The following is a 144,179-nucleotide window of genomic DNA, read 5'->3' on the forward strand; positions in this document are numbered from 1 at the left end:
TCGTTTCCCTCACCTCAACAGTGACTTCATAGCTACTCCAGTTTCTGAAGGAACCTTTCTGCCTCCCACCAACCTTAACAGACACTCCGAAGAGGAAACCAAGTATCAGAGATGCCCTGGCACATGTCACGTGACTGGCACATGGTAGGTAACTGCATTTCAGTAATATCGAGTTTTTGTATTGCTCCACTCCACACTGACTTCTGGCTGCCTGCTTGGTGCAGCCTCTGAACTCTCCTCAAAGGCTACGGATCTGCTGCTGGCCCCCTGGGAGGCTGTTCCCACAAAACACTTGAGTGGTTTCTTCTAGCTGTGCCTGTTTTAGAGCCTTCTTGGGATGAAGTGGGCAAAAAAGGCTCACAACAGCAATGTGTCTCTCATGACATATTGCCTGGGACATCTCTGAGAGTGGATACAACTGAGTAGGTTCATGAGAGATGGAGCGGTAGCTGTGGTGGCCTAAGGGCTGGTTCTGTAGGAGGGTCATCCCTACCCTTTTCCTTGACAAGGTGCCATCAGTTCCCTGAAAGGCAGGAAAATGTGATTGTACTGGAGGAAGTGGCATCATTCTCTCTGAGTGACAAGGGCAGAGGTGGCTTCCCATTCCCTTAGATTTCCTGGCATTGATTGTCTTCTCCATGCTTCTCTGCAAGTGGCTATTCAGACTGCCCTCTGTCATATCTGCTTTCTCTGGCTTTCTCACAATTTCCATGGTCCTCATATCCCATGACCTGAGCTCTCTTGGTCATGGACTCATTCTCATGGCCTCACTGCCAACTGCACATGGACACACTTTTATATCCATCCACCCTGTCCTGGATGCAGAGCATAGAAACTTTGGGATGATTTAGGCCCAAATAGTCCATCAGTCAGGAGAGGGGACAGGGCCTATTGTACCTTTCAGAAAGTCCCACTTTATTGGATGTGGTCTCATGTAGCCCAGGCTGGGCCTTGAACTTGTTATGTAGCAAAGGATGACTTTGAATTCCTACAGATCCTCCTCTTGCCCTCCCATGTGCTAGGTGACAGGTGCACCCCATCATGCCCCTTTGTCCCCTGCTGGAAATAGAACCTAGGGTTCTGTGCGTGTCAGGCTGGTAAGCATGCCACCAGATGAGCCTTGTCTTTAGTCTTAGTGGGACTGAGAGGGGGCCCTCTTGGTCATGAGTATTCACCTCTGGGTTTCACCTGGCCTTGCTTTACAGTCTAGGATCTTTAGGAAAGGTTACTTGTTGACTAAGTTTCTCAAGAAGGGGCTGCCCCCCCCCATGACCCTGTATTATGTCAGTTGTTGGTCTCCAGCATTTTTATACAGCAGGCTCTGGTTGGTTCTTCAGGAACCCAGCTTTGCCTTGTGTTCAGCCTCACTGCTGCCACCTGCTGGCCCCTCAGTCCCAAGTCATGGGTTCTGTTCAATTTCAAGACCTGGACTCAACTGGATCCCCATAGGGACACTGCTATGGGATGTGATTTCTGTCCAGGATGCTATAATCAGACTCTTGCAGTTAGAACCCAGTCTCCTCTAGTAGCAATGAACAGGCCATGCAGCCATGATGCTTTCACAGGGGAGGGGTACTTTTTTTGGAAGAGCATCCTGGGGCTGTAGTGTGCACAGATGGGGCTTTTACATACATGTAAAAATGGGAAGAATCAGACTGCAGTGTTAGAACCTGGCTGTTGCTCAGGCTATACCACAAGTGTGCCCTGAACCCACAGAATAAATAAGCATAATTTTAAAAGTTAAAACAAAGTGAGCTAGGCATGGTTGTGCATGCCTTTCATTCCTTTGGGGAGGCAGAGGCAGAGGCAGAGTCAGAGGCAAACATGAGTAGATCTTAGTGAGTTAAAGGCTAGCCTAGTCTATATATCCAGCTCCAGGCCAGCAATGGCTATACAGATCTGTCTTAAAAAAAAAATAAACCAAACAAACAAAAAAATCCAAGAGGAATGTGTCCTGAGTAGTAACACCTAAGGTTGTCCACTGACCTCCACATTGGTGTGCACACGCTTGAACACATATGCTCCTGAATACAGACACAGACATATGCAAGGAGACATCCATAGCTGATGTGCCACCACATGTTTACCCAGTCCTCATCCTGAGTAAGCATGGCCTCCCGAGGCCAGTCTCTGTGACTCTTCAGACTTCAGTTCCTGATGGTATCCCCAACATCCAGACTCTGATTTTATACCCAGCTGTGTTTTCCCATGACAATGGTGGCGGAGAACAGGCACAACCCTTCCTATTTCTCTCTGACCCATCCAACTCCAAAAACTTCCCTCAAATAACACACAGTGAAGGGCAGATGGGCCCTAACCCAGCAGATAACTCATAGATGCAAACTGCCCATCTGTCCACTAATCTGTCCCACCACCTACTCTCCCACTCCTTCAATTCTTTTCCCCAGTGACAACTAAGACAGCCCAGAAGGAATCCAGAGTAGCTGCCTAGAGTGGGTCCTGAAGAGAGGTGAGGAGATGCTAGGGTGGGAGAAAGGATGGAGGCTGGTGGTGTAGACTGGATACTTAGGCTGCAATTAGAACTTCACAATAGTATAGTTGCCCTGGACCCATCTGAACCCTTCTCTCTCCCTTAGGATGACACAATCATCTTCATCTCTGTCATCTGCTGCTCAATCTCAGCAGGAGCACCTTTCTCCATCCCTGTAGAGGAAAGCCACCAGAAGAGACTCTCTACTATGTCCTAAAGTCCAGTGAGTGGCAGGGTAACGAGGGCTGTCACCTACTCCTGTGATATGAAATCCCCCAGATTCTGCAGGTAGCCAAGGCAGAGGAAGGAAATCATATGTTTGAGTTTGGGGTCACAGAAACTGAGAAACTCTCCATCTCCTCTTCAACTTTATATACTGCTTAAATGAAACTATTAGTAGTCACAAAATTTGTTTCAGTGATCTAAAGAAAAACTGGTTACATCTTCAAGTTCTCTAAGTGAACTAGTGGATGACCTGCCTCCATGACCTCTCTACTGTTTGGAGTTTTGGTTAGCTTTGGTTTGTTGGTCTCAAGACAGAGTCTCATGGAGCCCAGGTTGGCTTCATACTCTACAGGTACCAATGATAGCTTCCAATTCATAATCTTGCTATCTCTACCTGTCAGTCCTTGGGATTACAGGCTTGTGGCCCCATGCCCGGAATCCTGGCTGGGGAACACAAATCCTAGAGAGTGGCAGCCCGGCTAGACCCCATGTCTGCTCCCATTCAAACAGCCATGTTCCCTTCATTTTGAGGGAATTTGACCTAAATGTTGTTGAGAATGTTGGTTTTGTTCAATGCTTTGTTATAAGCCCCTTTGTTGTTCCTCCCTTTTGAATAATGGAAACTTGTATGACAAGTCACATGACTGTTGGAGTACCATCCATGAGGCCTCTTCTCTGTTCCCAGCTACCTAGATGGAGGAGATGGTGAATGGACCTTTCTTCAGATGACTGGACAGACAGTCATCATGGCAGTCTGCTTGTATGAACACTTCATGGGTGCTCAGAGGAGTCACTACCCCAGCTACCAAGGTTACTGTGACCACAGCTGATGCTAAGTTCAGCCTCAGAGGGTTGGATCTAGTTACACCACAGCAGACATCTTGCAGCTGCCCCAGAAGACTCTACTTTAGTCAGGAGAAGCCTTGGTGACTTCTCCATCTCTCCTATCTTCAGCTAGTCTGATCAGGAGGGGACAATTTTCCACTGACTCAGCAAAGAATCCAAATTGATATAAATTAGAGGCTTGTCATTGAGGGAATAAAAGCTCCAACTATGCAGGACTGTGATTGTTGAATCTGAATCCTGCATGTCTGTCTTAGGGTTTCTATTGCTGCCAAGAGAGACCATGAGCATGGCAACTCTTAAAAAGGAAATAATTAATTTGGGGTTGCTTACAGTTTCATAGATTTAGTCCATGGTGGGACATGGTTGCATTGAGGCAGACATGGAGCCAGAGCAGGAGCTGAGTGTCATCCATCTGGATCCACAGGCATCAGGAAGTGAACTTCATCTACCATAAGTGTAGCCTGAGCATAAGAGACCTAAAAACAACCCCCATGATGACTCACTTCCTCCAACAAGGCCTCACCTATTCCAACAAAGCTATGTCTCCTAAGAGTGCCACTCCCTACGGGCACATGGGGGCCAACTACAGCCACACTGCCACATGCCCATGCACCACCTCTGGCTGTCCTTATTGGTCAGTATGGATGCTGTCCTTATGTCCCAGTGGGCCCTTTGGTAGAAACTGACTATTAAATGTTAAGACAAACTGGACTTGGGAAGGAAGTCTTGTCCTAGAGGAGACCCCAGATGTCAGAATATCATCATGGCAGGAAATAAGGAAAGAGAGTGTTTGTAGATGGGCCTGTGAGGAAAGGAAGCTGAATATGAACTCAAGCAAGCCAGGGTCTGTCACCTGATGAGGAGCATGGAGGACTTGGGGCCTGTAGCTGAGATGACGCTGTCTGTGGAGTAAGGGAGGAACCAGAATTTTCAGGCAGTGGTTCTCACTGTGGTCCATGGTCCCTGCCACTCTCAGTGTCCCTGCTTCTGGACACAGTCTGATATTCTCTAAGATTTCATGTGGGGTACTAAGAGAGACATGAGATGCATTGTTGGGAGGAAGACATTTGTTAAAAAGTGTTATTAACTCCACGGACGGAGAGGAAACAGCAGAGTTGGGATCTCGGGACCAGACACAGACAGATTGACCTGGGTTCTGAGGAGGGGAAATCAAAGTTCACATGGCAGATGTGGGGGTTCTCCCCTTGTACCTGTCCAAGGATGTGTGTCTCACAGCACAGGCCTGCAGCCCAGCTCTCTGATCCTGAGGCAGGAAACAAGGAAGCTGGTGAGATGCCTGATGTGTAGTCAGCAAGCCCCATTTTGATGGAAACTCACTACCCTGGTGAGAGATTTTGGCTCATGGAGTTCTGTTAGCTGGGGACTCACAGACAGTGCTGTGCTTAAGAAGGAGAGGACTGTTTTCCATAGTCTGTTTTCTACTTCCACAATTTGGGTCCCCAAAATGAACTCACATCATTGGGCTTGGCTGCAGACACCTTTTCCCACGGAGCTATCCCTCTGCTCCCCACTCTTCTTTTATCCCTTAATATGTTATTTTCAAATGCTTTATTCAAAATGAACTTGGAAAATACCATATCCATGATTTATGCCCTTGAAGAATCTACATTATTTTTTAAGACATGGTCTCTTATTGGCCTGGAACTCAGCAATAATGCTATTCTAGCTGGACAGACGTCACCACGACTCTGAATGTCATTTATTTGTCCAGAACTGGGACTACAAATTTATAATGTGTGTGCTCCCAATTAAACTCAAGTCCTCCTGCCCATGTACAAGGGCTTTCTAACTCAACTGTCTCTTTAGCTCCTTTGCATGCCTCTTATAACAAACTTCTCCTTGCCTGCTCCATGGGATGACAGTCGCTGACCTAGCTGGGGTTTTGGCTTCATTCTGTTGGCCTGTAGGAGAAGAAACATTGTCAGTGCAGCAGTCATGCTGATCTTCTATCTGCCTCTCAGCTGTTCTCTGTGTTCAGAAACATTAGGGGCCCAGGGCAGCTCTGCAGCAGACATTCAGGCACAGGTCTGCGAGTCACCAGGATCTGAGGCTAGTTCTCAGCTGTCCTTCTCCAAAACACAACCCATCAGAGGAACACTCCCCAGCTCCATGGTCCCTCATCCATGCCCTTCTTCCTTTACTTCCTTCTGCTGCGTTGAACTCATGTCCCTCCCCTGCTCTCCATGCTTTGCACTCACAATGCCTCTATTGTCCCCCTGGAAACGGGCTCTCTCACTTTCCCTGTGAGTACAAGCTGTTGAACCCTGCAGATTCAATCTAAGGTTTAGAATTCCAGTCAGACTTCTGCTGCCTCCCAGTCTGTTGCTCTCCAGGCCTCAGCTGTTCTTACCTATTGAAGGGCTGAGCCCTTCTGAAAACCAGGGCCTGCAGGATCTGCTCCTATGCTGTACTCTTCTGCTTACCATGGATTTAAGTCTGTTTCTAATCCAGTCCACACTTTGCTTTTGTTTTATGTGTGTCCAAGGTCTTGTGGAAGCCAGGGTGATCTTCAATTTTCCATGTAACTTCAGTTGACCTTGTACTCTTAGTTCCCCCTGAGCACTTCCCAATGTTGGTATTAGGGTGTCACCTACTGTGTCCCCATATTTGTTTCTTATAATCCTTTTGATTTTAGAAGTCAAACTATTTATCTTTACAAAAAAAGCATTCGGGATTTGTATAGGATTGCATTGAACTTTGAGACTGTTTTGCATTGTAAGGAGTCATTGTATAACATTTACCATTATACAAATATCCTTACATATTTCAGTATTTTTCTACTTTTCAAAAATTTATTTTCATGCAGCATGTATATGTATGTGACTCTAGAGAACCCTGACTAATACATTTACCCATCTCCATGTCCCACAACTGAAAACTCAGAGGGATAGCTTAGGTGAGGCCCTCTCCTGGGCCATTTACCTTTGTTTCCACCAGAGGAAGATTATCAGCACAGAGACTGGTGTTATGAACACAGCTGCGGCCACTGTGGTTCTCGGGTTCACATGTGAAGGATTCCTCTGGTCCTGTAGTCCAGCTGTGGTGACTGCGGAGGTGACAATGGAGGGGCTATGCATGGTGGCTGACTGCTGGAAAGAGATGAGGAGTGAGCATATCCTCTCTGGAGGAGGAGGAATGGGGAACGAAGTTCACACAGAGAAGGGAACAAATGCTGAAGGCTGAGACCCTAGGAGAGCAAGCTCAATGTATGCTTTCCACCTGTCCTGGCTGAGTGTCCTTAGATTTACATTGTTCACAGATAATTAAACCATTGAAATAGAGTTGTTTTAGTCATAAGTGTATGGAACAAGCATGTCTCAGTCCATATTGTGTTTGCTATTGGGTACTTGTATTCTGAGCTTGATCCCTAGTATCCATATGGAGAGCCTGGTGAACTGGGCATGGCCTTTAATATTAGCCTTAGAGGCAGATGCAGCCAGATCAAACAGAGCTGAGTGAATTGTGTCCCAGTAAAAGGAGGCTGAGACAGTTATGTCCCTGTGGCTCAGAGTGGTTAGCCAGCCCAGTTTACTTAGCAAACCTGTCTCAAAAAATAAGGGAATGGCTCCTCAATTTGCACTCTAGCCTCTGCATGCATATGAAGAAATGTCAGCATTTGCACAAATACATATACACAGAGAGACACATATACACACACCTGAATTAACAGACCCTCGTGACCACACACACACAAAATACATAACAGAAAATATATAACTTTGATCATAAGTGTCCAGCCCAGTACAGGGCAACACACATTCATCTGGTCTTCAAACATCACCAAGGTCACTTTCGACATTTACCTATTTGGAGACACTAGACCAACAGGTTTCAACCTGGGATTTGCTACCCCCACGGGGGTAGATTATAAGATAACATGCAGTCAGATATTTACAGTACAATTCATAACATAGCAAAATTACAGTTATGAAACAGCAATGAAAATAATTTTATGGTGGGAGGAATCACCACAACATGAGAAACTGTATTGAAGAGTCTCTGCATTAGGAAGGTTGAGAATCACTGCTCTAGATCCAAGAAACAGCTCCTTTCTCTCCTTTCCCTGAGCACTGGCAGCTGCAGTTAGACATTACATCAGGTCAATATGGCAGCTGTAGAGAACTGTGCTGTGGGCGTCCTCCCAGAGGTTGGCTTTAATCCAGTCAAAAGTCACTGTTGGATGTGGTGGCACTTGGGAGACAGAGCTAGGCAGATTTCTCTGAGTTCTAGAAGAACCAGCACTAAAAGGTGAGATCCTGTCTTATAAAAGCCAATATAGCACATGCCACAGAACAAGGTTTTCGTCACCAATGAAGCCTACAGAGACCACAGCTTCTGCTGGATCATTAATGTTTTCCTTTTTAAATTTTTATTGAGTCCTACATTTTTCTCTGCTCCCCACCCTGTCTCTCTGCTCCCCTTCAACCATCCCACATTGTCCCCATGCGCCCAATTTACTCAGAAGGTCTTGTCTTTTTCTACTTCCCATGTAAATTAGATCTATGTATGTCTCTCTTAGGGTCCTCATTATTGTCTGGCTTCTATGGCACTGTGATTTGTGTGCTGGCTTTCTTTGCTTTATGTCTAAAAACTACTTATGAGTGAGTACATGTGATAATTGTCTTTCTGTATCTGAGTTACCTCACTCAAAATAATGTTTTCTAGCTCCAACCATTTGCCTGCAAGATCAAGATGTCATTATCTTTTTCTTCTGTGTAGTACTCCATTGTGTAAATGTACCACATCTTCCTTATCCATTCTTCGGTCGAGGGGCATTTAGGTTGTTTCCAGGTTCTGGCTATGACAAACAATGCTGCTCTGAACACAGTTGAGCACAAGTCTTTGTGGCATGATTGAGCATCCTTTGGATATATACCCCAAAGTGGTATTACTGGGTCTTGAGGAATGGTGTTTCCTAATTTTCTGAGAAATCACCACACTGACATCCAAAGGGGCTGTGCCAGCTTGCATTCCCACAGTCAATGCAGGAGTGCTCTCTTTACCCCAAAACCTCTCCAGCATTAGTTGTCATCCATATTTTTGACCTTGGCCATTCTTACAGGTGAAAATGGAATCTCAGAGTTGTTTTGATTTGCATTTCTCTGATGACTAAGGGTGTTGAACATTTCCTTAAGTGTCTTTCAGCCATTTTAGATTCCTCTGTTGAGAGTTCTCTATTTAGGTATCTACTCCATTTTTTATTGGATTATTTGATGAGCAATTTCTTGAGTGCTTTGTATATTTTGGAGATAAGACCTCTGTCTGATGTGGGGTTAGTGAAGATCTTTTCCCATTCTGTAACCTGTTGTTTTGTCTTGTTGACCGTGTCCTTTGCTTTATAGAAACTTTTCAGTTTTAGGAGGTCCCATTTATTAATTGTTTCTCTCAGTGTCTGTGCTGCAGGGGTTCTATTTAGAAAGTGGCCTCTTGTGCCAATGCGTTCAAGTTCACTTCCCACTTTCTTTTCTATAAGGTTCAGTGTGGCTGGATTTATGTTGAGATCTTTCATCCATTTGGACCAGAGTGTTGTGCACGGTGATAGATAAAGGTCTATTTTCATTCTTCTACATGTTGATATCCAGTTATGCCAGCATCCTTTGTTAAATATGCTTTCTATTTCCCCATTTGATATCTTTTGCTTCTTTGTCAAAAATCAGGTGTTCAAAGGTGTGTGGATTAATATCCGGGTCTTTGATTTGGTTCCATTGGTCCTCCTGTCTATTTTTGTATCAGTACCAGACTGTTTTCAGTACTGTAGCTCTGTAGTAGAGTTTGAAGTCAGGGATTATGATGCCTCCAGAAGCTCTTTTATCATACAAGATTGTTTTGGCTATCCCGGGTTTTTTGCTTTTCCTAGTGAAGATAAGTACTATTCTTTCAAGGTCTGTGAAGAATTTGCTGAAATTTTGATAGGCATTGCATTGAATCTGTAGATTGCTTTTGGTAAGATTGCCATTTTACTATGTTAATTCTACTGACCAAAGAGCAAGGGAGATTGTTGTATCTTCTGATGTCTTATTCAATTTCTTTCTTCAAAGATTTAAAGTTCTTGCCATACAAGTCTTCCACTTGTTTGGTTAGAGTTATTCTGAGCTATTTTATGCTATTTGTGGCTCTTGTGAAGGGTAATTTTTCTCTCCTTTTTTTTTAACCCCATTTATCATCTCTGTACAGGAAGGCTGTAGTAAGAGCTGCGGGCCTCTTTTCATAGCCTGACTCCTGGCTGCCTGGCTAGCTTATGCCCCGAAACAACAACACACAAATCATATTCTTTTAAACACTGCCTGGCCCATTATCTCTAGCCCCCACCGGCCAATTCTCACACCTGGACCAGTCCATTTCTAATAATGTGTGTAGCACCCCAAGATGCGCTTACCGGGAAGATTCTAGCCTATGTCCATCCTAGGTTGGAGTTTCATCACATCTGCCCTGGAGAGGGGAGCATGGTGTCTGAGCTCACTTCCTCTTCCTCCCAGCATTCTGTTCTGTTTACTCTGCCTATCTAAATTTTAACCTATCAGGGCCAAGGCAGTTTATTTAACCAATGACCTTTCTCCATCAGAGGGCTACTAATGTTTTTGAGTTTATCTTGTATCCTGCTACATTACTGAAAATGTTTATGATTTGTAGAAGTTCCATGGTAGAATTTTTTGGGTTGCTTATGTAAACTGTCATATCATCAGCCAATAATGAGAGTTTGACTTCTTTTCTGATTTGTATCCCCTTGATCTCCTTTTGGTGTCTTATTGCTCTAGCTAAGACCTCAAGAACTATATATCATAGATATGGAGAAGGTTATGGACAACCTTGTCTTGTTCTTAGTTTCAGTGGGTTAGCTGTGAGTTTCACTTCATTTAGTTTGAGTTTGCCTGTTGGCTTGCTGTATATTGCTTATATTATGGTTAGGTATGCTCCTTGTATCTCTGTTCTCTCCAAGACATTTATTATGAAGGGATGTTGTTTCTTGTTGAAAGCTTTTTTGGTATCTAATGAGATGATAATATGGTTTTTATTTGTCAGCTTGTTTATATGGTGGATTATATTGACAGATCTCTGGGAAGAAGCTGTCTTGATCGTGATGGATGATGGTTCTGATGTATTCTTGGTTTCGATTTGCCAGTATTTTATTGAGTATTTTTGCATCAATGTTCATGAGTGAGATTTGTCTGTAATTCTCTTTCTTAGTAATTTCTTTCTGTGGTGGATATCAGGATAATTGTAGCCTCATAAAAAGTATTTGGCAATGTTCGTTCTGTTTCTATTTTGTGGAATAATTTGAGGAGTATTGGTATTAGTTCTTCTTGGAAAATCTTGTTGAATTCTGAGCTAAAACCATCTGGTCCTGGGCTTTTTTTTTTTTTGGTTGAGAGACTTTTGATGACTATTTCTATTTCTTCAGCAGTTATATGTCAGTTTAATTTGCTTATCTGGTCTTGATTTAATTTTGGTAAGTAATATTTATCCAGAAAGTTGTCCATTTCCTTTAATTTTTCCAATTTATTGGAGTACAGGTTTTCAAAATATGACCTGATGATTCTCTGTATTTTCTCCATGTCTGTTGTTATGTCCCCCCTTTCATTTCTGATTTTGTTAATTTGGATATTCGCTCTCTGCCTTTTGGTTATTTTGGATAAAAGTTTGTCTATTTTGTTGATTTTCTCAAAGAACCAACTCTTTGTCTCATTGAGTCTTCATATTGTTTTCTTTGTTTCTATTTGGTTGATTTCAGCTCTCAATTAGATTATTTCCTGCCATATAGTTCTCTTGGGTGAATTTGCTTCTTTTTGTTGAAAAGTTTTCAAATGTTCGGTTAATTCACTAGTGTGGGATATTTCCAGCTTCTTTATGTAGGCATTTAGTTTTAGTTAAAACAAGAGAAAGACTTAAAAGGGGTAATTATGAGAAAGGAAAAAAAATCAAATTATCCCATTTGTAGATATGATTATGATTTGGTTTTGTTCTTTTGTCTTAATTTTGTTGTTTTGAGACAGGGTCTTACTGTGTAACTCTAACAGGCATTCATTTATACCAACATTCTATTCTTAGAGGAATCATGAAAAATATTCCATTCAAAATAACCTCTCAAAATTAAGTGTCTGAGAATTGATTTAGGCAAAGAAGTGAAAGACCTCTACAAGGAAAACTTTAAGGTAATAAAAAAGGAAAATCCAGAAGATACTAGACAATAGAAACATATGCCATGCTACTAGATTTACAGAATGTGGTGGAAATGGCTATACTACTAAAATTAACTTATAGAATTAATGTAATACCTAACAAATTTTCCATTTTATGTTTCACAGCTTCAGAAAAACACACACACAAGAATTCATAAAAAAAAAAAAGAAAAAGAAAAAAAGACCACAAGTAACCAAAGCAATCCTAAGGAGCAAGAACCTTCCTGGCAGTATTACAGCATCAGACCTCAAATTACACTATCTATTTGTAGTAATGAAAATAGCCAGGTACACAACCATATGATACCTCTATTGTGCTCCTGCACATATACCCAAAGAACTCCATACCCTATCATAGAGATTTTTGTAGTCCCAAGTCTATCATTGTTTTATTCATTATATCAAAAAACTTGAATAAACCTAGTTGTCCATTAGTAGATGATGTTTCTACTTCTGCTCCTTCCCTCGATTCCCTCAGTGATAGACTTTGACCTGGAAGTGAGAGTCAAATAAACCTCTTTCTCCTCTAAGCTGTTTTTGGCGTGGTTTATAACAGACATACTTTCTTGAAGATCATCTTATATCAGAAGCTCCACAAGTCTCCACATACTCCTGCATCGTTGACTGTCTGACAAGTATGAGAGGGCCCAGCAGGCATTGGCCAACACGTCAGTGTCACTGACAAACAGCAGGCGCGGAAGGACATTCAGACAGGGAGGAAACCTAGAAAAGAAGAGATGATTAGAAACTAAACAGAAACAAACTGAAATAAGATTAAGACTCTAAAGAAGCCTATCAGGCAGACACTCGGTGAGTTACAGAGTGGTTTACACTTCAAGCGTTTGAAGGACATTTTGATCTCTGGCAATGTGGCCAGTACTTAATCAGTTTTCTGAGCTGAGGTAGTCAGAACCCAATGAAAATGATTTCAGGAAGAAAAATGCTATGTATTAATCCTTAAATTAGAATTCTTTGTTACAGTACACACAGAAAGTAAAGGAAGTAAAGGAACTTTCAAAGATACTACAGCGAGAAATTCTGTTACAGAACTCTGTTATCAACAAAAACTGCTATGGTTCTAAGAGTGATCTAGAGCTTCATACCGGCAGTTAGAAATTACCCTATATTAAAACAAAAACTACCAAAAGCATTGTCTCTACAGAAAAATACAATTTCTTTTTTTAAAAAGATTTTATTTATTTATTTGTTATATATACAGTGTTCTGTCTGCATGTATGCCTGCAGACCAGAAGAGGGTGCCACATCTCATTACAGATGGTATAAACTACCATGTGGTTGTCGGTAATTGAACTCAGGACCTCTGCAAGAGCAGGCAGTGCTCTTAAATACTAAGCCATCTCTTCAGCCCCCAAACACATTTTCTAACACTCTAAAAATTTTAAACAAAAATTGTCTTTCTATAAACATTAATATTGGTTACTATATTACTTTAAGAGCATTTTGTTTCCTAATGATTTCCAATAAGCAAACAATTGTTTACCTTAGCAAATTTTGGAGGGAGACTCTTCCATTTACAGAGATTAGATAAAGGTCATACTGCATTCTGAGTCATGTTCAAGCAGTTTGCCTTTAAAATAACCTATCAGGGCTGGAGAGATGGCTCAGTGGTTAAGAGCATTGCCTGCTCTTCCAAAGGTCCTGAGTTCAATTCCCAGCAACCACATGGTGGCTTACAACCACCTGTAATGAGGTCTGGCGCCCTCTTCTGGCCTGTAGGCATACAGACAGAACATTGTATACATAATAAATAAATAAATATTTAAAAAAATAAAACAAAATAACCTACCAGTATAATGAACCCACAGTAAATTATAAAAGATCCTAATACTCTATAAAGAAAATAATACTCTTGATAAGAGATGTCTTTATTCTCCAAAATAAATATTCATTCTTTTCTTAAATTATTCATTCTTGAAGAGAAACATTAATTCTAATGCAATATTTCATAATTTCAATAAGAGACATCACCCTAACAAAGTAACAAGAAAATACATGGAATCAAAAGAACACAAGGAAAACACAACATGGCTTCCCAAGGTGTAATACTTCTTATGTATACATTACTCAAAAAAGAAAAGAAACCTACAGCAGAAGAGGGGAGAAGATATTGTAGTCTAAGACATAATCTCTGCACATGGTATTATCTCCAGCAATGCTGCCAAGGGCCCAGACTGCCTGTGAAAGAGCTTTTCATTAATAAAGTTGAATATTTTCATTCCCTCATAATTCTTTCAAAAGAGATGCCAGCAGATCACAGTAACACTTTATAAAATCAACATTTTACATAAGGACTATTATTTTCTTAAAATCACTCATAAGGGAGTAAAACCAGTTATAGTATCAGTGTTAGAAAATGCAATAACTACACAATAAACAAAGAAAATATTATTTCATCAAAGTAAAAGCTTTACTAGTAAAAGAGAACTTTTTTCCCACTGCTGGGAACTGAACTCAGTACCTCAAAAACGGTAGACAATTGCTCCACAAATTTCCCTTCAACAGTATGAAGTATGAATCCTTATTAGTCTTAATCAATGAAATCCAGAGTCGTATATTCAGGGTGAAAGCTGAAAGAGCAGAGAAGCAGAGCAGCCAGTTATCAGAGACTTCTTACCTCTATGAAATCTCAGACTGAATAGAGCAGATCCTGTCGTCAGATTGAATGGGCAGCCAAGATCCTGTTTCCACCTGCATTATATTCCTGTCTCCATCTTCCTAGTCCTGGGACTAAAGGTTTGGGCTACCACCACCTGGCTCTGTTTCTCTTTTATATTGATTCAATCTCAGGTAGCCCAGTGTAGCCTTGAACTCCTGTTCTTCCTGTTCCTCCTCCCAAGTGATGGGATTAAATGTGTGTGCCACCACTGCCTGGCCTCTATGGTTAACTGTTGTAGGAAGGTCACTTGTTTCTGTCCCGGCTGCCCAGACTCCCATTATAATCACAGAGAAACATGCTGTGCATGTCCTACTTTATGACTTGGTGGGCCCAGTAACACACAACTCATGATGGGCAGTTCAGGTGGCCCACTGTCAAATATTCAGATTCTTCCAGCACCTGGGATAAATGTCATGTGCTCATATGATTGACCATATTTGTGCTTGAGTGTGTGCATGTGTGTATGTGTGTGTGTGTGTGTGTGTGTGTGTAGACTATGTAGCACGGGCTTTAAAACTCATACTGATCTTCCTGCCTCTGGTGTCCAGATTGCTGGCAGTAAGAAGAATACACTACCACAAATAGCTTGAAAATAATTTTTATGGTCTACATATCCTGTTCTTATCATGGCCAAGGAGGCCAGAAGATGGTGTCAGAGCCCCTGGTACGAGAGTTACAGATAGTAGTGAACTTCTATATGTACCAGGAATAGAATCTGGATGCTCTGACAGAATCTTCAATGCTCTTAGCTGGTAAGATATTTTCTATCCTAAGTTTTCTATTCTTGATTTTACTGTCTAAGGCAGCCTAGTCAGGCTCAGACACCTGATGCTGATTAAAAGGTAAAAATTCTCCTTTACTTGGGAAAATAAGTCTCAGGCAGGGATGAGCTCCCTAACTGTTTATCCAATACAACATGATCGGCCAATTATTCATATATGCACAATCAACAAAAATGGATTCTTCAGTTTGTATTCATGTGTTTCAGCATTCTTATTCACCCAAACTTAACAAGGAAGAAATTGGAAGGGTTTGGGAAAGGAGGGAATGAAGAGATAAAAGGGGAAAGTGATGCAATATCTTTTAATTATCATTTTATGGTATTGTATGGAGTCTGCTACTTGGTTCCTGGCCACCCGGCTAGCTTAGACCAAAAATAATTACACAAAACTGTATTAATTAAATCACTGTTTGACTCATTAGCTCTAGCTTTTTATTGGCTAGCTCTTACATGTTAATTTAACCCATTTCTATTAATCTGTGTATCACCACGTGACTGTGGCTTACCAGCTAGATTCCAACCAGTATCTGTCTCTGGCAGCTCCATGGCTTCTCCTAACTCTGCCTTCCTCCTCCCATGCTATAGACCAAGCCAGTTTTCTTCATTCATTAACCAATAAAATCAACACATAGACAGAAGGAACCTCCCTCACCATTATGGATATAAGTTTTAAATAAAAAGAGGGACTAGAGAGATGACTCAGCAATTAAGAGCACTGGGTGTTGTTACAGATCCCAAGGTTTCATTCCCAGAACCTACATGGTAGCTAACCATTTGCTGTAACGCCAGGCCCAGGAATCTCCTGCCTTCTTCTGGCCTCTGTAGGTACTGTGCACAGAGGTATGCTGGCAAAACACCCATACAACTATTTATTTTTTAAAGTTAGAAAAGGAAAGAATAGAATTCTCTACAGTGATGTCACAGTCCTGAGACAGCAGCCAGGGCTAGTTAAAATGAACTCCTGATCTTGCATGGAAACAGTTGTGGTCTTCTGCTGAGGCAGCCTGCTCAGAGGTAAAAGCAGCTTTATTCTGAGGTTAATAGAGTTCATCATAACCGTCCATCTAAGAGCAGAGTACACAGTGCTGTTAAGTGACCTTTCCTTGAAGTATTTTCTATTTATGTTCTCTATCTTTTGTATCTGTGAGAATTGTGGCATTGGTACAGTTATCTTTTAGATCAAACATCAAGATTGACAGGTCACATAGGCTCCAAAGCAATCTTCTTTCACTGTGTGGTTTACCTGATTTTCAGCTAAGACCTTGTTGTTGTAAATTTAAAAAGTGTCACAAAAAGAGAGCTCACAAGGAGGGATTTTTTATTAGGGTAAAGGGAACGTGAAAAAATTGGGGAGACCAGTCTTTAGGTAAAGGAGCAGCAGAAGAGAAGAGAGAGGCAGAGAGATGGGGGGAAAAGACAGAGACATGCAAAGAAGTAGAAAGAGAAAGAAAAAAGGGGAGAAAGGTAGAAATGGAGGGAGAGGGAGAGGGAAAGAGAGGAAGTGGGCAAGGCCCACCTTTGATGTGCACAGGAGGTGATCTTAGTGACTGAAGCTGAGGACATATCTTGTCACCACCCCAAGGGCAGACCAGTACAGATGCCTGAATACTAACACTTGTGGTACAAGATAAACATATCAGAGACATTTCTTTCCAGCATTATTATAATTTATATGTTTCTACATGACTTTGAAGTGAGAATGTCCCTAAACATCTCCACTTTTATATTGTCATCATATTCATAAATGGATTTGTTAACTGAACCTGCTTAGGAATAGACAGAACTCTAAATAAATGTGTAGACTCCCTTAGTAAAATCCACATGCTTCCTTTGTTTTGGAAAAGCATTGTTTTGGAAATAACTCCAATGCTTTCCCTGTCTCCTGGAGGTAACAATTTTTCTTATTTCTTCTGTCTTGACTGTTGTGGTGCTAATCTTGGAAGCCAAATTGACTACATCTGGAATTAACTAAAATCCAATGGGTATACCAATGAGGGATTTTTCTAAAGGTTTTAAAATTAAAGGCCTGTCTTTAATCTGGATCATTTGAAGTGATATCCATGTTCAGATACTTGGTTGCTGTGCACACCTCTAACCCCAGCACTCAGGAGGCTAAAGGAGTCAGATTTTTCTAGGTTTGAGACCAGCCTTATCTACAGAATGAATTCCAGGGCTACAGAGAAAAACCCTGTCTCAAAAACACCAAAAAAGAATAAAGAAAAAAACCCCAATCAAACAAAGACTAAGATCTGCCTTAAATCTGGATCACACTTTCTGGTGTCACCTACATGTATAAGGAATATTTGTTGTGTTTGGTGGTCACACAATAATGGTGGGATAGACCTCCAAAATCTATTAAACCAGAAGTAAGCTTTATTCCAGAAAAAGAAAAAAAACCACCACGGGGCACACAAAGCTTGTCACCTATACCTGTGATCACAGCCAGAGGCCGGCTTCTGAAACTGTGGCCCTGAGGGCTGGTTTGGAGCCTCTTCCTACAGTAAAATCTAGCACCAGGTGTGTGTCAAAGGGCTTTTACAACCTTGAGGTCAGGCTTAAAGTCACTTTACACTGTTAGTTTTACAACTTTTGTTTATAGAGCATTAGAATGCTAACTTAGAGTGTTTGTGAAAGTTAGTGGCTGGCACAGGCACTTTTCACAGCACCTGAGAGAATGTAAGGCAGAAGAGAGTAGAGTTACATAAGGGGACAGTTAAAAATTAGAATACAAGTAGAGTGTCCCATAGAGACAATAGCTAGAAGCTAACTTTTTTTTTTTTTTTTTTTTTGTGCCAGCACTTGCCTAGCTGAAAAGCTGGGAGGCAGGAAATGACTGTTAAAAGTTTACCTCTGTACACAGTGGCTGCCAGGATGCCTGCTCTTAAGGCAGAAAATGTTTGTTAGTGGTTAACAGTGGCTGGCAGCGCTCTCTCTCTCTCTCTCTCTCTCTCTCTCTCTCTCTCTCTGTCCTCTCTCTGTTCTCTCTCTCTGTTTCCTCTCTCTCTCTGTTCTCTCTGTTCTCTCTGTTCTCTCTGTTCTCTCTCTCTCTCTCTCTCTCTCTCTCTCTCTGTCCTCTCTTTCTCTGTTCTCTCTGTTTTCTCTCTCTCTCTCTTTCTAAAATGTGTTTTTGCTTACAACTTTATATTTTTGCACTTCTGGACTGGACCCTTAATTTCTACAACTTATTTCTGTATTTTTTATTGCTGAAGAAGGAAGCTCTCTCTGTGTCCACTTGCCCTAGCTCTGGCTACCAAGCTCATTTCTTTACGAGCATCTTCCTTGAAATTTTGGTATATACTCAAGACCAGCTGAGATCTCCAGCCTCATGAACTTAACAACTACTAGAATCTTCAAATTTCTTGGATTACCTGGACCACAGCTTGTAAGACATTCTAATAAATCTACTTTCTATATACGTGGAGAGATTCATTCTACCAGTGCTATTCATGGAGACAACTTTGAATAATGCTGCTGTGGGTTTTTTCACCTGCCCATTGAGGAAGATGTGATGGCATTAGTGCTCATAAACACTTTTTTCCTGTCTTATTATTCTCTAAGTATTCAACTTTCCTTGGAGACTAATCTTTATTATTATCCATTTGACAACTGTTTGTTCTGAATTTCATGAATGAAACTCCAAAGTAATGGAAGCATCATGCAGCTTTCTGGTGGGAGAAAGACTTATTATCTGTTTTTAATCTGTGATCTAGTTCTTACTTTTCTTTCCTGGTTATCTGAAGTCCCTGGGACAACCAGGTAAAAATTATCTTCAGTTCACCTGACCTCAGTGTCACATAACAAATATCTCCTTTTGTATCTTTAAATCTCCCTTTAGCTGTTAATATTCTGGGCATCCTTCCACCTGTGGGACAGGGACGTAGTATATAACAGTGGCCCACACAAGCTAGCTAGCCACATTGTGTCAAGGAGAAGAACGGGCAGTGCCTGTGGAGAGCTGGAAGATAGCAGGGTCTGCTATTGGAGCCAAGGTCTCGTGCTATGGATCTTTTCTAGATCTCTGCTGATCTAGAAAAGGTCTTTGGGATGAAAGGCAGGGCCAGGAACCACTGAGCTGTGTCTTTAATTTTTATTTTTTAAATTTTTATTTCGTTAGTTAATTAATTTATTTATTGTTTTTCGAGACAGGATTCCTCTGTAGCTTTGGAGCCTTTCCTGGAACTAGCTTTTGCAGATTTCTTTCTTTCTTTCTCTCTCTTTCTTTCTTTCTTTCTTTTTTTCTTTCTTTCTAGCTTTTGCAGATTTCTTTCTTTCTTTCTTTCTAGCTTTTGCAGATTTCTTTCTTTCTTCCTTCCTCTTTCTTTCTTTCTTTCTTTCTTTCTTTCTTTCTTTTTTAATTTAGTTTTAGTTTTTTGAGGCAGGGTTTCTCTGCACCTTTGGAGCCTGTCCTGAAAAAGGGCAGGCTGGTTTAGAACTCAAGGAGATTAGCGTACCTCTGCTTCCTAAGGGCTGGGATTAAAGGCATGCTCCGCCACCATGACCAACCAGCTGAGCTGTGTCTTTAAGCACAGAATAACTCTATGGGAGGTGCTCTTGTCACTCAGGACTCACTAGCCAATCAGGCCCTCCAGGTGACCTGCCAGTCAGAAGTTGTACAGGATCCTTCCGGTGGTGGCCACTTTCAAGCTTGACTTTGAAGAGAATTCGGCGTCAGTGGTTTTGTGTGTTCTACTGTGAGTGCAGGGAGCTGAGCAGGGAGCATGGACAAGCTGGAAAACCATGACGTGGTGAGCTTGGGGTTATCCTCAGACTGAGAGGAGCGGCTAGTTGAGCCATGGGAGACAGTGTGGTGCATCCTCCTCTAAGCTGGGTGGGAGCTGGTGACCAGATGCAGAGTTAATCATATTTCTGCCTGGTCCTGCTGGTACTCCATGCCCCAGCAGGGTCTGTGTGATCCTGTGTGATTCTGCATGATCTTTGAAATTCCTGAGCTGGCTGGCAGCCTCTGAGTAATTTACTATCCTTACTGCGTCTGCTCAGAGATTTGGGAGTGGGACTGTGCTTTGAAATACCCTTATTGTTGACTTCACTGTGACATGTGGGCTCCCTTAGTGCTTGTATTGTCGCAGTGGAACACAGATTTGCCAAAGACAGATAGCTCTGTTTCCTCTAGTATCTTCCAGAAGTTCTTCACTTGGAACATTTAATATTTAGGTGTAGGATCCATCTGGAGTTAATTGTGTGGAGCTTGTAACAGTATTTCTTGTATAGAGTAGCACTCCACTGCTAAATTGTAGAAGCGTAGAATTGATGGTAATAGAATTACCAGTTCTTAGGAGACATTAAGTCACAAAATAGAATTTCAGTAAGGGAGAGCTGCATCCCAAATACCCCAAAGACAATGGTATTCTAACCTGTTAGAGATTAGTATGATAAAATATAAAAGTTTGGTCCCCAGGATTAACCAGCTACATTCCCATCACAAAGGAGACAAGCCTGATTTACAACCAGCACAAATGCCCATCGTCCATTAAAAAACTGGCTTCTAAATGCTATTCAAGGAGCCATTACAGGGTCACAACTAACATTAAGTCCTGCTGTGCCATAAACGTATATTAATTCTATGATTAATTTCCAGTCTTTTTGAAAAGTGTTTTTGAGTCAAGGTCTCCTAGTTTGATTGAGATGTGCTTGAACCCTGTCTGTAGCCCCACAAGGCATTGTCCTTGTTCTCCTCTTGACTAAACACTCTAAACCTTGGATTACATGTCTGCAGCACCACACAGTTCTAAAATTACCACACAGTTCTAAAATTGTGTTTGAGTCACATAGTGGACTGTCCATTGCAGAATAGGGAAAGGATTTGTGTGTGGAGCATGGCTTCTCCCTTCAGACCAGAAGAGGAGGAACATTGTTCTGTGTTCACTGTAGGGGGAAACAGACTAGATAATGGCTAGGTCACAGACTGCACTGTAGGGGTCTCCATTCTAAAGAAGGACTGATGGGGCCTGGTGAGTGACTTTCTGTGTAATTTCTCTGCAGGTATTAATTCCTTCCATGTGAATGAAGACAGACAGAATTGGTGGGTGTACAATTTAGGGAGGATAGCTTGAACTACTAAGTATTCAGTTTCCAATTAGAGAGCTCTCCTATGCAGATATGTACAATCTTAGTTGACATTGTTAAGTTAGCTGAAAGGTTTGAGAAACAGGCAATTGACTGTAACACCATCACATCACAACACTCAGTGGCTAACATTTTACATGGAACAAAGTCATACAGTCTCTTATTAATGGCACTCTTTCTCTCAGGGAAAGGACTACTCCATTTCAAATTTAGTATAGATAAATGTTCTATTTTCTTTTATCATTTTAAAGCATCAATTATTGGTATCATTTTTAACCTTCATTATCTTTAGATGAATTACTGCTATATTTTCAATATTTCCTAGTTTAAGAATTTCATTCCATTCTTTCTTAAGTGCTGTTTATTTATTTATATCAGTTTAGAGCAGGGTTTCTTAACCTTGTTGGTCACAGCTTCCTTTGGGGGATCAAATGATCCTGTCACAGGACTGGACCAAGACCATCAGAAAGCACGGATATTTTATATTATAATTCATAACAGTAGCAAAAATATATTTATGAAGGAGCAGTGAAAATAATTTTATAGTTGGGGGTTCAACACATCAGGAGGAACTGTTTTAAATGGTCACAACATTAGGAAGATTGAGAACAATTGGTTTATATCAGTGTCTCCTGTAGCTCAGGCTTTCCTCACACTATGTAATTGAGAATTGCTTTGAACACCTAATCCTGCCTCTGCTACCCAGTGCTAGAAAGATAGTCCTGCAACTCTAACCAGGATGGACTTTGACTGGTCTGTGGAAAGGAGAAATAGATCAGTGAATGAGTACCCTCCAACTTCTCTAGATTTTATTGTGAATTTACAAGTGGAGTAGGACCGATGTAAGAATTTAGTTCACTGACCAACTGTAAAGCAAGCATAGTCACAACAGAAAAGGGAATTGGCAAGAAAAAGGGTGAAAGATTTCCTGCTGGGGCAGTAGTTGTCATTAGCAATGAGTAGTGACACACCATAAACTCTGCATTCAAGAATCTATATAAAAACATAATTAAACCAAATTACTGTAGTTACAGTAGTTCAAGCAAACTAGAAGAACTGGGTAAAAGCATGTGGTCCTGCCTAACATGACTGTATACCCTGAGAGAAATGATGTGAGTTGTACTTGGTGTGCTCTAATACAGATCCCTAGTCTCTGGAGCACACAACCATGAAGCTTGTTTGAACTTTTTAACCGTATTCTTTTGATATTGTAATTACATTATTTTTACTATCAGTCTCTAGCTTCCAACTGTTCTCATGGACCCTTTATTGTGTTCTAATCCATGGCCTCTTTTTGTTTAACAATCACTGCTTGAATGTGACCTGGGTTTGGTTACAAGACCTCCCAGCTATGAAGTAAAGGGTTGACTACACTGGACATTGAGTGTGTAATAGAATATGTACACATAGGACCATGTGCCTTGGAGGAAGAACAGGAATTGCTCTGGGAAAATGGAAGATTTTACTAAACTATAAATTAGGGTCTTGTCTCACCATAGTGTGGAAGGAAACCTGGAGGGGTTTTGCTCTCTGAGACATTTGATCTCTGTTCACCCCGTAGGCTAACTGCTAATGTCTTGAAGCCCAGCTGGGTGGTTCTAGCTAATGAAGGACTCTACTTGGCAGTCAGTATCACCGTAGGAGGTAGCTTACAGGTTCTTTTCAGGATTCTCTTGTTCTGCTGATTGGAGATGTGAGGAGGACCACAAAGCCATGCCATGGTAAATGTAGGGGCCACTGTCCCCAGACCAGGAAGAGCAGGTTGGCTGAGCTATTAGCTGCTTGGAAAGCAATGGACCATGATCCAGACATGTTCTGTTAGTTTGTGTGGTGATCTGGGTAGTGGCCCTTGGCCTCTGAGCTTTGTTGAGTGTGGATTCCCTGGGGGAGGGAGAGGCTGTGCCATACTGGTGTGGGAGACTATGAGCTTACAATATTGTTGCCTCTTGCTGTGTAATTGATAATTTCTTTGAACACCCAATCCTGCCTCTGCTGCCCAATGCTGGGTAGATAGTCCTGAAACTCCTTCAGGACAGAGTCTTGACTGGTTTGTGAGAAGGAAAAATAGTCCAGCTAGTGAGTGACCTCCAGTATCTCAGTCTTTTAGTGCTTGCTTATAAATGAAGAGGGATCTGTGCAAAAACTGAGTACATAGGTCAATCTTGAAGCTGGTATATTCACAGTGCAGAAAGTGAGAGACAGGACAGTGGTTGAGAACTCTCCTACTTCAACAGTAGTTGAGATTAGCAATGTTTAGCTATTTACTAATTACCTAATTAGGAATTCAGTAATCAATTTTAGATGCTCCATAAATGTCCTGATGGCCATTTCTTGTTGTCCACAGGCCAGGGCAATCAAGAATCTAAATAAAGAACTGACCTTCTCATAAAACCAAATTGCTATAGTTATAGTAGTTCAACCAAAATAGATCTGAGTAAAATGTAGCCCACCTAACAGGACTGTTATTTTACTGGTTTTAAATATATATCCAGAGATGAAAGGTTTGAGAAATCTTTGATGTGCTCTAATATAAATCTCTAGTTTCTGAAGCACATGGCCATGAATCCTGTTTCAACTTTTCAAAATATTATTTTGAGATTGTAACTATATCATATCCGCATTCTCTTTCCTGTCCCCACGCTTTACCATGACCCCTTATTATCTTCTAATTCATGGCCTATTTTTCTTTAACAACGGTTGTAAATGTGACCCATGTTTGGCTGCAGGATTTCCCAGGTATGACGTGATAGGTTGGCTGCACTGCACATTGAGTGTGTAATAGAAGGTGTATTCAAAGGACCCTGTGCTTTGGATGAGGAATGGGATATGTGCTAGGAAAGTGGATGACTGTCTACTAAAATACAAACTTTCTGGTCTAGAACCCTGTCTACTGGGCTGGAAGGGCAGAATAGGAATTACTGTGCTGTCTGGTGATCTCTGATCACCCATTAGGGGAGCTGAAAATATTCTGAGGCCCAGCAGGGTGGCCTTAGCCAATGAGGGACTCTGGACATCTTAGCAAGCAGGAATAATAGTGGCAGGTAGCTTGCAGGTTCTTTCCAGGATTCTTTTCTACTTTTGTTGTAAGGAGTTGTAAGAATGACCAGTAGTTATGCCATGTGAGTGTAGGGTGTTCAGATTAGGTCTGTTGAGCTGTAATTTCTGCTGGGATTTGGATGGACCATGAGCCAGGCTGTGGTTCTGTTGCTCTATGTAATGACCTGTGCAGTGCCCCTTGTCTTCTGAGCCTCCCTGTGTATGGATTTCCCGGGGAGAGGGAGACTCCGCAGCCCTGGCATGGTAGGATATTGTGCTTGTAATCTCATTGTCCAGTGTACATACAGAGCCATGCTTTTGGTGTACAGTGGAAAGAAAAATTTGAAAACTGATAATCTGGTTCCTAGATGTTCTGAATATTGCAGTCTACTTTCAAGTTTGTCTGATAAATGTCTCAAATGGTTTAAAAGCTGGTAGAACTATGGTGATGTTGATTGTCTTTTAGCAATACAGGATTAAAATGCTTCTAACTTTCTGCTACCACCAGATGCAATGGTGTAATTCAGTGATGTTTAGTTCCAGGGGACAAAGGGAGTTTCTGTGCTACAGAGGTTTCTTAGGTTTTTATGGTGTTGGGCAGGTAGATAGAGCAGAATCTATATCTTTCACTAAAATCCATTTGACAGGAAACAGAAGTTATTCTATATTGTTTTGGGATTGATCTTCAGTGTGTCTGGGTTTACCTGAAAACACAAGGAGGTCTAAGGGGCTGCATAACCATAGCAGGAGATCATCTCTTTTTGCAGAGAGGGCTCTAGAGCATGAGGCCTCTCTGGAAGAAATAACAGTAGCTGGAAGGTCAGAAACAGCAGTTTAAGGATCACATTGAAGTAATTTTGTGAAAATTGTGAAGACTTTATTTAATTTCCATACACATAGAATCATAGGTAGTTGGGTAAAATTGGTCAGGATCACACGTTTCCTGACTGTTTCCTTTGGTCTTTTGATTAATAGCTGACTATATTTTCCTTCCTTTGCTCTTGGCTTTTTCTCTCCATCCTCTTTATTCTTTCCCAAATATCATGCACATTCTTGAATCATCAGCTTTATGGTAATTTTTTCCCTGAGACAGGGTTTCTCTGTAGCTTTGGAGCTTGTCCTGGAACTCACTTTGTAGACTAGACTGGCATCAAACTCACAGAGATCCTGCTGTCTCAGCCTCCTGAGTGGTGGGATTAAAGGTATATACCACCTCCACCCAGAAAGAAGTCATATTATGTCAATCTGTGTACTATTTTTTGATAATCCCATTGATTACTCTGAGTGCTTCCAATATGAATGTAGCTTTGTAATAGCTTTCCTGTTATAATTCTTTGGGAATTGCCATTGCACTGTATTCATTTATGGTGCAAATTTACCCTACACATCATCTTAATATTGATGCATCATGTTTCCAAATACCATTTATTTACTTCTTTATTTATTTAGGTTTTGTTGCTCTTATTCTTAATCTGTGAGAGACTTTTGGTTTATTGGAAAAAAAGGTATTATGGATGTTGGCAGGTGGCTCAGCACATATTCATTCTGGAGGTGACCTGAGTTCAGATACCTACACTCAAGTTGTGAGGCTCATAACTCTAGCATTTTAGATCCAGGGCATCTGAACCCCCTTTTTGTATGTTACTTGTATATGTATATATACATATACATATATATATATATGGAAGATATTGTCACTCATTGCCAAACATATGCAAAAAGCAGCAGTAAACTTGTTTTCAAAAGTGTTTGTGACTTATAAAGCAATTAGAGTAAAACAAGCTGCTCTAGGTGTCCACAGATTCTTTAAAAATCTGTGATCTTGCATTTTGTTTTTAAATGTTTTCATTTCCTCACTTTGATTGTAGACCTACAGGCAATCATCAATCAGGGGGAGCAAAATGGTGTCTAAATGATCCTAACAGACATCCTTTTCTTTACTATAAGATAATGAGATTTTTTTAAGTAGTCAAAACTATTTTCTATGAAAAAACATGAGAAGGTTTCAAGTGAATCTCTCCAATTTTTGTAGAACAGCTCTCCTCACCCAAGCCATTTTCTATTTTTGTAAAGGATAAAGAACAGAAGTGTACAGGATGAGTGCTAGTCACTGATTTCTTAGAGTTTGATTTTGATTAGAATCCTCTAGTTTTTATTTAAAGGAGCATAATATGTCTTTGTGTCTTTGTCAGTGCTATCAATCTATGTTGTTGATTTTATTCATTGTTATCTAAGTATATTGTTTATTTTCTGGAAAATAATGGTCTCACCAATTTCTTATTCAGATTTCTCATGTTATGAGTTCCTTGAGTTTTTGTTTGTTTGGAAAGTTTCTGTGGAGAGACAGTTTTAGTTTTATCTTTTTTATCTTAATTTTTTTTTCTTCTTTTCATTTCCTGGCATATCTATCTTTGTTTGTGTTTTTGCTGCTTAAGTTATTGATATAATTAGTACATTGCCTTGGATCTTAAAATCTTCTTGCATATTAGCCTCAGCTATCAGAATGTTATTGCTTAGAGTAATCTCAGAAAATACCAATTGAGAGTATGCCTAGATAAGAATATCTGATTAGGGTATCTGGGAGAGATTGTATTGATTTTGATTGATATAGGTAGGCTCTTCCACTGAGTTGGCAATATCTCTGAGCACAAAGCTCTGAGCACAAGACAGTGACAAAACAAGAGGGAAAGTCAGAAAACAATGATTCCACATGTTTTGCCTTTAGTTATCAGCTTGAGTATCTATCCTAAGCTCTCATAAGGAGGAACTGTGAAATAGGGTTAACAACCAAATAAACATGTTCACCACCTGAGTTGCTTTTGATTGCATAATTTAATAACAGCAATAGAAGAAAGTTGGAACAAAAATGGGATTCAAAGGGGATTTTGTTGCTACAAAGGACCTGGAAATGGACTCTTATAAGAATGCTGAAGAGATCAGAAAACTGGACAAAGAGCTTAATCAGCTGTTTTTGTAGGACATAAACGAAGGGAATGTTGAGAGTAATGGCACACAGTGGAGGTCAAGGTCATAGGATTTTAGTGGGCAGTAGACTTTTCAGGGAACCATGGAGTTGGCCTGACCTAACTGCCTTGAAAGACATGTGTCATGGGCTTTTCAGGTTAAAGCCCATGGTTCCTGGGTCACAATATACCTCCCAGTTCCTGACAGACTGTTGCATTCCCTCAGGCAGTGAAGCATTCAGGCTGATTTGTGCTTCTTTGTACAATTCCTTAGTAGTCAAGGAACAGGACATTTGAACTTAGACATTAATTGTGTGTATGCTGTATAGCTTGCAAACTTCATTATATCCTGGTATAGACAGAGGTTGTTTAGTCATTTCCCCACTATCCACACCCTTAGTAATTATACAGAACTTATATTAATTATAAGACTGCATATCCAATAGCTTAGGCTTCTTATTAAATAACTTTTACATCTTAAATTAACCCAATTCATCTGTGTATTGCCACATAGCTGTGGCCTACCAGTAAGGTTCCATCCAGCATCTGTCTCCTTCAGTGGCTACATGGCATCTCCCTGACTTTGCCTTCTTTTCTCCTCTATCTCTGCTTGGAATTCTCACCTTTTTTTATTCTGTGCTACCATAGGCCCAAAGTGGTTTCTTTATTAACCAATGGGAATAAAACATATTCACAGCATACAGAGGGGAATTTTGTCTACATAAAAAAGAAGGTTTTAACTTTGATATAGCAAGATTACATATAACAAAACCATATCAAGCAAGAATTATAGTTATAATATTTAGTCCATTTACATTTGGCAAATTAAGAAAAATACTCTATCATGTATTCTATTTTTGTGAGTCTAAAGTTTTATATCTAATCTATCTTTTATAATAATAAAATGGTCTTTCTTCAACTCCACCAAAGACTCTAGAAGGATATATATTACTTAACTAATTATAAGTACTTCCAAAACTCTAGAATTGACAAAGACATCTTGCTGCCTGGACAGTCACCCAAAGTTCTTCTGTAACATTAGGGCATCCATCTTCAGTCTAGAGGCCCATAGTGTCTGGTAGACTTTTCCATGAAGCAGAAAATTTCAAAGACAGTTCCACTTATATTGGTACTTTCCCAGTCACCTTTTTTCTGTGTCTTGCAGAATGTCTAGCAGATTCTTTCATGAAGCAGGATATGTCTCACCTTTTTTAGGCAACTTTATATTAGTCCTTTTTTCTAGGTCCTGCATGTTCAGTTTATACAACATACCATCAAGCAATCCAGTCAAGAGCAGTTTCTTGCCCAAGTGGCTAGCCTAGTCACATTGAAGGCAAATTCCATAATAAGTTCCTTCAATGCCCATCAACCCCTCTGAAATAATTGGTGCTACCAGAAGGATTCATGTCTTACTGTCATGAAGAGGCATAAATTTTAAAAACATTTAAAATGCCATATTCTATGTCTTTGAAAGATTTGAAGAATACCTATCCATATGAAATATATCTCTGTACATCTAGAAAACCTAACTAACATGACTACAAGTTTATCTATTATAAATGACTATCCATTAATTTGTATTTCTTAACTATACATTGTCATAAATGAACTGAACAAATATAATACCTTAAACAAGAGCAGAGATTTATTTAACAAAATTGACCTTAAATTTATATCAATAGACTTCCACTGTTTCTCTGATCTTTCAGGTTTTTACCCCTGATATCTGACTCCCAGTTTTTATTGATAAAGATTAATTAGTTAATGTTTTATCTGACCCCTTAAAAATATGCTTAATAAACAGAAAGGGGCAATTAAGACACCTAGATATAGATTGCATAGTAGTTTTTTAACTTTATTTTTTTTTAATGCTAATGGAAAAGAAATGGCAGCTGTGGAGAAAGTTAAAAGTTGTAACCTTTCATTTTTTATTTAGAAAAAAGGGGAAATGTTGTACAACATTAACTGAAGATGTGTTACATTTATTTATGCTGTGGAATGTTTGTTTAATGATGCAAGAGTGTGTTGCATTCTTTTATGTTGCATTTTTTAACTCTGAAGCAGCGTTACTTTGCCTGCCTAAAACAACTGATTGGTCTAACAAAGGTCTGAATGGCCAATAGCTAGGCAGGAGAGGGATAGGTTGGGATGCCAGACAGCGAGAATAAATAAAAGGAGGAAGAGAGAAGGACTGAGGACCAAGAAGAGAAGGAGGAGAATGTCAGGGACCAGCCACCCAGCTTCACAGTTAGCCACAGAGTAAGAAGTAAAGAAAGGTATATAGAATAAAGGTAAAATCCCAAAGGCAAAGGTAGATAGAATAATGTAAAATAAGAAAAGTTGACTAGAACCAAGCTAAGGCTGGGCATTCATAGGTAAGGATAATCCTTCATGTGATTTATTTGGGAGCTGGGTGGTGGGCTCCCAAAAGAACCAAACAGTAAAAAACTAACTACAGGATGAATCATCTGTGGGTATATGCCCAAGACTGGTACAACAGAATCCTGAGGTAGATCTATTTCCAATTTTCTGAGGAACTGCCATTGTGATTTCCATAGTAGCTATATAAGTTTGTAAAGGTTTTTCCCCATAGATAACCAGAGTGTTATAGCTAAAGTGCTGCATAGCTTATACCAGTTTATATTTTAAGAGTTTTTGGTGACTTGAAATTATTAGGCCTGTTCATATCCCAATATCTGAGTTGGGAGTCCCAGAACCACCTGCTACTCTAGATTCAGGGGATCTGACACCCTCTTTTCTTATATGTCACCTGTATATACATGGAAGACATTCTTTCTCACAAATAAACATATATAAATTGTGGGGATAAGCTTCTTTTCAAAAATCCTTGTGACTCATAAAACAATTAGAGCAAAACAAGTTGCTTTAGGTATATAGTACAAATCATACACTGTTTCTTTAAAAATTTGTTATCTTGCATTTGGTTTGAAAAAGTTTTTATTTCCCCACTATGATGCAGACTTACAGGCAATCTTCAGTCATAGGAAACAAAATGGTGCCTAAGTGATGTTAATCAATATAGTTTTCTTTTTATAAGAGAATGGGATCCTTTTAGTAATCAAAACTCTTAGTGGATCAGCTCTCCTCACCCAATCCATTGTCTATTATCAGCAAAGGAGAGAAGTCATACACAGGATGACTGCTGGCCAGTGATTTCTTGTTATTTAAATTTGGTTAGTATCTTGTCATTCTATTTGTAGGCCTGTCTTTGTGTCTTGTTTCACCTATGATACCATCTATATTGTTGATTTTATTAATTATTATCTAAATTTATTGTTGTTTCCTTATAAAATGACAGATTTTCATTATTCTTTTTCAGAAAATTTACTATATTATGAGGTCCCTGAGCATTTCTCAGTTTAGGAAGTGTCTGTGGAGAAACAGTTTTAGTTTTCTCTTCTTGAACTTAGAGGCTTACTTTTTCTCATTTCTTTTTTTTGGAAATGTGTCATATTTTTATTAGAGATCAAACATAGCATATATGCCTTTGTGCACAAATTTAATAACACATAGAAAGTATAGAACATTATCATTGTCCATGCAATCACACAGGTTGTTGGGATCCCATGTTAGGGTGACATCTGTTGGAGTCAAGTCTTGACAAGTTTATATGTTCCACCAGGGTAGGATCATGTGGATTAGAAATGTTAGACAAAAACAAAAAAGAAAGAAAAACACAAAGACACAGAATAGAGTTGGGAAGGTAACCCAGTGAATACTGAATTCTCATTTATGTTCCATATGCTTTATATACCCCAATCCAAAAGCAGGGGAAGAAGACAAGACTTCTTTACCATAATACAAACAAGGAAAAAACAAACTACTTACCTCTACAATACCTGTACCATCAAGTCACTCTCTCCTAAGTTAAGTTGGTTAGGCAGGACACACAGCCACCACACCTTAGGTCAAACATCCTGTAGGTAGATACACCTTGGGTCAAAATCCCTATCATAACCTTGAAGGAGCAAGAATAGGCCTGAATTCAGAACCTTTGGTCAAGGTGAAATGGATTCACATCCATGGGCTCTAGTAACATATAAACAAATGCACATACTTGAGTCATTTTGATTTGGACAAATTTGCAATATATTTAAGATTCTATCATCTGATTCCACTGGAGATATTCTGAATTTTGGCTTAAACTTACCTTTTGTTTTTTAGCTCAATCTTTGAAGTTTATAGACCTGAAAGTCTGCTTTAAATATTCACTTATCTTAATGTTGATTAATTAATAATATATATGATTATATGTAAGAAAGTAGGATGTTGAAATTTTATTTAACATCATAAGAATAAAATATTTTGATATTTAATAATAATTTTGAAAGATTTATAAAGAAAAGTGTTTAATAACTTTCAATTATTTACAGAAGTAGAAAATAGAGTAACACATATTTTCTTAATTATTTGACTTTTATTGTGGTCTGTCTATATTTTACAATCTTTTAAGAAGATTATAATTATTAAGTAAAAATGTCGTGTATCATTAAGAAGAGATAAAAGGAGACCAACCATAAGATTCCAAAGAACCAGAGCAAACTTAAGACCAAAGCTGAAGACCTTAAAGCATTACATTTCAAACTATTATTACAAACTCATTATAATAACAAATTATGATCCTGGCATAAAAATAGACTAAAAGGTTAGTAGAATAATGGATAAATCTCCCAAACTATATCCAAACACTTACGGTCAAGTGTAATTTATCATTCTATCAAAAGTTCAATAGGGAAAATATGTTCTCTTCCAGAAATACTATTGTGAAACAGGTTATTCATTTGTAAATAATGAATTGGGGCTCTTCCTTTAAAGTATGCATGAAAGTTGGGTCAAAATGGATGAAAAACTTTAATGTAAAACCTGAAATTACAAAACTATATTTTTAGAAGAAAATGTAGGGCAAATCTCAAATGATTTTGGTTTGAGAATATGTCCTTTTTATTGTTGATAGCTACAATCTCAGAAGTAGAATGAATAGAATGAAAAAATAGACAAATAAGACCACATATAATTAAAAGCACTCCGCATAACAAAGTAACTTGTAAACATGAAAAGAAAACTGAGAGAATAGCTGACTATATCACCAAACACCTTATCTAACAAGGGAATAAATCTAAAGTTTCGTAAGAAATTATTCAAAGCAAAGCAAAATGTAAATAAAAGCAAAACCAAACAGTATGCTCAAACGATAGGTAAAATACTTGAAAATGAAAATGTGTTCATCATTAATATTAGTATTTGAATTTCATAAATTTTTAATTGTTGTATTATGAAGGCGTAAGTCACAAACAATGCCACACCAATTTGGGATTATGATTAATAGGGTGATATTTATTTAAAGGGGAAAAAACTTACAGATCACTGTCCCAGGCAACAGCCCTCTACGCAAACGCAACCAGGAGTCTAGTCGCCGGCGGAGCAGGAAGTGAAGAGAGAGAGGAGAGGGAAGTGGCCGCTTTTTTAAAGGGAGAGAGACCACGCCCCAAGGGGCTGGTATCTCAGCGGTGATAGGCTGGAGGAGTGGGAGGACCTCCCGCAACACCTCCCCCTTCTGTTTAAATAAGAGAGTTCTAAACCTACTATGAAATTATATACAATAAGTACAAATATCCTATTCTAACTAGCTTAGGTCTTGTATAATAAATAACTTGGCCAAGTCATGAGAGAAAGTAACTACATTTATATAGTCTTCAACCCCATCAACGATCTGAGAAGGGAAATAATGTTACCTGGGTAATTAGGAAGTTCAGTAAAACAACTTCCAAAACATGTAACAAATCACAGAGACAACTAGCTACCTAGGCAATCACCCAAAGTCACATTAGCAGCGTTGAAGCAACCAACTTTGGCTAAGGCCTAACATAACTGACACACCATTTTCAAAGGCAAGCAACTTTCAAAACTATCTTACCCTGTCTTGGCAGGATAAGACAGCCCTGTTTTATCCATTGATGCATGCTCTGTATCTTTGTCAGTGGTTGAGGTATGGGCATTTATTTGCCCCAAGGCCAGTTCTGCCAAAAAGAAATGCTCCAGGTGGAGTGTCTTTGGTGCTCAACATTCTCTCGGGAATAGAGTGGTGTTGCCAGGAGCAATTGTGTCTCACTACCACAAAACTCTGAGTTAGATTAAAGGCCATTTTCTACAGCTCTTTGAAGAAGTTGAAGATTATCTATCTATACTGAGTATAATCTCTATATATCTAAAGAACCTGATTAGTCTAATTATAAATGACAAACTTAGATGACTATTAGTCTATATAATTCTCAATATCTATCTAACTTAAAGACTAAGACAATAAACGACTGTGAAACAAATGAGGACAATGGCCTCCAAATATAAACAATGTACAAATATACATTGCAGTAGGTAAATATATATCAATACACAAACATTATATAAGTATCTTAATCAGAGGTAGAAATGTACACTGCAATATGGTAAATATATACAATATATATATATCAATACAATATATGTCAATACATAAAAAATGTTTTAAACAGAGGTAGAAACATGAATGCATACAATAGTCAATACAATTTAACTTTGTATCAATATACAAGAATCTATATCAATATATTTGTCTAACAAGAGTAACTCACAATTACAAATCTATTATCCCATCATCCCTCTTTTTTTTTTTCAAAATGATCCCTGAGCTTATAAAATTCCTCCCCCAACCCTCAATCGTATACTAATTATAATCAACCCCTAAATGATGCCCCTAAACCCAAGGGCAAACTTTACTGGGAGAGGGGACGTCGTCCTCAAAAATTACTTCCAGCTGTCATAGGGGCGACGTTCTTTCTGGGGGATCCTGTGAAAGTAAAATGATGGTTAAATTTCAAGATCAATGTCTTTTAAAATTGCCAATAGTCTCTGAGTATTTTGTGCAGGTCTGGCCAAAATGTTGTATAAGATGTGCACCATTTCAGCTAACCAAGTTGGAACTGTCTTGTGCAGCTGGTATCCAAAGCAGGTCTTGTTGTAGCGCTATCAGTATCATGACGTCATATCAACCAGGTGGAGTTGTTGTTATGGGGCCCCATCTTCTTCCTGGAAACTTCAAATGTCACTTCAGGAAAAACTCATTGTTCATTATGAAAAACTTAAGCATTAATCATATAGACATATATATATATATATATATATATATATATATATATATATATATATATATTCAATGAAAGACATGATAGATATATTCAGTGAAAAGTATGATAGATATGAAGAAAAGCAAAGATGTTTTCTAAACTCATATTTCTTTCTGTCCCATATCATGGCTCTTGACATGAGACAGAAACTCCAGAAACTCTGGGTTTTTCTCTTACTAACAGGCTTGGAATTGGAGAAGGACTGAGCCAGAGTCCAACTTCAAAACCAGCTTTATAAATTTAGAAATATGGTTTAATATTACTTACACAACCCTTTCAGTTTTCTTGATATTTCCTATTGGGCAGGTATTTTTCCATCTGTCAGTATCCAAATATCCAGGGTCCCTTGAATTTTTCAAAGATGAGTGTTTTCCTGTGGAGATAAGAACAGAACCCTGCCCCCATTCTATATGTTTTTCTTACCATCTGTATGAATATCATCATTGTAGATAAGTTGTCATTTCTCCTTTCCAAGAGGTTTCTCCTCTTCAAATTGAAACTTTATTAATTTTGATGGTATCCACAATTTTTCTTCTCCTGTGGAAACAAGAGCAAAACCCCTTCCCCAACGTAGCACATCTCCTGGCTTCCACTGAGAGGTCAGCACATCTTTGAAATAAATCGGTTGATTTAGTTCAGCAGACTTTTCCATTATCCAATGTCTTTCTGCTGCTGTCGTTCCTTTCTCATTAGCGTTAAGAAAATTCAAGGTTAATAAAGCATTATGTAATCTATTTCTGGGGGTATTTTCAGTCCCTTTCTGTTTGTTCAGCATATCCTTTATAGTACGATTTGATCTTTCTATAACTGCCTGACCTGTAGGATTGTTTGGTATACCTGTAATGTGTTTTATATTATAATAATCAAAAAAGCGTTTCATTTTCTTAGATACATATGCTGGACCATTATCTGTCTTTATTTGCGCAGGTATACCCATGATGGCCATAACTTCCAATAAATGTGTGATTACTGAATCAGCCTTTTCTGAGCTCAGGGCAGTAGCCCATTGAAAACCTGAATACGTGTCTATGGTGTGGTGTACATATTTTAATTTACCAAATTCTATAAAGTGGAACACATCCATCTGCCAGATTTCATTTCTCTTAGTGCCCTTTGGGTTACTCCCTGCAGGCAACGGTGTTTGATTATAGAAAGAACAAGTAGGACATCTCTTTATAATGTCCTTAGCTTGTTGCCAAGTAATGGAAAATTCTTTCTTTAGGCCTTTACTATTGACATGATGCTTCTTATGAAATTCTGAGGCCTGCAACACACTTCCAATCAATAATTGATCAATCTCAGCATTGCCTTGGGCTAGAGGACCAGGCAGACCTGTATGGGACCGGATGTGTGTTATGTACATCGGACAAAGCCTGTTCCTGATTATGTCTTGTACCTGGATAAACAATGAAGTCAACTCTGTGTCATCTGGTATAAATTCAGCTGTCTCAATATGCAAGATAACTCTTTCTGCATATTGTGAATCTGTAACTATATTAAGGGGTTCTTTAAAATCCCTTAGCACCATAAGAATGGCATATAATTCTGCCTTCTGGACAGAATTATAAGGGCTTTGTTCCACCTTACTCAATTCATCTGACTTGTAACCTGCTTTCCCTGATTTATTTGCATCAGTATAGAAAGTACGGGCTCCAGTTATTGGAGCATCACGTACAATTCTAGGAAGAATCCAAGAAGTTCTTTTTATGAGGTTAAGTCTACCACTTTTGGGATAGTTGCTATTAATTTCTCCCAAAAAATTAGCACAAGCTCTTTGCCACGGTTCATTGTCTTCCCATAACTTTTTTATTTCTTCTGTAGTAAAAGGCACTATAATTTCTGCTGGGTCTATACCTGCTAGTTGACGAAGTCTCAGCTTACCTTTTATAATTAATTCAGAGACTTTTTCCACATAAGTTTTTAATTTTTTACTTGGTTTATTAGGTATAAATATCCACTCTAAAATAATATCTTCCCTCTGCATTAGAATCCCTGTAGGAGAAATTCTGGAAGGCAATATGACTAGGATGCAGCTAAGATTTGGGTTCACCCTATCCACATGTGCCTCCTGTAATTTTTCCTCAATCATTGTCAGTTCCTTTTCTGCTTCAGCTGTCAGTTCTCTTGGACTATTCAAATCTTTATCACCATCTAAGGTTTTGTTTAAATGAACTACTAGATCAGGTGTTATCCCAACAGCTGGTCGTAGACTGGAAATGTCTCCTAACAATCTTTGGAAGTCATTAAGAGTCTTTAAGCGGTCTCTCCTGATTTGTGCCTTTTGCGTTTTAATTTTCTCTAACCCTATTCTGTAACCTAGGTAATTAATAGAGTTTCCTCTTTGAATCTTTTCAGGGGCAATTTGTAATCCCCACCTAGGCAAGACTTTCTTTACTTCTTCAAACATCCTTTCTAAAGTATCTTTATTTGAATCAGATAACAAGATGTCATCCATGTAATGATAAATTATGGACTTGGGGAATTGTTTACGAATTATTTCCAATGGCTTACTTACAAAATATTGGCACAGTGTAGGACTATTGAGCATACCCTGTGGGAGGATAGTCCACTGATATCTCTTATTAGGCTGAGAATTATTATAAGTAGGCACTGTGAAGGCAAATTTTTCTCTATCCTTTTCTTGTAACGGTATAGTGAAAAAACAATCTTTCAAATCAATAACTATAAGAGGCCATCCTTTTGGTAACAGAGAAGGCAAAGGAATTCCAGATTGTAGTGAGCCCATAGGTTGAATTACTTTGTTGACAGCTCTTAGATCTGTCACCATTCTCCATTTACCAGATTTCTTTTTTACAACAAACACAGGAGAATTCCAAGGGCTGGTTGATTCTTCAATATGGTGAGCATCTAGTTGCTCTTGCACCAGCTGTTCCAATGCCTGTAGTTTATCTTCAGCTAGAGGCCACTGTTTGATCCATATTGGCTTCTCAGTTAGCCATTTTAAAGGTAGGGCTGTTGGTACTTCTAAAGGTTTGGTATTTGCTGTATGTTCTTGTACAGCCTGAATGGCTGGTGACCTTTTTCCATAATACCTCATCATATCCTTCCCCGAATTATGAATTTCTGGAAATACAGGAATGTTAATCTGGGTATTCCATTGCTGTAGCAGGTCACGGCCCCATAAATTTATGGCAATATTGGCTATATATGGCCTTAGTCTTCCTATTTGCCCTTCGGGCCCTATGCATTCAACCCATCTTGTGCTTTGTTTTACACGAGATAGGGTTCCAATTCCTAGGAACTGAACATCTACCTCTTGAAGAGGCCAATTCGGATGCCAAGATTCTGGGGTAATGATACTTACATCCGCACCTGTGTCTAATAAGCCTTCAATAAAAGTGCCATTTATACAGACTCTTAGCTTTGGTCTTTGATCATTAATAGAAGTCTGCCAAAATATACGTTTATTCTGTCCTACTGGGTTTTTTGACTCATCCTCCACACGTAATTCATCATTTAGACCAGTATTACTTTTTACAGCAGAAATTGGAGCTTTTAATTTTCTTGGTGAGGCACGTTCTCCACTGTGACTGGGAATGACTGGGCCACTGTTGGCTTGGGGGCCTGCGAGAGGCCCCCCCATGGAGTTTCCCGATGATATCGGATTGCCCCGTCTATCTGTTGTTGACCTACATTCGTTGGACCAATGCCTGCCTTTACCACATCTCCTACATATACCTGAAGGCCGAGGTCTCCTATTTTTGTCATTCCCAGAAGAGATATTATTCCTAGAAATTCTTTGCCTGCAATCCCTTTGTAAATGTCCTAATTTACCACAATTAAAACACCTGGCAGTTTGATGTCTCCTCATTGCTTTGGAAATCACTTCTCCTACCCAAGATTCATCATTATAGCTAAACGTCTCAACATTCATCGTATGCTGAATCCATTCATCCATAGGTGCTGATCTAGACTTTAAAGGCCCAATTATCTTTTTGCATTCTATGTTTGCATTCTCAAAAGCTAGAGATTCAAGAAGTATTCGTCTAGATTCTGGGTCTGTTACCCCTATGTCCAGAGCCTTAATCAATCTTTGCAAAAAGTCAATAAAGGGTTCTCTCTGTCCCTGCCTAATTCTGGTATATGATTCAACCCTTTTTGCTGGATCTTGTATCCTATTCAAAGCATTTAAAGCTGCTTGGTGACATAGACACAGTACTTCATCGTCATAAAGAGCTTGGACCTGTGGATCAGCATATTCTCCTGCACCAAGAATTTGATCTTGGGAAACCTCAACACCTTTTGCTCTTCCTTGCTGTTCCATATGTTTGGATTCTTCTCTGAAATAAATTCCAAACATCAAGGAAGGTCCCTTATCTAAAACTGCAGACACTAACTGATGGAAATCATGGGGGATAGCTCTAGCATTAGAAGCCCAAGTCTTTATCATTTCCTTTACATATGCATTGTGCAAGCCAAAATTAACAACAGCTTGCTTAATTTCTTTCAGATCATTCATTGCTATTGGTGTCCATCTAGCTTCTCTGACTCCCTTTGAGCCTTTAGAAGTTGACGCTTTGTCAGAATTAAGTATAGGGTATGTCGCTAGAACCCTGGGTAAGCCAGTTCTAATAGCTGGTGGAGGCATTGTATCCTGTCCTTGTGCCTCCTTACTCTGTTCACCAGCTGCAATAATTTCTCCAATCTTTTCAAATCTTTTTATCATTGTCTCTCTTAAATCCTGAATCTCTTGACCTGTATATATTTGTAGTAATAGGGAGCGGCGGCAGGGTTGCGTCCCCAAACACCCCAGCCGCCTGCCCGGCTCGGCTAGCTTATGCCCCAAATAATTACACGGACACTGTATTCTTTTAAACACTGCTCTGGCCCATTTCTAATAATCTATGTAGCGCCCCTAGGTGCGCTTACCGGGAAGATTCTAGCCTAAGTCCATCCTGGGTCGGAGCTGGGGCATGGTGTGCGTCTTCCCTGGAGCAGGTAGCATGGCGTCTCTCTGAAGGCGTCTGCTCCGGAGAGCAGAGCTGTGGAGTCTGACCTCACTTCCTCTTTCTCCCAGCCTTCCCTTCTGTTTACTCCACCCACCTAAGGGTGGGCCTATCAAATGGGCCTAGCAGTTTCTTTATTGCTTAAACAATGAAATCAACAGATTGATATATGACACTCCCACATCACTTCCCCTTTTTCTGTTTAAACAAAAAAGAAAGCCTTTAACTTTAACATAGTAAAATTACATATAACAAAACAGTTATCAAGTAAAAGTTACATCAGAAACATTTATACATATAACAAAATTGACCTTAAATCTCTATAAATAAAGCAAAATCTATACTAATGCAAATTATTCATATCTATATCATATCCTCCTTTAAATGTAAAAGAACGTTTATAAACCATATTTGGGAACATGGGCACAGTTTTTCTCTCCAAACTGCTTCCTGCTGAATGGGGGCGTCGTTAATTAGGTCTTTCTTGGTATAACCTGTGTGCTAGTTTCATCTCAGTTGGCAGTTGAGCAAAGCAATTTTCTGAAGATGTTCACAGCAACCCTTCAGGAGGACGTGGTCCATCATACCAAATCAGAATAGAAGAAATCCATAGAGTCTCATCCTCTGTGAAAACAAAATAAGAAACTCCTTTCCAAAGTATCATATCCTTAGATCCAAATTCTGAAATCATACCCTCATGATATCCGTTCTGGTTCCACTTGGCAGCCCATATAATGAAATGTCTCTCTGTACTTAGCTCCTTCACAATCAAAAATTTTAAAGAAAACACAATGTACATAATCCAGACTCTCTGTGAATTTTCCATCTTTACGCGGCTTATTTTTATTTATATCTATAACTATCTGTACTCTGTCTCTTTAAAGACTTTACTTTTACTTTTTTCTTTTTAAACCATTAACTTTATTCTCTGTATTCTTTTTCTTCTCTCTCCCAAGCCTACGTACATTCATCCAACAGTGTGACTCATTTAGTGGTCTGAATCTGTCCTATTGTGAATCTACAATTTTTTACTATCCAGGAGCACTTTTGATTTGCGCCTTTAAATCACTAGGCGCTTAAGAATCTAAGCTGCGACATTCCTAGGTTAACTTTTTGCTTTTTGAGCATATATCTGTAGACCAGGCTGTCTTTGAACTCTCAGAGATCCGCCTGTCTCTGCCTCCCAGGCATTGGGATTAAAGGTGTTTGCAACTACACTTTGAACTCACAGAGATCTGTTCATCTCTGCCTTCTAGGCACTGGGATTAAAGGCGTGTGCTACCACACCTTGAAGTCACAGAGGTCTATCTCCCTCTGCCTCCCAAGTGTTGGGATTAAAGGTGTGTACTAGGACACACAACAACTCTCTTCCTTTTTTTTTTAAGAACTTCAACTTTTAGCTTGCATATATTTTTAACACACAGTAAACCATTTAGAAATTTTCTTTGTCTCTGAATCTCTCTTTACTGTATATCTCTTTTTCTGACCACAAGAGCCTTTAATTTACCAAGCAATATCAGTAGGACTAAAGGCGTGGCTTTGCCAGCTAGATCCAGTCCATTCCTTAGCTTTTCAGCCTCTTGGCTGAGGTACTGGCTGTAGCCATGTTTATAGCATTTCAAGGTCCCTGCCAGCCAGCAAGCTACAACAGACGACACTCAAGTCCTCTCTCTGTAGCCAGCCCTCCTGCCTCCAACAGTCAAAGTTTGCCCTTGCAGGATGGCCCAGAAAGCTGGCATTTTTAAACGGCGCAGCTTTTTTCCTGCTACGCCTGAAAACCGAAAAGCATGCGTTCAGCTTTTCATCAACACTGTTTAAGTGTTTTGTGGCAGGACCTCTTAATGAGCCGCAGGGTTTTGCAGCTAAAGCTGAGTCAGGAAGCCTCTTGGGGCTACCAGGTAGGAGCGGCACTCAGCACTTTAATTCTGAGACTGAGCGTGCAGCACAGAAATTCTTTTGATCCAAGTTACATTCAAATCTGACACGCAGAGCACTGCGCAGTCTGAAAACACGTCCCTGTATGGCGGCAGGAATCCGCCATGCTCTTCCGCCTGCCTAAGCCTGATTGTGCCTTCTGCCCAGGAGCAGGCGGGGAGCTCTGAGTCATCGTCAAGGTCTCAGAGCAGTCTCCTTCAGATCCCAAGCGGGAACACAAACATAAAGCCAGAGTTTGCACTGGCGGCACAGCCCCAGGAAGCCACAATTTGAAATGACACAGCGTTTTTTCTGCTGCTGTTGCCGAATCAGGAAATCTCTCTACAGCACGCCACCAACAAACAGCAAAAATCTGTGTTAAACTCTCTCTCCCTTATTTTTAAGCCTTCTCAGGTTTTTTAAGTGGGTTTAGTTAGCCACACGTCTGGGCGTCATTTGTAGTAATAGGGGGCGGCGGCAGGGCTGCGTCCCCAAACACCCCAGCCGCCTGCCCGGCTCGGCTAGCTTATGCCCCAAATAATTACACGGACACTGTATTCTTTTAAACACTGCTCTGGCCCATTTCTAATAATCTATGTAGCGCCCCTAGGTGCGCTTACCGGGAAGATTCTAGCCTAAGTCCATCCTGGGTCGGAGCTGGGGCATGGTGTGCGTCTTCCCTGGAGCAGGTAGCATGGCGTCTCTCTGAAGGCGTCTGCTCCGGAGAGCAGAGCTGTGGAGTCTGACCTCACTTCCTCTTTCTCCCAGCCTTCCCTTCTGTTTACTCCACCCACCTAAGGGTGGGCCTATCAAATGGGCCTAGCAGTTTCTTTATTGCTTAAACAATGAAATCAACAGATTGATATATGACACTCCCACATCATATATTTCCAGTGATTTCACTGAGGTATCAATTTTTTGGTCCCCATTCTGCACCTGTGATTCCAAAGCTTTAATTTTTTCCTTCAAAGATAACATGTCCTCCTTAGACTTTTCTTGTATATCATGTATATTCCCATCTTGGAGGTACATTCTGTCTGTTACCTTATCAAAACTTTGTGATAAACTCTGAAGGTCAAATTCAATAGCCTGAACCCTTTCAGGTAACTTTCTAATACCCTTGGATATGGAATCAATTTTGTCTGTCATAGTATCCACTTGTTCAGATAACCTCTGATTTTCAATAATTTTAATCCTGTCAATTAGTTGTTCATTATTAGTTCGTAAAGATTCTATCATTGTTAGGAGTGCCATATTCTTCCTTAATGATAGAATATGGAAAAGAAAACTGAAGCCTAGTAACAAGCAAATTAAGGTATTCCCATAATCATATAAACCTTGTATGATGTAATTCATTGTATTAGTAAATATAAAATTACTAATCCATTGTATTAGTGAAAACAAAGCAGTAAAATTTGCGTTAGAAACAAAAATTGCCATATTACCTATTGTCCAGCAGGTGGCGCTGTTGCAGAATCGCGATGAAAACATGGTCCTGTTTCAGTGCCTTAGTAGATGTTAAAAACTGGAAAACGCAAGTTTCTCAACAAAGTAAATGTAATTAAATCAATTCCAGAGACGGAACCAGAAACCCAGAATCCAGGGGTAGAGAAGAGCAATCTGGAAGCTGCTTATGCCTCCACGTGACAGAGTCACCCTGAGGGGTTGCAGCTTTCAGCAACCGCGTGCTCTGGTTCGCGCCACTTTAAGAGCTGTGCTTGCAAGGGAGATTTAAAAACAACTCAGAAAAGAGCAAACCACGGGAGGCCAAGGCTGCCGCCGCTGCAAGGCACAGGCAACGGCTGAGGAAGCAAGGGCTCCCGCCAAGCCGAACTTGCGGCCGCCAAGCCGAACTTGCGGCCACCAAGCCGAACTTCCGGCCGCCAAGCCGAACTCACGGCTGCAAGCCGGGAGAGGTTCTAAAACCAAACGTTGGGTGCCAGAATGAAGGCGTAAGTCACAAACAATGCCACACCAATTTGGGATTATGATTAATAGGGTGATATTTATTTAAAGGGGAAAAAACTTACAGATCACTGTCCCAGGCAACAGCCCTCTACGCAAACGCAACCAGGAGTCTAGTCGCCGGCGGAGCAGGAAGTGAAGAGAGAGAGGAGAGGGAAGTGGCCGCTTTTTTAAAGGGAGAGAGACCACACCCCAAGGGGCTGGTATCTCAGCGGCGATAGGCTGGAGGAGTGGGAGGACCTCCCGCAACAGTATTAGCTGTTTTTTTTACAGAAAGTATATTTTTCTTTTGATATAGCAACGATTTTTTCGTTTTATTTTTTTTAGTTGTTGCACAAAAAAAATTTCCACCTCCTCCCCGTTTCCCATTTCCCTCCCCCTCCTCGCACACATCGCCCCCCCTTCCCCTACTTCCCTCCCCCTCTCCCCCTCTCTCCCACTCCATTCCCCCTCCCTCTCCAGAATGAAGAACAGTCCAGATTCCCTGCCCTGTGGGAAGTCCAAGGTCCTCCCATTTCTATCCAGGACCAGGAAGGTGAGCATCCAAACAGGCTAGGCTCCCACAAAGCCAGTTCATGTATTAGGATCGAAACCTAGTGCCATTGTCCTTGGCTTCTCATCAGCCTTCATTGTCCACCACGTTCAGAAAGTCCGGTTTCATCCCATGCTTATTCAGTCCCAGTCCCGCTGGCCTTGGTGAGCTCCCAATAGATCAGTTCCACTGTCACAGTGGGTGGGTGCACCCCTAGTGGTCCTGACTTCCTTGCTCATGTTCTCCCTCCTTCTGCTCCTCATTTGGATCTTAAGAGCTCAGTCCGGTACTCCAATTTGGGTCTCTGTCTCTGTCTCGATCCATCGCCAGATGAAGGTTCTAAGGTGATATGCAAGATATTCATCAGTATGGCTATAGGATAGGGTCATTTCAGGTTCCCTCTCCTCAGTTGCTCAAGGTACTAGCTGGGGACATATCCCTGGACACCTGCGAGCCCCTCTAGAGTCAAGTCTCTTGCCAACCCTAAGATGGCTCCCTTAATCAGGATATGTATTTCTCTGCTCCCATGTCCACCTTTCCTTTATCCCAACCATCCCATTCCCCCAAGCTCCCCCCATTCTCCCCTTCTCATGTTTCTCACCCCATTTCCCCTTAGCCCCATTCCACCTCACCCCCAAGTTCCCAGGTTTTGCACTGCAATCTTGTCTACTTCCCATATCCAGGCGGATGACTATATGTTTTCTTTGGGTTCACCTTACTATTTAGCTTCTCTAGGATCACAAATTATATGCTCAATGCCCTTTATTTATGGCTAGAAACCAATTATGAGTGAGTACATCCCATGTTCATCTTTTTGGGTCTGGGATACCTCACTCAGGATAGTGTTTTCTATTTCCATCCATTTGCATGCAAAATTCATGAAGTCATTGTTTTTTACTGCTGAGTAATACTCTAATGTGTATATATTCCACACTTTCTTCATCCATTCTTCCATTGAAGGGCGTCTAGGTTGTTTCCAGGTTCTGGCTATTACAAATAATGCTGTTATGAACATAGTTGAACAAATGCTTTTGTCATATGATAGGGCATCTCTTGGGTATATTCCCAAGAGTGGTATTACTAGATCTTAGGGTAGGTTGATCCCGAATTTCCTGAGAAATTGCCACACTGATTTCCAAAGTGGTTGCACAAAATTGCATTCCCACCAGCAATGGATGAATGTGCCCCTTACCCCACAACCTCTCCAGCAAAGGCTATCATTGGTGTTTTTTATTTTAGCCATTCTGACAGGTGTAAGATGGTATCTCAAAGTTGTTTTGATTTGCATTTCCCTGATTACCAAGGAGGATAAGCATGGCCTTAAGTGTCTTTTGGCCATTTGAATTTCTTCTGTTGAGAATTCTCTGTTCAATTCAGTGCCCCATTTTTTAATTGGGTTAATTAGCATTTTAAAGTCTAGTTTCTTGAGTTCTTTATATATTTTGGAGATCAGACCTTTGTCTGTTGCAGGGTTGGTGAAGATCTTCTCCCAGTCAGTGGGTTGCCTTTTTGTCTTAGTGACAGTGTCCTTTGCTTTACAGAAGCTTCTCAGTTTCAGGAGATCCCATTTATTCAATGTTGCGCTTAATGTCTGTGCTGCTGGGGTTGTATGTAGGAAGTGGTCTCCTGTTCCCATATGTTGTAGAGTACTTCCCACCTTCTCTTCTATCAGGTTCAGTGTGTTCAGACTGATATTGAGGTCTTTGATCCATTTGGACTTGAGTTTTGCGCATGGTGATAGATATGGATCTATTTTCATTCTTCTACAGGTTGACATCCAGTTATGCCAGCACCATTTGTTGAAGATGCTTTCTTTTTTCCATTATATACTTTTAGCTTCTTTATTGAAAATCAGGTATTCATAGGTCCCTGAGCATTTCTTGGTTTAGTAAGTTTCTGTGGAGAAACAGTTTTAGTTTTCTTTTCTTGATCTTAGAGGCTTACCTTTTCTCATTTCTTGACCTATCTGTGTTTTTTAGTTCTTCATGTTTAATATGGTTAATATATTGATTTTGTGTTTAAAAAAATCTTCTTCTCATATATTGTCATCTCCACCTTAATTAGCTTCAGCTGTCAACATGATGTAGATTAGAGTCATATTGAGAGAACATCAGTTGAGGCTTTGCCCAGATCAAAATAGCTACTAACTATGGGAAAATTATGTTGATTGATGATTCATGTGGGAAGGCTCTTCTCTTCCACTCATGGTTTCAATACCCTAAGAATGTGGGACTGAGAGGGTTAAGAAGGCTAGCTGAACAAGAAAGAGTGACTAAGCAAGAGCAAAAACCAGTAAACATTTTTCCTTATTGTCTCTTGCCTTCATTTTGTAACTTGAATTTCTATCCTAAGCTTCCACAGTTGTGGGTTGTGATCTGGAAATATCAGTCAAAGAAACCTGTTTATTACCTCACATGCTTTTTTTTAGAGAATTTAATCACAGCAAGAAATGAATAAATTAGGCCAAAATGTGGTACACCAAAAGTGATTTTGTTGCTGGGTAGAATGTGGGAATGTTGTCTTTTGGAGGATTGTGGAGGATATTAGAACTTTAGGTGGCAAAAGGCATAGAAAACTGTACAGAGCTTAATTAACTATTCCTGTAGGACTAGGAATATGGGGGTGTTGAAAGTAATGCACACAGGGGAGCTTGAGTTCATTGGATTTCAGTGGGAAATAGACTTCATGAAAAATATATCTATGGGTCATTTGTATAATATTTTCTTCCCAAATCATTCCAATTTTCTCCATTCCCTGAGAAGTTGAGTAAGGCAAACTTAAAAAGTAGTTGGGAGATTTCTTAGACAAAGCATTGCTTCTGTTGGGTATTTATTACTGATGATTTATTTAGGTCTACAGTGGAAAAAAAATGAGTGATGTGGATAGAAACAAAAAGTCAGTTTTGTGGAGAAAAACAACACTAGGAAGATTCAAATGGCAGTCCTGTCGTGAAAAAGAGGACAACATTTCAAGAAGTTTAGAACCATTAAAGAGAAGGCCCTTCTTATTATTTGAAGCCTAGGAAGGTAACTTAGGGAAAGATTTCATCTATCTAAGTCTTCAATTTCTCAAAGGAATAGGCAACCTGATTCCTAATCTGAGAAAGCAACTTCATGCAGAAGCTGCTGGAACTCTGAACCAAGCATAGTAGCATCCATAACAACTTAGAAGCCAAATTGTGTGTGTTGTGGAGGGACCCATGTTGTATTGTTTCTGGAAAAAAGAAAGAAGCAAAATTTATAGGTCATAAATTCTTCCTCTTTAGTTTCAGCTGAACATGGTTTTGTCCATCTGTGTTTGGCAGAGTCAGAAACCCACTGAGGAGACTGTGAAACTTTATTGCATGAAGCTGTGAAGATGAAGACAGAGTTGTATTTTTAGATGATAGGATGTTGTAATACCCAAGCTATGAGATATCTGCCATGGAGAACTACATATAGGAGGTAGATATATACATATATATAATAAATATATAAGGATATATGTATATAATTTTTCATGAATAGTGCTATCTAAGCTCTTTGAAAATGAGTCCCTACCTGTCTGAGGCACAGCTAAATGATTTGTTGTTTGCCCTACTGAGTTTTAGTGTTACCATGAACCAATCTTCCCTCACTGTGTCCACATTTCTCTCTCTCTCTTTTCAAAATTTATTCTTCTTGTAAACACAGGCTGCTTATTCATTTCCCAGGCACCCAGACCTGAATAATCACACAGAAACTATATTAATTACAGCACTGTTTGGCCTACTAGCTCAGGCTTTTTATTAATTTGCTCTTTCATTTTAACCCAGTTCTATTAATCTCTGTGTCACCACGAGGCTGTGGCCTACTGATAAGGTTCTGGGGCGTCTTTCTGCTTTGGCAGCTACATGGCCTCTCTTATATTCTGCCTACTCTATATATCTCTTCCAACCTGGCTATATTCTTCCTTGCCAAAGCAGCTTTATTCATTAACCAATAAAAGCAACACTTATACAGAAGGACATCACACATCACTTTTCTTATAATATATCCCAACTGCAGTTTTTCTGTTCTCCATTTCTCTCAGTCCTCTCCACTACTCCCTTCTCCACCAGATCCACTCAGTCTTCATTTCCTTTCAGAATAGAGCAGACACACAAGAGATATCAATAAAGCCATACATAGCAAATTGAAATTAGACTAGGCACATATCAAAGACTGCATGGGTCAATCTAGTAGGAGAAAAAGGGTTCCAAGAGCAGGCAAAAGAGTCAGAGACATTCCCCACTCCCACTGTTAGGAGTTGCACAAAAATAGCAAGCTACAAATGATAACATATATATAGAGGAATTGGGGCAAACTCCTATAGGCTCCATGATTGCTATTTCAGCCTCTGTGAGCTCCTAAGAGCCCTGCTTAGTTGATTCTGTGGCCTGTGTTCTCCTGTGTCATTTTAGTTAGAAAAAATTATGACTATGAATTTTTTTGAAATTTTTTTCTGTGTTTTTGGGGTGAGATTGTTCTCCATTTCCTGTTATTATTAGGGTTGGTATTTTTCTAGTGTTTCAGATTTCCTGGATGTTATGTTTCAGGAAATTTTTGGTTTAACATTTTCTTTGGTCAATATGTCCATTTCTTTGATCATGCCTTTAAAGTCTGAAATTCTCTGTTCAATGTCTTGTATTCTTTTAGTGAAGCATGCCTCTGTACGTCTTATTAGATTACTTAGATTTTCATTTTCATAATTACTTCAGTTCATATTTTTTAATTGCTCCTATTTCTATTTTAAGGTCTTGAACAGCTTCATTTCTGTCAACTGTTTCTTCATTTACTTTTTGGTTTTCTTTAAAGGATATATTAGTTTTCTCCAATACTTCATTTATCCTTTCTCTACTTTTTTAAAAAAGGGATTCATTTACTTCTTTAAGGACTTCTGTCATCTTCATAAAGTTGGTCTTAACTTAATTGTGCTTCAACTCTATTGGAATATTCAGAGCTTGCAGCAGTAGGATACCTGGAATCTGGTAGTGACTTATTGCTCTGGCTGTTGTTGATTGTGTTTTTAGTTGGTGTCCAAGTATCTGGGTATTAGGAATTTGTGGATCTAGGTACTCATCTCTCAGTTTGTCTTTGTTGCATGGGTGTTATTTTGCTTGATTTCTATTTGCTTTCTAATTTTCTGCTTTATGTGGCCTATGGTTGAGCAGGTGCTCTCATCCCAAGTTAGAGCTGGAAATCTTACAAATGGTGTCCACCCATGTTTGGGCATGAAAGGAGAGGAGACCATAGGGAATTTGGAGATAGTGTTGATGGGGACTGAGAGACTGAGGAAGGTCAGTTGGAAGGTGGCCTACATAGACTTCTTGCAGATAGTTGAAGTTGAAGGCTACAACACAGAGAAGAGGAGGGAAGTGGGGTTGGGTATAGTGTTGTGGGATTATCAAAAGAATGGAGGAGGTGCACAGACAAGAAACCCATGTGAATTTCTGGTGACTCCCATAGGTTCTGGTCCAGCAGAGAGTCTTTACCTCTGTTTTCCTATCTTTTTTTTTTTTTTTTGGCTGATGTGGCCTGCACTTGAGCAGAGGCTATGCATCTGATATAGGGGTAGGTACATGGTTTTGGTAGTAGCAGCTGTAGGGTTGCTGAAAGATCATGTCTGTGGGAATGTAGGGAGTGTGGAAATTTCATGGGTTTGTGGTCTGCCTATCTGTTCTCACTGGTGTGACATACACATGAGTCTGCCTAAGATGGGAGGTGTAACACAGTCATATTTCTGTTTTTATGAATGGGAATATGCCCTGTGCCATTATATGTTGTAAATCTTTATTTTTTTATTTTACAACATGTGACAGTCAAGAGATTGTCTAAAATGTCAGAAGAGACTTTGGACATTTGTGATGTTTGGGCTGCTACAGATTATAAGGATCATTGAACTTACACTAAATGCATTTTATTTTTATTTGTATTTATTCTTCTCTCATTCTATATATCCTGATTCAATTCTCACCCTCCTCTACTCATTCCAGTTCCTCCTCCACCAAATCCCATTGTCCCAGCTCCACTGCTTCCTTTTCCCTTCAAAAAAAAAAGAGCAGACCTCCCAGGGAAATCAACCAAATAAATCATACCAAGGTGCAATAAGACTAGGCCCAGACTCTTATTTCAAGGCTAGACAAGGCAATGCAATAGGAAAAGGGTCCTAAGAACAGACAAAAGAGTCAGAGATGCCATGACTCCTACAGTTAGGAGTTTCACAAACACCCCAAGCTAAACAACCATAGCATGTATGCAGAGGACCTGGCACAGAGCCATGAAGACTCTGTGATTGCTACATCAGTTTTCTTTGAGCCACTATATGCCCTACTTAGTTGATTGTGTGGGCCATGTTCTCCTGATTTCCTCAACCACTGAATGCTACAATCCTCACTCCTTCCTTCTACAAGATCCCTACAGCTCAAGCTTATGTTTGGGTAAGGATCTCTGATGGGCTTCCATCAGCCCCTGGAAGAAGCCTCTTTAATAACAAGTAGGCCAGGTGTCAACCTATGATTATAGCAAGAAATAGTTAAGAATCATTTTATTGATATCTTTTCTTGGTCTGCTGTTATTTGGTTCTACCCCTGTTCTCTGAGCCATTCAAGTTCTGGTTCCTGGCCATCTAGGCAGTGTCAATTATGGGTTTCCTCTCACAGTATGAGCTTCAAGTTAGACCAGTCATTTATTGGCCATTAAGAAATCTCAGAGTCACCAGTGCCCCAGCATATCTTGCAGGTGGTACAAGTGGGTTGAATATTTTGTGGCTGGCTTGGTGTCCCAGTCCCACTGGGAGCTTTATGTGGTTACAGAAGATGGCTAGTTCAACCTCCATATGCTTGATTACTAGGAACAGTCACTAGGGTCACTTTTATAGTTTCCAGAATGTTTTCACTACAGTTTCCACATCCCCTGTTAAAAGCTTCTCTATTCCCATCATCTTTCCCTGTTTTCTCCCCATCTGTCCCTTCCTCGCTCACCTGATCCTTCCTCTTCCCATCCCCCCTGCCTCCAGTATACCCACAAGATCTGTTCTATTTCTGCCTACCAGGGAGATCCATGCATCTCCCCTAGAGCTGTTGTTACTTAGCCTGTCTCTGTCTATGGATTGTACTGTGATTAACTGTGATTACTGTGATTATACTTTACTTAACTGCTAATATCCACCTATAAGTGAGTAAATATCATATTTTCCCATGTGATTATGGGCTTCCTCACCTAGGATATTAAAGAATTCAAGAAACTCGACAAGAACAAAGCAAATAATCCAACTATAATGGGAAACACCTCTAAACAGAATTCTCAGTAGAAGAATCTAAAGTGACTGAGAAACACTTGAAGACATGTTCAACATCTTTAGCCATCAGGAAAATGAATATCAAAACAACTTTGAGATTTTATCTTACACCTGTTAGATTTGTTAAGCTCCATAAATCAAGGGGCAGCTAATGCTGGCAAGGACGTGTAGCAAGGGGATTCATTGTACAAGTGCAAACTTGTACAGCCAAGGTGGAAATCAACATGCAGTCCTCAGAAAGCTGTGAGTCAATTCACCTCAAGACCCAGCTATACCACTCTTGGACATATATCCAAAAGATCCTACCACAAGGACACTTGCTCAACTGTGTTCAGAGTGGCATGGTTCATAAAAGACAGACTGCTGTATCTGGGAGAGATTGTGTTGATAATTGACGTGGGAAGGCTCCTCCAATGAGGGTGGCAATATCCCTAAGAAAGTGGGTTTGGGCTACAAAAGGGAGCTATCTTAGCATGAATGAAAGAGAGACTAGGCAAGAGAGAAAGTCAGGAAAAAATCTTTGTCCATGGATTTTTGCATTCAACTATTAACTTGATTTTCTATCCTAAGCTCTGAAAATGATGAAGTCAGATTACCCCACTCATTGTCTGAGCTGGTTTTGGTTAGAGGATTTAATCAGAGCAACATAAATGCAAGTTAGGACAAAGAAATGGAAAACCAAAAGTAATATTGTTGCTAGGCAGAACCTGGGAATGATGCCTCTTGAAAGAGTGTAGAAGATATCTAGACTTTCGGTGGTGAAAAAAATATAGAAAGTAGTACACAGAACTAAATTGGCTGTTCTTATAGGACCAGGAAGACAGAAATGTTAAGAAGAATGCCAGAAAGTAGAGACTGAGATCATAGGATTTCAGTTGGAAATTATAGACTCCATAACAGATTAAGTTAGAGGTCATTTGTGTGATATTTTGGCTCCAAAATCTTTCTATTACCTGGAAATTTAGTAAAGCACAATTTAAAAAAATGGGCTGATTCCTTAAATGAAATATTGGATCTGTTGGATGGTTATTACTGATGATTCATTCAGGTCTACAGTAAAAAGAAAACACGTGGGGCTGAAATAAATGAAAATGAAAAGGTAGTTTCAGGTGGCAACCAATTACTGAAAGAAGCAGGGATTTTCAAGGAGTTTATTACTATTATAGATAGGCCCTTGCCATGGAATGGAAGTCTAGCAAGGTGCTCCAGGAGTAAGACTCCATCCACATAAACCTTCAATTTATGTAAGGAGTAAGCAAAGTGATTCCTAATCCCAGGAAGCAATTTCATACAAAATCTGCTACACCTGTGGTCCAAGTGTGTTAGTGTCTGTCAATTAAGAAGTTAAGCTTTTCAGGATCACTCATCATGTGCTGGTCCTGGAAACAAGAAAGAGTCAAAATTTAGGGTACTGGGTTTTTAGTTTGTGGTTACAATTCAGCATTGTTACTGGCATCCATGTTTGGCAGAGACAGAAACCCAGTGAAGAGATTGTGAGAGTTCATACCATGAAGCTATGAGGACAAAACCTGTTGTTGTTGTTTTTACTCTTTTGGAGGTCTGCCACCCAGCTCTCAAAAAGTGGCATACACTGAGGCTTATTTTTATTATAAATTTCTGGTCTTAGGTTGTCTTATTTCTAGCCAGCATTTCTAAACTAATTGTCCCATCTACCTTTTGCCTCTGGGTTTTTTTCTTTCTCTATTCTGTATAAATTTTATTTACTTCTTATTCTGTGGCTTGCTGTGCATCTGAGTCGCTGGCCCATGCTTTTCTCCCCTTTTCTTGGTCATCCGTCCTTTTTTTCCTCCAAGATTTCTCCTCCTGTTTATTCTTTCTGCTTGCCAGCCCTTCTTATACTTTTCTACCAAGCTACTGACTGTTCATTAGGCCAAATAGGTATTTTAGACCAGCCCAGTATCATAGCTTCACAGAATTACACACATACAACATAAAAGAATTCAACACATATTTGTATCATTGAAACAATTGTTTCACAACATAAACAAATATAACACATCTTACAATAATATTCCACAACAGCCAGGGTTGTATTTTGATACAGCCTAGGTTGCATTTTGATACCACAAGATATTGAGATGCCTAAACTATAAAACATCTTCTGTGGAGAACTAGCTGAATATAGGGAGTGAAATTAACCACAGAGATATATGAAAAGATGCAGGGCTGGGTGGTAGTGGTGCATGCCTTTAATCCCAGCACTCGGGAGGCAGAGCAGGTAGATCTCTATGAGTTCGAGGCCAGCCTGGTCTACAAGAGCTAGTTCCAGGACAGGCTCTAAAGCTACAGGAAAACCCTGTCTCAAAAAAAAAAAACCAAAAAAAAAAAAAGAAAAATAGATGCAGGGATAGGGCCATCTAAGCCCTTTGAAACTGAAGCCTTGTGTATCTGAGACAGAACTACAGGATTTGATATTTGTCCTGCTGTGCTTCAGTCTTGCCTTGGTTCAATCTTCTCTCACTATGTCTCCATTTCTCTATTTTGGAATGTAAATAGTATTCTATATTCTATACCATTGTATGTTGGAAAGATGTAACTTGTTTTCTGATTTTTACAAGATGTTATTTGCTGTGGGACACTGGTCTTGTACCTTGCAAAGATTTGTCACTTGTATTAGTTTAATAAAATGCTGATTACCAGTAACCAGGCAGGGGTGATGAGAACAGGTGAATTTTGGGAAGAGGAAAGGCTAAGTCTGCAGTCATCACCCAGACATAGAGGAAACAAGATGAGAATGCCTCACTGATAAAAGGTACCAAACCATGTGGCTAACACAGACAAAAATTATGTACTAATGTAAGATGTGAGAATTAGTTAATAAAAAGCCTGAGCTAATAGGCTAACCAGTTTATAATTAATGTAGACCTCTGTGTGTTTCTTTGGGATTGAATGACTGAGACCATGTAGGACAGAAACCTCTGTCCACAAGTCACTGTCAAGTGATTGTTTTGAGCATCAGAAGAGACTTTTAACATTTGAAAAGTGTAGAGGCTATTGCAGACTATGAGTATCATTGAAATGACTAAATTAATTTTCTTCTTGGATGACCATAAGCCTCTAGTGACCCAGGTTAGAATTTAATTGATTGAATGAAAACCTCCCAGATAAGATGATGTATTTTAACATGTGCCTCTTCTTGGTAACTTTCATTTGATTGCTTGTGAAATTATTAGTAGGAGGAGCCTCTCTGGATGGAATCTTTCATTGGGGCTGTGATATGATGTAGTAAAGAGGGCTACTTGTTTGTTCCCAGCTGCTCAGCCCTGAAATAATCACACAGAAACTGTATTAATTAAATCACTGCCTGGCCTTTTAGCTTTAGCTTCTTATTTAAGGCTAACTGTTACATTTTAATTTAACCCATTTCTATTAATCTGTATAACACTATGTGGCTGTGGTTTACCAGCTAAAGTTCCCAGAATCTGTCTCTGGCAAGGCTACATAACTTCTTTCTGACTCTGCATTCTTCCTCCCAGCATTCAGTTTAATTACCCCCCCCCCACCTAAGTTCTGCCCTATAGCTCTGCTATAGGTCCAAAACAGTTCCCTTATTAAACAATGATAATCACAGCATAGAGAGAGGAATTCCATATCACCTCCCAATTCTTCAACTCCATCAGAGACTCCAGAAGGATATAATATTACCTAGGTAAACAGGAAGTATATTGTAAGCAACTTCCAAAACTCTAGAAATGACAAAGACATCTTGTTGCCTGTACAGTCACCCAAAGTTCTTCTGTGTTGTTGGGGGCATCCAATCTTCAGCTCACGGGTCCATACTATCAAGCAGACTTTTCCATAAAGTAGGAAATTTGAAGAACTGTTCTGCCTTGCAATGGAAAAGTCCATCAGTTGCCTTCTTCTGTGTCCTGCAGAATGTCTAGCAGATGCTTTCATGAATCAGGAACCCTGTGAGTCCTGCATGTCTAGTTCATCAAGCAGTCCAGCCTAGAGCAGTTTCTTGCCCAAATGGCTAACAAACTCCATAAGGAGCCTCTTCAATGCTGATTATCCTCTTGAAGTAGATTGGTGCTGCCAGGAGCAGATGTGTCTCATTGTCATGAAAAGTCTTAAGCTCTTAAAACATTTTAAAGGTCATATTGTGAAAGTCTCTGAAAGATTTGAAGAATCCCTATCTATCTGAAATACATTTCTATACATCGAGAAAATCTAACTAACATGCTACTAACTATTACTATTATAGATGACTCTCTATTTACCTATATTTTAATTATACATTACATTTTTAAATGAGCTAGACAAATACAATGCCTTAATCAAGAGCAGAAATGCATATAATAAAATTGACCTTAAATTAGTATCAATAAACCAAGATCCATACCAATGCAAATATCTATAGCATATTCCCTTTTAAATGTAAACAAACATTTATGAACAGTATTTGGGAATATGGGCATAGTTCTCTTCAAACTGCTTCCTGCTCTTTATTTGGTGAAGTAATTTTTTGGGTGTGTTCATAGTGACCTTTTGGGCAGTCTTGCTTCATCAAACCACATTAGTCTGGAGGGATTCCACAGGTTCTCATCCTTTGTGGGAAAAAAAAGGGAGAACCTCTTTTGCAAAGCAACAAATCCTTAGACCCAAATTCTGAAGACATGATACCTTTAAAATATACATGTTGGTTACTTAGCTCCTTTACAGCCAAAAAAATTAAAGAAAACACAATAATATACATAATCCAGAGACTCTGTATATAGTCCATGTTTATGTGGCTTATTATTTTATTCTATTACTTTTTAATATTTATTTTATTATCTTTACTCCTTTAATTTATGATTGTCTATACTCTGTTTCTTTAAAGACTTTGTTTCATTTTTATAAACCATTTACTTCTTTTTATAACTTTCTATATTTTTCTTCTCTCTCCCAAGCCTATGTACATTTTTTAAACACACCATGTCTCATTTAGAGGTCTTTTATGTATGAATCTGTCCTATTGTGTGTCTGTAATTCTTTACTGTTTAGGAGCGCTTCTTAAAATGCTAAGCACTTTGGAACTTAAGCTGTGCCATTGGTAGAGCAAATACGGCCTGCCTGCTTGCTCCATCCAGTCAACATGGCAGAGGCATGCTTGCTGCCTCTGAGAGCCATGTACATTGCCCCATTTTCAGGCATATAGGGGATCTAAGTTGCCAGTAGCAATCTGCTCACAGATCCCATAGCTGGTCCTCCAGAAAGTCAGAGTTCACGGTGGCAGCACAGTCCAGAAAGCCGGCATTTCAAAATGGTGCAGGTTTTTTTCTGCTATCTCTGAATCAGAAAAAACTCTCTTAAAGGAACCGCAGCATGTCACCAGTAAGCAAACCCCATTTGGGGAAATAAATGTGGCTAAACTTTATTTATTTAGTGTCTAGAATTCTTTTCCAAGCTCTCTAAGATTTTAAGTGGATTTTAGTTGGCCACACAAGCACCAGTTTGTTGTGGGAAGCCACTTGTTAGTTCCCAGCTGCTCAGCCCTGAAACAATCACACAGAAACTGTATTAATAAATCACTGCTTTGCCCATTAGCTCTAGCTTCTTACTGGCTAACAGTTACATATTAATTTAACCAATTTCTATTAATCTGTATATTGCTATGTGACTGTGGCTTACGTAAAATTCTCAGCATCTGTCTCTGGAGGGGCTCCATGACTTCTCTCTGACTCCACCTTCTTTCTCCTAGCATTCAGTTTAGTTTTCCCCACCTAGCTAAGTTCTTTCCCATAGCTCTGCTTAAGCCCAAAGCAGTTCCTGTATTAACCAATGATAATCACAGCATACAGAAGAGAATCCCACAATATGAGTTTCTGTAGCCTCAACCCATTTCCTGTTCTTTGTGTCTACCATGTTGTGGTTGAAACTAATCAGTCAGCTTTCTTCTTTTGCTGTCATAACTTCCCCACCATCATAAATTCTAACACTAAATCACACAAGATCAGTAGAATTAGCTGCTATTTGGTGCCTAGGTGGTTTAATAGCCCACTGTTTTCATTTTTGTTTGTTTATTTTTAGAGACAAGGTTTGTCTTTGTAGCCCTAGCTGTCCTGAAACTAGCTCTATATACCAGGCTGGCTTCAAACTCAGAGATCTTTTGACTCTGACTCCCAAGTGCTGGGATTAAAAGTGGGCCAGCATTCATGGCTTTTGTTTTAATATTGTTGTATGATGGTTCCTGTCAAGCATATGCTATTGTACTGAGCTTCACCCATATCTTGAATTTTAAAATTTGTCAGAAGGTTTCATTATGTTTCCCAGAATGGCATGTATTCATGACATTAATACTGCCTGTGCCTTCTGAGTCATTGGATTGCAGGTGCATAAACTTCTTCCTGCCTGTTTTGTTTGTTTTAAATTTTTATTTTAAAAAGAATATTTTTGTAGTAGGAGGAGGGTGGCCCTTTGTTCCCTTCTTGGTGACGAAGATGGGATTACTTGTCGTCCTGGCTAGCTTACACCCAAAATAATCACACAGAAGCTGTATTAATTTAAACACTACCTGGTTCATTATCTGTAGCCTCTTATTGGCTAACTCTCATATATTGATTTAACCCATTTCTAGTAATCTGGATATCACCACAAGGTTGTGGCTTACTGGGAAAGATGCAGCATGTCTGATATTGGCACCTCCATGGTGGTTCTCTATGACTCTGCCTTCTTCCTTCCAGAATTCAATCCTGTTTACTCTGTCTACCTCTACGTATTTTACCTGTATGCATGGATATGCACCATGTGAGTACCTGGTCTTTACATTGATCAAAAGATGGTATTAGAAACCCTATGCTGGGAACAATGGATAGTTATGATCCCCCATGTAAGTCCTTGAGCCCACCTGTATGCAAGACCAGGAGGACTATTTACTGTTGATCTATCTTTCCTGCTCTGTGTTGATTATTTATAATCAGCATATTAATTGCTATTGTTTTCATTTGTCAATTTGTAACTTTAAACACACAGTGCTTTTAGTAAAATCTTATTTACATTGCAGTTAAAATTGGGACACTTCAGGTTTCTGGTAGATGAATAAAGAGTTCAAGTGAATGCATAACTCTTTGTAGAAACTTCAGCAAAACCCTATGAGTTATTTCTTTTATATTTGTTTGATATTTTTCATGTGAAACAGATATTTAATATGTATTTCTTGCTGTCCTAGAAGTGATTGCATAGACTAGGCTGGTATTCAACTCAGAGGAAGATAGATATACATGCCTCTGCCTTCTGAGTACAAGGATTAGAGGTATGATTCAATACATCTGGCTTTTTCATCTTATTTTTCTTTTTGTAGGTAGGAATTAATCTTTCATACAGTTTCTCTTATCTGTACTCTGTACTCTTGATCTGTTTATATATCTTTCATTGTTGGTTAGTAGGCATTTCTCTTGTAAGGTGATATCCCATTCAAAGGGTCAGAAATGACAGAGGTGAGCCTCCTATTCATTTTGCTTCTAAAGTGACTTGGTGATTAAATTATGATGTCTGTGTCATGGAATAAGTATGGGGAGCACCATAATTATATGACTATACTGTCAAAGAAGTATACCTTTACAGTGTTGTCAGAATCATGCTTTTGGTTGTACACATGTATGGCATATTTTAGAATACAGTGACCTATGATGATGTGCATGTTGACTTCAATTGGGAAGAATGGACTTTGCTGGATCCTTCGCAGAAGAATCTCTACAAAGATGTGATGGTGGAGACCTACAGAAACCTCACTACTATAGGTAGGGCTGAATTGTCTTTCATGTTTCAAATAAGGGGACAACTATTCATTGGTTAATGGTGCTCTTTTGTAATATGATTGAGAAAGAAGAATGGGGTAAACAAATCAGGCATGGTTGTAAGGTTTGCTACAAATGGTAGCTACATTTTTTTTTTACAATTTTTAATATATAATGTCTGGCACTATATTTTAGGATACAGTTGGGAAGACCATAATGTTGAAGAACATTGTCAAAGTTCTAGAAGACATGAAAGGTAATTTTCATTTATAAATATACAAATATACCTCTGAAGAATTGTAATACATCCTATATGTTTTAAACAAAAGCAGCAGTGTATATAATAACATGCATTGATAATTATTAAATTCTCACAAAATCATATACCTTAATTTCAGATAGGTGAACTGCATTTACAAGTCATTCTTTTAAGAAAGAAGTCAAGGAAACAATGTCTTAGCTTATATTACCATTTGAATCATAATACAATGAGAACTATACTGTAAAATTGTCTGTTTATTTCATATTATTCATATTATAAAAGATATACATGTTGAAAAGATGATAAGTATATCTCTAAAACTCTATTACACTAATAGTCCATAGAAAAGGTAGTTTAACCCATATACTTGTGACTGTGTTAAGTTTAGTGAAGGGGCAGTTAGAGTCATGAATCAAGGGGCAGCTGTTGTGGAGAGGCCTTAATTCAGATGCCACAAGTCTATGAGGACATAAAGTGTGAACTCAATGTGGAAATCTTGTATTCGTTATTCTTCCTTTACTAGGTATATCATATGTAACTCTGGATACAAGCCACATGAGCATAGGGATGTGAAAAGATATAGCATACTTCTCTCTCAGAACAAACAGAAGATATGTAGCAGTCTCCGTGTTGACTATACTTGTTGAATTTGATGTAAAAGTATACAATTAATTAGTTTTATAGCCTCATTGTTAATATATCAACCATCTCACATTTCAGAAAAGCACCATGAGTACTAGGACTGTATAAATATTTCTGTTTGTCCTAGCTCACTTAGCAAATGTAGTATCACTCACAGTAGAGGAAACATTATGAATGCAATAAGAGTGGTAAAGCTCTGAGTTTTTTCAGTTCTCTTCAAATACACGAAAATTCTCATGTAGAAAAAAGATTCTGTGAATGTGAATCATGTATCTTCTAAGATGAAAAGCAAGCCTTAATGGGGAAAAACAAAATTGTAAACATGGTAATAAAACGTTAACATATAATTCCTCTTTAAAATAGGACTAAATTGTAAAATTAATTCATGCAGATAAAAAATTCAACAATGTATTAAATGTAGTAATGCTTTTACATGTACCATTATCATTGTAGGCATGAAAAAAGTCAAACTAGAGAGAAAACTTCTGCATATACTCAATGTATTAAAGCCATTACATGTGACAGTCATCTTCACACGCCTGAAAAAACACATACTACATTAAAACCCTATGAAGGAAATGAGTGTGGTCAAGCCTTTTCACATCACAGTCATCTTCAAATGCATAAAAAGACATACACTGGAAAGAAACCCTATGAATATAACCAGTGTGGTAAAGCCTTTGCATGTCACAGTAATCTACAAAGGCATGAAAGAAGCCATACTGGAGAGAAACATGAATGTAATCAGTGTGGTAAAGCCTTCGCACATCACCGTGATCTTCAAAGTCATGAAAGAACCCATACTGGAGAGAAACCCTATGAATGTAACTTGTGTGGTAAAGCCTTTGCATGTCACAGTAATCTACAAAGGCATGAAAGAAGCCATACTGGAGAGAGGCCCTATGAATGTAATCAGTGTGGTAAGGCCTTCACACGTCACAGTCATCTTCAAAGTCATGAACGAACCCATACTGGAGAGAAACCTTATGAATGTAATCAGTGTGGTAAAGCCTTTGCATGTCACAGTTACCTCAGAAAGCATGAAAGAACCCATACTGGAGGGAAACCCTATGAATGTAACCAGTGTGGTAAAGCTTTGCATGTCACAGTCATCTACAAAGGCATGAAAGAAGCCATACGGGAGATAGGCCCTATGAATGCAACCAGTGTGGTAAAGCCTTTGCATGTCACAGTCATCTACAAAGGCATGAAAGAAGCCATACTGGAGAGAGGCCCTATGAATGTAACCAGTGTGGTAAAGCCTTTGCATGCCATAGTCATCTACAAAGGCATGAAAGAAGCCATACTGGAGAGAGGCCCTATGAATGTAATCAGTGTGGTAAGGCCTTCGCACGTCACAGTGATCTTCAAAGTCATGAAAGAAGCCATACTGGAGAGAAGCCCTATGAATGTAATCAGTGTGGTAAAGGCTTTGCATGTCACAGTTACCTCAGAAAGCATAAAAGAACCCATACTGGAGAGAAACCCTATGAATGTAACCAGTGTGGTAAAGCCTTTGCATGTCACAGTTACCTCCGAAAGCATAAAAAAAACTCATACTGGAGAGAAACCCTATGAATGTAATCAATGTTTTAAAACCTTTGCACATCACAGTATTCTTCAAACACATGAAAGAAGCCATACTGGAGAGAGGCCCTATGAATGTAACCAGTGTGGTAAAGCCTTTGCATGTCACAGTCTTCTACAAAGGCATGAAAGAAGCCATACTGGAGAGAGGCCCTATGAATGTAATCAGTGTGGTAAGGCCTTCGCACGTCACAGTGATCTTCAAAGTCATGAACGAACCCATACTGGAGAGAAGCCCTATGAATGTAACCAGTGTGGTAAAGCCTTTGCATGTCACAGTTACCTCAGAAAGCATAAAAGAACCCATACTGGAGGGAAACCCTATGAATGTAACCAGTGTGGTAAAGCCTTTGCATGTCACAGTTACCTCCGAAAGCATAAAAGAACTCATACTGGAGAGAAACCCTATGAATGTAATCAATGTTTTAAAACCTTTGCACATCATAGTACTCTTCAAACACATGAAAGAACCCATACTGGAGAGAAACCCTATGAATGTAACCAGTGTGGTAAAGCTTTTGCATATCACAGTCATCTACAAAGGCATGAAAGAAGCCACGCTGGAGATAGGCCTTATGAATGTAACCAGTGTGGTAAAGCCTTTGCATGTCACAGTCATCTACAAAGGCATGAAAGAAGCCATACTGGAGAGAGGCCCTATGAATGTAACCAGTGTGGTAAAGCCTTTGCATGTCACAGTCATCTACAAAGGCATGAAAGAAGCCATACTGGAGAGAAACCCTATGAATGTAATCAGTGTGGTAAGGCCTTCGCACGACACAGTGATCTTCAAAGTCATGAAAGAAGCCATACTGGAGAGAAGCCCTATGAATGTAATCAGTGTGGTAAAGGCTTTGCATGTCACAGTTACCTCAGAAAGCATAAAAGAACCCATACTGGAGGGAAACCCTATGAATGTAACCAGTGTGGTAAAGCCTTTGCATGTCACAGTTACCTCAGAAAGCATAAAAGAACCCATACTGGAGAGAAGCCCTATGAATGTAACCAGTGTGGTAAAGCCTTTGCATGTCACAGTTACCTCAGAAAGCATAAAAGAACCCATACTGGAGGGAAACCCTATGAATGTAACCAGTGTGGTAAAGCCTTTGCATGTCACAGTTACCTCCGAAAGCATAAAAGAACTCATACTGGAGAGAAACCCTATGAATGTAATCAATGTTTTAAAACCTTTGCACATCATAGTACTCTTCAAACACATGAAAGAAGCCATATTGGAGAGAACCCCTATGAATGTAACCAGTGTCGTAAAGCTTTTACATATCACAGTCATCTACAAAGGCATGAAAGAAGCCACACTGGAGATAGGCCCTATGAATGTAACCAGTGTGGTAAAGCCTTTGCATGTCACAGTCATCTACAAAGGCATGAAAGAAGCCATACGGGAGATAGGCCCTATGAATGCAACCAGTGTGGTAAAGCCTTTGCATGTCACAGTCATCTACAAAGGCATGAAAAAAGCCATACTGGAGAGAGGCCCTATGAATGTAACCAGTGTGGTAAAGCCTTTGCATGTCATAGTCATCTACAAAGGCATGAAAGAAGCCATACTGGAGAGAGGCCCTATGAATGTAATCAGTGTGGTAAGGCCTTCGCACGTCACAGTGATCTTCAAAGTCATGAAAGAAGCCATACTGGAGAGAAGCCCTATGAATGTAATCAGTGTGGTAAAGGCTTTGCATGTCACAGTTACCTCAGAAAGCATAAAAGAACCCATACTGGAGGGAAACCCTATGAATGTAACCAGTGTGGTAAAGCCTTTGCATGTCACAGTTACCTCCGAAAGCATAAAAAAAACTCATACTGGAGAGAAACCCTATGAATGTAATCAATGTTTTAAAACCTTTGCACATCACAGTATTCTTCAAACACATGAACGAAGCCATACTGGAGAGAGGCCCTATGAATGTAACCAGTGTGGTAAAGCCTTTGCATGTCACAGTCTTCTACAAAGGCATGAAAGAAGCCATACTGGAGAGAGGCCCTATGAATGTAATCAGTGTGGTAAGGCCTTCGCACGTCACAGTGATCTTCAAAGTCATGAAAGAAGCCATACTGGAGAGAAACCTTATGAATGTAATCAGTGTGGTAAAGCCTTTGCATGTCACAGTAACTTCCGAAAGCATAAAGGAACACATATTTGATAGAAACCCTATGAATGTAACCAGTGTGGTAAAGCCTTTGCATGTCACAGTCATCTCCAAAGGCATGAAAGAACCCATATTGGAGAGAAACATTGTGTATGTAATTAGTGTGGTAAAGGCTTTGTTTATCATAGTCATCTTCAAAGACATACTAACACATACTGGAGACAAACCCTATGAATGTAATGAGTGTGGTAAAGCCTTTGTACGTCACAGTCCTCTTCAAATGCATAAAATATCACACTGGGGATAAACTCTATGAATGTAATCAGTGTGATAAAGCATTTGCATGTATGAATAATCTAAATCATGAGAAAAAATTATACTGCAGAGAAACCCTACAAATGTATTCAGTGTGGTAAAATTTGTGCTTTATATAGGAGTAAAATTTTTGTGCGCAGCAATCTTTTAAAATCTTTGCATATTACAGTAGACATTGACTACCTGAAATAAAAAAGAGGACCTCTTATTATACAGTATTTGGTCAGATCTTTAGCCAAAACATTTATAATCAGCTACACAGTGATTTGGTATTCCCCTCTGTATGCTGTGAATATATTTTGTTGCCTTTGTTTAATAAAAATAGCTGCTTTGGGTCTATGGCATGGCAGAATAGAGCAAGGCGGGAATTCCAAGCAGAGATAGAGGAGAAAAGAAAGTGGAGTCAGACTCCACGTCCTGGAATCTTACTGGTAAATCACTAGTCTTGTGGTAAAATACAAAATAATAGGAATGGGTTAATATAAGATGTCAAAGTTAGTTAATAAGAATTCTAAGCTAGCTGGGCGGAGGTGGTGCATGCCTTTAATCCCAGCACTAGGGAGGCAGAGACAGGCGGATCTCTGTAAGTTTGAGGTCAGCCTGGTCTACAAGAGCTAGTTCCAAGACAGGCTCCAAAGCCACAGAGAAACCCTGTCTCAAAAACCAAAAAAAGAAAAGAAAAAAAAAGAAATCTAAGCTAATAGGCCAAGCAGTGTTTTAATTAATATAGTTTCTGTGTAATTATTTTGGGTCCAGGCAGCCAGGAATGAACAAGGATCTTCTGCCTACAACACAGTGCTATTTCTTCTGTAGAAATAAATTTGACAGTGTTAATCTTTTCAAGCATTATGATGTCATTTTTATACTGTTTGTATTTACAAACTCATGGTAAAATGAATTTATGAATTTATGAAGTCCTATGTGTAGGGTAAATGGGCCAGCTAAGGAAACACATCCTGACTCTGAAATCAGAGCCAGTGAAATACATAATTTTGACTCTGAAACTGGAGACAAAGGAATACATCCTGACTCTAAAACCAAGACAAGGAAATACACTTTGTTTCTGAATCCAGAGCCAATGAAAGAAACACCTGACCCTGAAACCAGACTTAAAAGACTATAAAAGGCAAGTGACAGAACACACTTTGACCCTAAAACAAAAGCCAAAGAAACACACTCTACCCTTGACCAACTGAGCACAAAACCAGCTAATCCCTAAGCTCAAGATCTACCAACCTCTGAGCATGAAATCCAGCCAATCTCTGCATTGTTCAAGATCAGGGATTGACATCTAACCAATTCCCACTCTGAGAATCTTCTCCCTGGGAACACTCTATGACTAAGAAGTCCTATATAAGTTCTGTACATGTTCAGTTGGCTTCTGCCCTGGCAAGACAGCCCCTCTCCTGGATTCTTCCCTTCCAAATAAATTTCTTGAATGAGTTTTGGGTGCAGACCTTCACTGTAGTGGTAAGAAACTTTGTAGTGGATTGGAACAGAGAAGCTTTGGTCACCTCTGCTGGCAAACTCCCTTAAAGGAGCAGGGCAGAAGTAGCAACTCTTCACCAAAGACTGCAACATTTCAGCAAGTTTCCCATTAACTCCAGTGAAGCAGAGAAGTAACAATTTGGGCTGAAGCTGAGAAAAAAATGGGCATCTCTGTTAGGAAACTCCCTAGTGGAGTGGAACAGAAAAGCACTGGGCACCTCTGCTGGGAAACTCCCTTAGGGAAGTGGAACAGAACAGCCATGGGCATGTCTGCTTTGAAGCTCTCTTAGCAGAATGAAGCAGGGTCCAGCTGTGATGGCTCTTTTGGAGAGGAGCAGTATTGCTACATCCTGCATGGAGAACATCTCCCACTGGAACACAGCCTCATATATAGCCGGACTTCCCAATAGCCAGTATTTGTCAGGGACCATCTTTGACAAGTATACCAGTTACCACGGTAGGGGTATGGGGATTAGAAAAATAAGTAAAGAGAATGAAGACATGTAGTAATAAGAGCAGCAGGGCTGTGTCCCCAACACCCCAGCTGCCTGCTCGGCTAGCTTATGCCCCGAAATAATTACACAGACACTGTATTCATTTAATCACTGCTTGGCCCTTTAGCTCTGGCCCTTACTGGCTAATTCTGATATACCGATCAACCCATCTCTAATAATCTGTGAGCACCGGTCTTACTGGGAAGATTCTAGGTCGGAGCTTCATCGGGTGTGTCTGCCTGGGAGCGGGGCATGGCGTCTCTCTGAGGCGTCTGCTCTGGAGAGGAGAGCTGTCGAGTCTGACCTCACTTCCTCTTCCTCCCGGAATTCTGTTCTGTTTTCTCCACCTACCTATGTCCTAACCAATAAAATGGGCCAAGGCAGTTCCTTTATTAGCCAATGACCTTCCTCCATCAAAGACACAAGTGAAAATAATAAAACAGAAGCATAGGATAGTACTGGCAGGGAGTTCCAGTGAATACTGTAAATCTGCCTGCATTTAATTTCCCATTATGTTTATACCCCAATACAACAGGGGGAAGAAGACAAAAGACTGCTTTAACACAATGCCAAGGACAACTAGAACAGTTACTTGCTTCAATACTTTGATTCATCAAGTCCTTAATTACTGAGAAAAACATTCTGTTATTCAGGCAGTGAACCGACCCTAGACCAAGGATCCTAAAGGCAGTCATTCCTTAGGCCAAACATCTTAATTCAAAAGAAGGAGCAGAAGTATTTTTATAATTCTCTCACCTTTGCTCAAGGGGGAGTGGATTTATCTGCCTAGGCCCTCTTAAAGTCCAAAACACAAAACAACCACACCTTAGGTCAGGGTGTGTAGCCATACCTGTTAACAACTTTGCCACCCTGAAACTGACCTTCAGACAAGGTGGAAATAGGCTCATGGTTTGGGGCCTCTACAAGGATACCTTTTCTTCTCATAGCTGTAGGTATCCAGTACACTTTCTTTCACAACTGTAGGTATGGCCTGACTTCTACCAACCAGGCTACCATTTTCTTCAGAGCCCTAGGTATCAGGCTACCTTCCCTCCACAGCTTCAGTTATAGCCAGACTTCTCAACAGTCAGGATTCCTTTCTCCTTATAGCTGTAGGTATCCAGTATACTTTCCCTTCACAGCTGTAGGTATGTCCTGACAGGACAGTGAGGGTACCTTTCTCTTTAGAGCTATAACTACTCAGAATACCTTTTCTCCACAGTTTCAGGCATAGCCTGACTTAATAACAGTCAGGGTATCTTTCCTATCAGCTATAGATATCCAGGATTGTAATTTGAGACTGTTCAGGAAGTTTCTGGAGCCATCTAGACACAAATAGTCACACAGAAAATATATTAGTTACAACACTGTTTGGTCTGTTAGCTCAAGATTCTTATTGACTAATTCTTACATCTTAAATTAACCCATTTCTGTTAATCTCACTATAGGCTGTGGCTTATCAGTAATGTTCTGTTCTGGCATCTTTCTGCTTGAACAACTACATTTCTTTTACTCCACCTATTCTCTCTCTCTCTCTCTCTCTCTCTCTCTCTCTCTCTCTCTCTCTTCCAGCCTGACTATATTCTGCCCTGCTGTAGGCCAAAGCAACTTTTTTTAACCAATGGTAATAAATCATGTTCACAGAATACAGAGGGGAATCCCACATCCCAAGATTGTAGCGGCGTAAACGAATTCAGACAGATTGTAAAAATATATATAGTTTTAATGTAGAAATAGACTTACAGAACCACCATTCCCGCGGAGACCAGGAAAGCAGAAACGACAGCTCAGAGCACGCTCGCCAAATTTAAAGGCAGACATTAGCCCTAGGCGAACACGCCCCCTAAGGGGTGGGACTTATCCCTACATCTCCCCTTTTTGTCTAAATAAGACAGAACTAAACCAAATACAACTACATACAATAACAACAAATAATAAATATAACAAACAATATTGAGAACAAAAGCTTTGCTAAACATTCTATCTCAAGGAGTCCAAATAATGTAAAGAGTAACTACAATTATATAATCTTCAACTCAGTCAAAGATCTGAGAAGGGAATAAACACGACTCAACAAACGAGATATATCCAAAATGTGCAACAATTGACAGAGACAACTGACTACCTGGGCAATCACCCAAAGTCTCGTTTGCAATGTTGAGTCAACCAATTTTGGCTAAGGCCTAACATAACTGACATACCATTATTAAAGGCAAGGAACTTTTCAAAACTATCTTACCCTGTCTTGGCAGGATATGACAGTCCCGTTTTATCCATTGATGCATGCTCTGTATCTGTGTCAGTGGTTGAGGTATGGGCATTTCTTTGCCCAAAGGCCAGTTCTGCCAAATAGAAAGGCTCCAGGTGGAGTGTCTTTGGTGCTCAACATTCTCTCGGGAATAGAGTGGTGTTGCCAGGAGCAATTGTGTCTCACTATCACGAAACTCTGAGTTAGATTAAAGGCCATTTTCTACAGCTCTTTGAAGAGGTTGAAGATTATCTATCTATACTGACGATAATCTCTATAAATCTAAAGAACCTGATTAGTCTGATTATAAATGACAAAATTAGATGACTATTTATCTATATAATTCTCAATATCTATCTAACTTAAAGACTAAGACAATAAACAACTGTGTAACAAATGAGGATAATGACCTCCAAATATAAACACTGTACAAATATACATTGCAATATGGCAAATATATATTAATACACAAACATTATATAATTTTCTTAATCAGAGGTAGAAATGTACACTGCAATGTGGTAAATATTTACAATATATATATATCAATACAATATATGTCAATACATAAAAATGTTTTAAACAGACATAGAAACATGCATGCATACAATAGTCAATATAATTTAACTTTGTTTCAATATACAAGAATTGATACCAATATATTTGTCTAAAAGCAGTAACTCACAATTATAAATCTATTATCACATCATTCCCTCTTTTTTTTTCAAAATGATCCCTGAGCTTATAAAATTCCTCCCCCAACCTCCCATCCCCTAAATGATGTCCCTAAACCCAGGGGTAAACTTTACTGGGAGAGGGGACGTCGTCCTCTAGAATTACTTCCAGCTCTCATGGGGGCAACGTTCTTTCTGGGGGATCCTGTGAAAGTAAAATGATGGTTAAATTTCAAGATCAATGTCTTTTAAAATTGCAAATAGTCTCTGAGTATTTTGTGAAGGTCTGGCCAGAATGTTGTACAAGATGTGCACCATTTCAGCTAACCAAGTTGGGATCGTCTTGTGCAGCTGGTATCCAAAACAGGTCTTGTAGTAGTGCTATCAGTATCATGACGTCATATCAGCCAGGTAGAGTTGTTGTTGTGGGGCCCCATCTTCTTCCTGGAAACTTCAAATGTCACTTCAGGAAAAACTCATTGTTCATTGTGAGAAACCTAAACATTAATCATATAGACATATATATACATACATATATATATTCAATAAAAGGCATGATAGATATATTCAATGAAAAATATGATAGATATGAAGAAAAGCAAAGATGTTTTCTAAACTCATATTTCTTTCTGTCCCATATCATGGCTCTTGACATGAGACAGAAACTCCAGAAACTCTGGGTTTTTCTCTTACTAACAGGCTTGGAATTGGAGAGGGACTGAGCCAGAGTCCAACTTCAAAACCAGCTCTATATATTTATGAAGAAATGTTTAATAAGACATATAAATAAAAATTAATACTTACAAAATGTGTCCATCCATCAGTAATTAAATATTCAGGGTCCCTCAATTTCTTTGAAGATGAGTATTTTCCTGTGGAGATAAGAAAAGAACCCTGCCTCCAACCTATCTGTATTTCTTACCATCAGTATGTTCGCCATCCTTATGAAAGAATTGTTATTTATCTTTTCCAAGTGGCTTCTCTTCTTCAAACCGAACCTTTATTAATTTTGATGGTATCCACAATTTTTCCTCACCTGTGGAGATAAGAGCAAAACCTCTTCCCCAACGTAGCACATATCCTGGCTTCCATTGTGAGGTCAGCACATCCTTGAAATAAACTGGTTGATTTAGTTCAGTAGACTTTTCCATTATCCAATGTCTTTCTGCAGCCGTTGTTCCTTTCTCATTAGTGTTGAGAAAATTCAAGGTTAACAAAGCATTATGTAGCCTATTTCTGAGGGTGTTTTCCACCCCTTTCTGTTTGTTCAACATATCTTTTATAGTTCGATTTGATCTTTCTATGACTGCTTGACCTGTAGGATTGTATGGTATACCTGTAACATGCTTGATATTGTAATAATCAAAAAAACCGTTTCATTTTCCTAGAAACATAAGCAGGACCATTGTCCGTTTTTATTTGTGTAGGTATACCCATGATAGCCATGACTTCTAATAAATGAGTGATTACTGAATCAGCTTTTTCTGAACTTAAAGCAGTTGCCCACTGAAAGCCTGAATAAGTGTCAATGGTGTGATGAACATATTTTAATTTGCCAAATTCTGCAAAGTGGAACACATCCATCTGCCAGATTTCATTCCTTTGGGTGCCCTTTGGATTAGCCCCTGCAGCCAGTGGCGTTTGGTTATAGAAAGAGCAAGTAGGGCATTTCTTTACAATCTCCTTAGCTTGTTGCCATGTAATTGAAAACTCCTTCTTCAAACCTTTGCTATTAACATGATGTTTTTTATGAAATTCAGAGGCTTGTAGCACACTACCAATCAGTAATTGATCAATTTCTGCATTACCTTGTGCTAGAGGACCTGGCAGACTGTATGGGATCGGATGTGTGTTATGTACATAGGACAAAGCCTGTTCCTGATCAAATCTTGAACCTGGAGAAACAATGAGGTTAGTTCAGTATCATCAGGTATAAATTCAGCAGTTTCAATATGTAAAATAACTCTTTCTGCGTATTGTGAATCTGTAACTATATTAATAGGTTCTTTAAAATCCCTTAGCACCATAAGAATGGCATATAATTCTGCCTTCTGGACAGAATTATATGGACTTTGTTCCACCTTATCCAAGTCTTCTGATTTGTAACCTGCCTTCCCTGATTTATTGGCATCAGTATAGAATGTACGGGCTCCAGTTATTGGAGCATCACAGACGATTCGAGGAAGAATCCAAGAAGTTCTCTTTATGAAGTTAAGCCGCTTGCTTTTTGGATAGTTGTTATTAATGTCTCCCAAAAAATTAGCACAAGCTCTTTGCCATGGTTCATTATCTTCCCATAATTTCTTTAGTTCATCAGCAGTGAAGGGCACTATAATTTCTGCTGGGTCTATGCCTGCTAGTTGACGAAGTCTCAGCTTGCCTTTTATAATTAACTCAGAGACTTTTTTCACATAAGTTTTCAGTTTCTTACTTGGTTTATGTGGTAAAAAGATCCATTCCAAAATAATATCATCTCTATGCATTAAAATTCCTGTAGGAGAAATTTTTGATGGTAGTATGACAAGAATACAATCGAGCTCTGGATTCACCCTGTCCACATGTGCCTGTTGTAATTTTTCCTCAATCATTGTCAGTTCCTTTTCTGCTTCAGCTGTTAATTCTCTGGGACTGTTTAAATCTTTATCACCATCCAAGGTTTTGTTCAAATGAATTATTAGATCAGGTGTTATTCCAATAGCTGGTCGTAGACTGGAAATGTCTCCTAACAGTCTTTGAAAGTCATTAAGAGTCCGTAGGCGATCTCTCCTAATTTGTGCTTTTTGTGTCTTAATTTTTTGCAAACCTATTTTATAACCTAAATAATTAACAGAATCTCCCTTCTGAATCTTTTCAGGAGTGATTTGCAATCCCCATTTAGGTAAAAGTATCTTTATTTCTTCAAACAGTCTGTTCAAGGTATCCATGTTTGAATCGGATAACAAGATGTCGTCCATGTAATGGTATACTATAGATTTGGGAAATTTCTTGCGTATTATTTGCAATGGTTGGTTCACAAAATATTGGCACAGGGTGGGGCTATTTAACATACCCTGGGGGAGAACGGTCCAGTGGTACCTCCTCGAAGGTTGAGAATTGTTATAAGTAGGCACTGTGAAGGCAAATTTTTCTCTATCTTCTTTTTGCAAAGGTATAGTGAAAAAACAATCCTTTAAATCAATAACTATGAGAGGCCATCCTTTTGGTAATAAAGAGGGCAAAGGAATTCCAGATTGCAGAGGGCCCATAGATTGAATAACCTTGTTGATGGCCCTGAGATCTGTCACCATTCTCCATTTACCTGAGTTTTTCTTAACCACAAATACAGGAGAATTCCAAGGGCTGGTAGATTCTTCTATATGTCCAGCATCTAATTGTTCTTGTACCAGCTGTTCTAAAGCCTGTAACTTTTCCTCAGCTAAAGGCCATTGCTTTGTCCATATTGGTTTCTCAGTCAACCATTTTAGAGGCAAGGCTGTTGGTATCTCTGAAGGGACATCAATTGCTTGTTCTTGTACAGCCCGAATGGTCGGTTTTCTCCATTTGTAATATCTTTTAATATTATTCTCAGAAATATAGGCTCTAGAAGTATCAGGAATGTTAATTTCGGTATTCCATTGTTGTAATAGGTCACAACCCCATAAATTCATTGCGATATTGGCTACATATGGCTTTAATTTTCCTATTTGTCCCTCTGGCCCTATACATTCAACCCATCTCGTGCTCTGCCTTACTCGAGATAGGGTTCCAATTCCCAGGAGCTGAACATTTACATTCTGAAGAGGCCAATACAGATGCCAAGATTCTGGGGTAATGATACTTACATCAGCACCTGTGTCCAGCAGGCCAGTAATAAAAATGCCATTTACACACACTCTCAGTTTAGGTCTTTGATCATGTATAGAAGTTTGCCAAAACACATGTAACTTATCTTTCTGATCATTATTGCTTGTAACAGTAGGCATGGGGCTTCCTAATTGTCCTGATGAGGCACGTTCTCTGCAGAAACTGGATATTATTGAACCGTGTTTGCCATGGGGGCCTGTGAGGCCCCCCTCTCACGTTTCCCCACTGTATCAGGTTGCCTTGTCTATCTCTTGTAGACTTGCATTCATTCGTCCAATGTCTGTCTTTTCCACATCTTCTACATAAACCTGAAGGCTGAGTCCTCCTATTTCTGTTATTTCTAGAAGATGCATCATTATTATTTCTGAAAGATGCATTATTATTATTATTTCTGAAAATCCGTTGTCTACAATTCCGTTTCATATGACCCATTTTGCCACAATTAAGACATTTGGTATTCTGGTGTCTCCTTTTACCACTGGAAATTGCTTCTTCTACCCATGCTTCAGTGCCATAATCAAATGTATCAACATTGAGTGTATGCAAGACCCATTCTTCCAAAGGTGCTGATCTGAGCTTTAAAGGCCCCCAAATCCTTTTGCATTCCACATTTGTACAGCCTTAGTTAATCTTTGTAAAAAGTCACTAAAGGGTTCTCTCTGACCCTGTTTAACTCTGACAAATGATTCCATTCTCTGTCCTGGGTCTTGTACCCTGTCCCAAGCCCTTAAGGCTGCTGTAGTACACATGGAGAGTGTGTTTTCATCCAAATTAGCTTGTTCCTGAGGGTCGGAAAAGAGCCCTTCACCTAGAATTTTATCTAGGGAAATGTCAATTCCCTTTGCTTTTTCCTGCTGTTCTAAGAGTTTAGCCTCTTGCCTGAATAAGCATTGCCATTTCAATTGTGGTCCACTCTCAAGTACTGCAGAGCTCAGCTGGAGCCAGTCCAAGGGGGTTGCTTTGTTTGTCGTGGCCCAAGATCTTAGCATCTCTTTAACAAAAGAGGCTTGCATCCCAAAAGTCATGACAGCCTGCTTAATTTCCTTGAGGTCATTCATACGGACAGGCTCCCATGTATCCTCCTTGATGACCCTAGGGTTTCTGGAACCAACCACCTTCTCTGTTGTTATTACTGGAAAGGCAGGTAGAGCTGTCGGTAGAGCTTTGTGGAAATTGTCCCGGAGAGATTTACCCACAGATGTAGTTAAAATTTGCCCTTCTACCCTTTGCTCTTCTTCATCAGAATTTAGAAATTCCTCAATCTTTTCAATTCTATTCACTATTGCCTTCTGCAATGTCTGAATCTCCTGTCCAGAATTATGTTCCAAAGCCTTCATTGAGGATTCTAAAGTATGAAGTTTGTCCGTTAGAGATAACATCTTATCTTTGGACATAATTTTTATGGCATAAACTGTGCCTTCTTGTATTGACACTCTTTCCATCAATTTGTCATAAGCTTTAGACAAAATCTGATTGTCACATTCAGCAGTTTTGATTCTCTCAGTTAATGTTTCATTTCCTACAGAAAGGGACTGAATCTTATTGTCCAAATCAGCTGTTCCCTCTTCCATAGTAATGAATTTCTCCTTAATATCAGCCACTAATGTTTCAGTTCCTACAGAGAGGGACTGAACCTTACGATCCAGATCAGCTGTTCCCTCTTCTATAGTAATGAATTTCTCCTTAACATCAGCCTGGAGAACCTCAAACTGATTCTTGAGAAGATTGTTATCAGCCTGGAGAACTTCAAACCGATTCTCGAGAAGATTGTTATCAGTCTGGAGAACTCCAAACTGATTCTTGAGAAGATTGTTATCAGCCTGGAGAACTTCAAACTGATTCTCGAGAAGATTGTTATCAGCCTGGAGAACTTCAAACTGATTCTTGAGAAGATTGTTATCATTCTCAATTGTTTTTAAGCGTTCAATCTCTGCCTTAAGAATCCTGGATTCGTCTCGTAAAGACTTTATCATATTTCTATTATCAAACCATTTGGTGCCAATGAAAACTACGAATCCCAGAAGGATCCATAGAAGTGGGGTGATAGACACCTCTTGTAAAATCTCCCACATGGTACAATTAAAAAAACTGTTAAATTCTTGAACAGTAATGTGTTCAGATATTTTATTTATAAAAGAAAAAATTTTTTACCTGCAATGATCGGTTCCTGTCAGTGGTGGTCTCTGTGTTTTTGGAGCCTGTCCTAGAACTAGCTCTTGTAGACAAGGCTGGCCTCGAACTCACAGAGATCCGCCTGTCTCTATCTCCCAAGTGCTGGGATTAAAGGCGTGCACTACCATGGCCTGGCAGGCCTCAAACTCACAGAGATCCGTCTGCCTCTGCTTCCCAAGTGCTGGGATTAAAGGTGTGTGCTACCACTGCCTGGCCGGCCTCAAACTCACAGAGATCCGCCTGCCCTTGCCTCCCAAGTGCTGGTATCAAAAGCGTTCGCCACCACTGCCCGGCCAAGTCACTTTGTGTCAGACCAAATCTGCCGCTGTGGCAGCTTTTGTTGCAAAACCGCAGGTACTTGAGCTTCTGCTAATTCAGGCAGTGTGGTTTCGCTGCAAAACTTAGCCAAGGCAGGCAGAATGGGCCTGTGTGGCCAAGTATTTCTTTGACTTGGCACTGGGGCCGGAGTCACGAACTGAAAAACAGCACCCGGGAGGGTGCTGTGTTAGCTAGAGGGCTACCCGCTTGAGTCGGGGCAAAATAGCCCAACGTTGGATGCCAAAATGTAGTGGCGTAAACGAATGCAGACAGATTGTAAAAATATATATAGCTTTAATGTAGAAATAGACTTACAGAACCACCGTTCCCGCGGAGACCAGGAAAGCAGAAGCGACAGCTCGGCGTGCTCGCCAAATTTAAAGGCAGACATTAGCCCGAGGCGAACACGCCCCCTAAGGGGCGGGACTTATCCCTACACAATATACCTTCTCTTCACAACTGTAGGTATAGCCTGACTTCTGACAGTCAGTGTTGTAGGGAGGTTGCTTGTTTGGTTCCCAGGCACCTGGCTAGCTTAGATCTGAAATAATCACACAAACACTGTATAAATTAAACAACTGCTTGGCCCATTAGCTCTGGCTTCTTATTGGCTAAGTCTTACATATAAATTTAACCCATTTCTATTAATCTGTGTATGGTCTTGTGGCTGTGACTTACTGGGTAAAATTCCCAGCATCTGTCTTCAGCATCTCCATGGCATCTCACTTACTCTGCCCTTCTTTCTCCCAGCATTCAGTTCAGTTATCACTGCCGAACTAAGTCCTGCCCTATCAACAAGCCAAGGCAGTTTTGTTATTCATTAACGGTAATCACATCACACAGAGGGGAATCCCACATCAGATCAGGGTATCTTTCTCCACACAGCTGTAAATATCCAGACTACCTTCCTTTCATAGCTGTAGGTATAGTCTGACTTCTGACAGTCAGGATAACTCCCCCCCCCAGAGCTGTAACACTTGCACTATGAATTTTAACAGTAATGTAACCCTTTTAGATTTTATATTTCTCCTCAATTGAATGGAATCACTGATTCAGGTGTAAAACTTTATTTGTTCCTTTTCTGTTGCTGTGATATAATGTCTAGGTCAACTTATAAAAATTAATTTGGCCTTTGGCTCCAGCGGCATACAGGATCGTCATGAAAGTACATGACAGCTGGACAGTGGTGGCATACACTTTTGATCCCACTCTCAGGAGGCAGAGGCAGGTGGGTCTCTGTGAGTTTGAGGCCAGCCTGGTCTACAAAGCTAGTTCTAGGACAGACTTCAAAGCTACAGAGAAACACTTTCTCAAAAAAGAAAGAAAGATAGTGTTATGGCTACAACTGTCTAACATGACAGCTAAAACAGGAAGCTGAGAACTCAAATCCTTGACCTACAGCATGAAGCAGAGGGTATAAACTAGAAAAGCCTACCCCCAGTGACTTATTTCCTCCAGCAGGACAGCATTTCATAAGTCTTCCCAAATGATTCCATCAACTTAGAAGGATTGATTTCTCAGACTTCAAGCCTGCCTGATTGCTTCATGGTGAAGAAAAACTCTGTAAGCCATTAGGTGCCTTAACACCTATATTATAGGAATGAATTCTTACATAAGAAAAAATTTTCATGAGTGAAAATATGTTTAAAGAATTGTTTTGATTGTGATTATGTGATATCAGTGTGCTTTGTGTGGGTATGTGAATGTGCATGCTGGTTTCTGATATATTAGATTCTAGGATTTTATTGCAGAAATTACAGGAGGTTGTCAAAAAATCAGACCTTGGTCCAGGTAGCAAACATTTCTTAACTGCCCAGCCATGTTTCTAGTGCTCTAAATATTTTAAAGCCTATTTTTCAATTAAAAGACAGAAATAGGAATAAACTCACATAAAAGAAAACGCTTTCTGAAAATGATTTTGTAAAGGCTTTAGACATTACAGTTGTCTTCAGCTTCAAGAAAAAATTAATGATCCATTTATTTTTCATCATAGCCTTGAAGGAAGTAAATTATTTACTATGCTCACTGAAGACTGATGGTAGAGATCACTGCATTGTGGTTTCTACTTTGAAACATTTGAGGTAGATACTAAAGTGTGCTCCATGTGTGACAGATCCATTTAGTGAAGTTTATTTTGTGGTCCTTATATTTCTTCTGTGACCTTTGTTAATCTGTTGTGTTTTTACTTAGTGATAGGTATTTTCCTACTATAATGTGTAGAATGGTAACCCCATCATCTAATTGATTCATTTTTTGTATCTAAATATCAGGCAGTGTGTGATCATACTTTTTAAGTAAGAGCATCTATGAAATGGTGATGGGTTGTTGCTCCTGGTTTTGTTTTTCATATTTCCACAAATTCTCAAATTCCCTTGAGATTTTCTTGTTTGTTATTCAGTTTTGCCTAGATGCTAGTAATGATTCAGGGATACATTTGAACTCATGATCCTCATGAGTCTACCTCCTTAGTACAAGTCTAAGGGTAGATGAAGTACTCACAACATTTGCTCTTTGGTCAACACAATTTAACAATGTTAATGTTAAAAATGCTTAAGAGAAGAGAATATAAGAAACATTAATGATCTCGTGTGTGTACTCAAAACAGTATTTTTATTTATCTGGTAGAGATGTAATAAAGTAGGATAATGAACATTCAACTGTGTATCTCATACCATAGCTTGATGTTTTATATGTGTGTTATAAATATATATTAGAATATATATACATAATACTGATGTTCCATGCTTCCCCACTCCCAATTAGTTAACCATTTTATCTTGAAGAATTGCCTTCTAAGGAAATTATCCAAAGATGTCAGGTAATGTAAGGGCACTAAGATTTATTTTGTAACAGATTTACGGTGTGTGTGCAATGTGATTATGGGTTTTTAGGACCAATGCAGATATTTGGAGACCAGAATACCACTTTGCAGTTTCTACTTTTGGTCCTCTTAATATGATGATCAAGGTCAGTTTTCCATCCTTGCACACCACAGACCTTTCCCATGGAGCCATTTCCCTGGTCCTCAAATAAGATTATGAGGAATATTATAATAGTAAACTATTGTCCTCTTTTCAGATTGTAAACAAGACAGATGAACACTGTATAATTTGAATGCAAAATCCTCTTTGCATAGGAAAATATTTATATGATCAAACTGCCACACCAACTCCAGTGTCGTCTGTGTGACATGACATATGTCATTATACCGGATGGGAGCTACGTATCCTATGGGACTAGGCTTTCTGGAGGTCAATGGAAGACAGCCTGGTATTAGCCACCGCTGAGGCATAGACGGGTTTCTCGATTAGATGGCTATGCGGGATATGAACTTTGCACAAATTCTTTCATAATAATGATAATCTTTATATATATAAGACAAGGATCATTCTCTTCAGAAACAGCCCTACAGCAGAACCTTTGTCATACACAGGGTGTATGATGAGCAGGGGAATAGATGGGTTAATGTTGATGGACAAAGACTGTTATATAATACTTTGAACTTTATGGATAGGCTTGCTAGATCCCAACCCCCATGATATCTGCTGCATAAGAAGGTATTAAAAAGTATAGTTCAACAGGTGCAGAGAACTGACTAGGTATATTTAGTCACTAGATGAAATAAAGGGTTAGGAAGAGGAAGGGCCATGATAGCGATAATGAGACAGAAACTTTCTATTCATAAGATGAAGCCACTTGTCTGAGGTTTACAGTCCCAAGGACAAGATTTCCTCTTCTAAGGATGTTTTATGTCTAACACCTCTTCCTGATAATGTACTTTTCTTAAATGTTGCTGATGTGACTAAAAGAAGCTTTCATACTGTGCCAACCAATGACACATGACCTTCTGATTTGTTCTTTGTTTGAATACTATATAATGAAAACATGAATTCAGTAAAATTGCGGCAGATTCCAACCACTCTCTTGTGTGTTGTGTCTGTCTGTCATTCACCGAACTTGTGCCTTCCTGTTACCAGGACGCTGCTTCTCCCATGGTCTGAGTGGCTCCCCTGAGCTGGTCCATGGCACAAACATTTTTTTAACTTGTTTATTCTGGGGACTAAACATTTTTTATAACACTTTCTCAAAAACCACAATTGAATTTCAATTAATTGTCTCATTCATTAAAATTGGTTGCTGATAAGCCTGATGACCTGTGTTCTATCTCGGGGTGGTCCATATTGCTCCTACTAGTTTTTCCTTTTATTTCTAAACTTGGGAAGTGGCATATGCACACTCCTACACACATAAATAATTTTTAATCCTGAATAAGTGCAATTGAGACCAATTGCAGTCAAAGAAATCCCTAGGTTTCATCACTAAAACTCACATAGGGGAAGAAAATAATAGACATATACACACAAACACTGTTGAAACATTTTTACATGGATAAAGTTAATAAAGCAAAGACAATGACCCAATTATTGAGCACATATTAAATTATTACACATTTCAATTACAGAATTTCAAGAAATTTACTCTTCATCAGAAGAATGATGGTCCCTTTTAAATCATACTTTATTTTTCATTCTCTGATTCAATGATAGGTCATTTAAAAACATATACCTCAACTGGATTTAGAGGTGCGTGGCTATAATCCTAGCACTTGAAGGATTGTATTTGGCCAGTCTCTGAGTCTGTGGCCATCTTGGCGCCCATAGTGAATTCCATTGCAGCTATGGCTCTGTGGACATTCCCTGTGTCAAAAATTCCAAAAATACAATCTTATCTCAAATTTTGGAACTTTTCCTAATATAATCTGGCTGGACTCTGAATGGTTTTAACAAAAGCTTTTATAGTCTTACATCAAGAGAACTGTGTTAACAATGAAACTCAGAAACAATATGGAGAGGTAAAGAAATCCATTAAATTCTTTGACAACCATCAAGAGGGGACTTTCCTCACCTTCAAGTGATAGAAGACAGAAGGAATAGTAGCTCATCTTCATCTTTAGCATTATTATGACCTGGAGAGTTGGCTCAGTAGTGCTGCTCCTCTTGGACACTGAAGTTTAATTCCTGGCACCTATATCTGATTCTTCAGAATGACTTGTATTTCACAGTCTTGGAGATCTGGTGCATTTATCTGGCCTCCTAGGGAACCAGATATGCAAATGGTGGAAAGACATCTATGTATATGATTACATATTGTTAAAAGGGTTTTCTTCAGGTGTCTATTACCTTAGAAAAGAATAAAATTTAATTTAAGTGTATAAGTTTTGCCAGTGAGGTACCAATGGCATGCCAGGAACCAGTAGTGACTAGAAGATGCTGTCTGATCCCCTGTGACTGGAGTTACTGAAAATTGTAAACTGTCTTTTGGGTGCTGTAAATCAAAAGTCAGGCTCTGCGGGTGAGCAGCCAGTGTTTTAAGTGCTGAGCCTTCTATTCAGTCCCATGAACATGTCATTAATAGCAATAAGGTGTGACTGGTTGATCTAAGTAACAGATGACTCCCATCAAATGCAGCCTTCCTGTCTTAAGGTCCACTGTCTTCCAACTATGAGCAATATTGTTTTGCTTCATCTTTGTATTATAATTCATCAAGAGACTAGAGCACAGTACTGTCTTTATTCTACAGATGGTTGAAACCCAGGCTCATGGAGATTGGTGGAGTTTTAATATAATTAAGTGTAACTGCTCATTTTACTCATCCCATCATTCTAACGAATGATTAAATGGAGTTAAAGCCAACTAAGTCAAGCATGGTTACAGATGTATAACCATGGTACTTAGAAAGTGGAGGCAGGAATTTCAGGATTTCAAAGTCATCTAAAATGAGAATGGTCAGTAGGGTATGGTGGAAGGCCCATTGAACCCAGAGAGCCTGTGGTTTGCTCAGGACAGTGTCCATAGTCTTTCCTAGAGCCCTAAAACTTCAGGGCTGTGGCACCAGCAAATGTTAGCTGAGGTATTTGCCAATCTAAGTTTTTTATTCATGATAATGTTTTCTGTCCAAGTCAGCCTAGGTCACTTAAGGGTCAGAATTATGTCGCTCAATAAAGATTACAATTCTCTTACAATTGGGTGAATTAGCCTCAGGCAGGGATGAGATCCCTATTTGTGTATCTGAAACAACATGCTCAGTTCTGAAACAATAACACAAAACCAACAGAAATGGACCCAGCAGGTTTTATTAATATAGTTGTACATCCTTATTCATACAGACTTAAGGAAGGAATTAGAAAAAAAAATTTGGGAATAAATTTTAAATAAAAATGCAGCTTGCAAGATAGCTTAGCAATTAAGAACACTGGGTGTTGTTGCAGTTGGCACAGGTTACATTGCCAAAAACCATGGTTGCTTACCATCTCCTGCAACTCCAGTTCCAAGGGATCTGATTCATTTATCTGGCTTCTGCGGGTACTGCACAGAGACACCTGTGGGTAAACACCCATATACATAAAATAAAACTTAAAAAATGAGATTCTGTACAGTAATGTCACAGACTTGAAATAAACACCAATCAGGGCTGTTCATCAAAAAAGCAACTGTGGCCTTTCTCTGAGACAGCTAGCTTGGAGGCAAAAGAATGATTATTTTGAGGTTAGAATGGCTCAGAATAGCTGTTGACTTAAGAACAATCACAGTGTGGATAGGTGACTTTCCCATAATATTGTTTTAATTTGTATTCTATGTCCTTTGTATGTGTGAGGATTGTAGCATCAATTCATCTTAAATGTATCTTTTAGATCATATATTAAGATCTATTTCTCTTTTAAGTCATACATTGTGATATATTTTATTTTTATCATAATGCATAATCTAAAAGATAGTTTTGTTCTGTAAATCTCCATCTGCCTAAGTGGCTAGACTTGCATTCTCCTGTCCCTATTTACACTGTTCAATGTATAACCTCAGGCCTGAACCTAAAAAAAGACTTAAGGATGACAGCATGTGTGGAATGCAAAATCTGGACCAGGTTGTCTCCTCTTTTAGCATTAACCACCATGAATGCATACTGTTATTAACGGAATTTATGTCTATTAAACTTTAAGTGTGTGAATTATTTATCACTGGGAAGACATATTAATTCTAGAATAGCAGTACCTCAAGCATTGTAGAAAAATGTTTCTGAGAAAAACGTTTCTTTCTTGGATTAGGTAGCCTTGATCCCACACCATTGCTCCCCAGAGCAATGACCTTGTTGTCCTTGTAATTAAACTAAATTCTTAGATGAAAGAACACAATGACCACTGAGCACTAAAATTAAAAATTTAAGACATGTAGTCAACTGTCCATCACAGTAACAGGAAAAGGATTTGTATGCGGAGCATGGCTTCCACTTTCAGACCAGAATAGGAGGAATAGTTTATTGCATACACTGTAGGTAGGCAAACAGCTGCTGGAGTCACCATTATGAAATAGGACCTGATTGTGACAGGATCAGTGATTTTGTAATTTCCCAGCATATGTTAATCTGTCATGAGAATGAAGGCAGGCTAGATTTGGGCCGTATAATTCTGGAAGGTTAGCTTGAGTCAATAAATATTGACTTTCTAACAAGGGAACTCTCCTATGCTTATATGTTCAATCCTACCTGTCATGATTCTATCCATTAGCTGCAGCTGTGTCTTTCAGGTCACAGGTCTCAGCAGCTGACACTGCACATGGGGCATGGTGAAGTAATGCCTTTTAATGCCAGTCTCTCTACCAGGGAAGGTTTTTCTCTTGTCCAAAGTCAGTATAACTGTGTTTTTAAAAAAATTATACTTATGTTTTTTAAAAAGATAATTGCTATTTTCACTTTTTAAATTTTATTTACCTTAAATGTTCTAATCTCTGCACTAATCTATTTGTTTCTATTCCCTATTATTTCCAGGTCATTAAGAATTTCTTTCCATTTTTTCTCAAATGCTGTTGATTATTTATTTCTGTCTCCTGTAGCTTAGGCTTATCTCACACTACATATTTGAGAATTCCTTTGAACACCCAATCCTGCTCCTGCTACCCAGAAAGCAAGTCCTGCAATTGCTTCAAGATTGGGCCTTAACTGCTCAGTGAGAAGGATAATAGATGAGTAAATGAGTGTCCTCCAGCTTCTCTGGATTTTATTATGAACTTGCAAATAAAGAGGGACCCATGTGAGAATTGAGTTCACTGACAAACTGTAAAGCAGGTGTAGTCCCAGCACAGAAAGGGATGGGCAAGAAGGAAGATGAAAGTTTTCCCCCTTTCGACCGTAGCTTACATTAGAAATAAGCAGTGAGGTAATCAATTTTAGATGATTATTAAATCTCCTGACTAGCCATTTCTTGCATTCACAGAGCAAGGAATCAAGAATCTGGATAAAGAACAGAGCTTATCATGAAACCAAATTAAAATAGCAATACTAGTTTGACCAAAATAGAACTGAATAAAATGGCATGACCCTGCCTAAAAGAACTGTTATTTTACATGTTTAAGATGGACAGCCCGAGATGACATGTGTGACTAATATTTTGTGCTCTCTAATATAAATCCGTAGTCTCTGGAGCACATGATCATAAATCCTTTTTAGGAATAATTTTTAGAGTAATTTTGTGGATTATAGTTGCATCATTTCCATCATTTCTTTCTTGCCTCTAAGCCCTTCCCTAGATACTTCATTGTTTTTTAATTCATGGCCTCATTTTGATTTAACAAGACTTACTGTTTGAATGTGACCTATTTTTGGCTTCAGGACTTCTGAGCTCTGAGGAAAAGGGTTGGTTACACTGGTCAGTGACTCTATAATAGAATACATACACAAGAGACCCTGTATATTGGAAGAGGAACAGGAGACTGGAAAGCTTTCTACTAAAATACAAATTTACCAGATTTTGGCCCTGTCTTCCCCTAGGGTGGAATGGCAAAGTTGGGAAGGGCTGTGCTGACTTAGTCCTGTAGGGGAGCTGCTACTGTCTTGCAGCCCAGCTGGGTAATACTAGCTATTAATGGACTCTGGGCAAGCCTAGCAATCAGGAGTACCAGTGAGAAGTAGATTATGAGCCATGATGGAGCCAATAGGGAGCCATACGAGTTTTTTTTTTTTTACCCTAAATTGTCTAATTTCTACCTCCAGTTCTTATCCCACCTCCCTCTGAAGAGATAACACTAACTACCATTGTGGGATTGGGGCAATGACTGATCTGGTTTCTTGTAGCTGATTTTAGGGTATCAGGTGACAGTATTGTGATACCCTTCCAGAGAGACTCTTGTAAAGACCAAACTCTCAGATGTAGACAGAAAAGGAATCCCTTTACTGTAGTCTGGGAAGAGCTAAAATATCCAAAGTCTATAAGACATTCTTGATGAGCTCACAATAGTCCCATCTGTTAGATGTTTCCCTTTAACTTCTAAAGTTGGTCTCCAGAGTTATGAACACATAACCAACATTCACACCCTTTTATATCTGTTTTATCAGCCAAAAGTCAGCATGATGCTCTTCCCATGTATCTTCTGAATAGAGAGAGAAAGGGTATTTAGCATCATTTAATTTGAATGTTAAAACAATAAATGTCCTTTCCTTCTTTGCTGTGGGAAGGTGTTCTAGGAGCCAAGGTCTGATGTCTCACATCTGGACAACAGCTTTTTAGTCAAGAAGAAAATGTTAGTGAGATTTGTTATCTAAGTAACATCTCATATAGACTCATATCTAATGTCTGTGGAGTGCTATCCCTTGTGTTGTTACCAATTCTCTTAGTCTTTGATTAAATTTTCTCCTTGAGTACTGAAGAACAATGCAGGTTGCCAAAATTAATCTTTCTTTCTCTGTTGTCAAGGCCAGTTGAGCAACTAGTCCTCAGAAGTCACTTGGGCTTGGAAGGGATCTCAGACTCTTCAGGTCTCTCTTTTATCGTGTGTCCATCATTGTGAGAATAATGCAAAGGCTTTGCTTTATTACTGTGGCTTCCTTTGAAGCCTCGAGGAAATATTTCCCACCTTGATCCTCCATTTTAGACTTGATAATGTTTCAGATTTGTTGAGTGGGTTCTCCATGGCCTCCATGAACTGAACAATAAGTGATCAATGGCCCTTGTTCCTAGGGACCTCATTGACCTTGTATGGAAAGGGGAGGAATATTCCCCCTTTTGATCCCTCTGACCACATTAGAATGGCCTCTAAGAATGATTATTAAACACCCAGAAGATCAGTTTTACACCAGTTTTGTACTTTTAACTACTTTATAATATTTCAATATTATAAACTTAATAAACTTTGTTTGACATACATTTTAGCCAGTCCTTGAAATAATTGATATCTGATCTTTCCAACTTCAATAAATATATGATCTCTAAATCTCATCCTTTATATACCTTAAACAACTTACTCAGACCCTCATTTATTCTAGAGCCACTCAGTCATCATTATCTTCGTATAGTTCTTTTTTTTTCACTAAGGGCATTTACACTTTTATGTTCTTCTAACATGTTCTTTTATGTGCTGCTATTTTCTAGTATCATGAGAAATAGAAACATTGACAAATATGTTTATGATCTGTTGTGAGATATTTCTCCCCTGTGGAGGGGAGGAAGCAATGTCTTTCCCAAATGTAAGTCCCAGTGAAGATGCAAAGTACAATTTCACCAAAGTCCATCCTGAAGAACCAAGAATTTTGTTGAGTTTACTTACTGAACATGGGTGAAAAGATATAAAGATTTTAATACTGCAGTGATATTAGTCAAAATGACCTCAATGTCCCATACAGAGTAGCACTCTTAGGAGGTGGCCTTGTTGGAGGAAGTATGTCATAGTCACTTTCTGCTATATGTTGATCTGAATGTAGAACTCTCAGTTCTTTCTCCAGTACCGTGTCTGCCTGTATCCACCATGTTTTCTGTCATGATGATAATGGACTAAACTCTCTGAAACTGTAAGCCAGCCTCAATAAAATATTTTTCTTTATAAGTTTTTGCTGTGGTCATGGTGTCTCTTCACAGCAAAAGCAGCTCCACAGGAATGTTTCCAGTGTGTACAATGGCTCTTCCATAGCTGCATATGTGGAGCTTATCTTCTCTCTACTCTTCCACTGCCCGTATACTCTCTATTATATTACTTTTCTCAGTGGATGTAGGAAGTAAGCCTGTTAGCACTCAAGTTAAATTAACACTTTTAAAGATGGCTTTCTCATAGGTTCATACACAGAATCTACATCCTCCCAAATCTTTCCCAGGCTGTGTACTCTAGCTCATCCCTAGAACCACAAGGTCACATATCATTGTATACAGTTGCCTGGAAAAGAGACTACATACTTGATGGAGGGTATACCTTCTTTCATGATAGAATATCAACAGTCAGCAAAAGTGTTGGTGGTCATCCTTTGTAAACAGGTATAGTAATAGGAGCAGTGGGGCTGCATCCCCAGCACCCTGGCCACCTGCTAGCTTATGCCCCAAAATAACAACACACAAACTGTATTCATTTAACACTGCTTGGCCCATTTCTATCTAGCCTCTTCTCGGCTAACTCTCGCACCTGGACTAGCCCATTTCTTATAATCTGTGTAGTCCACGAGGTGGCTTACCAGGAAGATTCTAGCCTATGTCCATCCTGGGTTCGAGCTTCATCGCGTGCGTCTGGCCGGGTGAGCGGGGCATGGCGTCTCTGCTCCAGAGAGCAGAGCTGTCAAGTCTGAGCTCACTTCCTCTACCTCCCAGCATTCTGTTCTGTTTACTCCACCCACCTATTTTCTAACCAATGAGGCCAAGCAGTTTCTTTATTACTTAACCAATGACCTTCCTCCATCAAACAGGCACAGCTGATCACAGGAAAGTACTGATTGTCTTAAGATAGTGCTGAGTAATAACAATTAAATGAAAGAAAGCTGAATCAAAACTAAAAGATAATGTAATAAATTAATATTTCTTAGGTACAAACTGTTCAAATAAGCCTTGGATAAAACACAAGACACTCTTTGTATGATACATGGCATCACTACTGTATCCATGCTTTTGGATTTTAATGTGAGTATGTAGTTGATACCAAGAAACAACAAATATATAACAAACATCATGGAATTGATGTTTACAACATCCAGTACAACACAACTAAGAAATCCCTCTTAAAACTAGTCATGCTCCAGCTTAATCTAGAGTGTCCTTTATACAGGGGGTTTTTCATTTGTTGTTCTCACTACAGATTTGTATACATAAAAGATAAACATTAACATTTTAGCATTCAAATCTCTAACAGTCCTCTTTAACATACTACTTGTCTTTGTGGTATTTCAGAGGCAGCCGTCCCTCAGCCAAATTCTACTTTGTGTAACTTACTAATTATTGGCCAATCCTTTTTATCACCAATTTTACTCTTCTGTGTTGCAATTTAGTAGTGTAATACACAGTACATGAGATGCCATTTACAACTCCCACAAATTACCTCCAAATGGACCTTACACCTAAATGTCAAATGCTAAGTGCAGAACTTCTAGAAGATACTTGAAACTAGGCTTCTCTGAGTTTGGCAACCTGCCTTGGCTTTGGGAGGTTTCTCTAAGGCCCTCATGTATATAGCAATAACAGCTGTGTCTCTAATCTCGGGAATATGCTTGAGAGAGCTGGTAAAGATGGGGCCAGGGCCTTTGGACAATGGTTTTTCAGATCCTCAGAACCAATAACTTTTCATGGAAGGGTGAAAACTGGTTATCAGTCCCAACACCACTGTGGACTTTGTTTATAATGTTCTTGAGTTACCCAATGTTCCTCTTGTGCAACATTGTCTGATTATCCTCTTTCTGAATTTGTATACTTCCATTTAAAACCGAACCCATTGTTTTACATTAGCAAGACATTGATGTTAAATTTGGCACAAATCTCCAGTCAATCTGGGATATGTCTGTCTTTAGATTAACCCACCTGTTCTGTCACTCAGACCTCACTATCCAATCAGAGCCTCCAGCAGACCCACCAGTCAAATGGGAGGGTTCTTTCTGAAGTCAGGCTTCTGGTTTAGCTCTTCCAGAAGGAAAAAAATCACAGTCTCTCTCATGCACTGCACCTTAGACTCCCTTGTGGGAAGAGAGCGTGTCAGCTCGGCAGCTGCACCATGGAGAGTGAGTGGTTGTTCTCCACAGATGGGAGGAGCGGTGGGCCAAGGTGAGTGAGGGGCCAATGTCCCCATGTGCGGAGGAGTGGCCGGCCTTGGTATGTGAGGGGCCGTTCTCGCTGCTGGTGTGGTGGGACCTCCCCTGGCTGGGTGGGAGTCAGTGGACAGACACAGAGTTTAGTTTGTTTCTGCCTCATCCTAAGTAGTTCTAAGTGATCTCTGCTGGCAGCCTCTGAATAACTTCACTGTCTGGGCTGTGTCTGCACAGAGCAGAGCATAGGGAGCCTCAAGTGGTGGTGCCTGTAGTGCTTATATTGTCGCATGTGGAGAGATACCACCAGATTTGCCAAACTTGGAGACTGGTCTCTCCAGTATCTTCAGAAGTTCTGCACTTTTAACATTTAGGTTTAGAATCCATCTGTAGTTAATTTTATGGAGCTTGTAAATGGTTTCTCCTGTGTAGAGTATTACTCCACTGCTAAACTGTGATGTAGAAAAGTATAATTGATAATAGAATTAATGGTATAAGGATTTACCAGTTCTTAGGAGACATTAAGTCACACAAGGTAGAATTTAAGTAAGGGAGGACCACAAAAACCTCAAAGATAAGTAGTATGCTAACCATGCCTGTTAGAGATTAGTATGATGAGATGCAAATGTTTATTCACCAGTATAGATTGCTGCGTGGAGCCGCACCTAATGGTGCTGGCTTCTGCCCTCCGCGATCCCAAAAGCGAGTGCTCTCTATGATAATCAACTCCTATTATTGGATAAGGCCTGACTCATCCTATTGTCATGCAATGATTGTCAGCTGCTTGCATGTGCATGGACTTATGGGCAGTGCCCACCTGGCAATCCAGGGTTGGTGGCCCATGCCTTTTTCATGGCTGGGAGAGGTTTGCCTGGGGAGAGAGGAAGATATCTTCAATTGTCAAAAGGTCCTGAATAAACTGCTTGCAGGAAGAGCTCTGGTGTTGCATCTTCCTTGCTGTTCGAGGTGGGCGTGACAAATGGTGGCCCCTATGGGGAACCTCCAAACCTCTCTCCATGGAGCTCAGAACTTGCTGCAGTCAGGGGGTGCACCGGTAAGTCCTCAGGTAAGGCTGGGGATCCGCGACAAAAGCGGGTTTTCCGCTCTCGCCAGTAAGAAGGGAGAGCAGGGTAGTGAGAGCTGCGACTAAAGCGGGCGGGTCATGTCTGCATTCGTTTACGCTGCTACATTTCAACCCAGCTGCCTGCCCCTATTACTACAGGGTCAAAGTGAGAGCTGCGACTAAAGCGGACGGGTCAAAGTGAGAGCTGCGACTGAAGCACACGGGTGAAAATGGGAGCTGCGACTAAAGCAGACGGGTCAAAGTGAGAGCTGCGACTGAAGCACACGGGTGAAAATGGGAGCTGCGACTAAAGCGCACGGGTGAAAATGGGAGCTGCGACTAAAGCGCACGGGTCAAAGTGAAACTAAAAGAAAGAATAGGATTTTAGAATGGGCACTTCAACATCACATAAGATGCTGGATAGGGGTTTATCAATCTTGTTGATTTTTCTCCAAGAACCAGCTTTTTGTTTCAATGATTCTTTGGATTGTTTTCTGTGTTTCTATTTTGTTGATTATTTCCAGTCTTCTACTCCTCCTAGGTGAGTCTGCTTCTTTTTTCTATAGCTTTCAGGTGGGCTGTTAAGTCTCCAATGTGTGCTTTCTCCATTTTCTTTAAGTGGGTACTTAGTGCTATGAACTTTCCTCTTAGTACTGCTTTCATAGTTTCCCATAGGTTTGAGTATGTTGAGTCTTTATTTACATTGAATTCAAGAAAGACTTTAATTTCTTTCTTTATTTCTTCCTTGATCCAGGTGTGATTCAGTATTTGACTGTCCAGTTTCTATGAGTTGTAGGTTTTCTGGGGATAGCACTGTTTTTGAATTCTAACTTTAATCCATGGTGATCTGATAAGACACAGATGGTTACTAATATTTTTTGTAACTGTGGAAGTTTCCTTTGTTACCGACTATGTGGTCAATTTTCCACATATTCTTTCCTGTTTTGGTGGAATGTTCTATAAATGTCTGTTAAGTCCATTTGATTCATTACCTCCATTAATTCTCTTATTTCTCTGTTAGGTTTCTGTCTGGTTTACCTGTCCATTGGTGAGAGAGGAGAGTTGAAGTCTCCTACTATTATTGAGTGTGGTTTAATGACTGCCTTGAGTTCTAGTAATGTTTCTTTTACATAATTGGGTGCTTTTTTATTAGGGGCATAGATATTCAGGATTGAGATTTCATCCTGATGAATTGTTTCTGTTATGAATATAAAATGTTCCTCCCCATCTCTTCTGATTGATTTGAGTTTGAAGTCAACTTTGTTAGAAATTAGTATGGCCACACCTGCTTGTTTCTTAGGTCCATTTGCTTGATAAACCTTTTTCCAACTGTTTACTCTGAGTAGATGTCTATCTTCATGGTTGAGGTGTGTTTCTTGTGAACAGCAGAATTTTGGATCCTGTTTTTGTATCCAATCTCTTACCCTGTGCCTTTTTATAGGTGAGTTGAGTCCATTGATATTAAGTGATATTAATGACCAGTGGTTGTTAACTTCAGTCATTTTTTTTGGTAGTAGAGTTTGTGTGTTTCGCTTCTTCATGTTGTGCTGGCGAAGGATCATTAGATGTTTGAGTTACTGTGGGCATTGTTGGACTCCTTGGTTTGTGATTTTCCTTCTATTACTTTCTGTAAGGCTGGATTTATGGCTATGTATTATTTAATTTTTTTTTATCCTGAAAAATTTTGTTTTCTCCATTTATAGTGAATGAAAGCTTGGCTGGATATAGTAGTCTGGGCTTGCATCCATGGTCTCTCAGTTTCTGCAGTACATCTATCCAAGACCTTCTGGCTTTCAGGGTTTCCATAGAGAAGTCAGGTGTAAGTCTGATAGGTTTACCTTTATAAGTTACTTGAACTTTTTCCTTTGCAGCTCTTAATATTCTTTCTTTATTCTATATGTTATTAGACCATCAAGTGTTTTATACAGCCAAAGAATCACAACTTCACTGAGTTATACAATTGCAGCATAAACCAAAGCAACATGCCTTAAAATAGTATTTCTCAATACATATTACAACCAGGTTATAGGGTGTTGGGGGTTGAACTCAGGGCTTTGTGTAGAGTAAGTAAGCACTTATCAACTAAGCTACAACCCCAGCTAGAAAAAAATTTAAAGGAAGCCGGGCGGTGGTGGCACATGCCTTTAATCCCAGCACTAGGGAAGCAGAGGCAGGCAGATCTCTGTGAGTTCGAGACCAGCCTGGTCTACAAGAGCTAGTTCCAGGACAGGCTCCAAAACCATAGAGAAACCCTGTCTCGAAAAAAACCAAAAAAATTTTTTTTAAAGGAATAAAACTGGGGATAAAAATAGCTTTGAGTATGCTGGTTAGGATTAAAACCAAACTAAGATAGGAAAAACATATTCACAACTGACTGATAACATTTGTTTGTGATTTAATATGAATTTCAAGAGTGTGTTGGTCTCAATGGAAATATCTCCCATAGGCTAAGGCATGTGAATACTTGGTCTGCAGTTGTTGGCGCCGGGAGGGTTTACGAGATATGGTTTTGCTGGAGGAATGTTATAAGCCACACATTGGGGTGACACCTGTCATGTTTCAGCCTTGACAATGTTCACACATTCCAGGGTAGGGGCATGAGGATTAAAACTATTAAGCAAAAGGAACAGAGATATGAGAGAAATAAGAGACAGAGACACAGAATAGCACTGAGAGGGAAATTCAGTGAATATTAAATCTTCCACATTTATTTTCCACATGCTTATTATATACTCCACTCCAAAAGGGGAGAGGGAGGCAAGAGACTTCATTAACATGATATAAGGAATAGACCAGGTATCCTGCAGGCAGCCACTCCCTGTAACCTCCTGCCAAACCCCCACCCCCTTAAGGAACAGGAATAGATTTGAATTCTCCAACCTTTGGTGAAGGTGGAGCAGGCCCACCTTTGTATTCAAACTACTAATTAACCACACCCTAGGTCAGGACCTCTTATTTGGAGCCATACCTGTTGTCAACACCTTTGAGAGAACAAGAATAAGCTCAAACCCTATGACTCAAGGTGGAACTGGACTCACCTTTCTGGACCCTGGCAGAGGAAGTAAGTTTCTGGAGTGGGCCTTGAAAGCTTTGCCACTTCCAGTTCACTTTCTGTTTCCAGATTGCAGTTGAAGAGGAAAGTACTCCGCGTCCTTCTGCCACCATGCCTGCTGCCTGTTGCTTCTGCCTTGCCATTATGAACCCTAACCCTCTGGAACTGGAAGCCAAAATAAGCTTTTGTATGAATTGCTTTGGTCATTTTATCACAGGGAGAGACTAATTAACTAACTAACTAATACAAAGGGCTTTTTTTTTTTTTACTTAGTCATTTGTTCTGGATAAAACCATGCTTAAAAACAAATCACCAGCAACCTTTTCAATAATTCCTTCTTCCAGATGCCAAAATGTACTTTTATTTCATATTAGACATAGACGAATTTCTCCCTTCCTCCCTTTTCTCCTGCCCGACTCTGTCCTTCCTTCCTATCTGTGGTACTGGGAACTAAACCCAAAGCCTGTCTATGCTAGGTTAGGCTTCTACCTTGAGCTACATCTTTAGCTCCCTCCCAACTTTATGGATTATATATTTTAAAATCTTGATATTTTGGGTCACAGACTGAGAGATCTGTTTGTCAAGTGGTTTTATTCTACTAACAAAACCAAAGTTGGGGTATGTATCAGGCTTTTTCTTTTTTGGGCCACTAACCAGCTCCTGAATCATGACATAGAGGCTTCTTATTTGTTCTGAATGCTTGGCCAAGCTTAAGTTCATTTCTGACTAGTTCCGTTAACTTAATTAATCTGTTTCTCTTTATCTTTTGCCTCAGGGCCATTTACTTTTCCTTCCTTCTGTATATCTTACTTTCACTGCTTCCCACATCTGACTGGCTGGTACCTGCCTGACTGCTGGCCCTGGGTACCTCCCTCATTCTCCCCCTTCTTCTTGTTCCTCTTGTTCTCTCTCTCCCCTTTCTACCCCCACCTAGATTCTTCCTTCTATTCATTCTCTCTGGATGCCAGTCCCACCTCTCCTTTCTCTGACTAGCTGTAGGCCAGTTATTAGACCAATCAGGTGACTCAGACAGGCAAGGTGAAACAAATGAGACACATATTTATGTAGTTAAACACACTTCCTTACATCATTAAGTAAACGCAGCACAAACAAATGTAGCACACCTTTATATAGTTAAAGTAATATTCCACAGCATAAACAAATATTACATACCTTTACATAGTTAAAATAATATTTTACAACATGTAAAGTTTGTGCTTCAGGGATTCTGTGAACATACTAGAAAAATAGAAGTGGTATCTAATGTTATCTACCTATTCAAGCAATAGTCTAATGTCAAAGAAACTGCTTGGATTAATTCTAAAATAAAGTGGTTGTATATAGAAATATATCAAGGCTTTTTTCTGTGTGCTTTACTGTATCATTCTAGGTTATTTTAAGAATTTCTCACTGGGCTAGAGAGCTGGCTCACCAGTTAAGGGCACTTGTTATTGCAGAAGACCTGGGTTTGATTCTTGGTGTTTACATGGTAGTTCACAACCATCTTTTACTCAGTTGTAGAGATTCAGCATTCAGTACTCACTAAGTTGCTCTCTTGGTATTATCCCATGTCTCTGTGTTTCTTTCATATCTCTGTTCCTTCTACCTCTGGGAAATATGAGTCTCTAGAAACAAAAGTGAGTACCATAGCACTTTTCCATGGACTTGCACTTTTGGCATTATTAACCACAGTTTTGGAAAATAACATCTTTATTTATGTAACTATATATGTTGAGTGCTGTAAAGATTGAGTATGGAAGGATAGCAAGTTCTCCTTGAGGAAGCAACAAACGAGAAAATTGCTTCTCCTCACTCTGTTCCAATCTGGATATTTGCTATGGGGCAGGGACAGGAAAGTCTTCCTGAACTCTGTATGTCATTTCCCATTAACATTTAGTGGAAAACACTTGGATTTATGATCATTAAAAGTTATGAAATTAAAAACTGTGCTTTGTTTCAAAAACTCAAGTCTACGGTTTCCAGGCCCTTCCACTAAGAAACAGTTACTTCATCACTTTTACTTCTTTCTGGGAGAAGTGCTTGGCACACAGTGAACAGAAATGAAAACATGAGATAGCAGATCTCCAAAATGCTTGCAGCCTAAAAGGTCTGTAGGCATCTTTTATGTAATAAGTAATGGAATAGCTGGAAAACTGCCTTTCAAAGTGTAAGCTTGAGGCCAAAAAAGTAAAGACATGACAAGGCCTTTGAGAAATAGAGTAACATGAGATGAAATTGGGAAATGTCAAGGCAAGGTTGTTGGTTTTTTTTTTTAACATAAAGCCACTTAGTGGAGTATTTAATGAAGTTTTATTTAAACAGATTATACCACTTGAACATTTGCATTAATCTTTCCTGGGCAATGTGGCCTTGAGGAGAATAAGAATGAGTAGGGTGCCAAAGACTGTTCTAAATTACATTGCTAGCCTGGGTGGCCCAAAAAAGAAGTGTGGAGAACAAATGATAGTTCTTTGCTTTGTGCCAAGATATTTCTACAAGTTTCTAGAAAATTCTTGTTGCAGATTGTCAGTGAAATTTTTGCACTCACTAGATAGTCTGTGATTATAAATTACATACTAAGAACAAAAAGGAGTCATATCTAATGTGAGAGAGGGAATATTTTGAGATTTAATTTCTTGAAGTGCCTGTAACTGAGAAATGGAAATGTATTTGAAATATTTCCCTCAATTTTTTATTCAAGTAAATGCTAGACTAAAGGTAGTTACAAAGCAGGATAGAGAAAATTCACAACCAAGAGAGAGATAAGGTCAACTTGCCAGCTTTCAGAAAGTGACCTAATTGCCAGACTGTCTATAGCAGGTGAACAATTAGCACATCAGACTGTGTTTCTGAGAAGGAGAAAATCCCAACAAGGGAAATCCTAGTTTTAAACATCTTACTGTAGAAATTCTACAATTTTGTGAAAGAGGAAAATCTGTTATGGTTCAATAAATTTTAAGTCATAAAGCAATCCAGATTAATTAGTCGTTGCCTCTTTTAAAGCCTACCTGCTCCCAATTTGTTTGCATCAGAACTGGAATGCAGGAACATACTGGGCAGTGAGGACTACTGAGAACTCAAGAACAATGGCAATGGGTTTTTGATCCTACTGCATGTACTGGCTTTGTGGGAGCCTAGGCAGTTTGGATGCTCACCTTACTAGACCTCGTTGGAGGTGGGTGGTCCTTGGACTCCCTACAGGGCAGGGAACCCTGACTGCTCTTCGGGTTGATGAGGGAGGGTGACTTGATTGGGGGAGGGGGAGGGAAATGGGAGGTGGTGGCGGGGAGGAGGCAGAAATCTTTAATAAATAAATAAATAAAATTTAAAAAAAAGATTTTACATTTATTTACTGCACTGTATGCCATGGCATGCATGCAGAGGGCAGAGGATAATTTGCAGGAATATATGCTTCCCTTCCACCATTTGGGTTCTGGCCATCGTACCTAGGCCATCAGACTTGGCAGCAAGTACCCTTACCTACTGAGTCATCTTGGATGCCCATGGAACAATTTTTCCCTCTACCTCCATGAGCTCTTAAGTTGTGGCCAGCGAGGTCTTGATCTGTATCATATTCATTAAATCTCTTATGAAAAGTGATTTGCTTCGATGGTATTGAAATTTGTGTTCCCACCCATTCCTGTTTCACATGGTTCCAGGACTCCAGCTCTTTTGACATCCTACCTTAAAGGACATTTTCCCCATCACCACTGAAGAGCCAGGTGCTGAATCATTAATTTCATGTCAGATTGGGGCCAAATGTCTTTGAGCTTCAATGTCAAAGTGAAATAACTAAATACGCTTTTATTGTGAACCACACACCGCTAAGGAAAAGATTTCTGCATGGTAGATGTTTGTCAGTCCATTTCTATGAGTTCAGATTGAACACTTGTAGAAGAGCCCAGGGGTTCTATTCTCTGCATGAACATCCCCAATGGTGGGACTGATTAATGCCTGTCAAATGGCAAGCTTTCAATAAATAGTTGATTAAATCGACCTTCCCCAAACCAATAACTTCTAGTCATTTATTCATTCAAAGTTACTGGAACTAGCGCGTTATCTTCATAGCAATTGTGAAGGATTTTCCTCCCAAAGGATCTCTAAATAAAACAGTGCATGGGTCGTTTATAAAAAAATAAACATCACGTCTAAACCTAGTGATATGTTTTTGTATTTCTGCCCTAGGTTGGCCTCGGTTCCCCCTGGAGAGGCGGGTTAAGGATGTGCTTGCTGCCCTTGAGTCTCCTTCCTTTGTAGTTTTTTGGCTAGCCTGGTTACTCTAGCCCCCCCCCCCCCAGCTGCTGAGCACGCGTCCACGCCCGGGAGCACGCAGCTCCCGCTGCCTGGAGGGCGGGGGCCCCCATGAAAGGTCCAGCCGCTCCTCAAGCCGCGCCGCCCTCTTCCTCACCACCTCCCTCTCCTTGCGGTTTGTGGTATCCCAAGAGTGGTAGAAGGTGTCCTCCCAGATCCAGGCTCTGCCAGGCGGCCACGAGCTCGAATGCCCGCAAGCGTGCGCCCGTGGGAGGAGGCTGCGCTCTTCCCTCAGGGGCCCAGCGCTGCGTGAGGATCCCCGGACAGGCCCTGGCAGCGGGCGAGGTGGCGACGGGAACCCGGGACCCCAGGCCGCGCGACACAGCCCCGAGGCGCCTCGCCCACGCTCGCGCTCCATCCCATCCCCTCCACTTCCTCCATTTAGCGCTCCGGATAGCGAGTGCGGGCTGGACGCGAACCAGGGAAAGCCTTGGGCCTTTCAACTTAGTGGTTTCTGGCCTGCTGCCCGCGCGCTATTTGTGAGGCATGGCCCGGCGAAGGAGGCACATAGGGGGCGTGGGGCTCCCCAGCTGGTGGCGGTGACGGAGAGGGTGAGTGGGACAATGAGCTGGGCATCTACAAGCTGCCACCTCTTTTAGCTGGCTGAGCGGGCCCACCTGCAAGCACGGCCCGCGTTCTCGGGCCAGGTGTCCCAATGCTTTAAGGCCAAAGCGCCCAGATCATGGCGCACTGCGGCTGGGGCTGTGGGGACGTTCCTTCATTAATTTATTTATTTGTGGAGAGCTTTCTCTGAGCAACCGCGATGGCCAGCACCAGGAGCATTGAGCTGGAGCATTTTGAAGAACAGGACAAAAGGCCGCTGCCAGGGTTGCGGAGAGGGGCTCCCAGCTCCTCAGAGGGCAGCATCATCTCTGGCCCCAAGGGCAATGGGCTCATCCCCCAGCCTGGATCACAGTGCACACTGCAACTTCCACCGCACGCAGACTTTGCAGGCCTTAAGCTTTGAGAAGAAGGCCAAGAAGGCATGCTTCTACTGGAATGGGGACTGCTACTTCAATGGCCTGGTCTTTGCCATCTGCAATGATAGCTTCAGTTCCTTTGATTCGCTTCTCACAGAGCTGACCCTGTGACAATGTGAACCTGCCTCAGGGCGTCCGCACAATCTACACCGTAGACTGCAGTCGGAAGGTCACCAGCTTGGATGAGCTGCTGGAAGGTAGGAGGGGTGGGCAAGGCTTGGCAGGTGCAGGCAATGCTTGGAAGGTGCAGTGACTGTGGGCTGGGTACTTCCCCACCTAGAGCAGGGCAGGTGCTTTCTAGGCAGCCAGGGGGATTAGAGCTACTCTGTAGTTTGTGTTGGGCCCGGGTGCACACATTCTCTGTCCTTCTCAAGAGATTTGCCTTTTTTTTTTGAAGAAAATTCTAATGAGTAGAGACAAATACAGACAATGGTACCTTTAAAATTAGCCAACTTATTTTTGCTGGAAGGGCAAGCTGTTTGAAAGCATAGTCCTCCAGTGAGGCGCGGGGTCACCCTTGGTGGAGCTCAGCGCAGCACCTGTACCATCCCCTTGTTTGGGATCCCACTGTACCTTCTGTGCATGCCTGTGGTTCTGACTTGCTCCAGGTTGGCTTTTCTGATTTCACTTATGGCAAAAATCACTCGAAATCAAGAGGGGCGATCCAGCATAGCAGGTATCAATCCTGGCTTCATCGTGGACCATACTGGACACTTTGAAAAGTATAGGTGACTGGCCCCACCCACCCCTTAGATATTATGATGTGGCATGGTTGGGGTGTGACTTGAGCGTTTAAAGTTTTGAAAGTTCCTCAGATGATTTCAGTGTGTAGACAAAATGGAAAAGTAGCTGTGCTTAAAGAATTTTCCACATTTGGTCGACAGCAGGGTGAATCAAGATGAATCTCTCCTGCCTTCTCCCTGAAGAGGATAACTAGGGTCAAGGGAAGCGACAGCAGAGGCCTATTAGAAATTAGTAGTTCTGGCACAACAACTACGCATCACTCAGAAGGACCACTTGGTAATATGTTGGGTCATTCTTGAGTTTCTGCAATATTTATTAGTTTTTGGGAAGGGATGGGTGGTTGGTAGTTATGAACCTGATTTTTAGTTCTAAACAGCACCCAGAAAGACCAGATACATCCCCTAGTGTGTATGGACTGAATGTATACATGTAGCTACCTCTCAGACATCTTTCGTAATGGAAATAGGGCATTCCATGTAGCCATAGCAATAAGAGGGAGGAAACTGATCTCTGAACTAGGTGGTTTTCTTATTTCAGCATAAACTTATATTCTAAAGTCATTTTCTCCATGTCACAGTTGATGAAACCTAAGCAGCATGCATGCCAGGGTTACTGATTTCTAACAGGCCTTAGTTGATGCTTTCTCTTTTACCATTCACCTCCAAAGGAAATAAGGTAGCTATTCTGAGGAGTCCTCAAAGTGCCCGAGTTTCTCCATTACTTTTAGCAAATGGTACCCTTGCTCTGTCTACAGGACAACATAATTAAAATTGTTTTCTATATAATTTAGCAGTAGAAGGGACTACCTCACACTTTGTCTTAGAAGTGAGATTTGGTTTTAAAGACTAAAAGAAGAGAGTAAGAAACCTGTAGGTGTGCCAGTAAAATGAAGAAAACATCGTTGAGAGGACCACATTACTTTGTAGAGACAAGGTCTCACTACATAGCTTTGGCTGTCTTGGTACTCACTATGTAAACCAGGCTGGTCTTGAACTCACAGAGATCCACCTGTCTCCAGTTTTCTGCAAACTGATCCTGATAATTTTTGTCTGATCCCCATGTCAGAGCACCAGCACAGTGCTCTGTTGTGCAAGCACGTGTCATTCACTGTTCCTCAGGTGATGTACCCACTCCACCTCCAGATGGTTAATAATGCTAGGGTCTGTCTCTGAAGTTATTTTGACAAGGTATTGTTAAGTTAAATTAAACTGCTTCAAAGGAGAGATAAGAGCATTTTCTGGATTAATATAAAGACACATGCTATACATCTAGTCCTCTGAGATGGGTGGCCTTCTGAGTCACTTCTAGTCCAAATAGGTGGTTGGGAAATTTCCTTGAAGTCTTTCACTTGCTGATATTTGGAGAATGGTAGTTTGGGCAAACACTGACTACACATACAGTCCAAACAATCATACCACATTGTAAATAATGGTACAACAAATGGTTTCTGTGTCTTTGCTGACTTGGTTCAAGAGTTTTTGTAATATAAAATGACTGTAATAGAAAATTCAACTTTTTTGGTTACAGTAGAAATCTGTCTAATAGTGTCTTTCTCTATTAATTTCTTAGTTGAACAGGGTGACATATACCTGTGATCCCAGAGCTCTGGAGGTACAGGCTGCTGGAGGATCATCAAAAATTTAAGGCTAGCTGATCTAAATAGTTAAGTTCCCAGCTGCCAGGAATATATAGAACTTGTCTTTAACATTGAGCCTTCTCACCACCCCCTTTTTAAAAAGAATGTTTGTTATGCAATGTGGGGAGCAGAATTTGGACCCCCGGAACCTACATAAATGCTGGTGGATATGGAGGCTTGCCTGTAATTTTAGCTTTGTGAGACAGAGTCAGGGATCCCCATAGCAGCTGACTACTGAGACTAGCTGTATCAGTAAGCTCTGGGGTTAATGGAGAGACATCCCTACCTTACTTAAGGTGAAAGAGTGATTGAGGACAAGTCCCAGCATCAACCCCAGCCCACCACATGCATGCACACAGTCATGTACATGCATATCCCCACGTGTGCCTGCACATATGCAAACATGCAAAGACACATATGAAGTTTCAGGTTTCAATTAAAATCATGTGCTCAAATGTTCAGATTTATCCCACTGAACCAGGGTGCTTTCTGATGTAACTTACCTCAGTGAGTACAGTGTTGGCCATGCTGTCAAACCACGCTACTTCATGTGAGTCAGCTGTTAAACAATGTTTCATTTTCTTTGCCTCTTCCATGCTAGCAAACATACTTTAGGAGGTGATTAAAATAAAACTAAAATTGTCTTCAATTAAGACTAGAGAACTGGGGCTGGAGAGATGGCTCAGAGGTTAAGAGCACTGCCTGCTCTTCCAAAGGTCCTGAGTTCAATTCCCAGCAACCACATGGTGGCTCACAACCATCTGTAATGAGATCTGGTGCCCTCTTCTGGCCTGCAGGCACACACACTGACAGAATATTGTATCCATAATAAATAAATAAATAAATAAATAAATATTTTAAAAAAAAGACTAGAGAACTTGATTCAAGATTACAAGGCTCCTTCCTAGCCACTGTCCCCTTGAGCTTATATGACAAAAGAAATTTGCATGGCCCAGTTTTTTTCTCCTATCCTTGACCTTGAAAGCCTCTGGAGACTCCAGCTGGTCTGGTGTAGGACAGTTTTCCTTCAGCATGGTTCCTAAACCAGCTAACTGGTTTATTCAGCTTTCTGGATTAGTATTGCCAAGTGGGCTGTGTGGCTTCCTGTAAATCTGTTTATTCTTAGAGACTCTTGTAGGACTCCATCTCCCAACAGTAAGTGTGGGGAAATCGGGTTGAGTCCGCTGAGCTTGGAGTATCTCTGAAGGTCCATTTGGAATGTCCAGATGAGGGCTTTTAGCACTTTTTCCCACTTGTCATCCCCTTTTGCCTAACATAAATTATATCACCTGGTTATAGGTATATAAAATGACATAGCATTTACTGAAAGTAAATCATGAAGAAATTTATTTTTTGTTTAAAATTTGTTTTATTACATTTGTTTCTATGTATGTCTGTAAATGTGCATACCATTTTGAAAGAAGAAATGGGAAGATACTGGTTTGTTAAGATCAATTTACATGCTTTTGCTTACAGGGTAACACTTATTAACATTTTAAGCAAACACACTAAGGAACCTGGAGTCAAAAGCCGATGCAGAGGCCATGAAGGGTGCTGCTTAATAGCTTGCTCATCATGGCTTGCTCAGTCTGCTTTCTTATAGAACCCAGGACCAGCAGCTCAGGGATGGCACCACTCACAATGGACTGGATCCTCCCCCATCAACAGTTAGTTGAGAAAATAACCTACAGCTGAATATTGTGGAGGTTCCATCTTTCCGGGTAACTCTAGTTTGTGTGTCAACTTTGATGTAAGACCAGCCAGCATATCCTAATGCTTGTGCTGTAGCCACTTGACTGACGGAGCTGTCTCCATGGTCTGCTATTGGAATATGCATATCAGAATATACATTTAGAGCAATTTAGTTCATTGAGCTCTTCCTTAGACTATCTTTTACAAATTTAAGATTAATTTTGAAATAATGATAAAATTGTTTCTCAGTCATCAAGAGTCTCCTCCCCCATTTCCTTGCTCATCATCTTCATCTCTTAACAGTATTTTGCCTCACCTGAAGAAAGTCTTAAAAATGTATTGCTGGCTCTATGCATGTTCATTAAGCCCGTGTGAGTGAAAGAACCTGAAAAGTGGCTCAGTGGATATGTGTCTCCTTAGTTTAGTGATCAAAGTCAGTAGCTGGGAAGTTACACATGAATCTTATAGTGCATTTAAATACTTAGTAGTCTGGCTCCTAGAGATACTTGTGTCGTGGTCTTCAGAATCTTCCAGCAAAATTATGCCTGACACCCACTGCCACCTCCAAGTGCTGCGATTAAAGGCATACACCACCATGCCTTGCCTACTTTATTTTTTTTTTACTCTGAATAGACCATGTGGAGATTCATAAGGCTATGTCTTCCTCCTCCTCCTCTTTCCCCTTCTTCCCCTTTTCCTCCTCTTCCTTCCTCCAGCCCCTAACTCCCTTCTCCTCTTCCAGGTGCCCAGGCACTTTGACATCAGAGTTACATCTCAGGCCTGCCCTGCTTATTGTTTATCTGTCCTTCAGATATGACCCATTTCCCTCAAGTCTTCTCATTCTTGGAAGGCCTGTCTGTCTGTCTTTCATTTTTGGACGAACACTTGTTTTCTGAACTTTTGTTACTTGTGTGAGTGCTGAATCTAAGTCACAGTCGGTATTGCTTGCCTAAACTTAGGGCTAAACTGTGCGGTTAGATCCATGGAAGATTAAGGATGCAGGAGAGGAGAATTGAAGGACCCCAGAGGCTGGAGAACCACTGCTTGAATGAGCCTGTTAGTGGGATGCTACACTCATTGTGCCCCAGTTTGTTTGCAGATGTCAACCGTCTTTCAGTTTGAAACCCTTCCACTAGCCTTATAGTTGCAGTTTATTTATTTGGACAAAAGTCTCATTGTTGTAGTTCTGGCTGACCTGGAACTAAGATACACCTTCTTCTGCCTCCCAAATATTGGGTTTGAGATGTATATGACCACTCTTGGCTATATTTGATTTTATTTGCTACATAGGAGTTATAGCTATGGGATATTGTGAGCTATCTCAATGCATGTACACAGTGTTAATGATCATGTCACGGTAACTGGTGTATCTATCACCTCCAATATTTTTTTGTTTGTGCTAGGAACTTTCAAAATCCTCTCTGCTATTGACTTGGAAACATTTCACTAAACTTTTGTTAACTGTAGTCATTGTACTACTGTGTGGAACAGTAGAAGTTGTTCCTCATAATCCCCTGAGATTACAAAACCTGAATGTTTTTGCCCCTGGAAATAAGAATAGGAGCCTGGTAGTGGTAGTGCATGCCTTTAATCCAAGCACTTGGGAGGCAGAGGCAGGTGGATCTCTGTGAGTAGGAGGCCAACCTGGTCTACAGAGCAAGTTCCAGGACAGGCAAAAAAAAAAAAAAAAGAAAGAAAGCCGGGCGATGGTGTTGCACGCCTTTAATTCCAGCACTCGGGAGGCAGAGGCAGTCTCTGTGAGTTCAAGACCAGCCTGGTCTACAAAGCCAGGATAGGCTCCAAAGCCACAGAGAAACCATGTCTCGAAAAACCAAAAAAAAAAAAAAAAAAAGAAAGAAAATAAGAATAAGTGCGGCAGGTGAGTGTAGCTCAGTGGTAGAGGGCTGCTTTACAAGAATCCAGCTTGTGGTTCAAAGCCCATGGGTCATGACCTCCTGGGGCTGAATGACCCTTTCACAGGGGACACATCTCAGATATCCCACATATCAGATATTTTCTTTACAATTCTTAACAGTAGCAAAATTGTAGTTATGAAGTAGCAATGATGTAAGCATGAATTCTAATTCTTATTAATAATAAAAACTGAGAGTCAGATACTGGGTGTTAATGCTGAAGATCAGAGAAGCAGAGTGCCAGCCACTAGAGAGTTTCTACTTCTACCAGTGCACAAACCAAGGGGCAATCCTATCTTCAGACTGCATCTCCAGACTGTATCTGTCTCCACTAAATCTTCAGACTGCAGTGCTCTTGACTCCTCCCTCTTTATAGTCCTATCTACCTCCCTAGTGCTGGGATTAAAGGTGTGAGCCCCCACTCCCTGGGTTCAAGTGGTTTACCTTTGAACTACGATCTTCAGACAAGCTTTGTTTGTTAAAACACAAACAAAATAACAGTACACAGTGAAATATGGTTTGGGGTCACCACAGCGTAAGGAACTACATTAAAGGGTCACAGCTTTAAGAAGGTGGAGATCCACTGCTCTAGAGCACCACCACCAATAGTGGTAAAACAATCTACATGAAAATCTAGCATACAAATGATAGAGATTGCTAACTGCATTGCAATTTAAAGATATTTATAAATATAAAGATGATATGCAAAGGTTCCATACTGCAATGCCATCCAAGCACAGTGGCTGTGAAAGAACTGGCCAACCTTCATGACCTGTGAAAATGTAAGTTATCAGGATAAAGCTGCAGGTAATGTTTGTACTAACTTAACTGCTATTCACGGATCCCTTCAGTGCTTAATGCTATGTTGGTGTGCAGAATTGATGCAGTGCCCTTCAGAATGCCATGCACTGAGCCAGCTATATAGCTAACTGACTTCTATTCCTAGTAAGTGAATATTCTCTGCCCGTAACTTGCTGTGAGCATATCTTTAAATTAGGTATTATCTTATTTTCCCAACTAATTCCTGTCCAAGTTACATACCTTGCACCTAAAGAGTTAGAGCTTTTGGTGGGAGTTTGTGTGGCTGTGCTTCATTTAGAGGTAGTTATTTAGATGTATTTCACAATGGGGTGATGCATACATTTTATCATAAAAACCAACACAAAATTAAAATTCCCATTGTGAACTCTAAGGATATCTTACCCTTGACCAGGTGTGGGGAACTGAGGGCAGGCCATGGATCTGTTAGTTTACACTAGTGCATGAGAACTATTTTTGGTCCCCTCATTAGTAGAATTTCTGTTTTCACATTTAGCTAATTTCTTAGGTCTTAAGACAAACTTCTGTAGTGTCATTTTATTTGTATTTTTAAAAATAAAGCTTGCCTGAAGCTTGGAAAAGTAAAACAGCCACACTGGCCAGTCTTACTGACTATGCAGCAAATGAAACATACTTTAATCCCAGTAGTTACAATGACATCCACCTTAAATCCCAGTAGTTACAATGGCATACACCTTTAATCCCAGTAGCCACACTAGTTTACCATAGAAACCAAACAGTAGTGGTGCATGCCCTTAATCCCAGAATTAGAGATGATTATAAAATGGGAGGAGACAGCTCTCAGTCACAGTCTCATTCTGAGACTTCCTGGAGGTAGGATCACCATTTTCGGACTGAGGTTAAGGTCAGAGCCAGTGACTGACTGCTTTGCTTTTCTGGTCTTCTGGTTGAACCCTAATACCTGTCTCTGAGTTTTTATTAATCATGCTCCCACTCCTATATCTATATGTGGAAACCTCAGTATATAAACATACCTTTCTTCATATCTGCGTCCACCATAGCTTCTCTGCACTTTTCCTGGTGGAAAGCATCATAAACCCAACAGTTGGATGTATCTTCAGGAGAGAACTGTGCTTAGCTTTCAGATGTGTTGAAAATGTGGTCATAGAGGTCACCCACCTTATTTTGTGTCCACCGCAGATGGAAGTGACAGGGAAGCTCCTTGGGCCTGACACAGAGGTACAGTGCACATAGTACCCCAGCTGGAGCAGGAGATTTTGTGTTACCTTGATGATTCCCATAATTTTTACTTTAGCCAGTGCACAGTTTGGTTAGAAAACCCAATTAAATCGTTTGACACGGTAAACTAATAAAACAGTCTTACTTTTTCCCACTCTGTATTTTTCTTAGCAGCTATGTGGGGTACTCATCTTCTGATGGAAATGAGCACGTTTGACTACAATGCACTCAGAAGCTCACCCACGTTAGGCTTCACTAAGAGCACATATAACTGAATGTGGTTTTCCTCGGTTGCATTCTTTTTGGGAAATTTTTCCTTAGATTTGGAAATTAGGAAAGCATTGAAATTCTTAAGATTTACCAGTATTAAGCATTAAATGCCTTTCCATATTTTCTTCTGCATTCCCTTGTTTAAGTGTGATGAATGCATGTCTATCAATATGTCCGTCATTTTCTCCAGAAGTGAAGAGCCTGTGTTTCAGGCTTAATCAGGTTTTGTTTTTCTCATAATGTTGTCTGCTTGCTCCTTCTACAAGAATGAAGTAAAACCATGGGCTCCAGATTTCGTGTCACAGAATTTGATTTGAATGTCAGGATTATTTATAAATTAGTTAATGACCTAAATTATTAAATTTTAGCAAATGTGAGAATGATATTGACTTACACACAAGTAGTCTAATACTGCTGGTGTATGAATTTCCTACTTTGTAAATCATATGTAGCTCTCCCACAGTCAGCATCACTCTCAATAGTGGACAACTTCAAAGCTTCTAATTTAAAAGGAGGAGGAGAAACTCACACTCACCCCATAAGCAACTGAGGGCCCCAGGAAGAACAGATTTTTAGAAAGGCAAAGGTGTTGGAAGAAGTGTCTAGGTCAGAATTTCTCAACTAGTGGGTTGTGATTCTTTTGGAAGTTGGACAACTCTTTTGCAGGGGTTGTCTAAGTGTCTACGACCACTGGAAAACACAAATAATTTACTTATGACTCATAACACTAGCAAAATCAGTTATGAAGTAGCAATGAAAATAATTTTATGGTTGGGAGTCAACACAGCATGAAGAACTATATTAAAGGGCCACAGCATTAGGAAAGTTGGGAACCACTCATCTATGTCCTAGATTATAACTAGGGTTTGTTTTCAAAGCAACTAGGGAAAGTAAAAGCCTTACATATGCTTTCATAACCTGTCTACCAGTGACTGTTTCAGCTGGACCAGGGTGAGGCTTGGATCTGCTGAACGAACAAGATCACCTAATTTATATATATAAAAAAAACTTCTTAACTAACTAGAGAATGATGAGAAACCAATAGCTTGTAAGCTCAGTGTGCAGAAAACTGTATGTGCACATGCACACCATGGAAGTGTGAAGCTCTATTCTGTGGACACCTTGACTCAGAACTTTCCAAATTATAGAAGTGGTCTACATGTTTCTAGTAGGAACATTATGAAGGGAAAGGGGAGACAGGGAAGGATTTAACCACCTCTAACTGCACAATCACACGAAGGGCTTGCTCTTCTGCTTGTTTCTGTTCTTCCAAGCCCATGCAGAGAATGAAATTAAAACAGGAGTTGAAAAGCGTGTGTCCTGGGTGGTTTGTCAGCTGTGCAAGGTCTGATTGATCAAAGGAGATGGACATAGAAAATCTGCTCATTTTCTTTTTACCTTGTTTTTTTATCTTTTAGAAGACTTTACCACTGACTTAATATATCCCTGTCTTAAGAAACAACTATCTTCTCTTGCTAAGGTTATTTTTATATAGTCTTCTATTACACATTTTGAGTCAGAACATTTATCAAGTTTTCATCAAAAATAAAAATGGCAAGAATTTTTTTGATATGACTTGTACTTTTTCTGTAAAATTCAATGATAGCACCATCATATTTTTCTCACTAATACATGTGCATTGCATGGCTTTATTAATTTTATAACTTTTTGAAATTCTGTACAATTTTCTTATGACCATACATACTATCAAATGGTTCTATGGGGATGACAACTTGGGTGGTGATGGTTGGGAAAGACTTCAGGGTGCTGCTGTAAGAGTGGTATTATAGTTTAGGATTGGTTCCCTGCATCTCCCAGGCAGAACCCTAACAATTCGTCTACACAGAAGACATGGCATGTCCTCAGAATGCCTTTCCACATCCCTGATCTGTCACTTGTGCAGGAGCCTTTGGGCATCTCTGAGGTTCTCTACTAATCAGGTCCTGGAGAACATTTTGATAATAGTCAATATTGACATTATTAGCTTATCCTCAGGCTTTCTTTTTCATTATTTTGGTTAAAACATTTATGACTCATCTGATATAATTACTATATCAAGAATGAATCTATTTGTACTAAGTATATGAAATTATGTGTTCTTTGTGATTATATCTCAGAGAAAATCTTAGCATGTAACCTTCCGTGTCAAAAAGTCGTGCTGCTGCAGTTATATCAACAACAGAATGTTGTGGTCTCCTGGAATTGGTCCTTGAAGATTTACACAAGGACTATATGTGTGAATTAGCCTTTAGCAAGAAAGATGTAAGGGCCTCCCATTTTTCCAGCTATCTTAGAATCCTCATACTCCTCATTTTTTAGAAGGAAAGATGTCAATTTCCAAGAAAAAGGATAAGTTTAGTGGTGTCGTGTGCTAAACAGGAAGTTATCCAGAAATAATTATCAGTTAGTGTTTAGTGGTTTGTGCCATGGGACAATGGTCTGTACCCTGTCACTTGTATTTTAAATAAATGCTGTTTGATCAGTAACCAGGCAGGAAGTATAGGCGGGGCAACCAGGCAGGAAGTAGAGGTGAAACAACAAGAATTCTGAGAAAAGGGAAGTTTCAGTCTGCAGTCTTCATCCAGACACAGAGGAAGCCAGACACAGCAAGCAAGATGTGATTGCCTTGTCAAGAAAGGTACCAAGCCACATGGCTAACACAGACAAGTCTTATGGGCTAATATAAGTTATAAGAGTTAATAAGAATCCTGAACTACTAGGCCAATCAGTTTATAATTAATGTAGGTCTCTATGTGTTTATTTGGAACTAAGTAGATGTGTGACCTGGTAGGACACAAACCTCAGTCAACAGAATGATGTGCCAATGTGGGGCTGACCAAATCCACTTTAAAGCTTTGAAGAGCTTGGGAAGTTATTCTAGATAGAAAAGAATAGAGTTAAACACAGCTGATAGCAGCACTTTCTCAGGTAGGCTCTGCTTGCTAGAGGCAAGCACTCTTGTTTAAGAGAGGCTTACTGGGGCTGGAGAGATGGCTCAGAGGTTAAGAGCATTGCCTGCTCTTCCAATGGTCCTAAGTTCAATTCCTAGCAAATACATGGTGGCTCACAACCATCTTTAATGGGGTTTGGTGCCCTCTTGTGGCCTTCAGGCATATACACAGACAGAATATTGTACACATAATAAATAAATAAATATTTGACAAAAAAAAGAGAGGCTTCCTGACTCAGCTTTAGCTGCAAACCTTAAATGGTATTGATGAAAAGCTGACTGCATGCTTTTTGGTGGTGGTAGAGACCTTGAAATGCCATAGAGTTGTGGCAATAAACATGACTCCAGCCAGTACTTCTGCCATGAGGCAAGACTCTCAGAATAAAGCTAAGGAATAGGCTGGAACCAGCCATCAAAGCCACAGCTTTAATCCTAGCCATATTGCTGTACACGTGTTAAGGGCTGACCACTTGGGATTGGATAACCTATCTGGATGCTCATTCTTGGGAAAAACTGATTCGCCTTCTGTCAGCCACAGTGAGTTGTGCTTAGCTTTTCTCTTCATCGAGGGGTGGGGCTTTGTCAAATTTCCCTCATGTGCATTGGCATGTCGACTGGTGGCATCACTATGCAAGTCTTGTTTAGGTAACTGTATTGTTGAGATTTCATAGGTACAGTTTTTCTGTCATGTCTAGAAGATACTAGCAACAAGTGTCCTGGGTCATCTGGTTCTTCCCATCTTCTTCCTCTTCCATGTTTTTTCTGGGCCTTAGGAGTAGGAGTTACATTGTAGGAAAACCAGTTGGGGCTGAGCACCTGTGGTCACATATTCTCTACATGTGGACCTGTTGTATATCTCTATAATGTTCTCTACTACAAAAGAAGGGTTTTCTTGTGGAGGGGTGAGAGTAACCCTTATCTTTGGGTATAAGAGTAAGCATTTAGAGTATTGTTAGAAAGTATATTGATTTTGGCAATTGCGGGTTCTCCCCTAGGGTCTCGAATCTCTCTATCCATAGATATTGGCTAAGTTTATAGTACTGGGTGTGCATTCCCTCCTATTGAGTAGACCTTAAGTTCTATTAGACAGATGTTGGTCATTTCCGGGATAAAGTGCCCTTGTGCTGTTATTGTACCATGGGGGTATCTTGTCAGAAAGGTATCACTGAGGTTCATAAGTTATATAGCTGGGTAGGAATGTTGATTTCTCTTTTCCTTTGGCAGCTTGCATAGCATCTTCAGGTACTACTAGAGCTAGTCCTTGGGAAGGAGGCTTGCAGGTCCGTTCCAACTCTATTTCCCCGAGGTCTATGTCTGAAATGTGTAGTATGTTTAACAAAGGCACTGAAACTATATCAATAGCTATGTCAAAATGGAAGAGAATTTTCCAATAATAAAAATAGTGGGAAAGTTACAGTAAGTAAGGTTTTTTGGACTGTATAAACACTAAATTTCTGGATGTCAAGCAGCAGTTTTATGTTGAGGTATAGCAACTTAATATTAGGGGATCCTGGAAAAGTGACTAAAAGTTTGTACAGTTTGAAGCACAGACAAATGCAGTCACCTTTAAAATGTGTAAACTTGTGATGAAACATTTGAGTACTGAGACTGTGACTCAGTGTAGAGTATTTGTTTAGTATGGGTGGGTGAGACACGGGCTTTGTTCCTGATATCCCCCAACAGTCCTTCGGACTTCCTTTTGGTGCTTAAATTGATTTTCTTTTAGGAAGAGAAATTTCTGTTGCACGAATAATAAAAACCTTGAGATAGATATTGGGTTCAAGTTGAAGATCAGAAAAGCAAAGCAGTCAAGCAACTAGAGAGATCTTATCTCTACCAACTCTCAGACGAACAAAAAATATTCTACTCTCTGCCCAGTCATATTGCTCCTGTCTTCACCTCTCTCCATTAAAGGTGTGTGAGTCCCAAAAGCTGGGATTAAAGGTGTGAACCATCACCACCTGGATCTGTTTGTGGATTGATTTTATGTAGCCCAGGGTAGCCTTGAACTCAAAGAGATCCGCCTAACTCTGTCTTCTGAGTCCTGGGATTAAAGGTATGTACTACCACTCCCTGGCCTGTAGGGCTGACTAGGGTGGCTGCTTTGCCTTCTGATCTCCAGTAAAACTTTATTTATTAGAACACAAATACTATAACACTAAAAATGTCCAATGTTTTTGAGGATGCAGTGATTTGACCTTTTCAAAAGAGATAAAAATGTACAATTTATTAGCTTTGAAAAGCAGTATGCAAATTTTTGTAACTCTCTCAAAGGTCTTACTGCTTGAACTCATAAATTCATTTTAGAAATTTGTCTTAAATAGCCTGAAAAACAAACATAAGAAACTGTGCATAGGGGCTGGAGGGATGGCTCAGAGGTTAAGAGCACTGATTGCTCTTCCAGAGGTCCTGAGTTCAATTCCCAGCAACCACATGGTGGCTCACAACCATCTGTAATGAGATCTGGTGCCCTCTTCTGGTTTGCAGCATATATGTAGGGAAAACACTGTATACATAATAAATAAATCTTAAAAAAAAACTGTGCATAGCAACTTTAAGCCCAGCATGGAATAATGAAAATGGATCGCTACCAGTTAAGTACCGAATGTGAAAACATTCCATTTCTTCCTTCATACTGGACATTTCCATGTGTGTTTGGGGAAATCTAACAGTTGAGGAAAAGGCTAAAGGAAAGAAACAATGAGTGAGCTCTGTTTGTTGTGTTTTTTATTTTGCTCACAAGGATAGGAAAGACAACTTAAAAAGTAATGCAGCAGAAACAGTAGACTGGGGGCACAGAGGTGAGGGGGAGAGAATGGGAGGAGAGGAAGGAGGGGAAACTGCGGTCGGGCTCTAAAATAAATAAATAAATAAAAGTAATTCAGAGGTTGTCATTACCATCAGAAAACAAATGTTTGCTGTTGTGATCCTTCTGCATCATCCTGAAGTTAAACAGTCTGAAAGTGATCTTTGAAATCTTAGAAGATGGCTATAGAATGCTACAGGGATTACTCTGGTTACTTGTTGGTTAGTTGGTCTTTCTTCAGAGATAGGGTCTTACTGTGTGGCCCACGTTGGCTTGGAGTTGATGCATTCACTTGCCTCTGCCTCCTAAGTTCTGTGATTATAGACCTGCCCTACCCAGATATTTACATCTCCTGTTAGGTCTTATTAACGTACATATTTTTCATGTGCAAAGAAAAAGTGATGTTTTCAAGCTTTGACATGATCCATTGTTTTTGAAAAAAAAGTATGGATTTGACTTCTGTATACACAATTTTTTGGATTCTACATTCTTGGCACCCAGGCCATTCTTGAGGAGCTGTGGTTATCTTTGTGATTTAAAATTTTGCTTTACCTTGCTATTTTCTGTTTGGTGTAAGGTTTAAGGAGAAATAGAACAGTATCTCTTGCCTTAAAATGACAAGGAGTTGGGGCTAGAGGAGTGGTCAGCGGTTAAGAGCACTGGCTGCTCTTCCAGAGGTCCTGAGTTCAATTCCCAGCACCCACATGGTGGCTCACAACCATCTGTAATGGGAACTGATGCCCTCTTCTTTCATGCAGGCACACATGCAAATAGAAGCACTCACACACATAAATAATTCTTCTAAAAATAGCAAGAAATTGGGCTATGTTTAAGATTAATGAAAACCTTAGTTAGGCAGTGTTCATTTTTACTTTATTTTTCCATAAAATTTCTTTATTCTCTGGATTGGTTAAACTAACTACTTGCTGCTGATGTTTTTTTTTCCTTTTGTACTTTTGAGACACGATTTCTATGTATCCCTGACTGTTCTGAAATTCTCTATGTTGACAAGGCTGGCCTTGAACTCAAAGAGATCTGCCTGCCTCTGCCTCTCAAGTGCTGAGATTAAAGGTGTGTGCCACTATGCCCATGCCCAGGTCTAACTGCTTTCTTAAGATTATAGTGTGTGCATGTGTGTGTATGGTGTGTGTGGTTTAGTGTGGTATGTGTGGTGTAGTATGGTGTGTGCCATGTGTATGTATGTGTGTGTGGTGTATTGTGATGTGTGTAGGTATGTGTGTGGTGTATTGTGATGTGTGTAGGTATGTGTGTGTGGTGTAGTGTGTAGGTGTGTGTGATATGGATGGTGTGTATATGTATGTGTGTGGTACATGTTATGTAGTGTGGTATAGTGTGGAGTGTGTGATGTGTGTATGTATGTGGTTTAGTGTGATGTGTATTGTGTATATATGTATGTGTGTGGTGTGTTGTGTGTGTGGTGTATGTGTGTGGTATAGTGTGTGTGAGGTGTTTGGTGTGTGTATGTGTGTGTGGTGTAGTGTGTGTGAGGTGTGTATGTATATGTGTTTGGTGTAGTATGGTGTGTGTAGTGTGTTTGTATCGTGTGTGTACGTGTTGGTCTAGTGTGTAGTGTGTTTGATGTGTGTATTTTTATGACACATTTCCTTTGAAGAGAAATGAGAAAGAAACTTAGACATATTAATGAACTGTCTTTATAGAATTTTATACTGTCTTAAGCATATTTTGTCCTAGTTCACTTACTACCTGAGTTTGTTTTAGTTTAACATTAACTGGGTGTGTGTCACAAAGACAGAAATTGTCCTTTAGACAACTTGCCATAAGCCGTCACTGATTTCATCCTGAAATAGTGGACTTTTAGTGGTGTTGGTTTCTTTCGTGGACCCGAAGGCTTCTAGATTGAAAACATTATGAGTATCATGTGATAGCAGCATTCATGTCCTTGTTATTATGCTTTGAATTTTTTCCTTCTTTAGAATGTTTACATTCCCTATTGGTATTGACTCCATTTATAAGATTTGTATTTATTAGTAATATTGACTAATATATCTAAAGTCTTCATAAAATCGCTTAGATCAACGTTTAGAATTTCATTTAAGTTAACTCATGTTTTCTAAAGCAGCAGTGATTTTATTTAAGTCCTAGGAGACATAGAGCTATATCTGGACTCAGCTTTTAGTTGTCACATCTAGTAATGGGGATTTTGGTGATTGGTCATTGGAAGGCAGATTCCTAATATTCACAGGCAACTATAACATGGTTCTTTGGGCTTTATATATTAATAGTGATGAGAAATTAAAGTCCTGGTTTAGTGTAACAATGTTATTCAAAAGTAAATACTCTACGTATTAACATTGTTAGTAGATATCATACTGAACTTTATTTTGGACCTTTATTTTTGACATACAGGCTACAAGGACATCTGTGTTGTCTAATGGACACAAACTTTGGGAAGTTGTGGTTTATAATCTGCTGGCTTGGGTTTCAGCCTGTCTCTATTGTGCATGTTTAGGTAGTGCAGCTTCACAGATGTTTAAAGAAAGACATCATAAATGCTTTTGTAGGTATTTAAAGTTAGGTACCAAACATCATGATTTAATCGTAAGTTTTTAGTACTTACAAGCATGGTGTAAGGGTTTAAATTAAGCATTGTCACACCCGAAGGCTATCTGCTTGCTTGTTAACAGATGGGTTTTGGAGGCAGGAACATGCCAGAGCCTCTAACCTCATCACTGGAGTAGTTGTTTGATGGGACAACAGTTTGGTTGGCTGTTGGGAGATGCAGCTTTGCGGGGTATTTCTGTGAAGTGATATCTTGTTCTGGCTTCTTAGCTCTCAGTTACTACTGTCTGTTGGCTGAGTAAGCAGCCTTCTCTGCTATGTGCTTCACCCACTACTTTTTTGTCTTGTCTGAGGCCCATACTGTAAAGCCATCTGATCATGGATCTCTGAAACCTTTAGTCATTTTATGTTCCTGAAGGTATTTTGTTACAGGGATAAAAAACAAATAGCCATATTTTTCATTATCTTAAAAAAATTACAACCTTCACTCATGAGGCAGAGGCAGGGAGATCTCTGTGAGTTTGCTGCTAGCCTGGTCTACAGAGTGAGTTCTAGTACAGCCATGGTTACACAGAGATACTCCACCTCAAAAACAATAATAACCAAAAATCCAAACAGACAAAACAACAAGAAGTAATAAACACTTGAATTGCATGGGAGTGGCCCCAAGTTCCAACCCAGCAAAAAGGAAAAAGAATAACGATAAATGAAAATTCCTAATGTAAAACTCATATTTATAAATGAGATGACTAAGAAAAATAATCTATAAAGAACAATACAGGCCGTTCCATAATTTTGTTTAAACACACAGTGAACTTTGATTTTGTTTTGTTTTTTTTTATGAATAAAGCCTTGAACTTTTAAACACATGTATAGCGAAAGAAGGCCTTTTAAACATGTTTAAAGTTAGAAAGCCTTTTTTTTAAATAAGTTCTGGTACAGAACTGAAAGGTCCAAATATAACTTTCCCCACATATGTGAAGAGTTCTAGCTTTTAGCATTCCCAGAAACAGCAGAGTTTAACATGAAAAAACATTTTATAGAATTTTGGAACAAGTTGGTTCTTGTCATGGACAGAAGCAAAACAGACTTAGAAATTGCTTGCAGTTGATGCTTTTAGGGTAAAACACTTCTAGACTTTGGGACCACTGCCAGCGTTGAGATGCCCATGTGCAGTGTCCTCTTCAGGGAGCATGACAGCCACTTGTGTGCCTGCCATATGAGCCATCTTAGAGCCTAGGACTCTTTCCACCCTCACTTTCATAAAGCTGAGTTTTTACCTGGGTCATTAGCACATGGTCAGGTAGTTGCAGATCCCTCCTCTGCTGCATCTCTTCACTCTTCCTTTTCCTGGTAGAGGTGCTTATTTCCTCCTTATTGGTTATGCAGAGATCAAAGGTTAAGCTTGGCCATGCCCTCCACATTCTCAGGGAAGAAGAAGAATGAATTGAGTTTAAATTAAATAAAAATCCTTCATGAAGGCAAATACGCTTGCTCTCTCAGTAGCCCCATGTAATTTTTCAGATTTAACAATTGACCTCATGCATTTGTTGTTTTTCATGATTATTTGTTGTAGTGTTTTTCATGTAGGGTTAGGGTTAGGGTTAGGGTTAGGGTTAGGGTTAGGGTTAGGGTTTTAGGGTTAGGGTTTTAGGGTTAGGGTTAGGGTTTTAGGGTTAGGGTTAGGGTTTTAGGGTTAGGGTTAGGGTTAGGGTTTAGGGTTAGGGTTAGGGTTAGGGTTAGGGGTTAGGGTATGGGTTAGGGTTAGGGGTTAGGGTTAGGGTTTAGGGTTAGGGTTAGGGGTTAGGGTTAGGGGTTAGGGTTAGGGGTTAGGGTTAGGGTAAGGGTTAGGGTTAGGGTTTAGGGTTAGGGTTAGGGTTAGGGGTTAGGGGTTAGGGGTTAAGGGTTAGGGTTAGGGTTAGGGTTTAGGGTTTAGGGGTTAGGGGTTAGGGTTAGGGTTAGGGTTAGGGTTTAGGGTTTAGGGTTTAGGGTTCGGGTTCGGGTTCGGGTTTAGGGTCGGGTTTAGGGTTCGGGTTTAGGGTTCGGGTTCGGGTTCGGGGTTAGGGTTAGGGTTCGGGTTCGGGTTAGGGTTAGGGTTAGGGGGTTAGGGTTAGGGTTAGGGGGTTAGGTTTAGGGTTAGGAGTAGGGTTAGGGTTATGGTTAGGGTTATGTGTAGGGTTATTGTTAGGGTTAGGGTTAGGGGTAGGGTTAGAGTTAGCGTTAGGGGTAGGTTTAGAGTTAGGGTTAGGGGTAGGGGTAGGGGTAGGGGTAGGGTTAGGGTTAGTGTTAAGCTTAGCGTTAAGGTTAGATGTAGGTTTAGAGTTAGGGTTAGGGTTGGATTAGGGATAGGGGTTATGGTTAGCGTTAGGGTTAGAGTTAGGGCTAGGGTTAAGGTTTGGTTTAGGGTTTGTGTTTGTGTTTGGGTTTGGGTTATTGGTAGGGTTAGGGTTAGGGTTAGGTGTAGGGTTAGATTTAGGGTTATGTTTGGTTTAGGGTTAGGAGTTAGGGTTAGCGTTAGGGTTGGAGTTAGGTTTAGGGTTCGGTTTAGCGTTAGGGGTAGGGTTAGGGTTAGGTGTAGGTTTAGGCTTAAGGGTAGGGTTAGTGTTAGGGTTAGGGATAGAATTATGGTTAGGGTTAGGGTTAGGGGTAGGGTTAGGGTTAGTGTTCGGGTTAGAGTTAGTGTTAGGCATAGGGTTAGGTTTAGGGTTGTTTATCGTTAGGGGTAGGGTTAGGGTTAGGTGTAGGGTTAAAGTTAGGATTAGGGTTGGGTTAGGGTTAGGGGTTAGGGTAGGGTTAGGTTTAGGGTTAGGAATAGGGTTATGGTTAGGGTTAGGGGTAGGGTTAGTGTTATAATTATTGGTACGTTTAGAGTTAGGGTTAAGGTTAGTGTTAGCGTTAAGTTAGAGTTATTGTTAGGGTTAGGTTTAGTGTTAGGGGTAGGGTTAGGGTGAGGTTTAATATTTAGGGTTAGGTTTAGGGTTAGGGGTAGGGATAGGTTTAGGGTTAGGTTTAGGATTAGGGTTAAAGTTAGGGATGGGTTTGGTTTAGTGTTAGTTTTAGGGTTAGGTTTAGGGTTAGGGTTAGAGTTAGAATTAGTCTTGGGTAAGTGTTAGGGGTTAGGGTTATGGTCAGGTTCAGGTTTAGGGTTAGTGGTAGGTTAAAGGTTAGCAGTAGGTTTAGAGTTAGTTTTAGGGTTGGGTTAGGTTTAGGGTTAGGGTTATGGTTGGGGTTTGGTTTAGAGTTATGGGTAGGGTTAGTCTTAGGGTTAGGTTTAGGGTAAGAGTTAGGGTTAGGTTTGGTTTACTGTTAGGGGTTATGTTTAGGGTTCAGGTTAGGGTTAGGGTTAGGGTTAGGGTTACAGGTAGGGTTAGGGTTAGGGGTTTGGTTAGGGTTACAGTTGTGTTAGGTTTAGGGGTTAGGGTAAGGGTTAAGTTTAGGGGTTAGGGTAGGGATTGTTTTAGGGTTATGGTTAGGGTTGGGTTAGGGTTAGGGGTTAGTATTAGGGTTAGGGTTAGGGTTGGGTAAGTGTTAGGGGTTAGGTTTAGGGGTAGGTTTAGGGTTAGGGTTAGGTTTAGGGTTAGCCTTAGGGTTAGGATTAGGGTTATGGTTAGGGTTAGGGGTACCGTTAGAGTTAGGGTTAGGGTTGCGTTAGGGTTAGGGGTTAGGCTTAGTGTTAGGGTTAGGGATAGTGTTAGGGGTAGGTTTAGGGTTAGGGTTACGGGTTGGTTTAGGGTTATGGTTAAGTGTAGGGGTAGGGGTAGGATTAGAGTTAGGGTTAGGGTTGGGTAAGTGTTAGGGGTTAGGGTTAGGCGTTAGGGTTATGGGTAGGGTTAGAGTTAGTTTTAAGGTTGGGTTATGGTTAGGGGTCAGGGTTAGGGTTAGGGTTAGGGTTAGCATTATTGTTAGGGTTAGGGTTAATGTTTGGGGTAGGGTTAGGGTTAGGGTTAGGGGTTAGGGTTATGGTTAGGGTTTGGGTTGAGTTTAGGGGTAGGGGTAGGGTTAGGTTTAGGGTTAGGTTTTGTTTAGGGTAGGGGTTAGGTTTAGGGGTAGGATTAGTGTTAGGTTTAGTGGTAGGGTTAGGTTTAGGGTTAGAGTTAGGTTTGGGTTAGGATTAGGGGTAGGGGTAGGTTTATGGGTAGTGTTAGGATTATGGTTACGGTGAGGTTTAGGGTTAGGGATAGGGTTGGTTTAGGTTTAGTTTGGTTTAGGGTTATGGTTAGGGTTAGTGTTAGCAGTAGGGTTAGGGTTAGACCTAGGGTTAGGGTTGGGTAAGTGTTAGGGTTTAGGGTTAGGGTCAGTTTAAGGGTTAGGGTTAGTGGTAGGGTTATGGTTAGTGTTAGGGTTAGGGGTAGTTTTAGAGTTAGTTTTAGGATTGGGTTAGGGTTAGGGGTTTGGGTTAGGTTTAGGGTTAGCGTTACTTTTAGGATTAGGGTTAGGTTTAGGGGTACGGTTAGGGTTAGAATTAGGGTTAGGGTTAGGGTTGGAGTTAGTGTTAGGTTTGGGTTAGGGTTAGGGGTTAGAGTTAGGGTTAACATTAGGGTTACTGTTAGGGGTAGGGTTAGGGTTAGGGTTGGCTTAGGGTTAGGGGTTAATATTAGCCTTAGGGTTTTGGTTAGGGTTAGGGTTACATTTAAGCTTAGGGTTTGTGGTAGCGTTAGGTTTAGGGTTAGGGTTGGGATAGGGTTAGGAGTTAGGTTTAGGGTTGAGGTTAGGATTACGGTTAGGATTAGGGTTAGAGTGAGTGTTAGGGTTGGGTTAGGGTTAAGGGTTAGGAATACGTTTAGGGGTAGGGTTATGGTTAGGGTTAATGTTAGTAGTAGGGTTAGATTTAGGGTTAGGGTTAAGGTTATGGTTTGCTTTAGACTTAGGGTTAGTGTTAGTGTTAGTGTTAGGTTTAGGGTTAGAGTTAGGGTTAGGTTTGGGTTAGGGTTAGGGGTTAGGCTTAGTGTTAGGGTTAGGGATAGTGTTAGGGGTAGGTTTAGGGTTAGGGTTACGGGTTGGTTTAGGGTTATGGTTAAGTGTAGGGGTAGGGGTAGGATTAGAGTTAAGGTTAGCTTCTGTTATAGTTAGGGGTTAGGGTTAGGGTTATGGTTAGCATTAGGGTTAGAGTTAGGGTTATGTTTAGGGTTAGGGTTAGGGTTTGTGTTAGGTGTAGGGTAAGGGTTAGGGGTTAGGGTTATGGTTTGGGTTAGAGGTAGGGTTAGGTTTAGGGTGAGGATTAGGGGTAGTGTTAGGGTTAGGGTTAGGTTTACTGTTAGGGGTAGGGTTAAATTTAGGGTTTGGTTTAGGGTTAGGGTTAGGGGTTAGGGTTAGTGGTAGGGTTAGTGTTAGGGTTAGGGTTAGGGTTAGGTTTAGGGTTAGGGGTTAGGGTTAGGGTTAGTGTTAGAGTGTGTAAGTGTTAGGGTTTAGGGTTAGGGTTAGGGTTAGGGGTAGGGTTAGATTTAGGGTTAGGTTTAGGGTTAAGGTTAGGGTTTGGTTTAGAGTTAGGTTTAGGGTTAGTGTTAGGGTTAGGTTTAGGGTTAGAGTTAGGGTTAGGTTTGGGTTAGGGTTAGGATTTAGGCTTAGTGTTAGGTTTAGGGTTAGGGGTTAGGGTTAGGGTTATGGTTAGCATTATGGTTAGGGATAGGGTTAACGTTAGGCTTAGGGTTAGGGTTAGGTGTAGGGGTAGGGTTAGGTGTTAGGATTAGGTTTTGGGTTAGAGGTAGGGTTAGGGTTAGGGGTAGGGATAGTGTTAGTGTTAGGTTTACTGTTAGCGTAGGGATACTTTTAGGGTTAGGGTTAGGGTTAGGGTTAGGGGTTATGGTTCGTGGTAGGGTTAGGGTTAGGGTTAGCGGTAGGATTAGAGTTAGTTTTAGGGTTGGGTTAGGGTTAGGGGTTAGGGTTAGGTTTAGTGTTAGCGTCAGGGTGAGAGATAGGGTTAGGGTTAGGTTTAGGGTTACGGGTAGGGTTAGGGTTAGGGTTATGGGTAGTTTTGGGATTAGGGTAGGGGTAGGTGTAGGGTTAGTGTTATCATTAGGTTAGGGTTGGGTTAGGGTTAGGTTTAGGGTTAGTGTTACTTTTAGGATTAGGGTTAGGGGTACGGTTAGGTTTAGAATTAGGGTTAGGGTTAGGGTTGGAGTTTGTGTTAGGTTTGGGTTAGGGTTAGTGGTTAGGTTTAAAGTTAGGGTTACTGTTAGGGGTAGGATTAGGGTTAGGGTTATGGTTAGAGTTAAGGTTGGGTTTGGTTAGGGTTAGTGGTTAGGATTACGTTTAGGGGTAGGGTTATGGTTAGGGTTAAGGTTAGGCGTAGTGTTAGATTTAGGGTTAGGCTTAAGGTTAGTGTTTGGTTTAGAGTTAGGTTAAGGTTTAGTGTTAGGGTTAGGGTTAGGTTTAGGGTTAGAGTTAGGGTTAGGTTTGGGTTAGGGTTAGGTGTTAGGCTTAGTGTTAGGGTTAGGGATAGGGTTAGGAGTATGGTTAGGGATAGGGTTCGGGTTACGTGTAGGTTTAGGGTTAGGGTTAGTGTTATGGTTAGCATTAGGGTTATAGTTAGGGTTAGGCTTAGGGTTAGTGTTTTGTGTAGAGTTAGTGTTAGGGGTTAGGGTTAGGTTTATGTTTACTTTTAGCTGTAGGGTTAGATTTAGGGTTTGGGTTTTGGTTAGGGTTAGGTGTTAGGGTTAGTGTTAGGGTTAGGGGTAGGGTTAGTGTTAGGGTTAGGGTTAGGGGTAGGGTTATAGTTAGTTTTGGGGTTGTGGTTAGGGTTAGGGGTTAGGGTTATGGTTAGGTTTAGGGTTAGCGTCAGGGTTAGAGATTGGGTGAGGGTTAGGTTTAGGGTTACGGGTAGGGTTACGGTTACGGTTAGGTTAGGGTTAGGGTTATCGTTAGGTTTAGTTTTGGGTTAGGTTTAGGGGTTAGATGTAGGTTTAGTGTTAGGGTTAGGTTTAGGGTTAGCCTTAGGATTAGGGTTAGGGTTATCGTTAGGGGTAGGGTTAGAGTTAGGGTTAGGGTTGCGTTAGGGTTAGAGTTAGGGTTAGGGTTGGGTAAGTGTTAGGGGTTAGGGGTAGAGTTAGGGGTAGGGGTAGGGTTAGGGGTAATGGTAGGGTTAGAGTTAGTTTTAGGGTTGGGTTATGGTTAAGGGTCAGGGTTATGGATAGGGTTAGCATTATTTTTAGGGTTAGGGTTAGGGTTAGGGGTAGGGTTAGGGTTAGTGTTAGGGTTAGGGTTAGGGTTTAGGGTTATGGTTAGGGTTTGGGTTAGGGTTAGGGTTAGGGTTAGGGGTAGGGTTAGGGTTAGGGTTAGTGTTTGGTTAGGGTTAGTGGTTAGTTTTAGGGGTAGGGTTAGTGTTAGGTTTAGTGTTAGGGTTAGGTTTAGAGTTAGAGTTAGGTTTGGGTTAGGGTTAGGGTTATGGGTAGGTTTAGGTTTAGGGTTAGGGTTAGGGTTACGGTGAGGTTTAGGGTTAGGATTGTGGTTAGGTTAGGGTTAGGTGTTAGGGTTTGGGTTAGGTTTGGATTAGGGTTGGGTTAGGTGTTAGGTTTAGGGTTAGGGTTAGGGTTAGGGGTAGGGTTAGGTTTAGGGTTAGGGGTTAGGGTTAGGTTTAGAGTTGAGTAAGTGTTAGGGTTTAGGGTTAGGGTTGGCCTTAGGGGTAGTGGTAGTGGTAGGGTAGGGTTAGGGTTAGGGTTAGTGTTAGAGTTAGTTTTATGCTTGGGTTAGGTTTAGGGGTAGGGGTTAGGTTTAGGGTTATTTTTAGGGTTAGGGTAAGGGGTAGGGTTAGGGTGAGATTAGGGGTAGGGTTATGGTTAGGAGTTAGGGTTACTGTTAGGTTTAGGGTTAGGGTTAGGGTTGGTTTACGGTTAGGGGTTAGGGTTAGGGTTAGAGTTAGGTGTAGGGATAGGTTTAGGGTTAGGGTTAGGATTAGGTTTAGAGTCAGGGTTAGGGTTGGTTTAGGGTTAGGGGTTAGTGTTAGGGTTAGGGGTAGGGGTAGGGGTAGGTTTAGGGTTAGGGTTAGGGTTTGGTTAGGTTTAGGTGTTAGGTTTAGGGGTAGGTTTAGGGTTAGTGTTAGGTTTAGAGTTAGGGTTAGGGTTAGGATTTCGGTGTGGTTTATGGTTAGGGTTAGGGTTGGGTTAGGGTTAGGTGTTAGGGTTAGGTTTAGTTTTAGGGTTAGGGTTACTGTTAGGGGTAGGGTTAGGGTTAGGGTTAGTGTTAGGGGTATAGTTAGAATTAAGGTTAGTGTTGGGTTAGGGGTAGGGGTACGGGTAGGGTTAGGGTTAGGGCTTGGTTAGGGGTTAGGTTTAGGTTAGGGTTAGGGTAAGGTTTGGGTTCGTGGTATGGGTAGTGGTAGGTTTAGGGTTAGGGTTAGGGTTAGGGTTAGGGTTAGGGTTAGGGTTATGGTTAGGGTTACGGTGAGGTTTAGGGTAAGGGTTGGGTTGGGATATGGTTAGGTGTTAGGGTTAGTGTTAATTTTAGGTTTAGTGTTTTTTTTGGGTTACGGTTGGGTTAGGGGTTAGGTTTAGGTTGAGGGTTAGGGTTAGGGGTTGGGTTAGGTTTAGGGTTTGGGTTAGTGTTAGGATTAACGTTAGCATTAGGGTTAGAGTTACGGTTAGTGTTAGGGTTAGGGTTAGGTTTAGTGGTTAGGGTTAGGGTTAGCTTTAGGGTTAAGGGTATAGATAGGAATAGGGTTAGCGTTAGGGTTAAGGTTCAGTTAGGTTTAGGGTTAGGGTTATGGTTAGGGTTAGTGTTAGGATTAGGGTTAACATTAGGGTTAGGGTTAGGGTTAGGTGTAGGGTTAGGTTTAGGGTTAGTGTTATGGCTACGGTTAGGGTTTGGTTTAGAATTAGGCGTAGGTTTGTGTTAGTGTTAGGGGTTAGGTTTAGGGTTAGGGTTAGGGGTAGTGTTAGGGGTAGGGTTTGGGTTAGGGTTATGGTTACGGGTAGGGTTAGGGTTAGGGGTAGGGTTAGGGGTAGGGGTACGGTTAGGGGTAGGATTAGTGTTAAGGTTAGATTTGGGTAGGGATAGGTCTAGGTTTAGGGTTAGAGTTAGGATTAGGGTTACGGTTAATGTTGGGTTAAAGATAGGGGTACTGGTAGGGTTTGGGTTCGGTTTAGGGTTAGATTAGGGATAGGGTTGGTTTAGGGTTAGGGGTTAGGGTTAGGGGTAGTGTTAGTTTTAGGGTTAGGGTTAGGTTTAGGGTTGGGTTAGGGTTTGGGGTGAGGTTTAGTGTTAGTTTTCGGGTTAGATATAGGGTTAGATTTAGGTTTAGGGTTAGGTTTGGGTTAGCGTTAGTGTCAGGGTTATGGTTAGGGTTAGGAGTAGGGTTAGGTTTAGAGTTAGTCTTAGGTTTGGGTTAGGGTTAGGGTTTAGGGTTAGTGTTAGCGTTAGGGTTACTCTTAGGGGTAGGGTTAGGTTTAGGTTTAGGGGTTAGGGTTAGGGTTAGAGTTAGGGTTAGGGTTGCGTTAGGTTTAGGGGTTAGGATTAGGTTTAGGGGTATGGTTAGGGTTAGGGTTAAGGTTAGGGTTAGTGTTAGATTTAGGGTTAGGGTTACGGTTAGGGTTTGGTTTAGAGTTAGGGTTAGGGTTAGTGTTAGGGTTAGGTTTAGGGTTAGAGTTAGGGTTAGGTTTTGGTTAGGGTTAGGGGTAAGGGTTAGGGTTAGGGGTAGGGTTAGGGATAGGGTTACGGGTAGGGTTAGGGGTAGGTGTAGTGGTATGATTAGAGTTAAGGTCAGCTTCTGTTAGGGTTAGGGGTAGTGTTACGGTTAGGGTTTGGTTTAGCGTTAGGGTTAGGGTTAGTGTTAGAGTTAGGTGTAGGGTTAGGGTTAGGGGTTAGGGTTAGGGTTTGCGTTGGAGGTAGGGTTATGGTTAGGGTTAGGGGCAGGGTTAGGGTTAGGTTTACTGTTAGGTTTAGGGTTAGATTTAGGATTAGGGTTAGGGTTAGGGGTTAGGGTTAGTGGTAGGGTTAGTGTTAGGGTTAGGATTAGGGTTAGGGTTAGGGTTAGAGTTAGTTTTAGGGTTGGGTTAGGGTTATGTGTTAGGGTTAGATTTAGGGTTAGCGTCAGGGTTAGAGATAGGGTTAAGGTTAGGTTTAGGGTTACGGGTAGGGTTAGGGTTCGGGTTAGGTTAGGGTTAGGTTTAGGGGTACGGTAGTGTTAGGGGTAGGGTTAGGGTTAGGGTTAGGGGTTGGTTTGGGATCATGGTTGGGGTTAGGTTTATGGTTAGTGTTATCGTTAGGATTAGGTTTGGGTTAGGGTTAGGGGTTAGGTTTAGGGTTAGGGTTAGGGGTTGGTTTAGGGTTAGTGGTAGTGTTAGAATTAGTTTTAGGATTTGGTTAGGGTTAGGGGTCAGGGTTAGGGTTACAGTTAGGGTTAGCATTATTGTTAGTGTTAGTGTTAGGGTTAGGGATAGGGTTAGGCTTAGGGTTTTGGTTAGGGTTAGGGTTAGGGGTTATGGTTATGGTTAGGGTTTGGGTTAGGGTTCGCTGTAGGGGTAGGTTTAGGGTTTGGGTTAGGGTTAGGGTTTGGTTAGGGGTTAAATTTAGGGTTAGGGTTAGGTTTAGGGGTATGGTTAGATTTAGGGTTAGGGTTAGGGTTAGGTTTGGGTTAGGGGTAGGGGTAGGGGTAGTTTTAGGTTTAGGGTTACGGTTAGGGTTAGGGTTACGGTGAGGTTTAGGGTTATGGTTGGGGTTGGGTTTGGGTTAGTTTTTAGGGTTATTGTTAGGTTTAGGGTTAGTGTTTGGTTTGGGTTACGGTTGGGTTAGGGGTTAGGTTTAGAATGAGGGTTAGGGTTAGGGTTAGGTTTAGTGTTAGTGTTTGTGTTAGGATTAGGGTTAGCATTAGGGTTAGAGTTACGGTTAGTGTTAGGGTTAGGGTTATGGGTTAGGGTTAGGGTATGGGTTAGTGTTACGGTTTGGGGTAGAGTTAGGAGTAGGGTTAGAGTTAGGATTAAGGTTCAGTTAGTGTTAGGGTTAAGGTTAGGGTTAGTGTTAGGATTAGGGTTAGCGTTATGGTTATTGTTAGGTGTAGGGTTAGGTTCAGGGTTAGGGTTAGGGTTACGGTTAGGGTTTGGTTTAGAGTTAGGGGTAGGGTTAGTGTTAGGGTTAGTTTTAGGGTTAGAGTTAGGTTTATGTTTGGGTTAGTGTTAGGGGTTAGGTTTATGGTTATGGTTAGGGGTAGTGTTAGGGGTAGGGTTTGGGTTAGGGTTATGGTTATGGGTAGGGTTAGGTTTAGGGGTAGGGTTAGGCGTAGGGGTAGGATTAGAGTTAAGGTTAGGGTTGGTTAGGGGTAGGGCTAGGTTTAGGTTTAGGGGTAGAGGTAGGGTTAGAGTTAGGGTTAGGGGGAGGGTTAGGGGTAGGGGTAGGTTTAGAGTTAGGGTTAGGGGGAGGGTTATGGATAGGGTTATTTTTAGGGTTAGAGTTACTGTTAGGTTTGGGTTAGGGTTAGGGTTTATGTTTAGGGTTAGAGTTAGGGTTAGGATTGGGTTAGGGTTACGGGTTACGGTTAGCTTTAGGGATAGGTTTAGGGTTAGGGTTAGGGTTATGGTTTGGGGTTGGGTTAGGGTTAGGTTTAGGGGTTATGGTTATGGTTAGGGTTTGGATTAGGGGTAGGGGTAGGGTTATGGTTAGGGGTTATGATTAGGGTTAGGGTTGGGTTAGGGTTACTTTAGGGTTAGAGTTAGGGTTAAGGTTAGGGTTAAAGTTAGGCTTAGGGTTGGGTTAGGATTGGGGATTATGTTTAGAATTATCATTAGGGTTAGCTTTAGTGTTAGGTTTAGTGTTAGGGTTAGGGTTAGGGTTTTTATTAGGGGTAGGGTTAGGGTTAGGGTTAGAGTGATGGTTAAGGTTATGTTTAGTTTAGGGTTAGGGTTGGGTTAACGTTAGGGGTTAGGTTTAGGGTTAAGTTTTGGATTAGGGGTAGGGTTAGGGTTACAGTTAGGGTAACGGTTAAGGTTAGGGTTAGGGTTAGTTTAGGATTAGGGTTAGGGTTGGGTTACCGTTAGGGGTTAGGGTTAGGGTTTGTATTTGGGTAACGGTTAGGGTTAGGGTTAGGGTTAGGGTTTAGGATTAGAGTTAGGCTTAGGGTTACGGTTAAGGTTAGGGTTTGTGTTAAGGCTGCTATCATCTTGCAAATGTGGATCTGTATTACAATAAGTGTTAGGGTTAGGTTTTGGTTTAGGGTTAGGTTTTTGCTTAGGGTTCGGTTAGGGTAGGGTTAGGGTTGGCTTCGGGTTAGGGGTTATGGTTATGGTTAGGGTTAGGTTTAGGGTTAGAGTCAGGGTTAGGGTTAGATTTAGGGTTAGGGTTCGGTTAGGGTTAGGATTGGCTTAGGGTTAGGGCTAGTGTTAGGATTAGGGTTATGGTTAGAGTGAGGGATAGGGTGGGTTAGGGTTAGGGGTTAGAATTAGGGTTAAGGGTAGGCGTAGCGGTAGGGGTAGGTTTAGTGTTAAGGTTAGGTTTACAGTTAGGGTTAGGGTTAGTTTTAGGTTTCAGTGTAGGATTATGTGCAGGGTTAGGGTTAGGGTTACGGTTAGGGGCTGGGTTAGGGTTAGACTTAGGGGTAGGGTTAGGGTTAATGTTAGGGTTAGGGTTAATGTTAGGGTTAGGGTTAGGGTTAGAGTTAGGGTTAGGTTTGGTTTAGGGATAGGGTTTAGGGTTAGGGTTAGGGTTAAGGTTAGGGCTAGATTTAGTCTTAGGGTTGGGTTAGGGTTAGGGATTATGTTTAGGGTTAGGGTTAGGGCTTAGGGTTAGATTTAGGGTTAGGGTTCATATAGAGTTAGGGTTAGTGTTAGTGTTCGCTTCGGGTTAGGGGTTATGGTTAGGTTTAGGTTTTGTGTTAGGTTTGGGGTTGAATTTACGGTTAGGGTTCGGTTAGGGTTAGGGTTAGGGTTGGCTTAGGGTTAGGGCTAGTGTTAGGGATAGGCTTATGGTTAGAGTTAGGGATAGGGTTGCTTTAGGGTTAGGTTTTAGGGATAGGGGTACGGGTAGGGGTAGGGTTACCTTTAGGGTTAGGGTTAGGTTTTCGTTTAGGGTTAGAGTTAGTTTTAGGTTTCAGGGTAGGGTTATGAGTAGGATTAGGGTTATGGTTAGGGTTACGGTTAGGGGCTGGGTTATGGTTAGAGTTAGGGGCTATGTTTAGGGTGAAGGTTAGGGTTAGGTTTAATATTAGGGTTAGGGTTAGAGTTATGGTTAGGGCTGGTTTAGGGATAGGGTTAAGGTTAGGGTTAGGGTTAGTGTTAGGGTTAAGGTTAGGGTTAGAGTTAGGCTTAGGGTTGGGTTAGGGTTAGGGATTATTTTTAGTGTTAGAGTTAGGGTTAGAGTTAGGGTTAGGGGTTGGGTTAGAGTTAGGGTTAGGGTTGTGTTGTGGTTAGGGGTAAGGGTTAGGGTTAGGGGTTAGGGTTAGTGTTAGGTTAGAGTTAGTGTTAGGGTTCAGTTAGGGTTAGGGTTAGGGGTAGGGTTAGGGTAAGGTTTAGGGTTAGGGTTATGGTTAGTTTTAGGTTTAGGGTTAGGGTTAGGGTTAGGGTTAGGGTTAGGGTTAGGGTTAGGGGTTAGGGTTAGGGTTACGGTTAAGGTTAGAGTTTGGGATAAGGTAGCTTTCATCTTGTAAATGTGGATCTGTATTGCAGTGAGGGTTAGGGTAAGGGTTAGGGTTAGCGTTAGGGGTAGGGTTTGTGTTAGCTTCAGGGCTAGGGTTAGGGGTAGTGTTAGGGTTTGGGGTAGGGTTAGGGTTATAATTGGGTTAGCGTTAGTGGTTAGGTTTAGGGTTATTGTTAAAGTTAGGGGTAGGATTAGAGTTTTCGTTAGGGTTATTGTTGGGTGAGGGTTAGGGGTTAGGTTTAGGGTTAGTGTTAGAGTTAGGGTTATGGTTATGGTTAGAGTCAGGCTTATGGTTGAGTTAGGTTTAGGGGTTAGAGTTAGGGTTAGGTTTAGGGGTTAGGGTTAGGGTTAGGTATTGGGTTAGGGTTCGGGTTAGGGGTTAGTGTTAGGGATAGGGTTAGAGTTAGCTTTAGGGTTAGTTTAGGGTCAGTACTTAGGGTTAGGGTTAGGGTTAGGTATAGGGTAAGTGTTAGGGTTAAGGTTATGGTTAGGGTTAGATTTAGGGTTAGGGTTAGGCTTAGGGGTTAGGGTTAGGCTTAGGCTTAGGGTTATGGTTAAGGTTTGGGTTTGGGTTAAGGCAGCTATCATCTTGTAAATGTGGATCTTTATTGCAATAAGTGTTAGGGTTAGGGTTAGGGATAGGTTTTGGGTTAGGGTTAGGGTTTGGGGTTGGGTTAGGGTTAAATTTAGGGTTTGGTTTAGGGTTAGGGTTAGAGTTAGGGTTAACGTTAGGGTTAGAGTTATGCTTAGGGTTTGGTTAGGGTTGGGGATTATGTTTAGAATATGGTTTAGGGTTAGCTTTAAGGTTAGGTTTAGGGTTAGCGTTTGTATTAGGGGTAGGGTTAGGGTTAGGGTTAGGGTAATATTTAGGCTTAGGTTTCGGTTGGTTAGGGTTGGCTTAGGTTTAGGGCTAGTGTTACAGTTAGGGTTATGGTTAGAGTTAGGGATAGCGTTGCGTTAGGGTTAGGGGTTAGGGATAGGGGTTGGGGTAGGGGTAGGGTTAGGTTTAGGGTTAGGGTTAGAGTTAGGGTTAGGGTTGGTTTAGGGATAGGGTTTAGGGTTAGGGTTAGTGTTAGGGTTAAGGTTAGGGTTAGAATTAGGCTTAGGGTTGGCTTAGGGTTAGGGATTATTTTTAGTGTTAGGGTTAGGGTTAGAGTTAGGGTTAGGGGTTGGGTTAGAGTTTGGTTAGTGTTAGGGTTAGGGTTTATATTAGGGGTAGGGTTAGGGTTAGGGTTACGGTTAAAGTTAGGTTTAGTGTTAGGTTTCGGATTAGGGTTAGGTTTGGGTTACCGTTAGTGGTTAGGGTTAGGGTTAGGGTTTGGATTTGTGTAAGGGTTAGGGTTAGGGTTAGGGTTAGGTGTTAGTGTTAGGGATAGGCTTCGGGTTAAGGTTATGGTTTGGGTTAAGGCAGATATCATCTTGTAAATGTGGATCTGTATTGCAATAAGTGTTAGGGTTAGGGTTAGGGTTTGGGTTAGGGGTAGGTTTTGGGTTAGTGTTAGTTTAGGGCTTAGGGTTAGATTTAGGGTTAGGGTTCGGTTAGAGTTAGGGTTAATGTTAGGGTTGGCTTTGGGTTAGGGGTTATGGTTAAGGTTAGGTTTAGGTTTAGTGTTAGGGTTAGGGTTAGATTTAGGGTTAGGGTTCAGTTAGGGTTAGGGTTAGGGTTGGCTTAGGGTTAGGGCTAGTGTTAGGGTTAGGGTTATGGTTAGAGTTAGGGATAGGGTTGCGTTAGGGTTAGGGGTTAGGGTTAAGTTTAGGTGTAGGGTTAGGTTTAGGGTTAGGGTTAGGTTTACAGTTAGGGATAGGGTTATTTTTATATTTCAGGGTAGGATTATGAGTAGTGTTAGTGTTAGAGTTAGGGTTATGGTTAGGGGCTGGGTTAGGGTTAGAGTTAGGGGCTAGCGTTAGAGTTAATGTTAGGGTTAGGGTTAGGTTTAATGTTAGGGTTAGGGTTAGATTTAGGGTTAGGGTTGGTTTAGGTATAGCGTTTAGGGTTAGGGTTAGGGTTAGTGTTAGAGTTAAGGTTAGGGTTAGAGTTAGGCTTATGGTTGGGTTAGTATTAGTGATTATTTTTAGGGTTAGGTTTTGGGTTAGAGTTAGGGTTAGGGGTTGCATTACAGTTAGGGTTAGGGTTGTGTTAGGGTTAGGGGTAAGGGTTAGTGTTAGTTTAGAGTTACTGTTAGGTTTCGGTTAGGGTTATGGGTAGGGTTAGGGTAAGGGTTAGGGTTAGGGTTATGGTTAGTTTTAGGTTTAGGTTAGGGCTAGGTTTAGGGTTGGGTTAGGGTTAGGGTTTAGGGTTAGTGTTACGGTTAAGGTTAGAATTTGGGTTAAGGCACCTCTCATCTTGTAAATGTGGATCTCTGTTGCAGTGAGGGTTAGGGTTAGGGTTAGGGTTAGATTTAGCATTCGGGGTAGGGTTTGTGTTAGGTTCAGGGCTAGGGTTAGGGGTAGTGTTAGGGTTTGGGGTAGGGTTAGGGTTATAGTTGGGTTAGTGTTAGGGGTTAGGTTTAGGGTTATTGTTAGGGTTAGCGGTAGGGTTAAGGTTTGGGTTAGGGTTAGTGTTGGGTGAGGGTTAGGGGTTAGGGTTAGTGTTAGAGTTAGGTTTATGGTTAGGGTTAGAGTTAGGCTTATGGTTGAGTTAGGGTTAGGGGTTAGAGTTAGGCTTAGGGTTAGTTTTAGGTGTTAGGGTTAGGGTTGGGAATGTGTTAGGGTTCAGGTTAGGGGTTAGTGTTAGCGATAGGGTTAGAGTAAGCTTTAGGGTTGGTTTAGCGTCAGTGCTTAGGTTTAGGGTTAGGATAGGGTAAGTGTTAGGGTTAAGGTTATGGTTAGGGTTTGATTTAGGGTTAGGGTTTGGTTATCGTTAGGGGTTAGGGTTAGCATTAGGGTTAGAGTTAGAGTTAGGGTTAGGGTTGGGTTAGGTTTAGGGGTTAGGTTTAGAGTTATGGTTAAGTTTGAGTTAGGGTTAGTTGCTAAGGTTAGGGTTAGTGTTAGTGTTGGGGTTAGGGTTAGGGTTAAGTTTGGGTTAGGATTTGGGACTAGGTTTAGGGTTAGGGTTAGTGGTATGGTAAGAGTAAGGGTTAAGGTTAGGGTTAGAGTTAGGTTTAGGGTTGGGTTAGGGTTAGGGGTTAGTGTTAGGGTTAGTATTAGGGTAAGGATAAGGGTTAGAGTTAGGGTTAGGGTTAGGGGTTAGGGTTCGGTTAGGGTTATGGTTAGGGTTAGGTTTAGAGGTTATTGTTAGGAGTAGGGTTAGGGTTAGGGTTGTGTTAGGTTTAAGGGTTATGGTTAGGGTTAGGGTTAGGATTAGGGGTAGGGTTAGGGTTATGGTTGGCCTTAGGGTTAAGGTTAGTTTTAGGTGTTTTTGTTAGGGTTAGGTTTAGTGTTAGGGTAAGAGTTAGTGTTTGGGTTCAGTTAGGGTTAGGGGTTAGGTTTAGGGTAAGGGTTAGTGTTAGGGTTATGCTTAGGTTTAGGGTTAGGGTTAGGGCTAGGGTTAGGTTTGGGTTAGGGTTTAGTGTTAGGGTTAGCGTTATGTTTAAGTTTAGGGTTTGGATTAAGGCAGCTCTCATGTTGAAAATGTGGGTCTGTATTGCATTAAGGGTTAGGGTTAGGGTTAGGGTTAGGGGTAGGGGTAGGGGTAGGGGTAGGGGTAGGTTTAGGTTTAGGGTTAGAGTTAGGGTTAGGGTTACGGTGAGGTTTATGGTTAGGGTTAGGGTTGGGTTAGGGTTAGGTGTTAGGTTTAGGGTTAGCTTTAGGGTTAGGGTTAGGTTTGGGTAGGGTTGGTATGGGTTAGGGTTAGGGTTAGGGTTAGGGGTAGGGGTAGGGTTAGGTTTAGGGTTAGTGTTAGGATTAGGGTTAGAATTAGGGTTAGAATTAGGGTTAGTGTAAGGGTTTGGGGTAGGGTTAGGGTTAGGGGTTAGGGTTAAGGTTAGGGTTAGGGTTAGCGTTAGTGTTAGGGGTAGGGGTAGCTGTAGGGTTAGAGTTATGGTTAGGGTTCAGTTAGGGTTAGGGTTAGTGTTTGTGTTAGGATTAGGGTTAGCATTAGGGTTAGGGTTAGCGTTAGTGTTAGGGCTAGGGTTAGGGGTAGGGGTAGGGTTAGAGTTATGGTTGGGTTAGGGTTGGGGTTGGGGTTAGTGTTAGGATTAGGGTTAGCATTAGGGTTAGAGTTAGGGTTAGGGTTAGAATTAGGGTTATGATTGGGTTAGGGTTACGGGTTACGGTTCGCTTTAGGGATAGGTTTAGGTTTAGGGTTAGGGTTAGGTTTAGGGGTAGGGTTAGGGGTAGGTGTAGGGTTAGAGTTAGGGTTAGTGTTGGGTTAGGATTAGGGTTAGGGTTAGTGTTAGGATTAGGGTTAGCATTAGTGTTAGAGTTAGGGTTAGGGTTAGGGCTAGGTTTAGGTTTAGGTTTAGGTTAAGATTTACTCTTAGGTTTTTTGTTAGGGTTAGGGGTTATGTTTAGGGTTTGGGTTAGAGTTAGGGTAATATTGGGTTAGGGTTACGGGTTATGGTTTGCTTTAGGGATAGGTTTAGTTTTAGGGTTAGTGTTAGGGTTAGTGGTTGGGTTAGGTTTAGGTTTAGGGGTTATGATTAGGGTTAGGGTTTGGATTTAGGGTAGGGTTAGGGTTAGGGTTAGGGGTTATGAGTAGGGTTAGGGTTGGGTTAGGGTTAGCTTTAGGGTTAGGTTTAGGGTTCTGGTTAGAGTTAGGGTTAAGTTTAGGGTTAGAGTTATGCTTAGGGTTGGGTTAGGGTTGGGGATTATGTTTAGAATTAGGGTTAGGGTTAGCTTTAGTGTTAGGTTTAGGGTTAGGGTTTGTATAGGTGTAGGGTTAGGGTTATGGTGACGGTTAAGGTTAGGGTTAGCGTTAGGTTTAGGTTAGGGTCAGGGTTGTGTTCACTTTTGGGGTTAGGGTTAGGGTTAGGGTTTGGATTAGGGTTAGGGTCACGGTTATGGTTACAGTTTAGGTTTGTGTTAGGTTTAGGATTAGGGTTAGGGTTGGGTTACCGTTAGGGGTTAGGGTTAGTGTTAGGGTTTGGATTTGGGTAAGGGTTAGGGTTAGGCTTAGGGTTAGGGGTTAGGGTTAGGCTTAGTGTTACGGTTAAGGTTAGCGTTTGGGTTAAGACAGGTATCATCTTGTAAATGTGGATCTGTATTGCAATAAGTGTTAGGGTTAGGGTTAGAGTTAGGTTTTGGGTTAGGGTTAGGGTTAGGGTTTAGGGTTAGATTTAGGGTTAGGTTTCGTTTAGAGTTAGGGTTAGGGTTAGGGTTGGCTTCCAAACCATGCATTCATAATAATTTCATTCATAGTTATGCCAATGACAATCGGTGGCTTCGGCAACTGACTTGTCCCACGTACAATCGGAGCCCCAAATATAGCATGCCCACGAATAAACGATATAAGTTTCTGACTTTTACCCCCATCGTTTCTCCTCTTACTGGCATCAGCAATAGTAGAAGCCAGCACAGGAACAGGCTGAACTGTTTTTACATTCCATTAGCACATGCTGGGGCATCAGTTGACCTAACCATTTTTTTCACTACAAATAGCAGGTGTGCCCTCAATTCTTGGGGCAATTAACTTCATTACTATACAATCATCAATATGAAACCACCAGCGATGACACAATAAGCGGTCTACACTGGTTTGATCCAGTTTGAAACAGTTTGAACAGGTCTGATCCAGTTTGATCCCGTTTTTAACCCGTCTACACTGGTTTTATCCAGTTTGAACTAGTTTGATCCTTATTCATCTGATCCGTCCTAATCACTGCTGTCCTTCTACTCCTTTCCCTCCCTATTCTAGCCGCAGGAATTACAATACTTCTTACAGACCGTAATCTAAATACCACTCTCTGCGACCCAGATGGAGGGGGCGACCCCATCCTCTATCAACCCCTGTTCTGATTCTTTGGGCACCCAGAGGTACATATTCTTATTCTCCCTGGCTTTGGCATCATCTCCCATATCGTAACCTACTACTCAGGCAAAAAAGAACCATTCGGATACATAGGAATAGTCTGAGCTATAATATCTATGGGATTCCTAGGATTTATTGTTCACAGTAGGACCTGACGTAGACACACGAGCTTACTTTACATTGGCCACAATAAGAGACAACCTTCGTTAAGGTAAAATAAGAAAGGAAGGATTCGACTCCCCTAAAACTGGTTTCAAGCCAGCACCATAGCCTCTATGTCTTTCTCAATGAGATATTAGTAAATAAATTACATAACTTTGTCAAAGTTAATTTATAGACTAAACTCTATCTATCTTATATGGCTTACCCATTCCAAGTAGGCTTACAAGATGCTTCCTCCTCATTGGGGCTGAAGAGATGGCTCAGAGGTTAAGAGCATTGCCTGCTCTTCCAAAGGTCCTGAGTTCAATTCCTGGCAACCCCATGGTGGCTCACAAACCATCTGTAATGAGGTCTGGTGCCCGCTTCTGGAGTGCAGACATACACACAGACAGAATACTTTATACATAATAAATAAAATAAATAAATAAATAAATATTTTTAAAAAGATGCTTCTTCACCTATTGTAGAAGAATTAATAAATTTTCATGACCAGACACTTAGAATGGTGTTTTTAGTACTAGATATCAGTAATCTCATAAAGACAACAGAACTAACTCATACTACCAGTATGACACCCAAGAAGTAGAGACGATCTGAACCCTCTTACCCGCCATAATCCTGATTCTAATTGCCCTGCCTTCCTTACAAATCTTGTACATAATAGACGAAATTAACAACCTAGCCCTCACAGTAAAAACAATGGGCCACAAATGATATTGAAGATTGATCTTTATCAATAATCTAATTACATTATGAAGCTTAGAGCGTTCACCTTTTAAGTTAAAGTTAGAGATAGTTAGTCTCCATAGTGAATGCCACAACTGGATACATCCACATGATTTATTACGGTCCTGTCAACGACAATCACACTGTTCATTCGTATACAGCTAAAAATCTCACTTCACAACGTCCCACAAACTCCATCAAGTCAAGTCAATTAGACTTATAAAAGCAAGCAAAAAAAATAAATAAATAAAAAATAAAAAAAAAGGGCTGGAGAGATGGCTCAGAGGTTAAGAGCATTGCCTGCTCTTCCAAAGGTCCTGATTTCGAGTTCCGGCATCCACACGGTGGCTCACAACCATCAGTAATGGGGTCTGGTGCCCTCTTCTGGCCTGCAGGCATACATACACACAGGCAGAATATTGTGTGCATAATAAATAAATAAATAAATGTTAAAAAAAACAATCCGCGAGAATCAAAATGAATGAAAATTTATTCGCCTTTTTCATTACCCCTACAATAATTGTCGTACTTATTATTATACTCCCATCAATACTTTATAACTTCTTCCAAACGACTGGTCTCAAACCGCTTCCACTCATTTCAACAATTACTCAAACTCATTATTAAATAATGCTAATCCACTCACCCAAAGGACGCACACGATCACTCCTACTAGTATCCTTAATTATATTTATTGGCTCAACTAACCTTCTAGGACTCTTACCACACACATTCACCCCAACAACACAATTATCAACAAATTTAGGAATAGCAATCCCAATATGAGATGGAGCCGTAATCCTCATCTTCCGCCATAAACCAAAAGCCTCGTTAGCCCACTTCCTACCCCAAGGTACCACTATCTCCCTCATTCCTATATTAATCATTATTGAAACCACCAGCTTATTCATCTAACCCATAGCCCTAGCTAACATCACCGCAGGTCACTTATTAATTCACTTAATCAATGGTGCTACAGTAGTTCTCACAGCATTAGCCCACCAACAGCTACAATCACATTCATCATTTTAGCCCTTTTTACTATCCTAGAGTTTGCCGTAGCCGTAATTCAAGCTTACGTATTTGCCTTACTAGTAAGCCTCTACCTACATGATAACACCTAATGACCCACCAAACTCGTCCTTTCCATATAGTAAACCCAAGCCCTTCTCTGCCCTACTGCTAACCTCAGGTTTAGTTATATGATTCCACTACAGTTCAGCTATCCTTCTATCACTAGGACTCCTAGGTAATTCACTCACTATATATCAGTGATGACGTGATGTAATCCGAGGAGGCACTTATCAAGGACATCACACACCTATTGTACAAAAAGGCCTACACTACGGAACAATCCTATTTATCATCTCCGGAAGTGTTTCTCTTTGCAGGTTTCTTCTGAGCATTCCATCACTCAAGCCTAGCCCCAACCCATGACCTCGGGGGCTGCTGGCCACCAACAGGAATTACACCTCTTAACCCTCTAGAAGTTCCACTCCTAAACACATCAGTCTTACGAGCATCAGGAGTATCTATCACATGAGCCCACCACAGCCTAATAGAAGGCAAACGAAATAACACACACCAAGCCCTATTTATCACAATCATACTGGGAGTCTATGTCACCATTCTACAAGCCTCAGAATATTTCAAAACACCATTCTCTATGTCAGATGGAATTTACGGATCCACATTCTTCATGGCAACTGGATTCCATGGCCTCCACATCATCATTGGCTCCACCTTCCTAATTATTTGTCTCCCACGACAATTAAAATACCACTTCACATCTAAACACCACTCTGGCTTCGAAGCAGCAGCACGATATTGACACTTCGTAGATGTAGCATGATTATTCCTATATGTATCTGATTATTGATGAGGATCATACTTTCTTAGTATAATCAGTGCATCTGACTTCAATCAGTTAGTTCTAGTGCAACCTAAAAGAAAGTAATTAACATAATACTTATCTTACTAGTAAACATCAACCTAGCCATAACCCTAATTCCCGTAGCCTTCTGACTTACTCACTTTAACATCTATACTGAAAAAGCCAACCCATAGGAATGCAGATTTGACCCTATAAGCTCAGCTCGACTACCCTTCTCAATGAAATTCTTTCTAGTAGCGATCACCTTCCTACTCTTCGATCTTGAAATCGCATTAACTCCTTCCATTACCCTGAGCGATACAATTTCCCTCATTTATCCTCATCACAATCCTAGCCCTCGGCCTAGCTTATGAGTGGACACAAAAAGGCTTAGAATGAACAGAATAACTGGTAATTAGTTTCATTGACATTAATGATATCGACTCATTAGATTATGATGATATCATAATTACCAAAAATGACACCTGCCGTACTTAACATTACCCTGTCCTTTACTTTTTCTTTCCTAGGAACCCTTATATTCCAATTGCACCTACTATCTACCCTCCTCTGCCTAGAAGGTATAATATTATCCTTATTTATCATATCCTTAAACACACACTCCATAATTATATTCCCAATCCCCATCATTATCTTATCTTAGTATTTGCTGCCTGTGAGGCAGCTGTAGGGCTAGCCCTATTAGCAAAAATTTCAAACACCTATGGCTCTGATTTCGTACATAACCTAAACCTTCTACAATGCTAAAAATTATTTTTCCTATCATTCATACTATTACCCCTAACCTGACTTTCAAGTGACAAAAAAGTATGGATCAATGGTGACAACCTATAGCCTTCTAATTAACCTTGTCTCTATTAACCTTTTATGACAAAACGACGAAAACAGCCTGAGCTTCTCTACCATATTCTCCGCAGAACCCTTATCTGTCCCACTTCTAGTCCTAACAACCAGACAACTTCCACGAATACTCCTGGCCAGCTAAAATCATATCAAAAAACTAAACATTTCCCTACTAGTGTACCTCCAAACTCTACTTATCATGACATTCTCTGCCAATGAACTCATCATATTCTATGTCCCATTTGAAGCCACCCTCATTCCAACCCTTATTATTATGACACGATGAGGGAACCAAACAGAACGGCTTAACGCAGGGATTTACTTCTTATTTTACACCTTAGTAGGATCCATCACCCTAGTAATTGCCTTAATCTGCATTCAAAACTCAACAGGAACATTAAATCTTACCCTAATAACAGTAAAAAGCTCCTCACCAATCAACCAAACATGGTCTAATATCATCCTATGACTAGCTTGTATTATTATATAATTATATAATTATAGTTAAACTACCCCATATGGAGTCCACCTAGGACTCCCTAAAGCCCATGTCGAGGCCCCCATTGCAGGATCTATGTTCCTCACAGCAATTCTACTAAAGCTAGGGGGATATGGCATACAAATCTCTATAATTCTAGACCCAGTAACTAGATATATAGCCTGTCCTTTTATCCTATTGTCACTATGAGGAATAATTATAACCAGCTCCATCTGCCTCCGACAAATGGACCTAAAATCGCTCATCCCTTATTCTTCAGACAGCCAAATGGCCCTAGTCATGGCCGCCATCATAATCCAAACCCCAGGAAGTTTTATGGAAGCTACAGCATTAATAATTGCCCATGGTTTAACATCCTCCCTATTGTTCTTTCTAGCAAACACAAACTATGAACGCATCCATAGTCCAACAATAATCATAGCCCGAGGTCTACAAATAGGATTCCCTCTAATGGCCACATGATGAATCATAGCAAGCTTAGCTAATCTTGCCCTACCACCAACAATCAATTGAATTGGAGAACTAATAATTACAATCTCCTTATTCTCTTGATCAAATCCATCCATTATTCTACTAGGAACAAACATCCTTGTTACCTCCCTTTACTCGATCTACATAATTGTCACCACACAACGGGGTAAACTAACCAACCATATAAATAACTTACAACCTTCACACACACGAGAATCGACACTCATAGCTATCCATATTTTACCTCTCGTCCTACTTACTATTAACCCTAAGCTAATTATGGGCTCCACACTATATTAATATAGTTTAAAAAAATACCAGACTGTGAATCTGAAGATAGGATATAAATATCCTTATTTACCCAGAAAGCATGCAAGAGCTGTTAAACTCTCACTAAGCCTAAAATTTGACCTTTTCTCAATCGTTTTCTTACCTGTAGCCCTATTCGTCACATGATCAATTATAGAATTTTCTATATGATATGTACACTCAGACCCAAACCTAGATCGGTTTATCAAATACCTATTAACATTCTTAATCACTATAGTCATCTTAACTACCACTAACAACCTGTTCAGAAGTTAAATGGTCAACCTTCTTTTAAAGTATTTTATTGTCAGTTTCCCTCTTTATTTTTTTTAAAGATTAATTTATTATGGATACAACTTTCTGCCTCCATTTATACTAACATGCCAGAGGAGGGCACCAGATCTCTTCTCAGATGGTTGTGAGCCACCACGTGTTTGCTGGGAATTGAACTCAGGACCTCTGGAAGAGCAGAACTCTAAAGCACAAGCTGTGAGAGCAACCCAGGAGAACAGAGCAAGAGAGCATGAGACACAGAGCAGACCAAGAACAGTTCCCAGAGACTCAGACAGCCACTGTAAGAATTGCATCAACAGAATAGAAAAGATGGAAGAGAGAATCTCAGGGGTTGAACATAGCTATATGAAATAAATTCATCAGCCAAAGAAAACATTAAATCTAACAAATTCTTAACACAAAACATCCAGTAAATCTGGGAAAACATCAAAACTCAAAACCTAAGAATGATAGGGATAGAAGGAGAACTCCAGCTCAAAGAAAACACATTAAACAAAATGATACAAACTTAAGGAAAGATAGCCCTACAAAGATCGAAGAAGCTTACAGAACACAAGATAGACTGGATAAAAATAAAGTCCACTCACCATATAATAATTAAAACACAAAACATATAGACTAAAGACAGAATATTATGAGCAGCAAAGGGAAAAGGTCAAGTAACATATAAAGGTAGACCTATCAGAATGACACCTGACTTCTCAATGGAAACCAAGAAAGCAAGAAGGCCCTGGTGCAGACCACAGATGCAAGCACAGATATCTATACCCAGCAAACGTTTCCATCACCATCGATGGAGGAAACAAGATAATCCATGACAAAACCAGATTTGCACAAACCCAGCATTACAGAAAGTACTAGAAGGAAAACCCCAACCCAAGGAAGCTCACTTCACACACAAAATAATCAAGCAACAGATAACCTCACATCAGCAAAACCAAAGGAAGGGAAACACACAACCACTCTCAATGAAACAGAACAGGTATTAACAATCACTGGACATTAATAGCACTTAATATCAATGGTCCCAACTCACCTATAAAAGGACCCAGGCTAAGAAAATGGATAGGAAAACAAGAGCCAGCTTTCTGCTGTATACAAGAAACACACCTCAACCTCAAAGACAGACATTTCCTCAGAGTAAAGGATTAGGAAAAGGTTTTCCGATTAATTGCACCTAAAAAAAAGGTGTAGCTATTCTAATATCTAACATTAGATTTCAAAATGAAATAAATAAGAAGAGATGAAGAAAGACAGTTTATACTCATAACAAGATAAATCTATCAAACTGAAGTCTCAATCCTTAACATTTATGCCCCTAATACAAGAGCACTCACATATGTAAAAGAAACATTACTAGCCGGGCGGTGGTGGCGCACGCCTTTAATCCTAGCACTCGGGAGGCAGAGGCAGGCAGATCTCTGTGAGTTCGAGACCAGCCTGGTCTACAAGAGCTAGTTCCAGGACAGGCTCCAAAACCACAGAGAAACCCTGTCTCGAAAAACCAAAAAAAGAAAGAAAGAAAGAAAGAAAGAAAGAAAGAAAGAAAGAAAGAAAGAAAGAAACATTACTAAAGCTTAAAACATACATCAAAATCCGCACACTGCTAGTAGGAGACTTCTACATTCCACTAACCACAATGTTAGTTTGGTCTACCAGACAAAAAATTCACAGAGAAATAAGGAAACTAACAGATGGCATAGATGAAAAGGAATTAACAGACATGTACAGAACATTTCACCTAAACGCAAAATTATACCTTCTTCTCAGCACCTCAGAACCTTCTCTAAGAATGACCACATACTCCATAGCAAATCAAACATCTGCAGATATGAAAAAATTGGAGGAACCCTATGTGTCTTATTGGATCACCAGGTTTAAAGTTAGAAATTAACAACAATACTATGAGAAATCATACAAATTCATGGAAATTGAAAAGTAAACTATTGAACCACTCCTGGGTCAAAAAAGAAATAAGAAAGAAATTAAAGACTTCCTAAAATTAAACAAAAATGAAGCCACCAAGTACACAAACCTATGGGACACTATGAAAGCAGTGCTAAGAAGAAAGTTCATGGCACATAAAGAAAGTGGAGAAACACTTATCCAAACTCTTACGCAAACTAATAAAAAAGCAGAGATAGAAAATCCAAATTAACACAGTCAGAAATGAAAAGGGATAAAAGACAACAGACATCAAGGAAATCCAGAGAATCCTTAGATCATACTACAAAAGCCTGACTCCAAAAAATTAGAAAACATAAAAGAAATGGACATTTTTCTGGTTAGGTACCATATACCAAAATTAAATCAAGACCAGGTGAACAATTTAAGTAGACCTATAAACTATAAAGAAATAGAAGCTATCATAAAAAGCCTCACAAACAAAAATATACCAGGGACAAATGGTTTTAATGCAGAATTTTATCAGAACTTCCTATACTCCTTAAAGTGTTCCCCAGAATCATGGGAGACGTAGTACCGGACCGGGAACCGGGTCCCGAACCCCCCTGTGGGGGGTCGGAGAGCGGCGGGGCCGCCCTCCACGAGCCGGGAGAGCATCCACGGGCCCAGACATGACCCGCGGGGACCCCACGTCCCGCCCCGGACCACAGCCACCCGGCGTCCCCCATGGACCCCGAGTGCTGGGTCACCACGGCCCCTCCCCAGCCCTGGAGACACCCCACCCCCGGTACCGCTCATCCCTAGCGACACCCCACCTCTAGCCACGCCCTAAGTATACCTTTATGGCACAACAGGACTTAATGGGGTTTTGACACTGGCATGGTATGTTGTGCAGCATTAAAAGGATGGTTTTTTAGTGGACCCCGCTCCTCCCTCTGGGCCTTCCCTCCACCCTCCCGGCCTCTCTGCCTCTGCCCCCACCCTGCGCCCTCCCTCAGCACCGTGTGACCCTGTTCACCCTCCGCCCCCTCCGCACCCCGTACCAGCTCCAGCGGCGGCTGCAGGTCACAGGTGGTGCTTTCTCTGCTGTTTATCCACTGTTCTGTTAATATTTCGGCTTTTTTTTTGCCACAGGCTGCCTCTGTGAACTTCTGCCGGCCAGCAGGAAAAAAGCTGGGAAGGCAGGGGCCCGGGCATCATGGGAAATCGAGTTCCCTTTGCATTCTGCACATTCACGGACTACAGGCAAAATGGCCGCCACAGGGAATCATGGGAGACGTAGTCCAGAACCAGGAACAGGCTCCAAGAGCCACGGGGAGTGGCGCGGCCGTCCCTCCACGACGAGGGGTGTGGGGGTAGGGCACCCACACGTGCGGACACGCTGCGGGGAGAACCCACGCCCCTCCCCCGGACCCCAGCCACGATTAGTACCCAAGAGAGAGCAGGGTGGTGGTGGCACAGGCCTTTAATCCCAGCACTCAGGAGGCAGAGGCAGGTGTATCTCTGTGAGTTCGAGGCCAGCCTCCTCCAGGAGCTAGTTCCAAGAGAGGAACCAAAAAGCTACGGAGAAACCCAGTCTCGAAAATAAAAAAATAAAATCAGAGGCCAAGGGCCACTACCCAGATCACCACACAAACTAACAGAACCTGTATGGTTCATGGTCCATTGCTTTCTAAGCAGCTAACAATTCAGCCAACCTGTTCTTCCTGGTGCTCCCTTCAGCAGAAAAAGAGAATCCTTTAAAAAACCAGTAAGGTATCAGTGCTCCTGATTATCAAGTAGAGTCCTTCATTACCTAGGATGATGACCCATCTGGGCTTCAAGACATTACCAGTTAACCTACTGGTGAACAGAGATCAAATATCTCAGAGAACAAAAGTCCTCCAGGTTTGTCCTTGCACACTATGGTGAGACAAGACCCTAATTTGTAGTTTAATAAAATCTTCTATTCTCCCAGAGCACTTCCTGTTCTTCCTCCAAGGTGCAGGGTCCTATGTGTACACATTCCAATATACACTCAATGTCCAGTGTAGCCAACCCTTTACTTCATAACTGGGAGGTCCTGCAAACAAACACAGGTCACATTCAAACAATAATTGTTAAAAAGAGGCCATGGATTAGAACACAATAAAGGGTCCATGGGAACAGTTAGAAACAAGACAGAAATTGTGAAAATCATGTAATTAAAATGTCAAAAAATTACAGTTAAAAAGTTGAAACAAGCTTCATGGTCATGTGCTCCAGAGGCTAGGGATCTGTATTAGGAGCACACCAAGTACAACTTACATCATTCTCTGAGGGTATACAGTCATGTTAGGCAGGACCACACCCTTTTACCTCGTTGTACTAGTTTCCTTGAAATACTGTAACTACAGTAATTTGGTTTAATAATAAGTTCAGTTTTTATACAGATCCTTGAATGCATGGTTTGTGGTGTGTCACTACTCATTGCTCATTTTATGGAGTTTTTCGGCACCCAAGGATAACCCTAACCTCTGAAAGTAGCTTGCTCTAATACAGAGAGAACCAAGAGGTGAGTGAACAGCCCCCCAAAACACACTTTCTAGGCCCTCCGTAGTGAGGCAAAACCCTGGACCTCTACTCTGACTACCTCAGTTTCTCTAGACAATCAACAGGAGAGTTTCCTGCAGGTAGGCTGGCCAATACCCACTCCCATCCACTGGATGCCCACAAGCAACAAACACCATCCTGTAACCAAATTCACCTATCCTGCAACTTCAGTGGAACTCAGAGATACAGCTTGCTACAATACTGAGAGGACCAAGAGGTGAGTGACCAGGACGCCAGAAGAAGTCCTAACTAACCCGATGCGGGTTATCTAAACAGCCTGCAGAAGAGGTTCTGCTGAGAGGACTGAGAGAGGAACTCTAGCCGTGAGAGCAACCCGGGAGAACAGAGCAAGAGAGCAGGCTAAAGGGACCACAGTGGCTCCCTGAGACACAGAGCAGACCAAGAACAGTCACCAAAGACTCAGACAGCCACTGTAAGAATTGGACCAAGATGCAAAGACACTGCCAACATCAATTGAAGAGATGGGCTCCAATGCAAGAATTTATCCAACAACCTAATAAGCCGCATGGTAACATCAGAAACCAGTGATCACATACCAGGGAGACTTGACCATCCTAACCAAGTAAAAGCAAAAGAAAATGATTTCAAATATAAGTTTATGAAAAGGATAAAGACCGTTAAAGTGAAATGAAAAACTCCTTTAATTAATGGAGAAAAAAACAACAAAAAATTGGGAAAAATTAATAAATCCCAAAAAGAAACCCCCCAAAAATAATCAAACTGTTGAAGAAAATGGTTCAAGACTTAAAGACCAAAATAGAAGCAATAAAAAAGGGAAACTCTGGATATGGAAAATCTGCATAAATGAACAGAAACTATACAGAGGGAAGTATAACCACTAGAATAGAAGAGATGGAAGAGAGAATCTCAGGGGTTGAAGAAAGCTAGATAAAATAATTTTAGGATAAAATAATTTTAGGAAAATAATTATTTAGATAAAATAATTTTAGGAAATCTAGAAAAA

The 144,179-nt window shown here is 40.5% G+C and overlaps 1 protein-coding gene and 1 long non-coding RNA gene across 2 annotated transcripts in view; one reads left to right on the forward strand and one right to left on the reverse strand.

Annotated features, from left to right (window-relative positions):
* The first annotated feature begins 7,688 nt into the window (after positions 1-7,688).
* LOC142842154 (uncharacterized) lies at positions 7,689-97,106 on the forward strand. Its single transcript, XM_075959060.1, has 10 exons — positions 7,689-7,730; positions 58,772-58,898; positions 59,091-59,151; positions 59,681-59,724; positions 60,450-60,837; positions 60,921-61,340; positions 61,510-62,517; positions 62,938-63,155; positions 96,382-96,449; positions 96,663-97,106. The coding sequence occupies exons 1-10, from the start codon at positions 7,689-7,691 to the stop codon at positions 97,104-97,106; spliced, it is 2,820 nt and encodes a 939-aa protein (XP_075815175.1).
* Positions 97,107-133,893: 36,787 nt separating this feature from the next.
* Positions 133,894-144,179, reverse strand: part of LOC142842163 (uncharacterized) — a 12,994-nt gene continuing 2,708 nt past the window's right edge. The window contains exon 3 of the long non-coding RNA XR_012909188.1: positions 133,894-134,047. This is a non-coding gene — a long non-coding RNA (uncharacterized LOC142842163). The remainder of the gene's footprint in view (positions 134,048-144,179) is intronic.

The sequence above is a fragment of the Microtus pennsylvanicus genome, unplaced genomic scaffold (genome assembly GCF_037038515.1).
Source record: "Microtus pennsylvanicus isolate mMicPen1 unplaced genomic scaffold, mMicPen1.hap1 Scaffold_148, whole genome shotgun sequence".
NCBI lineage: Eukaryota > Metazoa > Chordata > Mammalia > Rodentia > Cricetidae > Microtus > Microtus pennsylvanicus.

Excerpts from the sequence above, each read along its gene's own strand:
- LOC142842154 (XM_075959060.1), top strand. The coding sequence starts at position 7,689 with ATGGCAGCTGTAGAGAACTGTGCTGTGGGCGTCCTCCCAGAG. Across the intron at positions 7,731-58,771 it reads CTGTGGGCGTCCTCCCAGAG|AATACAGTGACCTATGATGA; the intron begins GTTGGCTTTAAT and ends GGCATATTTTAG. Across the intron at positions 60,838-60,920 it reads TGTCACAGTTACCTCAGAAA|GCATGAAAGAAGCCATACGG; the intron begins GCATGAAAGAAC and ends TCATCTACAAAG.